General features: G+C 46.2%; 2 protein-coding genes across 6 annotated transcripts in view; both read left to right on the forward strand.

Moving 5' to 3' along the window:
* prune (prune exopolyphosphatase) overlaps positions 1 to 4972 on the forward strand; it is a 20970-nt gene extending 15998 nt beyond the window's left edge. Inside the window, exons 7-8 of the mRNA XM_072548756.1 lie at positions 1 to 72; positions 2544 to 4972. The exon at positions 1 to 72 is cut by the window's left edge and continues 87 nt beyond it. Of these exons, the coding sequence (XP_072404857.1) occupies positions 1 to 72; positions 2544 to 2960 (489 nt within the window). The 3' untranslated portion in view covers positions 2961 to 4972. The remainder of the gene's footprint in view (positions 73 to 2543) is intronic.
* Positions 4973 to 26897: 21925 nt separating this feature from the next.
* Positions 26898 to 94012, forward strand: bnipl (BCL2 interacting protein like). Of its 5 annotated transcripts, XM_072548943.1 has the most exons (10): positions 26898 to 27057; positions 62437 to 62532; positions 65057 to 65127; positions 69334 to 69561; positions 80458 to 80631; positions 82911 to 83013; positions 85473 to 85604; positions 86353 to 86439; positions 87282 to 87380; positions 91138 to 94012. In XM_072548943.1, exons 1-10 carry the CDS (start codon positions 26999 to 27001, stop codon positions 91175 to 91177), a joined length of 1089 nt encoding a protein of 362 aa, XP_072405044.1. In that variant the 5' UTR covers positions 26898 to 26998; the 3' UTR covers positions 91178 to 94012. The 5 variants fall into 5 exon arrangements, with proteins under 5 accessions (XP_072405044.1, XP_072405043.1, XP_072405042.1 ...); XM_072548942.1 differs by lacking the exons at positions 87282 to 87380; positions 91138 to 94012 and adding an exon at positions 87025 to 87207 and having other exon boundaries at positions 69334 to 69540; XM_072548941.1 differs by lacking the exons at positions 87282 to 87380; positions 91138 to 94012 and adding an exon at positions 87025 to 87205.
* The last annotated feature ends 12941 nt before the right edge of the window (positions 94013 to 106953 follow it).

The following is a 106953-nucleotide window of genomic DNA, read 5'->3' on the forward strand; positions in this document are numbered from 1 at the left end:
TCCTTCATCCAAGAGAGCCAACCTTTCCGCCAGTTGGCAGTCTACAGCCCGCACTGTGACTTGAGAGAATCAGTAGGTTCTGAGGGGCTACGGGACGGATTTGGTCTGGGTCGGGTCCTGGGGTGAGAGTCTTGGAGGGAGGTTAAGCGCTGTCCACGCTGTTGTAGGTCTGGAATCGCGTGTAGGCCAGACTGGGGAAGGATGGCAGATTTCCTTCCCTGGAGGACTTTAGCGAACCAGACCGGTATTTTACAACGAACGGCAGTCTCAGTTACTGGGAGGAGTCGCATTCAATTTGACTGTGGGATGCGTCACGAGAATTGAGTCTTGGTCATTCTCCAAGTGGATGTAACTCCAGTAAGTTACGGAGCTGTGTGTTTGAAAATGAAAGGGTTTTGCAAGGTTCTTAGGCAGAGACTGATTGGGGCCTCACACCTTTCAATGGGTGATGCCAGAGGAATTGACAGAAAGGCAGTCAAAAGCACAGGGAGTGTTGGTTCCCAAGTTGTTCAATTTAACAAACTGGGTGACAGCTATTCACCAGTTCCTTCCTCAGAGCAACGACCTGACCAATCATCGAGTCCTACAGCACGGAAATAGACTCTTCGGCCCAACCAGTCCGTGCTGACCATAATCCCCAAACTAAACTAAATATCCCTCCAAACCTTTCCCGTTCACATATTATCCAAATGTCTTTTAAATGTTGTAACTGTCCCAACATCCACCACTTCCGCTGGACGTTCATTCCACACATGGACCACTCTGTGTTTTTAAAAAATTGCCCCTCATGTCTGTCTTAAATCTCTCTCCCCTCTCACCTTAAAAGCGATCCCCCTAATCTTGGAATTCCCCACCCTAGGGAAAGGACATCTGCCATTTACCTCATCCATGCCCCTCATGATTTTATAAATCTCTATAAGGTCACCCCTCCACCTCCTACACACCAGTGAGAAAAGTCCCAGCCTCATCCAGAGCTGATGTTGAATCCAACCCATCTGCGCCAACCATAGATCCTCAATTCATCCACGCCCATTTGTCAGCACTTGGCCCATATCCCTCCAAACCCTTCCTATTCATGTCCCCATCCGGATGCCTTTTAAGTGCTGTCATTGTACCAGCCTCCTCCACCACCTCTGGCAGCTCGTTCTATACATGTACCACCCTCTGTGTGGAAAAAGTTGTCCCTTGTAAATCTTTCCCCTCTCACCTTAAACTTAAGCCCTATAGCTTTGGAGTCCCCTACCCTGGGAGGAAAAAGACCGTAGCTATTCACCTGATCTATGCCCCTTGGGATTTTATAAACCTCTCTAAGGTCACCCCCTCAATCCTTTTTTAGGGGAGAGAGGGGCAGGCCTGTGTTACCATTACCTGTTCCTCTTTCACTCATCAGGACCAATGCAAGAACGCCAAGTTTCAACATGGATATGACAATTGACTCCAGCAGGGGCTAAGATGTCAGGGATTGGTCGTCCACTCTCTGGGGAGCGACCGAGTCAGCGCACCTCTCACCTTGTTGTGAGCGGGTGAAATCTGGCATTCTTGTTGTGAGCGGGCGAGATTTGGAATTCTTGCTATTGTCCTGACGAGCGGAAGACAGACTCCTGGCCTTTATCCGTACCCCATACGAGAGCTGTTTCAGCAGGGAAGGGAGCCCTGTTCGGGACTTGCATAACCCTGCTCTATAGGCACTGCCAGGGTGAGGAGGGGGGTGGGGGGTTCAGAGAGAGTACCATCAAACCCCAGGAAGGACTGTGGGAGAACTCTCCACTGATGCTGCCCGACCTGCTGTAATTTCCAGCATTTTTTGTTTTCAGTGTAGATTCCAGCATCTGCAGTAATTTGCTCCTACGTTAAATGAGTTTGGGAACATGGTTGGTGTGAACTTATAAAATAAAAAATAAAGTAAAACTATGCCAGTCCTTCCCCTTCTTTCACGGCGTTGTGTGTTTTTGTAAAATTTGTTCACGGGATGAGGGTGTTGCTAGCTGGGCCAGTATTTATTGTCACTCCCTCATTGCCCAGAGGGCACTTGAGAGTTAACTATAGTCTGGAGTCGCATGTAGGCCAGACCAAGTAAGAATGGCAGCTTTCTTCCCTAAAGGACGTTAGGGAATTGACAATGGACTCTCTGCCATCATTTAGACCCTTTCTTCCAGATGTGAGTTCAAATTGCACTAATTGCTGTGGCAGGATTTGAACCCAGGGCGTTACCTGGGTCTCTGGATTAACAGTCCAGGGATAATACCACTCGGCCATTGCCTCCCTGATTTTTGGATAAAGCCTATTTGATTAAAGGTGTGTGTGTGTTGCTGGAAAAGTACAGCAGGTCAGGCAGCATCCGAGGAGCAGGAAAGATTGACGTTTCAGGCCAGAGCCTATAAACCCTATTCGAATCGCAGCAACTTAACGGTTGCACTTTTATATTTATTTAAACTTAGGCTGTCTCCTTATGCTACTTTGGTAGGGGGAAGGGGTCTCCGGTTTGGTCTGTAACTACGGGATGGATTATTCCCCTCTGAGTCTCCCTCATTCTGTGATTGTAGGTGAGCCGGGCATTGGAGGAGTCAGAGACCCCTTCGCTACAGTTGACGCCAATGGACAGCCCAGATTCGGAAATCGCGGCCTACCACCAGGGAAATGGGCAGGCCTCTCGCAAGAAGGTGCTGCCGGTCGTCAGGGACTTTCTGAAGGCTCGGGAGGCCGGTCGGTCAGACACCGCGGTCATCTGCCAAGGGTGGCTAACCGGCTTGCGGGCCCCGAGAGGGGGCCAGGAGGAGGAGGAGGATGGGGAGGAGGCTGTCCATGATGAAGAGGTCTGCCTACCCCCCACTCCTATGAACAGCCTGGTGGAGGGCTGCCCTCTGGACGGGGGGCTGCCCAAACTCTCGCAGGAAGCCATCTTGGAGCGGTTCGACAAAATGGCCGCCGAGGCCCCTGCGGTGGATTCCAGCGATAGCTAGGCCCGGAACTGCAGAGGTGGGCTGGAGATTCTGGTTTTCACAGTCGAGGTTGTCAATGGGAGAGGAGTTGACTTGACAGTGGGGAAACAGGCAGGTTTGAAACTAGCTGGAGTCTTGCCCAGGCTCCTGCCCTCTATGAACTTTTGCCTCCCTTCCAGGCAAGGAGACACTTTCCTTGACTTAACACCAGGTATTTCCCCCACCCGCACCACCACCCCCACTCCCTTCTTTCCCACCAATCCTCGCTTTTCCCACCTCCTGCTACTGCGTGTCAATCATCTGGGGAAAATATGACCATGGCGTGATTTTATGGCAGGGTATAATAATTGGGGGGGGGGGGGGGGGTTGCGGATGTTGTAGGTTCAAAGGCGCAGTGGGGCTAATGGCATCTTCCTCTGCTGTCCTGTTCCTTGGTATCCTGACACCAACATCCACAGGAAGAGGCCATTCAGCCCCTTCAGTCTCTTCCACCTTTCAGTGGGGCATCCGGTTTCCTCCCCACAGTCCAAAGACGTGCAGGTTAGGTGGATTGGCCGTGCTAAATTGCCCCCAGGGCGAGTTGGGTTAACTCTCGGTAAATGTGGAGTTGGTAGAGTGGGATGCTTTCTGGGGTGGGGTGGGGTTGGTGCAGCCTCAAGGGGCTGAATGGCACTGCAGGGATTCTGGTGTTCTAACTCTGCCTAGGCCTGGAGGGGCCAAATGGCCTCCTATTCCTAATTTTTTTTTCCCCAAGTTTCTAAAAATGAGCTGATTTCGGTGAGACGATGGCTCAGTGGTTGGCGCTACTGCCTCACAGTGCCAGGGACGCATGATCTTCGGAGGCTTGTGGTGTGGGTCCCTGGCGCCGTGAGGCAGCAGTGCTGGCCACCGTGCCACGCTCCCTTAGCGAGGCCAGAAACCACCCGCCCGAATTCCTAGAGCTCGAGGTCATGTCACAGTGACTGTGGCGACAGAAAGCGCACCCTAACCCCGACCCTCACCCTCTCCTGCCTCCAGAATCTGACGCCTCCTAATCTAAGCGATAAAACGAGCACTACAGTAAAGGAGGAGTTTGATCCCTCGTTGGTGCTAACAGGACTCCAGGGCCCCTGGTTTAGGAGAGACTAGGGCGGGGGGAGCGTGGGTCTGGGGCAAATGGAATGGCCAGCATTCATCGGCTCTGCATCTGGCTTGGGGGGTAGGGGGGGTGGGTCCCTCGACCTGAGCACAGTGGGCCGTTAGTGATTCGTTGGTTTTGCTATAACGCCCGTTTCTTCAACGTGAGTTGGCGACTGAAAAGTTTCGACCGTCTAGAAGCGAAACGTTCCTTCCCTTATGTCGGCTGGATCGCGGTTGGCGTAAATGGTGGCGCGATGATGCGATTTTCTTATAAACGCGGGGTCGCACTGGGACGGTTATGTCAGAACCAACTGTACGTTCCGTCCGGGAAGGGCCCAGTGGGAACGGCTTTCCCTAAATCTCGCCCCTGGTGATGAGACGCAGTGAGATCAGATGGGTCCAAATGAGTGGGAGGTGGGGGTCCGCAAATGAACGCTCTGCGGCCGGGTTGAGATGCCTCAGAAAGCAGCCTTCCACCTCCCGGAGACGGCGACAGGTTCTCCTGCGATCCCTCGTGTTTCCGAAGCCAAAATGGAAAAAGATTGACCGGGCGTATGTGCATCGGTGGAAACGTGATTGATTGAAATTTCTGCCGAGGTTTTTGAGCTCAAAATGCGTCTGGGCGGGGAGGGGGGGGTGTGGTGGGGACATGATTGTAAAATAGAACCATTTGGTATTTTCAGGGGTTGGGAGTTTGTATCTGCGTTCGGGTACACCATTCTGGGCCAGGGTACGTCTGTTTGATCTCCCCACATCTGACGCACCTCTTCTACGGTGATCTCTGAATTCCTCAGTCGAACATCTTCAGTGTATACTCCACCTCCCCTTCACACACACCGTCAGAAGGGAATGGAATGGAGTGGAGGAGAATGGAGGGCCCAGGCAGTTGTCCTGTTCTCCACTCTTTCCCCCCCCCCCCCCCCCCACCCCCAACACCTCCTTCTCTTCTCTCTCTCCCCTCCACCCCTACCCCCTCCCCCAACTTCCTTCAATCCCATCCCTCAACCCTTAACTCCACCCTGCCCTCCAATCCCTTGCCTTTCTCTTTCTCCATACCATGGTACTTGTGTGTTGCAGAATTATATGGCACTCCCTGGTACTCTATACAGGCCGTTCTGCCTTGTAACGGTTTGTCTGCTGCACAATAAGCCTCCTGCCAAACCTCTCTCCGATTATTGATCCGCACCCGTCAGCACGGAAACAGACCCTTTGGCCCGTACAGTCCATGCTGAACGTAATCCCAAACCGGGCTAGGCCCACCTGCCCCACATCCCTCCAAATGTTTCCTGTTCATGTACTTATCCAAATGTCTGTTATGCGTTGTAATACGTCTACCACTTTCTTAGGAAGTTCATTCCATTACACACATCCTCTGTGTAAAATAAAACATTGCCTTGTGTCTTTTCCAGATCTCTCTCCTCTCATCCTAAACAATATCCATCCCAGAGTCTGGAAATCCCCCATCCCAGGGAAAAGACATCGACCATTAACACTCTATACCCCTTATAAATGTCCATCAGGTCACCTCTCAACCTCCTACACTCTGGTGAAAAATATCCCAGCCAATCCAGCCTCTTGCCCATAACTGAAACCCTTCCATTCCTGACAACGTCCTGGTAAATCTCTTCTAAACCCTGTCCACCTTCCTGGGATAACTGGGTGACCAAAACTGATTTGGACGAGAGGCCTCACTAAACTCCCTTTCATTCCCTTCTCTCTCACGTGCCGACCTGCTCCTTCAAGTTCTCAATCCAATACAGGACAATACCAGGCCCGTTGAGCCTGTGCCGATCCTTGTCCTTATTTAGACTTGCTCCTTATTGGCCATCCATGAAATCTATCCCTCTGCTCGTCTCATGTTCACGTTAAACGTTGCTGACATATGCACTTCCGCCACCTCCACTAGTAGCGCATTTCAGGCTCCCATCACTGTGTGTGAGAGAAAATATTTTCCCCATACTTGTCCCCTGAACTGCCCCCCCCCTCACCTTGAACCTGTGCTGTCTTGTAGCTGACCCTTCCACCTGGAAAAAGAAACTACCAACCCTATCTATGCCCCTCTCATCATTTTGTTGGCCTCTGTCAGGTCACCCCTTAACCTCTGTCTTTCCAGTGAAAACCGTTTATTTAACCCACCCTCGTAATTAAAAGCCCTCCAAATCAGGCAACGTCCCAGTAAACCTTCTCTACACCCTCTCCAAAGAATACCTGTCCACTCCTTGAATCACTCGGTCTCATCTGCTATTTTCTGGTTCCTCCCGAGTCCCTGATTCAATTCGTTACTGACTGACTAACTAGGCTCATAACAATCACCATTGAAATTAGTCAATGTTATTACTGGGTAAGTCAGACCCCAGGCTCTAATCTGGCTTGACTAATCTAGTTTTGGTTTGAATATGGCAGTCTCTCACTGTGACAGAAACACAAAATGTTGCTGATTTTTGTTTTAATGATAAAACAAAAGTTTACTAGTCAAAATAAGTGCAGATAAAATAGAACGCCAATTGATCCATGTATAACACCAAACTTTTAAAAGTGTTTAAATACACGATAAAAGCTTAATCCCAAAACACTCCTTTACCGATTCCAAAACATTCTGTGCAAAGTACTAAAAATTACCCGGTGTATGGTAGAGTCATAGAAATGTACAGCACAGAAACAGTCCCTTCGGTCCAACCCGTCCAGATATCCTAACCAAATCTAGTCCCATTTGGACCATATCCCCCTCTAAACCCTTCCTATTCATATACCCATCCAGATGTCTTTTAAATGTTGTCATTGCATCAGCCTCCACCACTTCCTCTGGCAGCTCATTCCATACACGCACCACCCTCTGTGTGGAAAAGGTTGTCCCTTTAGGTCCCTTTTAAAATTTTTGCCCCCTCACTTCATACCCATGTCCTCTAGTTTAGGGCTCTCTTACCCTGGGGAAAAAAGACCTTGGCTATTCACCCTTTCCATGCCCCTCACAATTTTGTAAACCTCAAAAAGGTCACCCCTCCACATCTGAAACTGCAAAACCCCAGTCTATTCAGCCTCTCCTTATAGCTCAAACTCTTCAATATCCTTGTAAATCTTTTCTGAACCCTTTCAAGTTTAACAACATCTTTGCTAAAAGAGAGACCATATATGAACACAGTATTCCAAATGACTTGCTTCAGAGAAAGAAAAAAGAATTGTTTTAAAATACCTCGACAGACTTAAACTTAACTCTGGAAAATTTGTTAACATCTTCTGAGAGCTTTCATTCACCATGATTTCAAGCATACTCAGCGTCTGTGACATTTTAACGCAAACATTTCTCATCTGGGACTAGACTAACCCCCTACTAAGAAGTTAGGTTAATCTAGTTTCGAAAACTAGCTCTCTCAAAACAAAATCACCATGGCTACAGAAATACTTGCAAGTTAATTTGGTTCCTTCAGGGAGACAGCAAAACCAATATGTCATTACTCAAGAAACCAGAACTTTATGCGTGATATCAAAATGTATACATCACCCACAGACTCTGGAGCTGGTAGCTGGGGTGTGATGGTTGGCTTTCTGAGGGAGAAATCAGCTATTGCAGGATAACCAGCCACTAAATGAAGTGTGCATTGCATGTCTAACAAAGTATAGACCGATGTTTGCGGGATTCACTGTTTCAGGGGCCCTAGACATTGCACTATTGGTCCTGGCTATTTCAACATTTACTTGTTTCAGATTCTGTTATATTGTCAGATATATTAAGGTGATTTCAAATGTTTCCTGATCCCAGGCCAAATAGAAACACAAGCAACTAGCGTGCAAGTCTACGTCTAACCTATGTTCATGTGTGTTTGTGAGAGCCAGCGATTTTAATAACTGACCCTGATTATTAATTTGGCCAGGGCTCGGTCTGTAACACACCCTCTATCTGTCACCCCAAGCCACAAGGTTATGGGTCCAGTATCCACAACCAGAGATGAGCACAGTATTGAAACTGACGTGGAGTGTCTGCAACGTCTTGGGTGAGACCACCTGAGGACGCTGCCCCTTCTCTCGCTGCTCCCACACCCGATATTTTGAAGAGCAGAAAAAAGTTCCTCTGCTGCACAGACCTCAGATTCCAACAGCAGAAGTCAGCAAGTTGTATGCAGATTGGCGTATGCGGATCTTCCACGCAGCAGTGTAATTCTGGGTCCCAAAATGTGTACCTCAACCACTTGGTAGAGAAACCAAATCTGCCCACCATCGTGTTGAGGGATCTTGCTGTGTTTAAATGGGCTGCCACATTACAACAGTGACGATGTCCCAGAAGGTATGTGGGTTGGCTGGGCACGGGTTTGTGATGCCAATGGTGTGGGTTGAGTTCCCCCTGAGATTACCGGGAAGGGTTCTCCATCTCAACCTCTTCACTTTTTGCCTACTGGAGTGCTGACCCTCTGATTAAACCACCAGTCGTCTCTCAAATGAGAAAGAAGTCTCTCTAATGGTCTGGTAGGACTATGGTGACTTTTATCTTTACACTCCAAAAGTACATTAGTTTTAAAGCAGAGTTTGCAAAAAAATAAATGCAGTGCAAACTCAAGTCCCTGTCAAAACTGGTTAGTGCAAGCTAAGCTAAAGAGGAGAAACTAATCAAATATTAATGTTTAACTGAGGACAGTGTCAACAGATTGGATTATTGTTAATTATCAATGACTACAGGTTTGTTGAGAGAGGATCTGGTGTTCATTTACAGGGAATTCTACAAGATGACTGAAGTGGACATGTTGACACAATCTGGGCATGTGGTTGCATTATAGGTTATGTTTATCTCTCCTTGTGGTTTTACGGTGTTTTAATCTTGCCACAATTACAGTAGAGGACCTAAATCTCAGAAGGAGAGTGATTTTTCAGCAGGGTCTGGCGACCTGTCTTTCAGGTCGCATAAACGGTGGAACTGAATTATGGTGCCCTGCTCTGATTTCAATCCTCACCATGTCTGTCTTTGAGGTGTTGGGGATGGGGAAGTGCAGAAGGGAGTTTGGGGGTTGGTACATCAGGAAGAGGGAAGTCTAATGGAGCCTTTGGGATCTGATGTAGGCCTTGGGAACAGATGTGGCAAAAAATGAAGGCATTAGGATAAAATTGTTTTGATTTTTTACAATAATTAAAACCAATTAATTGTACAAAACATCCTGTCAGCTATCATTTCTTTACAGCTTTGTTCTTCGGCTCGGTCAGATCTCGCAGCCTTGTGCTTTGTAAGAACGACATTAGAACTAGGAACTGCAAGATGCCATTCAGCCCTCTGAGCCTATTCTGTCGTTTTGTTACGATCGTGGCTGATCTCCTCTCAACACTTTGCTGCCTGTTCCCTATAACCTTCAACCTGTTACTGATTAAATCGCCTTTGATTGATTTGGTGTCGCCTGCACTCTGGTTTAGTAAATTCCACAACACTTTGAGACAAGTCATAGAGATGTACAGCATGAAAACAGACCCTTCGGTCCAACCTGTCCATGCCGACCAGATATCCCAACCCAATCTAGTCCCAACTGCCAGCACCCAGCCTATATCCCTCCAAACCCTTCCTATTCATATACCCATCCAAATGCTTTTTAAATGTTGCAATTGTACCAGCCTCCACCACTTCCTCTGGCAGCTCATTCCATAGACGTACCACCCTCTGCGTGAAAAAGTTGCCCCTTAGGTCCCTTTCATATCTTTCCCCTCTCACCCTAAACCTATACTGTCTAGTTCTGGACTCCCCGACCCCAGGGAAAAGACTTTGCCTATTTGCCTTATCCATGCCCCTCGTAATTTTGTAAACCTCTATAAGGTCACCCCTCAGCCTCCGACGCTCCAGGGAAAACAGCTCCAATCTGTGTAATTCCTCCTCGTTTTGAATCTGCCAGCCCTGAGCCCAAACCTGTGGCCTCTCGTTCTAGATTACCTCACGAGGAGGAGCCATCACGTTATATCTAGTGTGTCAATCTCCTTTAGCATCTTGTATACCCCATTTGAGATCATGGAACCCTTTCCTGTGTGGAAGGAGGCCATTTGGCCCATTAAGTCTACACCAACACTCCGAATAGCATCCCTATAACCCCATGTTTCCCATGGCTAACCCACCTATTGTGGACACTATAGGAGTAACTAAGCATAGCCAATCTACCCTAACTTGGGCATCTTTGGACCAAGGAAGTCTGCACGGACACAGGGAGAACATACAAACTCCACCTGGGACAGTTGCCCAGGGCTAGAATAAAACCTGGGTCTCTGACACTGTGAGGCAACAGTGCTAACCACTGAGCGACCTTCATTCTTCAAAACCTGAGCCAGTGTGCATCTAAATTGCTTGCCCTGTCCTCAAGACAAACAAGCCTGGAATTAATCCAGTGCACCTTCTCTGAACCGCCTGCGGTGAAATTATATTTCCTGTGCTTCATAGATTCATAGACTTTTACAGCGTGGAAACAGGCCCTTTAGCCCAATAAATCCACACCGACTCTCCGGAGAATAACCCACCCAGTCCCAGACCCATTCCCCTGCTCTATATTTACAACTGACTAATGCACCTAACCTACACATCCCTGAACACTTTGGGCAATTTAGCATAGCCAATTCACCTGACCTGCACATCTTTGGACTGTGGGAGGAAACTGGAGCACCCGGAGGAAACCCACGCAGACATGGGGAGAATGTGCAAACCCCACCCCCGAGGCTGGGATCAAACCCTGTGTTGAGTGGGAGTAATTTTGTTGATGGGGAGACGGTGGTATACTGACAATGTCACTGGAAGAATAATCCAGAGGCCCCTTAGGTCCCTTTTAAATCTTCCCCCTCTCCCCTACTCAGGGGAGAAAAGAGACCTTGAGAGGGTGTTGCTGGAAAAGCACAGCAGATCAGGCAACATCCAAGGAGCAGGAAAATCAACGTTCCGGGCCAGAGCTCTTCTTCAGCAATGAAGGCCGGAAACGTCGATTTTCCTGCTCCTCGGCTGCTGCCTGACCTGTTGTGCTTTCCCAGCAACACACTCTCGACTCTGATCTCCGGGGGGAAAAAAAAGGGCCTTGTCTATTTACGCTGTCCATGTCCCTCATGATTTAATAAACCTTTACAAGGTCACCTATCGGTCTCAGATACTCCAGGGAAAAACAGCACCAGCCTCTCCCTAAAGCTCAACTCTGGCAACATCCTTGTAAACCTTTTCTGAACCCCTTCAAGTTATACAATATCCTTCCTAACAGCAGGGAGACCAGAACCGTAGGCACCATTTCATAAGTGGCCAAGCTAATATCCTGTACAGCCGCAGCATAACATCCCAACCCCTATACTCAATACTCTGACCAACGAAGGCACGCGTACTACATGCTTTCTTCACTATCCTGTCTACCTGTGACTCCACTTTCAAAGAACTATGAATTAGGGAATCAAACGTGTCTAGGTGTGACACTAGTCCTTTATCAACGTGGCTGGCCTTTAACTAGGTTCCCAAGTTCAATTCCAGCCTCTGCGTGGAGTTTGCACATTCTCCCCGTGTCTGCGTGGGTTTCCTCCGGGTGCTCTGGTTTCCTCCCACAGTCCAAAGATGTGCAGGTTAGGGTGGATTGGCCGTGCTAAGTTGCCCCATAGCGTTAGGTGCATTAGTCAGAGGGAAATGGGTCTGGGTGGGTAACTCTTCGGAGGGAAAAGACCTTTGCTCTTCACCTTATCTATGCCCCTGGTGATTTTATAAACCTCTTTAAGTGGACTGGTTGGGCCGAAGGGCCTGTTTCCACACTGTAGGGAATCTGATGTAATTTGACCAGTGTTGGTGGACTGGTTAAAATCAGCTGTGAGAAACTGGAATTTGAGGAGGGTGAGTTAGAGTTTTTGCACACCTTAAGCTGCCTAGGACCTGGATTCATTAAAATCCTTCCCTGTTTCTCTCCCTCTCTAAGATGCTCCTTACAAACCAAGCTTCGAGTCACTCAGATCTTTTTCAGGTGGTTCTGTGTCAATATGTTTTTATTGACGGACTCCTGTGAAGCTTATCGGGCCATCTGCCAGGCTAAAGGTGCTATTCGAGATCAAAGTCTTTCCTCTTGTTGTAACGACTTGGCTCGCTTGCCTGTGTCATCCCTGGTGCAGAAGAATGACGAGAGAGAGAGACTGGAACAAGGATGTAAACTGGGCAATAAATGTAGGTGTGGGACAAAGGCAAGGTACACCAACTATGTTGTGTGCTCACTGAACTTCCTGTCTAACAGTTTTATCAATAATGGACTTGCAGTTAGCTTCGTGAGGGTGAGTCGGGAGGGATTTCAGAGCAGCGACCATTGTTTGAGGCCTAGCTACAGGGATCTGACCTTGCCAGTGCCTGATGTGAGGGAGTACTGCACTGTCAGATGGAGTATTAAATCCAAGCCTTGCTTGCCCTTTTTCATGCAGAATGCCCACAGTGAGGGAACAGGCCATTCAAGCCCTTGCCAAGTCTCCAAGGAGCATCGCACTCCAAAGACCCTGCATTTCTCCTGGTCAAACCATCTGGCCTGCACACCACGAGCAGTTTTATCACAGCCAATCCAACCCAATCTGCACATCTTTAGATTGCAGGAGGAAACCCACGCAGACACGGGGAGAATGTGCAAACTCCCCACAGACGGTCACCCCAAGGCTGGAATCGAACCCAGGTCCCTGACGCTGTGAGGCAGCAGTGCTAACCACTGAGCCACTGCGCCAGCTGGGAGTTAGAGATGTAAAGATCCCCTGGCCCCTACACTAAAGAGAAAAGAGGATTTCCCCCTCCTGTCCCGGTGATAATATTTCACATCACTGAAAACAGATGTGTGTAAATCCACTGCACTGTCCATGATTGGCTCACCTCCAAAACTTGGGGTTGACTAACAGCATAGAGTAATTCGGCAAGGAACCAGACCCCTCAGTCTGTGTTGACCAATCTAAACTCGTCCCACCTGCCTGCGATTGGCCCATAACCCTCCAGACAGTTGTTATTCATGTACTTATGTCTTTTAAACATTGTAACTGTACCCCCCCCCCCCAACCACCAACCGAACCATTTCCTGTGGACATTCATTCTACACACGAACCATAAGACATAAGAGTGGAAGTAAGGCCATTCGGCCCATCGAGCCCACTCTGCCATTCTATCATGGCTGACGGGCATTTCCCATCACCGAACCACTCTCTGTGTAAAAACAAAGATTGTCCCTCGTGTCCTTTTTTAAACCTTTCTCCTCTCGCCTTAAAAATATGCCCCCTGGTCTTGAAATCCCCTACCCTAGGGAAAAGACCTTTGCTCTCCACCTTATCTATACCCCTGGTGATTTTATAAACCTCTTTAAGTCACCTCTCAACTTCCAATGCTCCAATGAAAAAAATCCCAGCCTCTCCCCAAAACCCAAAGCCTCCACTCCTACCAACGTCCTCTGCAGAACGCTCTCCGGTTTAATCATCTCCTTCCTGTAACTGGGCGACCAGAGCTGGACATGATATTCTAGAAGAGGCCTCACCAAGGGCCTGTACAGCCTCAACACGACTAGACAATGGGTACATGAATAGGAAGGGTTTAGAAGGATATGGGCCAAGTGCTGGCAAATGGGACTAGATTAGTTTGGGATATCTGGACGGCATGGACGAGTTGGACCGAAGGGTCTGTTTCCGTGCTGTACATCGAGCCCCTGGGCATCTGTCTCCAACAAGAATTGTTTAGACCCAACCAGCCCAGCAGAGGGCAGCCTGCTCCATGATCCTAGCCAGCCAGAACCAAGGGGTACCTCCCTTCAGAGTTTGAGCTTGGCTTATAGACTGGTGGGAGAATGCCAAACGGGAAGAGTGCACGCCAGCCCTGAGGAATCGAACTCAGGAAGCCATTGCTTGTGTGCAGCGGAAAAACAGGGCCAGGAATCTTCTGGCACTTAGCGCGGAGCTTAATGTTTCCTCCTTCCTCACGCTGTCACGAGATGGGCAGTGAGTGATGCCAGGGACAGAGATTCCCCCATCCCCACCTTACCCCTCTCCCCTTTCCAGCCCAAATCAGTATTCGTTGTTAGAAACATAAACAACAGGGGCAGAATAGAATCCAATAAGCCGTTCAGTGGCTGATTTTTACCTCAACGTTGTCCCTCCAGGCTCTCCCCATATCGCTTGGTGCTTTCGACATCTACCCAGTTGTTTCTCAAACACATTCAGTGAATTATAGAATCCCTACTGTATGGAATTCAGGCCATTCAGCCCATTGAGTCCACATCGACCATGCGAACAGCATCCCACCCAGACTCTATCCCTGTAACCCTGCAGTTCCCATGGCCAACCCACCCAAACCTGCACATCCCTGGACACTACGGGACAATTTAGCATGGCCAATCCACCCTAACGTGCACATCCGTGGCCACTATGGGGCAATTTAGCATGGCCAATCCACCCTAATCTACACATACCAGGGCACTATGGGTAACTTAACATGGCCAACCCACCCTAACCAGTATGGCTCAGTGATTAGCACTGCTGCCCTCATAGCACCAGGGACTCAGATTCGATTCCTGCTTCGGAATCTGTGTGGAGTTTGCACATTCTCCCCGTGTCTGCCTGGGTTTCCTCCGGATGCTCCGGTTTCCTCCCACAATCCAAAGATGTGCCAGTTAGGTGAATTGGCCGTGGTGAATTGCCCATAGAGTTCAGGGATGTATAGGTTAGGTGAACGAGTCAGGGGTAAATATAGGGGTGTGGGTCTGGGTGGGATACTCTTCGGAGGGTCAGTATGGACTTGTTGGGCCGAAGAACCTGTTTCCACACTTTAGGGATTTCAATTTTTAAAAAATTAGGGATTTTAATTCAATCCCTGGACGCTATGGGCCATTCAACATGGCCAATCCATTCTAACCTGCTCATCTTCGGACTGTGGGAAGAAACTGGAGCACCTGGAGGAAACCCACGCAGATAGGGGGGAGAATGTGCAAACTCCACACAGACCGTCGCCCGAGGGTGGAATCGAACACTACCCTCCATTTGTTCCATTCCACTATGACTGCTAGCCCTTCAAGACTTTGCTCAAGAACAAGAAGATGAATTGAAAGAATTAAATTCACAGTGGTGTCTACACAACCCTGAAGGTGGTGACTGAAACACTTGGCAGCAAGCAATGCATTTCACTTCTGTTTTGAGGAGACATCACTGCTGCCATTTTGCTGTGAGACTGTCACAGACTCATCGAGTCATAGAGTCAGAGTCATAGAGTCACAGGTTCACAGAGTCACAGCATGGAAACAGACCTTTTGGTCCAACTCATCCATGCCGACCAGATATCCGAACCTAATCTAGTCACACTTGGCCCATATCCCTCTAAACCCTTCCTATTCATAGAGTCACAGAGATGTACAGCATGGAAACAGACCCTTCAGTCCAACCCGTCTATGCCAAGCAGATATCCTAAATTAATCGAGTCCCATTTGCCAGCACTTAGCCCATACCCCTCCAAACCCTTCCTATTCATGTCTCCATCCAGATGCCTTTTAAATGTTCTCATTGTACCAGCCTCCATCACTTCCTCTGGCAGCTCATTCCATACATGCACCACCCTCTGTGTGAAAAAGTTGTCCCCTTGGTCTCTTTTATATATTTCCCTCTCAACCTAAACCTATGCCCCTCTAGTTCTGGACTCCCCCACCTCAGGGAAGACCTTGTCTATTTATCCTATCCATGCCCCTCATGATTTTATAAACCTCTGTAAGGTCACCCCTCAGCCTCCGCCGCTCCAGGGAAAATGGCCCTCACCTATTCAGCTACATGGCTTTAGGAATAGTTACAGCACTGGAGCAGGCCATTCAGTCCATCTTGTCTGTGCTGGCTCTCTGTCAGAGCAATTCACCTCATGTCACTCCCCTGTTCTCTGCGACCCCCCCGTACCCCTGCAATTCTTGTCCTCCTTCAGATAATGAATCCTCAGCCCCCACACACTCTGCACTCCGGATCTTAGCCAGTTGCTGCATTTTCTTTGTGAAGTTTCAGAGTTTTAATTGAATTGAATTAGCTTTATTGTCACACGTACTCACAGGAGTACAGTGAAAGGTTTACAAGTTGCCAATTACTGCATCATCTCAGGTAAAAACAAAGGTACCTAGGCACAGATTTTCGAGTAGAAATTCTGAGGAAAAAAATTATAAAAATAAAAGTGAATATCCTTTTAAGAAATGCAGTGATTCATGCCCATTAAGAATTATATTTGGTGTGAGCATTTCTCTTGGAGGGTACCGAATCTGTGGAATTCTTTATAGCTGTGTAATTGAGTACATTCATGGCCAAGACATATTTTTAATCAGTTATGGAATCATCAATCAAATCTCTTCAAGAACAGCTACAGCTTCTTCAATCTTCTCTCAAGTCTTCACCCTGTTCATGACATTTTGTGTACACAGTGGCTCAGTGATTAGCACTGCTGCCCCAGAGCACCAGGTACCTGGGTTCAATTCCAGCCTTCGGCAACTGGCCGTGCAGGGTTTGCATGTGTTCTCCCCTGTTGTCTGCATGGGTTCTGTCCTAGCGTTCTGGTTTCCACCCACAGTCCAAAATGTGTAGGGTGGATTGGCCAAGCTAAATTGTCGGGAGCATGCAGGAGAAGTGGGTTAGAAGTAGGGGTGATTGGAATAGAGTGGCTGAGAGTTAGTAGCCATCATGTTCTTTGGAGGGTTGGTGTGGACTTGATGGGCTGAATGGCCTGCCATAGGGATTCTATAAACTGGACCCAGTTGAACCTTAAGGTTTTATACCTATTTATTGTAACTGTCTTGCTTTTGGACTCTTCTTTCAATAAAATTCATACACTTTATTGACAGTGCCCTCAATCTGTCCTATCACTCTCCTTTGCCTTTTCTGGCTGGTCCCCAGGGAGTCAGGTGGGAGATCCCTGAGACATTTCTGATCTCCCCCCTGGGAGGTTCTTTCTGCGGCTCTGCACCTCGTAACCACAGTTGCAGTGCAGGAAGTGAGGCAGCCAATTTGCACAAAGCCCTCTTTCCATAAATGATAACGTCACAATAATTGGGTCGTCTGTCTTCTGATGATGTTTTGGTTGGAGTTAATTGCCCGCAACCAGGACGCCGGGGAATTTAAGAAGACTGTATCAAACCGTTGTTGAATGCCTCTACAGCTGTGGGCACCGCGTGCTCCTGTTCCAGGGAGCTGACTACGGGTGAGTGGCAAAGTGCCAATACCCTTTCTCTTAACCATGTCCTAACCTGGGTCTGTTGATCAATGGTTGGGAATATGAGGAATACTCACTGGAAAGAACATTTAGAGTCATACAGCTGTACAGCATGGAAACAGACCCTTTGGTCCCAGATATCCTAAATTAATCTAGTCCCATTTGCCAGCACTTGGCCCATATCCCTCCAAACCCTTCCTATTCATGTCCCCATCCAGATGCCTTTCAGATATTGTCATTGTACCAGCCTCCACCACTTCCTCTGGCAGCTCATTCCATACATGCACCACCCTTTGTGTGAAAAAGTTGTCCTTTAAGCCCCTTCCAAATCATTCCCCTCTCATCTTAAACCTATGCCCTTTAGTTCTGGAGCCCCCAACCCCAGGGAAAAGGCCTACTGTGTTTTTCCAGCACCACATTTTTCAACTCTGGTCTCCAGCATCTGCAGTCCTCACTTTCTCCCAGGGAAAAGACCTTGTCCATTCACCTTATCCATGCTCCTTATGATTTTATTAACCTCGATAAAGTCACACCTCAGCCTCAAATGCTCCAAGGAAAATAATCTCGGCCTATTCAGCCTCTCTGTGTAGCTCAAACCCTCCAACACCCTTGTAAATCTTTTCTCCACCCTTTCTAGTTTCACAACATCCTTCCTATAGCAGGGAGACCAGAATTGAGCACAATATTCCAAAAGTGGCTCAACCAATGTCCAGTACAGCTGCAACATGACCTCCCAACTCCTATACTTGATGCGCTCACCTATAAAGTCTTTAGAATTTATAACAGTCTTTCAAATTCCCTTCCGCAAAAGGAAGGGGTTAAAGAACCTTTAATTTTTTAAGGCAGAGGTAGCTTTTTGTATTATCCAAGGGGATGAGAGATTATTGAGAGGATGCAGGAGTGTAGAGTTGAGACTAAAATCCTGATCCTACAGAATGGCAGAGCGGGTTTCAGAGAATCATAGAATTCCTACAGTGTGGAAACAGGCCCTTCGGCCCCACAGGTCCATGCCGACTCTCCGGAGAGTAACCCACCCAGACCCAGACCCATTCCCCTACCCTATATTTACAGCTGACTAATGCACCAAACTTACACATCCCTGAACACTTTGGACAATTTAGATTAGATTAGATTAGATTAGATTAGATTACTTACAGTGTGGAAACAGGCCCTTCGGCCCAACAAGTCCACACCGCCCCGCCGAAGCGCAACCCACCCATACCCCTACATCTACCCCTTACCTAACACTACGGGCAATTTAGCATGGCCAATTCACCTGACCTGCACATCTTTGGACTGTGGGAGGAAACCGGAGCACCCGGCGGAAACCCACGCAGACACGGGGAGAATGTGCAAACTCCACACAGAGAATCACCCGAGGTTGGGACTGAACCTGGATCCCTGGAGCCGTGATGCAACGATGCTAACCACTGAGCCACCGGGCCGCCCCATGGGTTTGTAAGGCTGAATCTGATATTTATATGTTAAGGAGGATCACGATGAGGCCTTTCAGTCCCTCGAGCCTACTCGGCCATTCTAGAGTAGAACTGATTTGCTATCTCCATGCTATTCCAGAGGGTAGTGCATGTATGGAATGAGCTGCCATAGGAAATGGTGGAGACTGGTGCAATTGCAACATTTTAAAGGCATCTGGATGGGTATATGAATAGGAAGGGTTTGGAGGGATATGGGCTGGGTGTTGGCAGGTGGGACTAGATTGGGTTGGGATATCTGGTCGGCATGGAGAAATTGGACTGAAGGGTCTGTTTCCGTGATGTACATCTGTACGACTGTATGATCTGCATTCTCCCCATATCCCTCAATGTTTTTTTTAACACAGGAGGTCCCCAAGTTAGAAACGTCTGACTTATGAATGCTTGTACTTATGAATGTAATCTCATGCAAAGGCATTACTTTAAATATCCCGGGCACCACATGACAGGAATAATGTGCAGACTTTGGAGAGGGTATGGAAGAGGTTTACCAGGATGCTGCCTGAATTAGAGGGTATGAGCTGTAAGAGGAGGCTAGAAAAACTCGGTTTGTTTTCTCTGGAGTGGCGGAGGCTGAGGGGGGACCTGACAGAAGTCTATAAAATGATGAGAGGCGTAGTTAGGGTTGACGGTCAGAATCTTTTCTCAGAGTTGAGAAGTCTAATACCAGGGGGCACCCATTTCAGGTGAGAGGGGGAGGTTCAAAGGAGATGTGAATGGGCATGTCTTTTTACACAGAGAGTGATAAGCATGCACTGCCAGGGATGGAGGTGGTAGCAGATATGATAGGGGTCTATAGATAAGCACATAGGTATGCAAGGAATGGAGGGATATGGACCAAGGGCAGCAGAGGGGATGCATTTAATTTATAAGACCATAAGACATAGGGGTGGAAGTAAGGTCATTCGGCCCATCAAGTCCACTCCGCCACTCAATCATGGCTGACGGACATTTCAACTCCACGTACCCGTATCCCTTAATTTCTTGTGAGACCGAGAATTTAACAATCTCTGCCTTGAAGACATTTAACGTCTCGGCCTCCACTGTGCTCCGTGGCAATGAATTCCACAGGCCCACCACTCTCTGGCTGAAGAAATATCTCATTTCCGTTCTAAACTGACCCTCTAATTCTAAGGCTGAGCCCACGGGTCCTAGTCTCCCCGTCTGATGGAAATAATTTCCCAGCGTCTACCCTTTCTAAGGCATGCATTACCTTGTAAGTTTCTATTCGATCTCCCCTCAACCTTCTAAACTCTAATGAATACTATCCCAGGATCCTCAGCCGTTCATCATATGTTAGGCCTACCATTCCAGGGATCATCCATGTGAATCTCCGCTGGACACGCTCCAGTACCAGTATGTCCTTCCTGAGTTGTGGGGCCCAAACTTGGACACAGTATTCTAAATGGGGCCTAACCAGAACTTTATAAGCTCAGTAGCACATTTGGCATCATGGTCGATGCAGCATCATGGGCTGAAGGGTCCGTTCCTGTGCTGTACTGTTCAATGTTCTATCCAACATTTGAACATTTCCTGTAATTACATCTTGTCTTGCATTGTGTTCTGACTTGCGAGCAGAACGGAACCTGTGTGCAGACTCAGTTGCAATCGTACTCGATGACAGAGCTTCCACAGCTCATTGGAGTGTTCCAACCGTTCTCTGAGTGAAGAAATTCCTCCTCAAACAGTACTAAATTGGCCTAGCCTCTTATTCTGAGACTGTGGAGACAGTAAGGACAACAGATGCTGGAAGCCAGAGACTTATTCTGAGACTGTGTCTGATCTAAGCTGATCTGCTCTCACTTGCCGGTGTGGATACAATGATAGGCTTATGACCTTCAGCAAGGTATCTGTACTCGATTGATGATACTTATGTGAACTCCTACATGAACTCAATGTGGGTAACGTAGCACTGAAAGACTCTGCCTTCCATCCATTGACTCCATCTATACTTCCATCTGCATGAGAAAAGCAACATATGTGATTAACGACCCATTCCATCCCATTATACTCTCCTCCAGTTGGGAAGAAGATACAGAACTTTGAAAATACCAACAGTGGGTTTTGAGAAGATTTGTAGCTCAGGTTGCGGTTCTTGAAAAAGAACCTTCCAGCTCAGCGAGCAAACCTACATCGAGAACCTACCAACAAATTCAAGAACAGCTTCTTCCCCGCTACTACCAGGCTCATGAAAAGACCTCTCATATACTGGAGTTCTCTGCACCTTCTCTGTCGCTGTAACACTGCATTCTGTTCTATCACTCTAACGTACTTCTGTAAGATTTGTCTGGTTACCAGGCAAAACAATACTTTTCACCGTATCTCGGTGCGGTGTGACAATAATAAATCAAATCACATTGGTGTTTTACAATGCCCAGTACTCACATACCTTACAAAAAGCTGCACCTGGGCTAGTAAAAAGCAATTCAGTTACAAACTGTAGTGTGTTTTCTCCAGCATGTCATGCTGCAAGTGGCCTCAGTAAGATGGGGCGTGAGAGAAGTCACATACCATTCAGTGATAACTTGAACATGTCGCTTTAAGGGGCACTCTAACTATCAGACATAAGACTGCCCTCTGGTTCGAGACCCCACCTGCTTGCCTCACCTCCCACTGGGCAAGGGAAAGGTCCTACCTGTATCTATCCCGTAAGAATTGTGCATGTTTGAGTGAGATCAGGTCTCAAGCTTCTAAACCCCACAGAATGTGGGGGTTAGGGAGAACCGGTGGCTCAGCTGGTTAGTGCCGCTGCCTCACAGCCGCCAGGGACCTGGATTCGATTCCAACCTCAGGGCGACTGTCTGTGTGGAGTTTGCATGTTCTCCCCGTGTCTGCATGGGTTTCCTCTGGTTTCCTCCCAGAGATGTGCAGATTAGGGTGGATTGGCCATGCTAAGTTGTCCCATAGTGTCCAGGGATGTGCAGGTTAGGGTGGATTGGCCACGCTATATTGCCCCGTAATATCTAAGGATGTGCAGGTTAGGGTGTATTGGCCATGCTAAATTGCCCATAGTGTCCAGGGATGTATAGGTTAGGGTGTATTGGCCATGCTAAATTGTCCCATAGTGCTCAGGGATGTGCAGGTTAGGGTGGATTGGCCATGCTAAATTGTCCCATAGTGCCCAGGGATGTGCAGGTTAGGGTGGATTGGCCATGCTAAATTGTCCCATAGGGCCCAGGGATGTGCAGGTTAGGGTGGATTGGCCATGCTAAATTGTCCCATAGGCCCCAGGGATGTGCAGGTTAGGGTGGATTGTCAGTGTTAAATTATCCCGTAGTATCCAGGGATCTGTAGGTTAGGTTAGGTGCATTAGTCAGGGGTAAATGTAAAGTAATGGGTGGGTCTGAGTGGGTTACTGTTTGGAGGGTCAGTGTGGATTTGTTGGGCCAAATGGCCTGGTTCCATACTGTAGGGATTCTACGAACACAAATGTAGCCCTGAACCATTGAATCCACCCTCGGGTCTGGCTAATCCCAGGAATTAGTTTGGTGAACCTTCATCACACTGCCTTTATGGCACACATTTCTTGTTTGTTTTTCTTCTTTTTTTATTCCCCCAATTGCACACACCTTCTGCTTCCCCAGGCCAGTCCCTGGGGATGGGGTGACAGGGTGCGAGCGATGACGACGAGGCGGTGGGTAAGGAGTGATGATGAGAGTTCCATTCACAGAACTGCTGCCGCTGAGCAGGAGACAGGAGGCGGGCCAAGGGATCACTGTAGGCCCGAAAGGAAACCAAAAACAGACTGCGTGGAATTTTTCCTGAGTTACATCACCCCACACACCCTGAACCACAGATAGAAACAAGGGATGTAAATATAGGACTGTGCCAATCACACTCTGATTACAAACTTACACAGTGGGGAAGAAGGGATTTCAAGAGTCATACAGTAAGAAACAGACCATTCAGTCCAACTAGTCTGTGCTGAGTAAATCTCCCAAACGCAACTTCTGCATTTGGCGCACAGCCCTCCAAACCTTCCCTATTCACGCACCTGTTCAAATGTCTGGTAAATATCGGAACTGTACCTGCATCTACCACTTCCTCTGGCAGTTCATTCCACGCACGAACCAGCATCTGTGTGAAAAAGCTTTCATGTACCTGTCCAGATCTCTCTGAAATGTTGTAACTGAACCCACACCCACCACTTAGTCTGGCAGTTCAATCCACACCCTCTCCGTGATGAAGCCACCCCTCGTGCCTCTTTTAAATCTTTCTCCTCTCACCTTGAGTTTTTGAGCTACCCCATACCTAGGGAAAGGACCTTGGCTATTCACCCTATCCGTGCCCCTCATGATTTTGTAAGCCTCTATCGGGTCACCCCTCCATCTCCGACGCTCCAGTTATTAGGAGAGTGGTCGCAGTTGGTGTTGATGTAGTGAGGGCCAAGAGAGAGATTTCGAGGAAGGAGATTTTATTTTCTGGCACAGAGGGTTATCAGGAATGTGCTGCCTGAAGGGTCGGTGGAAGCAGATTCAATTGGAATTTTGGAAAGAGGGAATTGAATGAACACCTGAGAAGAAAATGGCAATTGGGAACAGGAGACAAGTTGATCTTGTGAGCCAGTATGGGTGGGGTTGGCCAAATGGCCTCCACCTGCGCCATAATGTTATATGACTGCTTTATTGCTGACACAAAGGCCCCTTTTAAGATTATTTTTCCTTTTCCCATCAAGCCACACTATGGAGCATCCGTCTATGAATTTCAGGAGTGGTGTGGTGTTGGTCTGTACAGCCCAACAATTGGTAGAATGAATCAGACACGTTGCTTGTGCATGCCGAACTTGGCCAGCCCCACTTGCAAAACCCAGAACAACTTTTAAGTTCGCTTCTGCGATTGGACAACAATCGTTGCACAATCCTGACTGCGCTAAAGCAACGCTAATTGAACATAATTCGTCCAGCTCATATCCTGACTCATTTACACCCGCTGGAACTGAACTACATTCATACCATTCTCTGTCAACAAAACAATGGTATGTTCAAATTTTGCACCTTCTCTGAGGTTTGGGGACCCTATTGCTTGACCTTTGACCTCCTTCTGTATCGGTGACTCAGTCCATTAGCAGTGCTGCCTCACGGCACCAGGGACCTGGGTTTGATTCCAGCCTCGGGCGACTGTCTGTATGGAGTTTGCACATTCTCCCTGTGTCTGCGTGGGTTTCCTTCAGTTGTTCCAGTTTCCTCCCACACTCCAAAGATGTACAGGTTAAGGTGGATTGGCCTTGCTAAATTATCCATATAGTGTTCAGGGGTGTGTAAATTAGGTGGATTAGCCATGGGAAATACAGGGTTACAGGGAGAGGGTAGAGGATGTGATGTTCTTCAGGAGGTCAGTGTGGACATGTTGGGCCAAATGGCCTGTTTCCACGTTATAGGAATTCTATTCTACATAGTAATTCTGTGATTCGGTTAATCAGAGTCAATTTGTCAACCAATCAAAGATCCTTTCCTCCAGTAGTACAAATCAGTCTGACCTATCTTGAGAGTTGGATCAGTGTGTGACTGTGACTGTGTGTGTGTACGTACAAGGACTCTCCTCCTATATATATATATATAAAAAATAAATCAGTCTGAGCCGTTGAAATGTGGTATTCTTGCATCTGTCCTGAAGATGCTAGATGAGACGGGTCGGCAACACATATCTCTTTTTGGCCATATTTGCTAATTGTCCTTGAGATTTGTGTTCTTGATTGGGCCATTGCAACCATATCGCTGTGGGGCTAGACTCACATGTAGGCCAGATCAGCTTCTTTCCCTAAACGGCATGAGTGAACTGGACGGGTGTTTAGGACAATCAATGATGGTTGGTTAGTCACCGTCACTACAGCTAGCTTCAGGTTGCAGATTTTATTAGTTGAATTTAAATCCCACCAACTGGTGCTCTGACAGGATTTGAACCTGTGTCTCTAGAGCATGAGCCTGGACACCTCACTTGGTAATCCAGTGACACTACCACAACACCAACATCTTCCAGAAAAGATATTGGAAAACTTGAAAGAAAAGATTTACAAGGAGACATTGCCAGGGCAGGAGGGTTTGAGCTTTTGGGAGAGGCTGAATAGACTGGGCATATTTTCCCTGGAGGGGTCAGAGACTTTATGGAGGGGCATGGATAGGGTGAATTGCCAATGTCTTTTTCCTGGGGTGGGGGAGTCCAAAGCTAGAGGGCATAAGGTTAAGGTGAGAGGTTCAAGATTTGAAAGGGACCTGAGGAGCAACTTTTTCACTCAGAGGGTGGTGCGTGTATGGAATGAGCTGCCAGAGGAAGTGGTGGAGGCTGGTACAATGACAACATTCAAAAGGCATCTGGATGGGTATATGAATAGGAAGAGTTCAGAGGGATATGATGAAGGGCTTTTGCCCAAAACGTTGATTTTCCTACTCTTCGGATGCTGCCTGACCTGCTGTGCTTTTCCAGCATCACTCTAATCTTGACTCTGATCTCCAGCATCTGCAGTCCTCACTTTCGCCCCGTTTAGAGGGATATGGCCCAAGTGCTGGCAAATGGGACTAGATTAGGTTAGGATATCCGGTCGGCATGGACGAGTTGGACCGAAGTTGTGACTCAGACTTGGAGGTAACAGTGTTACTTGTGGATTAGTCAGAGATGTGGTTAAATTACAGAAGGTTCTTGAGGAAGGAAGCGTTACCATTACAGAGAAAGCCACTTCTGTAAGTTCTCATTTAAAATATGTATTTACCTTTATTCTTTCATGGAATGTATATATCATTGGCAAGGTCAACACTGAACTGAATCCCTTGCTCCATCCATTTCAGAGCAAAGTTACGTCTGGAGTCACATGGAGGACCAGACTGGGTAAAGATGGCAGATTTCCTTCCCTAAAGGACAATAGTGAACCAGATGGGTTCTGTCATAACAAAATTTGCAAATAATGGGACCAATTTAAGGTAAAGATCTGCAAATAAGGAGACGCTCTGCTTGGTTCTTCTTAATTCTAAATGGCTCATCGAATCAGCCAATGTGTTACCACAGTGTTGTGCTGTAACTCCTCCCTCACTTTCCTTCTCATCTGTCTGCAATTTTGAAACACCCAGCCTTGAGATCACTCAGTCACCATTTCCTGGGGAAGCAGGGAAGAGTCAACGCCACATTGTTGTGGGGGCTGGATTCACCTATAGGAACAGGCAGCAGATTTTCTTCCTGACATGGGCATTGGCAAAGCAGCAGGAGGTTTTCCTGATGACTTATCGAGGGTGGCTCAGCAGTTAGCATGGCTGCCTCACAGCGCCAGGGACAGAGGTTCGATTCCAGCCTCGGGCGACTGTCTGTGTGGAGTTTGCACGTTCTCCCCCTGTGTCTGCGTGGGTTTCCTCTGGGAGCTCTGGTTTCCTCCCACGGTCTAAAGATGTGCAGGTCAGGGTGGATTGTCCATATAGTGTCCAGGGATGTGTCCAGGCTAGGGAAATACAGGGATTGGGTGGGATGGAATGCTTTCTGAATGTTCAGGTGTGGACTCAATGGGCCAAATGGCCTGATTTCACACTGTAAGGACTCTATCTGGTATTCAGCATGACAAATACCAGTATGACACCCCTACCCTCCAGGGGCGTTCGTGAAACAAAAGTGTTCTTACCACAATCTTTGAGGCCAATAATTTCAATTTCAGAATGAAGTTGTCTTTTCCCTAGGGTGGGAGGATTTCAAGACTAGGGGTCACATTTTTAAGATGTGAGGATAAAGATTTTACAAGGGCATGAGGGAGGCTAGTTTTTTTTTACACAGGTGTGGAATGAACTTCCTGAGGGAGTGGTGGACGAGAGCACAGTTAACAACTCATGAGGGGCATTGGAATAAGTACATGGATAGGAAAGGTTTAGAGGGACGTGGGGTGGGGCAGGGCAGGTAGGACAAGTTTACTTTGGGATTATGGTCGGCATAGACTGACGGCCTTGCTGTATGACACTAATTAAGTGATTTGAAAGTTTGAGAGCTGTGGGAATCTGTTGCGAAACCCTATGCGGCACTAGGACCCAACCACAGCTGCTGTCTGTCTGTCTGTCTGTCTGTCAGGCAGGCTCCCTCCCTCTCTATCGCCAGACGCGTTGGTCAATTGAAAAGAAAAAAAAGGATGTTGCTAACAGCTTGATTTCACATACTGCTCTCTCGTCACCGGGGGTGGGAGGGGAAGGGGAAGAGGAAGAGGTGGAGAGAGATTTAAAAAAAATAGGCAGAGAGAGAGAAGGCAATCTAAGGACGAGTGGGGGTAAAGAGAAAAAGTTTGCAACTTTTCCTGAACATCCTTCCCCAAGGAAGCTGGAAAAGTTTTGGGGGAACACATGAGTTCACAGGACAACAACACTGGCGAGAAAGCTGACCAAGAGGAACAGGATGGGAGGTGAGTGATAAGGAGAAAGAGGGGCTCCTCTTTTCATTTATTGTAACTTTGAGACTCAAGGTTGGGCTGCAGGAGGGGTCTTGTTTACCCCCCAGTCCCAGATCACGACCCCCAGCTCTCCCCGTGTTAATCATTAAGCTGCACCGCTATCAACTTTTAACTTTCAATGTGTAGATTCAAACTTACACAAAATTAAAGAAGAAGCAAATTTTCTTGTAAAAACATTGTCATGTGCCATTGCAAAACAAATTATTGATTCTTTAATGTCGAAGATATCTGGCGCTATGATTTATTTCCCCATAATGTCCTTTGCTGACTGGATGTCCTGCACTGTTGTGTATGTTTGATCTCAACCTCTCAGCTGATCCTCTGAGGAGAAATTCCTCCTCGTTTTTGACCCCGTTTCTGTCAGTTTGACAGAACAGACCATGATTGGATTTCTGTGCACACCTTCCCCTACCTCAGGTTGGCAATAATTTAGGTAGCTACTTATTCTGGAACTGAAAACAACTAAGGGGAAAAAAAATGCTGGAGATCACAGCAGGTCAGACAGCATCCATGAAGAGAAAACTTTTATTTTGAGAAGTTGCCTGGGAGATAGGATGGTCATCTCATGGATTTTTACAAGCACATGGTTAAGGAACAGATGCTTTTCTTTAAAAATGGTAATAGTATGCAATATAAATATTGACCCAGGATTCTGGCAGAGGGGACAATGGATTCCAGCAAAATAGTGGCTGTGAGATGATTTGCCCCCCCTCCCCACCCCACCTGACAGTGTCTCGGACCACCCAAGAGATGGGGTGGTACCTCTTTAGTGCTAGCACTGGCGGAGGGTGGGAGTGAGGAGGAATTTCTTCTCTCTGAGGAGCAGTTGAGAGTCTGTGGAATTCTCTTCCCCTCAAACCAGGTGCAGGGGAGGCTGAAAAAGACAGGTCTCAGATTGACGGGGAGGAAAATTGAGAGTTGAGGGGGGGGGGAGGGGAAAGAGGTGGGAAAAGGCGTCAGAGCTGGAATGGTGGAGTAGACTTGAGATGCTGAATGGCTCCTATTTCTATGCCATTTAGTGATTAGATTCCCTACAGTGTGGAAACAGGCCCTTCGGCCCAACAAGTGCACACTGACCCCTCCGAAGAGTAACCCACGCAGACCCATTTCCCTCTGACTAACGCACCTAACACTATGGGACAATTTAGCATGGCCAATTCACCCTAACCTGCACATCTAGCACAACCCGGAGGAAACCTAAGCAGACACAGGGAGAACATGCAAACTCCACACAGACAGTCACCCAAGGCTGGAATCGAACCTGGGACCCTGGTGCTGTGAGGCAACAGTGCTAACCACTGAGGTCTTGTGCCGCCCACGGGTGTTTGAAGGCTGGATGAGAGTAGGCAGGTTTCTGAAAAATAGTCCTATCTAGAGGCTGCTTATAGAACATAGAACATAGAAAAATACAGCGCAGTACAGGCCCTTTGGCCCTCGATGTTGCGCCGATCCAAGCCCACCTATGTTCAGGAGTAGGTCACTCAGCCTGAACTGGCTGTGCTAGCTCTCTCTGAGAGCAGCGCACCCAGAACCTCCCCCTGCTTTTTCCCTAGGGGCCTACCATTCTTCTTCCCTTGGTTCATTATCCAATTTTCTTCTGAAAGTTTTGGCTGAACCGGCATCGACCACACTCTCAGTCGGTAAGTCTCCAGGTTCTAACCACTCACTGCGTAACAAAACTTCCTGGGTCTCGGCTTTGCTTCTTCTGTTGATGACCTGAAAGTGGTCACTTCTCGTTCTTGGTTCTTCCACCCACCGGGGAATTGCTTCTCACTCTCCAATCTGTCCACATTCCTTACGATTAGTATCAAAGGGGGGGGGGGGGGGGGGGGGGGGTTGAGGGGTGACCTTATAGTGATTTATAAAATCATGAGAGGTAAACATAAGGTGAATGGTAGGTATCTTTTTCCTCGGGTGGGGGGGGCACCAGACTCGGGGGCATTTTTTTATGATGAGAGGAAAAAGATTTTTATAAAAAGCACTTTTTATTTTACACCAAGTGGTTGTGGAATGAATGTCCAGAGAAAGTAATGAATGTGGGTACAGTTACACAGTATAAAAAAATTTAGATAAGGGACATGAGATAGCTTGGCAAATAGAATTAAGGAGAATCCAAACGGTTTTTACAAATACATTAAGAACAAAAGGATAACTAGGGAGAGGATAGGACCCCTCAAAGATCAGCAAGGTGGCCTTTGTGTGGAGCCGCAGAAAATGGGGAGGGGGATACTAAATGAGTATATTGCATCAGTATTTACTGTGGAAAAGGATATGGAAGATATAGACTGTAGGGAAATAGATGGTGATATCTTGCAAAATGTCCAGATTGCAGAGGAGGAAGTGCTGGATGTCTTGAAACGCATAAAGGTTGATAAATCCCCAGGACCTGATCAGGTGTACCCTAGAACTCTGAGAAGCTAGAAAAGTGATTGTTGCTTCTCTTGCTGAGATATTTGTATCATCGATAGTCACAGGTGAGGTGCCAGAAGACTGAGGTTGGCAAATGTAGTGCCACTGTTAAAGAAGGGTGGTAAAGACAAGCCAGGGAACTATAGACCAGTGAACCTGTTGTCGGTGGTGGGCAAGTTGTTGGAGGGAATCCTGAGGGACAGGATGTACATGTATTTGGAAAGGCAAGGACTGATTAGGGATAGTCCACCTGGCTTTGTGCATGGGAAATCATGTGTCACAAATTCGATTGAGTTTTTTGAAGAAATAATAAAGAGGATTGATGAGGGCAGAGCAGTAGATGTGATCTATATGGACTTCAGTAAGACGTTCGACAAAGTTCCCCATGGGAGACTGATTAGCAAGGTTAGTGGACAGCAAAGAGGGTTACCTCAGATTACAACGAGTCTTGACTAGATGGGCCAATGGGCTGAGAAGTGGCAGATGGAGTTTAATTCAGATAAATGTGAGGTGCTGCATTTTGGGGAAGCAAATCTTAGCAGGACTTATACACTTAATGGTTAGGTCCTAGGGAGTGTTGCTGAACAAAGAGACTTTGGAGTGCAGGCTCATAGCTCCTTGAAAGTGGAGTCACAGGTAGGTAAGAAGGCGTTTGGTATGCTTTCTTTTATTGGTCAGAGTATTGAGTACAGGAGTTGGGAGGTCATGTTGTGGCTGTACAGGACATTGGTTAGGCCATTGTTGGAATATTGCAATTCTGGTCTCCTTCCTATCGGAAGGATGTTGTGAAACTTGAAAGGGTTCAGAAAAGATTTACAAGGATGTTGCCAGGGTTGGAGGATTTGAGCTGTAGGGAGAGGATAAAGGGCTTATGCCTGAAATGCGATTCTCCTGCTCCTCGAATGCTGCCTGACCAGCTGTGCTTTTCCAGCACCACACTCCTGACTCTGATCTCCAGCATCTGCAGTCCTTACTTTCTCCTAGAGGCTGAACAGGCTGGGGCTGTTTTCCCTGGAGCGTTGGAGGCTGAGGGGTGACCTTATAGAGGTTTATACAATCATGAGGGGCATGGATAGGATAAATAGACAAGATCTTTTCCATGGGATGGGGGGTGCAGAACTAGAGGATGGGGTTTAGGGTGAGAGGGGAAAAGATACAAAAGAGATCTGTGGCGGAACTTTTTTCACACAGAGGGTGGTGTGTGTATGGAATGAGCTGCCAGAGGAAGTGGTGGAGGCTGGTACAATTACAACATTTAAAAGGCATCTGGATGAGTATATGAATAGGAAGGGTTTGGAGGGACGCGGGCCGGGTGCTGGCAGGTGGAACCAGATTGGGTTGGGATATGTGGTCAGCATGGACAGGTTGGACGAAGGGTCTGTTTCCATGCTGTACATCTCTGTGACTCTATATGGGCCAAGATTAGGCAGGTGGGACTAGTTTGGTTTGTAATTATGGTCTGGCTCATCGAAGGGTCTGTTTCCGTGCTGTATGATGTGCTTCACCCTTCACCCTCGTCTAACGCCTTCACAAGTCTGAAAGTGCAGTGCCCAGAGCTGATGTAATATTCTAGTTGATTTTATTTATGAAGCCCTGGGTTCCAAATGTTTTATTAGCTGCTTTCTCATCTTGCCCTGATATCTTTAACCACTTAGTGCATATAATCCCCTTTAGAATTGGCTTGGTTATAAATGCTGACCTAGCTAGGACTGCCATGTTCGCGGAGCAAATTTTTTAAAATCTCTTACTTTATATCACTCCACCATTTCCTCTTGAAGTCTTATTGCTTATCCTCATAGTATTGCATACTTAAAATTTCATTACCGACCACAAACGCTGTGATTACGCCTATCACATTCAGGTCTAGGACATGAACATACGTCAAGATGGGAAACGTTGGTGTTGAAGGAATGTCAATAGACTTTGGGCTCAAGGATTCAAATGGCAGCTGGTTGAACTTAAATTTGTGGGTGGCACGGTGGCTCTGTGGTTAGCACCGCTGCCTCACGGTGCCAGGGAGCTGGGTTCGATTCCAGCCTCTGGCGACTATCGGGCGGAGTTTGCACATTCTCCCTGTGTCTGTGTGGGTTTCCTCTGGTTTCCTCCCACAGTTCAAAGATGTTCTGGTTAGGGTGGATTGGCCATGCTAACTTGTCCTGTAGTGCCCAGGGATGTGCAGGTTAGGGTGGATTGGCCATGCTAAATTGTCCCATAGTGTCCAGGAATGTGTAGGTTAAGTGCATTAGTTAGGGGAATGGGCCGGGGTGGGTTACTCTTCGGAGGGTTGGTGTGGACCTTTGGGCCAAATGGCCTGCTTCCACACTGTAAGGATTCTGTGATTCTTTTAATAGACCTGGAATTGAAAGCTAATCTCAGTGAAAGTGACTGTGAAAATGATCATTGATTATTATAAAACCGTATCTTGTTTACTAATATCCCTCAGGGAAGGAATCTACTGTCCTTACTCAGTCTGGCCTATATGTGATCTCAGACCCACATTAGTGTGGTTGAGTCTGAACCTCCCTCTACAATAAGAATGTAAGGAACAGCAGCAAGAGTAGGCCATTTGGCCCATCGAGCCTGCACCACCATTCAATAAGATCATGGCTGACCTTTTTATGGACCCAGCTCCACCTGCACTCACCAAGATTAGTTTATTGTCAAAAATCTATGTTTGCCTTCAAACCATTCAATGAGGTAGCCTCAACTGGGCGGGGATTCCTACAGATTCCCAACCCTCTGGGTGAAGAGGTTCCTCCTCAGCTCAGCCCTAAATCTGCTCCCCCCCCCCTTATTTTGAGGGTACGCGCCCCCCTCCACCGTTCTAGTTTCACCCTCCAGCAGGAACAACCTCCCTGCTTCGATACTTATCCTGGCCCTTCATCATTTTATAAGATGCCCCCTCATTCATCTAAATTCCAGCGAGTCCCAGCCTACTCAATCTCTCCTCATAAGCCAAACCCCTCAACTCTGGAATCAACCTGAGTGAATCTCCTCTGTGCCCCCCCCCTCCAATGCCAGTGGGTCCTTTCTGAAGAAAGCAGACCAAAACTGTACACAATACTCCCAGGTGTGGCCTTACCAGCACCCTGTACAGCTGCAGCATAACCTCCCTGTTTTTAAACTCCTCCTCTCTAGCAACGAAGGATAATATTCCACTTCCCTTCAGTAATTACCTGCTGCATCTGCAAACCAATTGTCTGAGCAGGATAATGTGGTCAATTCTGGCCTTGTCATCCAATGAGGATAAAAGGGATTGGTCAGGGTACAACCCTCTGTTGGTTCCCATCCCCTTCTGGTGTAAAAAGCAACCATTCATCAGCACTCTTGTTTTCTGACAATCAGGTGTCATTTGGTAGATCAGCCTAATGTGTGTCGCTTTACCAGCAGCAATTTGGAAGTCCATATATACACCAACGCGCTCTGTTGCCTCATCAAAGAAGAAACACAATCCAGTTCGGTGAAACAAATTTTGCCTTTGAGATCCAACTGGCTTTGCTCGATTTTCTGTCTAATTATTGAAGGATTGTGGATGTCACTGACTGTCCTGGAGGAGGTGATGCTGAGCTGCACTGATGGTCCACACTGCTCCCTGTCCCTCACTACCCTGGGGGAGGTGATGCTGAGCTGCAGTGATGGTCCACACTGCTCCCTGTCCCTCACTACCCTGGGGGAGGTGATGCTGAGCTGCAGTGATGGTCCACACTGCTCCCTGTCCCTCACTACCCTGGGGGAGGTGATGCTGAGCTGCAGTGATGGTCCACACTGCTCCCTGTCCCTCACTACCCTGGGGGAGGTGATGCTGAGCTGCAGTGATGGTCCACACTGCTCCCTGTCCCTCACTACCCTGGGGGAGGTGATGCTGAGCTGCAGTGATGGTCCACACTGCTCCCTGTCCCTCACTACCCTGGGAGAGGTGATGCTGAGCTGCAGTGATGGTCCACACTGCTCCCTGTCCCTCACTACCCTGGGGGAGGTGATGCTGAGCTGCAGTGATGGTCCACACTGCTCCCTGTCCCTCACTACCCTGGGGGAGGTGATGCTGAGCTGCAGTGATGGTCCACACTGCTCCCTGTCCCTCACTACCCTGGGGGAGGTGATGCTGAGCTGCAGTGATGGTCCACACTGCTCCCTGTCCCTCACTACCCTGGGGGAGGTGATGCTGAGCTGCAGTGATGGTCCACACTGCTCCCTGTCCCTCAGTACCCTGGGAGAGGTGATGCTGAGCTGCAGTGATGGTCCACACTGCTCCCTGTCCCTCAGTACCCTGGGAGAGGTGATGCTGAGCTGCAGTGATGGTCCACACTGCTCCCTGTCCCTCAGTACCCTGGGAGAGGTGATGCTGAGCTGCAGTGATGGTCCACACTGCTCCCTGTCCCTCAGTACCCTGGGAGAGGTGATGCTGAGCTGCAGTGATGGTCCACACTGCTTCCTGTCCCTCACTACCCTGGGGGAGGTGATGCTGAGCTGCAGTGATGGTCCACACTGCTCCCTGTCCCTCAGTACCCTGGGAGAGGTGATGCTGAGCTGCAGTGATGGTCCACACTGCTTCCTGTCCCTCACTACCCTGGGGGAGGTGATGCTGAGCTGCAGTGATGGTCCACACTGCTTCCTGTCTCTCACTACCCTGGGAGAGGTGATGCTGAGCTGCAGTAATGGTCCACACTGCTGTTATGGAGGAAGTTCCAGATTCCACATTTTGTCTGAGTGAATTATGTCCTGGAATATCCTTTCTCCCAGTTTTCCCATCATGAAGTTAAGCCGACTGGCCCCGTTGCTGCATTTTTCCTTACATGATTTGTTGTTTTGATTGCGGGTGTACATGTGCAATTCTCCAGTCCTGAGGCACGACTGATGCTCCAAGGAGGATTTGAACATTGCAGATGCTTTCTCTGCAATTTGAATCCTTCGGACACCTCAGATGCATCTCACTGGTTCTTGGTGACCTTCAGGAGTGGCACGGTGCGTCAGTGGTTAGCACCGCTGCCTCTCAATGCCTGGTTCGATTCCATTCTCAGGCAACCATCTGTGTGGAGTTTGTGCATTCTCCCACTGTGTCTGCGCGTGGGTTTCCTCAGCGCAATCCATCCACAGTTCAAAGATGTGCAGGTTAGGGTTTATTCGGCCACGTTAAATTGCTCAGGGATGTGCAGGCTAGATGGCTTAGCCATGGGAAATGCAGGGTTACTGGGAGGTATAGGGTAGGGGGAATGGTTCTGAGTGGGATGACTTTGGAGGGTCGATGTGCACTTGATGGGCCGAATGGCCTGCTTCTACACTTGTAGGGATTTTAACCTTTCTACAAGTTTTCATTTTAATCTTTGCGCCCATTCAATCTCTCAACCATGACTTGAGTAGTGAAAACAATTGAAAATTGATCGTTTAACAATTCAGCCACAGTCTTTGACTCTGCAATAGTTTTCAATTTTGTTCTTTAATGGCTCCTACTGCTCCTTTTAACCATCTTCTAATTATTTATTTCTCTCTAGCAGACTTTTGGATTGTTTATGATGCTAGTGACCAGGGCATATAGAAACGTAGAAAATTGGAGCAAGTGTAGGTCACGCACGCCTTTAAATCTGCTTCAGCATTCACTATGATCATGGCTGATCATCCAACTCAGTAGCCTGTTCCTGCTTGTCTCCCATATCCTTCAATCCCTTAATCCCACCTGCTGAATCCAAGTCCTTCCTGAAATAATGCAATGATTTGGTCTCAGCTGCGTTCGGATGTAGCAAATGCTGTCCAGGTGAAGACATTTCTCCCCATCTCAGTCCTACCTTGTATCCTTCAACTTTGACCCTCTGGTTATAGACTCCGTCCCCCCCACCCCAGCATTGGGAACATCTCTCCCTGCACCTATCCTGTCTTCAGAGGGTTGGAGGGTCCAATGCTGAGAGAGTACCTGATGGGGTCTCATCAAAGCTGTGTACGCGAGATTCATAATCACAAGAGATTTACCGGGATGTTGCTGGGAGGGAATGGAGAGTTTGACTTATAAGGGGAGGCAGGGACATTTTTCACTGGAGTGTAGGAGGTTTATAAAATAATGAGTGATTTAGAGAAGCTGAATAGCGGGTGTCTTTTCTCCTAGGGCGGGGGATTCCAAGACTAGGAGGCGTGTTTTTTAAGGTGAGAGGAAAATGATTTAAAAAAAGACATGAGGGGCAATTTTTTTTTAACACAGGGAGTGGTTCATGTGTGGAATGAGCTTGCAGAGGAAGTGTTGGATGCGAGTGCATGTTTAAAAGACATTTGGATAAATACATGAATAGGAAAGTTTGGAGGGATATGGGCCAAGAGCAGGCTGGTGGGACTAGTTTAGTTTGGGGGTTATGGTCGACATGGACTGGTTGGGCCGAAGGGTCTGTTTCCGTGCTGGATAACTCTGTGATTCTAATTGTAGCAAGAGTCTGAAATGAGAAAGTGTTCCTTTCTCTAGCATGCTCATTCAGCAAGTACGTAGCCATTGGAGTGAGGCATTCAAGAAGATTGTGCATGTGTCTGTAATGTTGCCTGTCAGCGTCTTACCCCCGTTCCAAAATACTGTTGAAATTCTAATCTGTGCTTCTGTTATCTCCCATCTCAGCTATTCCATATTCATCTGGTCTGGCCTCCTACCCTTCAACATCAACGCCACCTTGAAGGTGGAGTCACAGGTAGACAGGAAGGCATTTGGTCTGCTTTCCTTTATTGGTTGAGTATAGGAATTGGGAGGGTCTGTTGCGGATGTACAGGACATTAGTTAGGCCACTTTTGTGAATACTGCGTTCAATTCTGGTCTCCCCGCTGGGGGAAAGATGTTGTTAAACTTGAAAAGGTGCAGAAAAAGGTGCCAGGGTTGGAGGGTTTGATCTATAGGGGGAACCTGAATAGGCTGAGGCTATTTTCCTCGGAGAGTCGGAGGGGTGACCTTATAGAGGTTTATCTAATCATGAGGGGCATGGATAGGATGAGTAGCCAAGGTCTTTTTCCCAGGGTAGGGGAGTTCAAAACTAGAGGGCATAGGTTTAAGGTAAGAGGGGAAAGATACAAAAGCGACCAAGGGGGCAACTTTTTCACACAGAAGGTGGTGCATGTATGGAATGAGCTGCCAGAGGAAGTGGTGAAGGCTGGCAAAATTATAACATTAAAAGATTTCTGGATGGGGACATGAATAGGAAGGGTTTAATGGGATATGGGCCAAATGCTGGCAAATGAGATGAGATTTAGGATATTTGGTTGGCATAGAGTTAGACTGAAGGGTCTGTTTCCATGTTGTACAACTGTGTTTTCGATGAGTTTACACAATCTTCCCCACATCCCAAATCCTATTCATCCACTGTCTTCCCATACTCACTGATCTACACTGACTCTTGGTCTGGCTTTGTCTCAATTTTAACTTTCTCATCTCTTTTCACATTGATATTAGGGTGTCTAACTGGGGCAGCATGGTGGACAACACGCCCTATTGTCCCCAGAGTCGTAACAAAACTTTAAAGGTTATACAAGTACTGCACCCGCTTTTAAACATTCCCCTACAGGCACAGGCAGGGATTTAAAAAGACATTGGTATGGTGGACATAGGGAAACACAGGGAGAGCAATTTACTGATTCCTTTTAGCAGGATTATGTATCTATACGTGAATATGTGATATATATATTGAACTCAAATTTCACCATGTGTCATCTTGGATTTCGAATCTGTGTCCCCAGAACATTAGATTATGAAGTTCACGATATTACCACTACATCATCTTCTTCCCTTGAAGATGTATCTCTTGCAGGAAGCTTGTCCTAACGTCTTTATTTTGTGTAACTTTGTGTCAAAAGGTTAAGTCATAGAGTCACAGAGATGTACAGCACGGAAACAGACCCTTTGGTCCAACTCATCCATGTCGACCAGATAGCCCAACCCAATCTAGTCCCACCTGCCAGCACCTGGCCCATATCCCTCCAAACCCAGATGTCTTTTAAATGCTGTCATTGTACCAGCCTCCACCACTTCCTCTGGCAGCTCATTCCATACATGTACCACCCTGTGTGTGAAAAAGCTGCCCCCTAGGTCTCTTTTATAGCTTTCCCCTCTAACCCTAAACCTAAGCCATCTAGTTCTGGACTCCCCCACCCGAGGGAAGAGACTTTGTCTATTTACCCTATCCATGCATCTCATGATTTTATAAACCTCTATAAGGTCACCCCTCAGCCTCCCACACTCCAGGGAAAACGGCCCCAGCCTATTCAACCTCTCCCTTTAGCTCAAATCCTGTAACCCCGGCAACATCCTTGTAAAACCTTTCTGAACTCTTACAGGTTTCACTCCTGTGAAGCACCTTGTAGTGTTTTCCAACGTTGGGGTGCTATAGAAATGGATTAAAACAACAAATTACAGATGTTGGAAATCTGAAACGAGAACAGAGAGTGCTGGAGAAACTCAGCAGGCCTGGCAGCATCAGTGGAGAGAGAAACAGTTATCATTTCGAGTCTAGTGACCCATTTGTCAGAGTGCAAACTTGCTATCAAGGGGTGTTGAGGGGGTAGGGTGCAACCAATAATGAGGTCTGAAGAAGGGTCACTCTACCTGAAATGTTAACTTGATTTCTCTCCACAGATGCTGCCAGACCTGCTGAGCTTTCCCAGCAATTTCAGCTGTTGAACTTATACTCTGTTCCTGGATCAGCAGTGGCTGATGGGAACTCTGTTCCTGAATCAGCAGTGGCTGATGGGAACTCTGTTCCTGGATCAGCAGTGGCTGATGGGAACTCTGTTCCTGAATCAGCAGTGGCTGATGGGATCTCTGTTCCTGAATCAGCTGTGGCTGATGGGATCTCTGTTCCTGAATCAGCAGTGGCTGATGGGATCTCTGTTCCTGAATCAGCTGTGGCTGATGGGATCTCTGTTCCTGCATCAGCAGTGGCTGATGGGATCTCTGTTCCTGGATCGGCAGTGGCTGAGGGGATCTCTGTCCCTGGATCGGCAGTGGCTGAGGGGATCTCTGTCCCTGGATCGGCAGCGGCTGATGGGATCTCTGTTCCTGGATCAGCTGTGGCTGATGGGATCTCTGTTCCTGCATCAGCAGTGGCTGATGGGATCTCTGGTTCTAGATCAACTTCCTCAGTAGAGGTGTAAATCTCCAGATGTGGTCCAGATGGAGTTTCTGGAGATTTGCCCCTGCATCTCTGAACATGTCTCCTGGCAAATTGACTTCAGGAGTGCTCGTTGAATCATGCAAATGCATTCTCACGATTAATTGTGTTTCCTCTCCGATTGTCTGTGCACGCACCCGGTAAATGGGATCCGCCCCCTTTTTTTAAAACAGAATCCTGAATTCCAGTTGGGATTCCTGCGTGTACAGGGTGTAGTCAGTCAGTGGTGGTGGGTGGCGTGAGAGTGGAGGTTGTTGGGAGTATAGATGCATTTGAAACTGATGTTGTATGCTACTGTGTGCAGTTCTGGTCACCCTGTCAAAGGAAGGATATTATTAAACTGGAGCGGGTTCAGAAAAGATTTACCTGGATATTGCTGGGAATGGAGGGTTTGAAACATAAAAATAGATTGGATAGGCTGGGATATTTTTCACTGGCGTGTAGAAGGTTGAGGAGTGACTTTTTAGAGGTTTATAAAATCATGAGGGGTGTAGCTAAGATGAATGACAAGGATCTTTTCCCTAGAGCGGAAGGAGTTCAAAACTAGAGGGCATATTTAAGCAGAGAAGAACATTTTAAAAGGACAATGAGGGGCAACATGTTTTACACAGAGTGGTTCATGTGTGTAGTGAAATGCCAGAGGAAGTGGTGGATGCAGGTACAGGTAACCTTAAGAGATGTTTGGATTGAAAAGTTTATGAATAGGAAAAGTTTGGAGTGATATGGGCCAAGCGCAGGCAGGTGGGGCTAGTTTAGTTTGGAATTATGGTCAGCATTGCACAGAAGGGTCTGTTTCCACGCTGTATGACTCTATGACTGGTGTTGGACTGGGGTGTACAAGGTTAAAAATCACACAACACCAGGTTATAGTCCAACAGGTTTAATTGGAAGCACACTAGCTTTCGGAGCGACGCTCCTTCATCAGGTGGTTTGGAGTATAGGATTGTAAGACACAGAATTTATAGCAAAAGATTATAGTGTGATGCAACTGAAATTATATATTGAAAAAGACCTGGATTGTTTGTTAAGTCTCTCATCTGTTAGAACTGAAGCCAACATGGTCATTCTAAAGATGAGAGACTTAACAAACAATCCAGTTTTTTTCAATATATAATTTCAGTTGCATCACACTATAATCTTTTGCTATAATTTCTGTGTCTTACTATACTCCACAACCACCTGATGAAGGAGCAGCGCTACAAAAGTTAGCGCTTCCAAATAAACCTATTGGACTGTAACCTGGTATTGTGTGATTTTTAACTCTATGACTGTGTTTTTCATAACAGCCCTGAGAACAATGAACCAGGAGCACAGAGAAGGGGCAGTGAATCTGGAGCAGTATCAGTGAATCTTTGGCCTTATGAACAGAACCACGAGTACAATGGTTGTGTGCTACCTCTGTGTGGATGTTAGAATTGAGACAATTTGTCCCATTGCACTGGCAGTAGATAAGAAATTTACGTTTCTCCAACAAATTTCACAATCAAACAAGCTGCCATATCACTCCTCAGCCAATTAGGTACTTTTTAAAAGGATGCTCCGCTGCTCTATGGCAGGAAATGTAGCAGCCCGTTTTCTGCACTGTAAGATCCCACAAAATTGGCCCAGATCATTTGTTTTTTTAGGCAGTGGCTGATGGGATCTCTGTTCCTGGATCAGCAGTGGCTGATGGGATCTCTGTTCCTGGATCAGCAGTGGCTGATGGGATCTCTGTTCCTGGATCGGCAGTGGCTGATGGGATCTCTGTTCCTGGATCGGCAGTGGCTGATGGGATCTCTGTTCCTGGATCGGCAGTGGCTGATGGGATCTCTGTTCCTGGATCGGCAGTGGCTGATGGGATCTCTGTTCCTGGATCGGCAGTGGCTGATGGGATCTCTGTTCCTGGATCGGCAGTGGCTGATGGGATCTCTGTTCCTGGATCGGCAGTGGCTGATGGGATCTCTGTTCCTGGATCGGCAGTGGCTGATGGGATCTCTGGTTCTAGATCAACCTCCTCCGTAGAGGTGTAAACCTCCAGATGTGGTCCAGAGGGGGTTTGTGGAGATTTGCTCCTGCACCTCTGAACATGTGTCCTGGCAAGTTGACTTCAGGAGTGTCAAAGATGGCAGTTGGGGGATAATTATTGGCAGGGCACCAGGAAGAACACTCTCAGTTACACTTCATTGGAGAACCACAGAACCTTTTATGACCCAGAGACCAGATGCATTGTTGATTATCTCATCTGAAAGCAGCGCCTCTCACGGTTTCGCACTCCCTCAAGCCTGACCCATCTGATGGTGCCGCACTTCTTTCGATCCGACTGCCGACGATGCAGTGCTCCCTCAGAGCTGACACCCTCAACCCCTCAACAGCGGCAGAGCACTTCCTCAGATTCGACCTACTGCCTCGTGCCTACTCCATGTAGATACACAAATCCAATGGAAGAAGGATATTTGGAGAGTGGGGTGTGTTAGCCAGACAGGAACAGGGGGAGACTGTCCACAGACCTGAAAACAAGGTTGATCATTTTAAAGACTGAGGGTTTGCTGGACAGGAGGCACAAGACTGGTTTCGGAAGAACAGGAGTTAGTGTGTCTAGAAAAGGACAGCAAGGGACTTCAGTTTGTAGCAATTTACAAGGCGGGGGATGTTTATTATTTCACGGAACATGGGCGTCACTGGCAGGTGCAGCATTTCAGTGGTTTGCTACGGACATCAGAGGTGAGTTAAGAGACAACCACATTGCTGTGCGTCTGGAGTCACGAATAGGCCAGACTGGGTAAGGCCAATCAACTACCTTCTCTAAAACAGTGTTAGTGGACCAGATGGTTTTTATGACCATCAGAGAAGTTACCATGACAGCACCCGCCTCCCTTGGGAGGTTCTCCAGGCCAGTCTCGTGAGTCAGCTGATCTGGAGGAAGTCACTGAATCATACAGCACAGGGTGGCACAGTGACTCAGTGGTTAGCACTGCTGACTCAGTGGTTAGCACTGCTGCCTCACAGCACCAGAGTCCCAGGTTCGATTCCAGCTTTGGGCGACTGTCTGTGTGGAATTGGCACATTCTCCCAGTGTCTGGGTGGGTTTCTTCCAGGTGCTCCCACTGTCCAAAGATGTGCAATTTAGCACGGCCAATTCACCTGCCCTGCACATCTTTGGATTGTGGGAGGAAACTGGAGCACCCGGAGGGAACCCACACAGACACAGGGAGAATGTGCAAACTCCACACAGTTGCCCGAGGCTGGAATCGAACCCGGGTCCCTGGTGCTGTGAGGCTGCAGTGCTAACTACTGAGCCACCAAGCCAGGTTATCGTTCCAACAGGTTTATTTGAAATCACAAGCTTTGGAGTGCTGCTCCTTTGTCAGAAGTGAGACAGAAACACATGGGCACTGAACATTTAGATTGAAAGATAATGGCAGCATGGGTACTGAACATTTAGATTGAGAGATAATGGCAGCCTATCTGCAAGTTGTAGAGTCAGAGTCCTACAGCACAGAAACAGAGCCCAAGTCAATGCCAACCAGTTATCCTAAATTAATCTAGTCCCATTTGCCAGCACTTGACCCATATCTTTCCAAACCCTTCCTATTCATGTACCCATTCAGATGCCTTTTAAATGTTGTAATTGTACCAGCCTCCACCACTTCCTCTGGCAACTCATTCCATACACTCACCTCTGTGTGAAAAAATTGCCCCTTTCAGTCCCTTTTAAATCTTTCCCCTCTCACCTTAAACCCTTGCCCTCTGGTTTTGGATTCCACTACCCTGGGGGAAAGACTTTGTTTATTTACCCTATCCATGCCCCTCATGATTTTCTAAACCTCTATAAGGTCACCCCTCAGCCTCAGACACTTCAGGGAAAACAGCCCCAGCCTATTCAGCCTCTCCCTGTAGCTCAAACCCTCCGACCCTGGCAACATCCTTTTCTGCACCCTTTCAAGTTTCATAACATCTTTCCCAAAGCAGGGAGACCAGAATTGAATGCTGCATTCCAAAAGTGGCCTCATCAATGTCCTGTACAGCCACGTAACATTTATTCTGTTCAAAGACTTTTCCACTTGTGACCCCAGATCGTCCAGTCTCGGTACGTCTTTTGATTACAGACCCTCCAGCCACTGCACTGAGTTTATTTTAATTTGTGATTACAAACTCCCCCAGCAAAATTCCCTTTTCACCTTCTCTGCTCTGATATGGGCAAATTGTACCAGTGGATTCTGCACCACGTCATCCAGTTGCTTACAAGAAAAAAACATCAAGCTTGGCTAGTGTAAGATATTAGTCATTGGATTTTTTTTTAGTTTCCTGTAGCTGGGAGGTATCAGGAAATTCCACAGTTAGTTCTTTTTTTTCCCTTAGACTTATTGACCACTGTTAAGGAAATCACCGTTGAGTTTTTTTTTGGTTAAAAACAGATCTCTGCAAAATGTAAATAAGCAAAAATATTCGTATCGATTTCATCTGCTTTCCTTTCGGCTATCTTTGTTCAATCACTCCTCCTTTGCCAACCTGTTAGCCTCTATCTTTAACAGTTCTATATTACTCATTTTTGATTAGATTAGATTCCCTACACTATGGAAATAGGCCCAACAAGTCCATAATGACCCTCCGAAGTAACCCACCCAGACCCATTCCCCTACCTTATATTTACCCCTGAGTAATGCACCTAGCCTACACATTCCTGGGCACTACGGGACAATTTAGCATGGTCAACCCACCCTAACCTGTACATCCCTGGACAGTACGGTATAATTTCCTATGGCCAACCCACCCTAACCTGTACATCCCTGGACATTACGGTATAATTTGCTATGGCCAATCCACCCTAACCTACACATTTAGCACGGCCAATTCATCTGGCCTGCACATCTTTGGACTGTAGGAGGAAACCAAAGCACCTGGAGGAAACTCATGCAGACATAGTGGGGGGTGGGGGGTGTGTGGAGGGGATGGAGAATATGCAAACTCCACACAGACAGTCGCCCGAGGTAGAAATTGAACTCGGGTCCCTGGCACCATGAGGCAGCAGTGGTAACCACTGAGCCACCGTGCCACCCCACTTCCAGCAGCCTACAACTGAAAAGCAGCAATATTTTGCACAAACCTTGCTTAGCCCGCAATAGTGCACAATTCTGGCTTCTATGGTCACGTCTCCAAGTGTACCAAGGGCAAAAAAAAGATGAGAATGATACCAGAACCGAAGGGTTTTTGTCAGGAAAGGTTAACTCGGCTACAGCTCTCTCCTCTTCTTAAGTGGAGAGTAAGAAGTGAACCTGATCAAGGTGTTTTGAAATTGAAAGGTGTTTTGGATTGAAAGTTGGTTGGCTGACAGGAAACAAAGAGTAGTGATAAACGGCTCCATTTTGGAATGGCAGGCAGTGACCAGTGGGGTACCGCAGGGATCAGTGCTGGGACTGCAGCTTTTTACAATATATATTAATGATAAAGAAGATGGTATTAGTAATAACATTAGCAAATTTGCTGATGATACTAAGCTGGGTAGCAGGGTGAAATGTGAGGAGGATGTTAGGAGATTACAGGGTGACCTGGACAGGTTAGGTGAGTGGTCAGATGCATGGCAGATGCAGTTTAATGTGGATAAATATATGGTTATCCACTTTGGTGGCAAGAACAGGAAGGCAGATTACTACCTCAATGGAATCAATTTAGGTAAAGGGGCAGTACAAAGAGATCTGGGTGTTCTTGTACACCAGTCAATGAAGGTAAGCATGCAGGTACAGCAGGTAGTGAAGAATGCTAATAGCATGCTGGCCTTCATAACAAGAGGAATTGAGTATAGAAGCAAAGAGGTTCTTCTGCAGCTATACAGGACCCTGGTGAGACCACACCTGGAGTATTGTGTGCAGTTCTGGTCTCCAAATTTGAGGAAAGACATTCTGGCTATTGAGGGAGTGCAGCATAGATTCACGAGGTCAATTCCTGGAATGGCGGGACTATCTTACGCTGAAAGACTGGAGTGACTGGGCTTGTATACCCTTGAGTTTAGAAGACGGAGACGGGATCGGATTGAGACATATAAGATTGTTAAAGGATTGGACACTCTGGAGGCAGGAAACATGTTTCCGCTGATGGGTGAATGCCGAACCAGAGGACACAGCTTAAAAATACGGGGTAGACCATTTAGGATAGAGATGAGGAGAAACGTCTTCACCCAGAGAGTGGTGGGTGTGTGGAATGCGCTGCCCCAGAGGGCAATGGAGGCCCAGTCTCTGGATTCATTTAAGAAAGAATTGGATAGAGCTCTCAAGGATAGTGGAATCAAGGGTTATGGAGACAAGGCAGGAACAGGATACTGATTAAGGATGATCAGCCATGATCATATTGAATGGTGGTGCAGGCTCGAAGGGCAGAATGGCCTACTCCTGCACCTATTGTCTATTGTTTTAAAATGATGAAAGGGTTTGATGTAGGGAAAATGCTTCCACTTGCGGTGGGTGTTGAGGACCCAACGGCAACCTTGCCACGATGTCATAATGCTGCTCCTCACTGGGCATAAATAGCACAGTGTGGATGGAGTTAGTTAGAACAGAATAAGACAGATTAGAGCAGGTAAGAGCAATAATACTTTGGTAAATCTATCTGGATTAGACGGTATGAGTTATAAGGAGAGGCTAGACAAACTTGGGTTGTTTTCTCTGAAGGCGGAGCGGAGACTTGATCGAAGTCTGTAAAACTATGAGAGGCATAGATAGGGTTGACGGTCAGAATCTTTTCCCCAGAGTTGAAATGTCTAATACTGGAAGGCATGCATTTAAGGTGAGAGGGGGAAAGTTCAAAGGAGATGAAGGACACCTTTTTTTATTTACACAGAGGTGTCTGGAACACTTTGCCAAGGGTGTGGGGAGGCAGATACGATGGGGCCATTTAAGGGGCTTTTAGATAAGCATATAAATATGCCCTAGGAATGGAGGGATATGGGTCATGTTCTGGATTAGTGGTGCTGGAAGAGCACAGCAGTTCAGGCAGCATCCAAGGAGCAGCGAAATCGACGTTTCGGGCAAAAGCCCTTCATCAGGAATAAAGGCAGTGAGCCTGAAGCATGGAGAGATAAGCTAGAGGAGGGTGGGGGTGGGGAGAGAGTAGCATAGAGTACAATGGGTGAGTGGGGGAGGGGATGAAGGTGATAGGTCAGGGAGGAGAGGGTGGAGTGGGTAGGTGGAAAAGGAGATAGGCAGGTAGGACAAGTTCGGACAAGTCATGGGGACAGTGCTGAGCTGGAAATTTGGAACTAGGGTGAGGTGGGGGAAGGGTAAATGAGGAAACTGTTGAAGTCCACATTGGTGCCCTGGGGTTGAAGTGTTCCGAGGCGGAAGATGAGGCGTTCTTCCTCCAGGCGTCTGGTGGTGAGGGAGTGGCGGTGAAGGAGGCCCAGGACCTCCATGTCCTCGGCAGAGTGGGAGGGGGAGTTGAAAGTTTGGGCCATGGGGCAGTGTGGTTGATTGGTGCGGGTGTCCCGGAGATGTTCCCGAAAGCGCTCTGCTAGGAGGTGCCCAGTCTCCCCAATGTAGAGGAGATCGCATTGGGAGCAACGGATATTAATGATATTAGTGGATGTACAGGTAAAACTTTGATGGATGTGGAAGGCTCCTTTAGGGCCTTGGGTAGAGGTGAGGGAGGAGGTGTGGGCGCAGGTTTTACAGTTCCTGTGGTGGCAGGGGAAAGTGCCAAGATGGGAGGGTGGGTTGTAGGGGGGAACGTGGACCTGACGGGGAGGGAACGGTCTCCGCGGAAGGCGGAAAGGGGTAGGGAGGGAAATATATCCCTGATGGTGGGGTCTTTTTGGAGGTGGTGGAAATGTCGGTGGATGATTTGGTTTATGCGAAGGTTTGTAGGGTGGAAGGTGAGCACCAGGGGCGTTCTGTCCTTGTTACGGTTGGAGGGGTGGGGTCTGAGGGCGGAGGTGCGGGATGTGGACGAGATGCGTTGGAGGGCATCTTTAACCATGTGGGAAGGGAAATTGTGGTCTCTAAAGAAGTAGGCCATCTGGTGTGTTCTGTGGTGGAACTGGTCCTCCTGGGAGCAGATACGGTGGAGGCGGAGGAATTGGGAATACGGGATGGCATTTTTGCAAGAGGTAGGGTGGGAAGAGGTGTAATCCAGGTAGCTGTGGGAGTCGGTGGGTTTGTAAAAAATGTCAGTGTCAAGTCGGTCGTCATTAATGGAGATGGAGAGGTCCAGGAAGGGGAGAGAGGTGTCAGAGATGGTCCAGGTAAATTTAAGGTCAGGGTGGAATGTGTTGGTGAAGTTGATGAATTGCTCAACCTCCTCGCGGGAGCACGAGGTTGCGCCAATGCAGTCATCAATGTAGCGGAGGATTAGGTGGGGAGTGGTGTCGGTGTAATTACTGAAGATCAACTGTTCTACGTAGCCAACAAAGAGACAGGCATAGCTGGGGCAAGCAGGAGGGATTTAGTTTAACTTGGTGTCACGTTCGGTACAACATTGCGGGCGGTTCTATGTTGCGTGATACAAATGAGCACGTAGGTCTGAACACAGATAGATTAGACCTTATAAAAACCGAAAGAACTGCAGATGCTGTAAATCAGAAACTAAAAACCGAGGTTGTTGGAAAAGTTGGCAGTATCTGTGGAGAGCAATCAGAGTTAACATTTTCGGTCCTGTGACCTTTCTCTGAGTCAACATTTCAGGTGCAGTGACTATGAAAGATAGAAGGTGACAGTTCTGGAAGGGAGGAGTGAACGAGCGAAGAAAACCGATCGCTTAAAGGAAGGCAGATGAAAAGGGTCACTGGACCCAGAACGTTGACGTTGATTTCTCTTCACAGGTGCTGACAGACCTGCTGAGCTTTTCCAGCAACTTCTGTTACAGTGTAGACCTTAGATAATCTAACTATCATGGTCTATGTATAAGTAACATGTAAAGCAGTATTTACACTAGTGCTACTTTGATGTCCAAACCTGAATATCGTTCTTGACTTTATTATCTTCTCTCTGTTTATAAAGAACCAAGACTCCTGTTTTGGCATAAGGGAGACCAGAATAATGGGCCAACAATATAAGTCAGCCTGTGAATAACTCCAATTGGGGATTCGGGAGAAACGTCTGGAGAATGTCAGACTTGCTCCCACAGGGAATGGTCAAAATGAATCAGAGTGATGCATTGAAGGGGGATGTTGGATAAAGAGAGAGAGAGAGAGGGGGAACATGGGGATGGAGAAAGTCATCATTTGCGTGGACTCTTGCAGACAAGGCTGACTCTCTTCCACTCTCTCTGGGCGAGTCCGTTTCGGGATAGCCCAAAGCGGCTTCCGCAGGTTCGGTTACGCTTGGGGGCGGAAGGCGGTCTTGGGTAAGGGATGGGTGAGTGTAGGAAAGTCTCATGCGACACGAGGGTGGTTTCTCGGCTGTCAACACTCCAGGCTGTTCGCTCGAGTTGTTTTTTGAGGTTAGAGAGCCGACCCAATCAGCAGGGTGTTCCTTCACATGTTACCCAATTGCCCTTCCTCCAAGACTTCGCCTTAGCACGGTATTTGCACAACGTGCAACGATTACTCGCCTTCGAGCCTGGTCTGATCCCAGGGGCGGACCCCTGCCTTGGAGGTGAACTGAGCTTGTTGGAATCTGACCAGAGCACACCCATATTCAGGCTTACCTGACTGAAAGGAATGTAAACGTGTTGAACCTTGTCAAACCAGATGCTCACCAGATTACAGAACATATTTATGATGTGATCACCTCTGGTTTGGCTTCGCCTGGTTGGGTGTGTTTCTCTGCCTTCCATTTTGTTTTTTCAGAACATTTGCCCCAAAATGTATATTTCTAAAGCACCATAGCCTTTAAGAGTCATACACCAATGAAGACGTTATGACATTGACGGATGTTTTGCCGAGCACTGAATATGTAAACAACATTTTCATTTTTTTAAACAATTGCAAATTGAGATTTGCAATGTAAAGCGCCACTTCCCCAACTTGCAGATAAAAAGAGGACAAAAAAGAAACTGTATTTTTTGTCATCGAGTTCTGAGAAGATTTGTAGCTCAGGTTGAGGTTCCAAATGTCGGCTTGCTCGCTGAGCTGGAAGGTTCGTTTTCAGACGTTTTGTCACCAGACTAGGTAACATCTTCAGTAGGCCTCCAGATGAAGCTCAGAGGGTCACTGAAGATGTTAATCTAGTATGGTGACGAAACGTCTGGAAACTAACCTTTCAGCTCAGCAAGCAAACCTACATCCTTTTTTATTGTAACATCAGGGTGGCCCCAGAGTGGTTTACGGTCAATAAAATGATTCTCTCGTCGTTGTGGTAATCATCCCATCATTGGCAGATGAGGATGATTCTCAGGATGAGACCATAGGTGATTGTACAGACCGATGCAATGATTACAGGCTCTGTTATACTTGGGGCAGAAGGTGGCCATGGGAAGGGGTCGGTGGGGGCGTTGGTGTGACAGCGCCCTCCTTCCGCCTAGCTTTGACTTCTCTCCTGACAGCCAGTCTCAAGTGCTCGACTCCTTCCCAGATGCTGCTCCTCCACTTCAGATGGTCTTGGGGCCACTGATTCCCAGGTGTCTGTGGGGATGACACACTTTGCCAGTGAGGCCTTGAGGTGTCCCTGAAGTGCTTCCTCTGACCACCTGGGGCTTGCCTGCCGTTTCAGATCTGTGAGTAGCGCATCAGCTCGGGCAGTCTTGTGTCAGTCATGGGGACAATGTGCCCAGCCCATCGCAGGTGATCGGCGGTGGTGGGGGGGGGGGTGTCAGTGCCTCTGCTGGGGATGTTGGCCTGGTCAAGGGTGCTAGTGTTGGTACGTGTGACTTCCCACTGGATTGTTATAACATGGGAATTGTGACCAGCAATTTTGAGACAGCAAGAAGAATCAGAATTAGGTGTTGATTCCCTTGGCTCAGGAGCAAATGTTGATGAAGACAAGGAAGAAACCACTGGTCCCAACTCCCAACCAACCGTCCCCTACTATTGTTCTTTGAGGATCGAGGGGGACCAATGGCACCTTGCTGTAATGTCTTACCTGATTATGGCACCATCTGTCAATGCAGCATTCCCTCCAGCACCAGGATCATGGCCTTGGCTTTGAGTTCAGGCCGTTGGACTGCGACTTGATCATATCCCCTTCTCAATCAGAGGTGATCCGGCCAAGATTGAGATCAAGACGGGGAATATGCAGCAATAGGAACAACTCTGCTCCTTAAATAGGAAGTCACGAAGGAGGTAATTTTACACTGGGGGAAGGTGGGCAGATGCACAAACATAGTACAAAGAATGATGAGGGTTGCACATCAACCCCCACATTTTCTTGGCTTTTAATGGCCAGGGTAGCGCATGACAGGTCACCCCCATGAATAAACTCTTCGCAAATTAAAGTGGGTAGGAGAGAAGGGTCTGTGAAAGAGACAGTGAGCTCCTTTCGCTTTGTAAATTTGCAGCACCTCAACTGGTTGGGTTTACTGTTGGTAAAAGGTTGCGCTTTGTGAATTAACATGTGATCTCCTCCAGTTTTCAAACATCAAAAGCAGCACCCTATTGTTGGAAGGATGTGAAGGAACCCTGTTTACTGTCTTCAGTTCTCCAGTTGAGAAGTGATTCTATTTTAAGGCCCCAGGGCGTGTTCCTTTTAATCCAAATAAAACCTTCCTATTTAACCTCTGCAGCGTTTTGCTCCTGCACCTTCCTACCTGCTCCCAGATCCTTTAAAACACTGGGGTTTCGCTTCACTATTAAACAATCCTCGTCCTTCCTCTTCCCATTCTCAACGTTTGTTTGTGGAATGCTGAACACCCTCCCCGTGGCAGATGGTGGAAATTAAATTTAATAAAGAATCTGGAATCAAAAGTCTAATGACAACTGTGAATCCATTGTCAATTGTCAGAAAAACTTATGTGGTTTGCTAATGTCCTTTAGGGAAGGAAACGGCCGTCCTTACCTATAAGAAATAGGAGTGGAAGTTAGGCCGTTCGGCCCATCGGGTCCACTCTGCCATTCAATCATGGCTGATGGGCATTTCAAGTCCACTTACCCGCACTCTCCCCGTAGCCCTTAATTCCCTGCGAGATCAAGAATTTGTCAATCTCTGCATGGAAGACATTTAATGTCCTGGCCTCCACTGCACTCTGTGGCAATGTATTCCACACGCCTACCATTCTCCGGCTGAAGAAACTTAACACAGAATAAAGAACAAAGAAAATTTACAGCCCTGGAACAGGCCCTTCAGCCCTCCAAGCCTCAGCTGATCCATATATACTATCTAAACCTGTCGCCGAATTCCTAAGCATCTGTATCCCTCTGCTCCCCACCTACCCATGTACCTGTCCAAACGAATCTACCGAGCCTGCCTTTACTACTTTTGTTGGCAATGCGTTCCAGGCACCTACCACCCTCTGTGTAACTTCTCCTCATTTCTGTCCTAAATTGACCCTCTAATTCTCAGGCTGTGCCCACTGGTCCTAGTCACCCCGCCTAATGGAAACAACTTCCCAGCGTCCTATTTTCTATTAGATCTCCCCTCAACCTTCTAAACTCTAATGAGTACAATCGCAGGATCCTCAGCCGTTCATTGTATGTTAGGCCGACCGTTCCAGGGATCATCCATGTGAGTGTCCGTGGACACACTCCAGTGCCGGTGTGTCCTTCCTGAGTCTAGCTTTCCTGTGACTCCAGAATCTTAACTGCCCTCTGGGTAATTAGGGACAGCCAACAAAAGCTGGCCTTGCCATGAATTTAAGAAAAACCTCCCCGTCAGCTCACTTTGGTTCCATAACCCAACAAAAAAAAACTATCAATCTCCGCTCTTAATCGGACCCATTTCATTCCAGCTTTTTGGAGTCAAAACAGGCACGGCTGGAGAAATTCTGCAAGTCAGGCAGCATCGGTGGAGAGAGAAACAAAAGTTGACACTTTTGAGCCCTCGTCTTCTAAACCTTTTGCATTATGGAAGGGAATGTTCCCGATTTCCACCCCCCCCCATTGTGTGAGGAAATGTTTCCTGATATCATCCCTGAACACTGCCCCCCGCCTCCCCGCACTGCTCAAAGGTTTTATGTTAACCTGTCCCCTACACTAGAGGAAGTTGTTTCTCATTACTCAGTGAGGGGGGGGAGAGAGATGGAGACGGGGAGAGAGAGAGAGAGAGAGAGAGGGGGAGGGAGGGAGGGAGGAAGAGGGAGGGGGAGGGAGAGGGAGGGAGAGAGAGAGAGAGAGAGAGAGAGATGGGCAGCACAGTGAAAAAGTAGTTAGCACTGCTGCCTCACAGTGCCAGGGACCCAGGTTCAATTCCAGCCTTGGGTGACTGTCTGTGTGGGGTTTGCACATTCTCCCCGTGTCTGCATGGATTTCCTCCGGGTGCTCAGGTTTCCTCCCACAATCCAAAGATGTGCAGCTTAGGGTGGATTGGCTATGCTAAATTGCCCATAGTGTTAGGTGCACTAGTCATAGGGTCTGGGTGGGTGACTCTTTGGAGGGTCGGTGTGGACTTGTTCGGCGAAAGGGCCTATTTCCATACTGTAGGGGAATCTAATCCAAATCTAAAATTTGCAGTATCGAGCCTTCTAATTTGTATAGTCAGTAGCAGATAAAGCTGAATTGTGTGTCAGGTTGCCTGGGGAACTGGACTGATAGGTGTGGCTGTTCAGTACATGCCCAGGTCCCCAGGTGAGCTGCAGTGATGTAAACAGCCTACAGTCTGTTCTGTAGCATAGCGCGAGGCTGCCTTTTCTGTTCGAGAGGAGCAAGTTGGGACGCCTGGACGGTTTTGTCCTCTGTTGGGTCAGACAATAACTTAATTCCCAAGCTTGGTAAGCGCTGCTTGAAAACTACACCTGGTGGAGCGACTGAGTGCACGGTAACTTTACTCATAGGTTTTTGATGGACCAGTTTTAATTGTGAGGCATTGTATTGAAGGCATCAGGTTACTTGGTGGGTTTTTTTTAAATATAAAGGAACATATTGTAAATTTTAAATAGTGCTGCATTTATTAGTCCAGTTTGTTGGTTCCTGTCTAGTGTTCTACAGAGTCAAACAGTGGAGAGAGAGAGAGAGACCCTTCAGCCCATCCAGTCCAAAAAAGACTCTTAAGTCTACCCTTGTCCCACTTTCCAGCGCTTGATCTATAGCCCTGAATGTTTTGAAATTTCAGGCACTTTTCAAAAGGTTTAAACTACCCTCCCTGACCCCCTTCCTCTTCAAGTACCATTCTTGCTTTTCAAATACTTTCCTCCTTCTCTCTCTCTCTCTTAATCCCGACATTACTGAAAACATCAATCAGACAAGCGTCTTTCTTCACAGGCATTCCTGAGTCACCACCACAGGAACGTATGGATATCTAGTAACGAGCAAAAACATGTTCTGTCGAGGACATGAAACCTCATGCCCTTCAGCAGAGAATCCTATCTCAGGGAAACAGCACAAAGACTAACTCGGTCTGAGCTTCCCCCTACTTCTCCCCGGCCTTGCCCCGCCCTTCAGCTCTCTACACTTTGGGAAATTTGTTTCTCGTTGTTTGACTTTCTCTCTCTCAGCTGTGCCTCGGTAAATGGCACTGATGTCACTCTGGGGTTCAAGGATCTGCTCTGTAGAACCAAGCCCACCACCCTACTCCACACTCCCCATCCATGCCAACGAACCCAGTGTTAACACCAGAGGGAGTGCCACATTGTTGCAGGTGTGTTTTTTTTTTGACTGCGCTGTTAAATCAAGGCCCTCACCCCACTCTCTCAGGTTTGTAGATCCCATGACAGTTGTAAAGAGGAGCAGCTGACTTCTCCCTGGTGCAGTGGGGCCAATTCCTGAAGCAGGGCTCTTGCCCGAAACGTCGATTCTCCTCCTCGGATGCTGTCCCTGACCCGCTGTACTTTTCCAGCACCACACTCTCTACTCTGATCTCCAGCATCTGCAGTCCTCACTTTCTCCCGATATTTGTCTGTCGAGCAATGCGTTTTAAAAAAAAAGGTGATTTGGGTGACTATGCATGACTGTGGGATCTTTCTGTACCTGCCTGGTTTCCTACACTGTACTTTCAAAACACCTTATTGTATGTGTTTTCGGACATACTGGGGATCAAGAAAGGTGCTATTTAAACATTCAATCTTTGCTGCTCACCAGGAGACCAGGACAGTCCTAAACCAGGTACTTTAGATAAACTACATTTTATCCAACTTTAAATTTGCAGTGCTGCTGTTGGTCTTTCAGTACAGATATTGCAGGACCATTGAGATAGAACATAGAAAAATACAGCGCAGTACAGGCCCTTCAGCCCTCGATGTTGGCCGACCGAAGCCTACCTAACCTACACTAGCCCAATAACCTCCATATGCTTGTACAATGCCCGCTTAAATGACCATAAAGAGGAAGAGTCCACCACTGCTACTGGCAGGGCATTCCATGAACTCACAACCTGCTGAGTAAAAAATCTACCCCTAACATCTGTCCTATACCTACCACCCCTTTAATTTAAAGCTGTGTCCCCTAGTAACAGCTGACTCCATACGCAGGTTAGGGTGGATTGGCCATGTTAAATTGTCCCATAGGGCCCAGGGATGTGCAGGTTAGGGTGGATTGGCCATGAGAAATTGTCCCATAGGGCCCAGGGATGTGCAGGTTAGGGTGGATTGGCCATGAGAAATTGTCCCATAGGGCCCAGGGATATGCAGGTTAGGGTGGATTGGCCATGCTGAATTGTCCCATAGGGCCCAGGGATATGCAGGTTAGGATGGATTGGCCATGGGAAATTGCCCACAGTTCCATGGATATGCAGGCTAGGTGGATTAGCCGTGGGGAATGCAGGTTTGCAGGGCTGTGGGTCTTCAGAGGGTGGGAGTAGACTCGATGGGCTGAATGGCCTGCTTCCACATTATAGGGATTCTATGAAATGTGGCATTGATTGACTGATTTGTCAACCGCCATTAAAGCCAATGTTCTCTTTATATCCACAACTTGGGGGATGATGAAGTTTGGTTCTCAGATCTGTGCAGCAGAAAAAATAAATCGAGGAAATGTCGATGTCAGTATACCCTAAAGAGATGTGCTCCTGATATCATCGCATCATAGCACGGGATCCATTATGTAAAGCTCCCTAACTCCATCATGTCTCCATTCACTTGAAGCATGGCACCCTATTTGAAACCTGCTCCTCTGCTAACCTCGGAACTTAATATTAACCCAGGCACACGTGCTTGAGGAACATGACATTTGTACATTATGGTAAGTTGCTGAACAAAGAGACCATGGTTCATAGTTCCTTGAAAGTGAAGTCGCAGGTAGACAGGGTAGTGAAGAAGGTGTTTGGTATGCTTGCTTTCATTAGTCAATGCCCCTCGATCCTGCTCCACCATTTGATATGAATGTGCCCAATCTCATCTCGGCTTCAACTCTACTTTCCTGCCTGCTCCCCGTAACCCTTCAACTCATTACTTATTGCAAATCTGTATCATTCCTTTTTAAATTTATTCACCGTCCCAGCATCCACCACACTCTGGGGGAGTGAATTCCACATATTCATGACCCTTTGAGAGCAATAATTTCTCTTCATCACGCTCAGTTCTGAGGAAGGGTCACTCAACCCGAAATGTTAACTCTGCTTTCTCTCCACAGATGCTGCCAGACCTGCTGAGCTTCTCCAAGTTTGTTTTGGTTTCTGATTTACAGAATCTTTCAGTTTTTACTTAACATCATTTCTACGTCTACTTTGCATCTTCTTGACTTTAGCATCTTATATACCTCAATTAGATCTCCTTTCATTCTTCCAAACTTTAGATAGTATAAGCCTAATTTGCTTAATCTCTCTTCATAAAACAAACCCCTTATCAATATAGTAAACGATTGAACTGTGCTCAGTACAATTCCCTCAAGTAATGGGATCAAAAATGTAAGCAGCACTCCAGGTGTGATTTCATTAATGTCTTGCACAGTTGCAGCAACATCTCTACTCTTTATGCTCTATTTCTTGAGCAATAAGCAGTTGACGTGACTCTATGGACTTCAGTAAGGCGTTCGACAAGGTTCCCCATGGGAGACTGGTTAGATCTCATGGAACACAGGGAGAACTAGCCATTTGGATACAGAACTGGCTCAAAGGTAGAAGACAGAGGGTGGTGGTGGAGGGTTGATTTTCAGACTGGAGGTGTGTGACCAGTGGAGTGCCACAAGGATTGGTGCTGGGTCGTCTACTTTTCATCATTTATATAAATGATTTGGATGTGAGCATAAGAAGTATACTTAGTGAGTTTGCAGATGACACCAAAATTGGAGGTGTAGTGGACAGTGAAGAAGGTTACTTCAGATTACAATGGGATCTTGATCAGATGGGCCAATGGGCTGTGATGGAGTTTAATTTAGATAAATGCAAAGTGCTGCATTTTAGGAAAGCAAACCTTAGCAGGACTTACACACTTTAATGGTAAGGTCCTAGGGAGAGTTGCTGAACAAAGAGATGTTGGAGTGCAGGTTCATAGTTCCTTGAAAGTGGAATCGCAGGTAGATAGGATAGTGAAGAAGGCATTTGGTATGCTTTCTTTTATTGGTCAGAGTATTGAGTACAGGAGTTGGGAGGTCATGCTGCGGCTGTACAGGACATTGGTCAGGTCACTGTTGGAATATTGCATGCAATTCTGGTCTCCTTCCTATCTGAGAGATGTTGTGAAACTTGAAATGGTTCAGAAAAGATTTACAAGGATGGAGGATTTGAGCTATAGGGAGAGGTTGAATAGGCTGGGGCTGTTTTCCCTGGAGTGTCAGAGGCTGGGGGTGACCTTTATAGAGGTTTATAAAATTATGAGGGGCATAGATAGGATAAATAGACAAAGTCATTTCCCTGGGGCGGGGGAGTCGGTTTAGGGTGAGAGGGGAAAGATATAAAAGAGATCTAAGGGGCAACTTTGGGTGGTGCGTGTGTGGAATGGGCTGCCAGAGGAAGTGGTGGAGGCTGGTACAATTACAGCATTTAAAAGACATTTGGATGGGTATATGAATAGGAAGGGTTTGGAGGAATATGGGCTGGGTGCTGCAGGTGGGACTAGATTGGGTTGAGATATCTGGTTGGCATGGACAGGTTGGACCGGAGAGTCTGTTTCCGTGCCGTACATATCTCTATGACTCTAATTGCTAAGATTCCATTTGCCTTTGTTACTTACTGTTCTAGTTCTCTTGTGATTTATGCTTGCACAAATGTTTTCTGTGATTCAACAAACAGAAAAACTATTTATTGCTACTCCCTGCTTTCTGTTAGCTGGCCAATATCCTATATTGCCAATTTGCTACCCCTTATATTACAGGCTTTTATTTTCCCTGATACCTTACTAAATGCCTTCTTGAAATCTAAGTACAGTATGTCGACCAGTTTCTCTTTATCCACAGCACTTTACCACCGCAAAGAACTCCAATAGCTTGGTCAAACATGGTTTATCTTTCATGAAACTGTATTGAAGGATGTTGTGAAACTTCAAAGGGTTCACAAAATATTTACAAGGATATTGCCAGGGTTGGAGGGGTTGAGCTATTGGGAGAGGCTGAACAGGCTGTGGATATTTTCCCTGGAGCATCGGAGGCTAAGGGAGTGACCTTTATAGAGGTTTATAAAATCAGGAGGGGCATGGATAGAGTGAATAGATGAGGACTTTTCCTCAAGGCAACAGAGTCCAAAACTAGAGGGCATAGGTTTAGGTTGAGAGGGGGAAGATTTGAAAGAGACCAAAGGGGCAAACTTTTCACGCAGAGGGTGGTGCGTGTGTGGAATGAGCTGTCAGAGGAAGTGGTGGAGGCTGGTACAACTGCAACATTCAAAAGGCATCGAGATGGGTATATGAATACATAAGTCCGGCCCTTCGAGCCTGCTCTGCCATACAATAAGATCAAGGCTGATCTTGTCATGGACTCAGTCTCACTTACCTGCGCTCTTACCGTAGGAAGGGTTTAGACGGATATGGCCCAAATGGTAGCAAATGGGACTAGATTAATTTAGGATATCTGGTCGGCATGGACAAGTTGGTCTGTATCTGTGCTGCACAACTCTGACTCTGTCTGATGCCCTTGAACTTATCCTCTGCTCTACCTTCGTTTTTAAAAATAGCTTTCAGATGACCTGAACACCATACTGAGTGAGCACCGTCAGATATAGAGTCATAGAGATGTACAGCATGGAAACAGACCCTTTGGTCCAAACCGTCCATGCCGACCAAATATCCCAACCCAATCTCGTCCCACTTGCCAGCACTTGGCCCATATCCCTCCAAACCCTTCCTATTCATATACCCATCCAAATGCCTCTGAAATGTTGCAATTGTACCAGCCTCCACCACTTCCTCTGGCAGCTCATTCCATACGCGTACTACCCTCTGTGTGAAAACGTTGCCCCTGAGGTCTCTTTTATATCTTTCCCCTCTCACCCTAAACCTATGCCCTCTAGTTTTGGATTCCCCCACCGCAGGGAAAAGACTTGTCTATTTATCCTATCCATGCCCCTCACGATTTTGTAATCCTCTATAAGGTCACCCCTCAGCCTCCGGTGTTCCAGGGAAAACAGCCCCAGTCTGTTCAGCCCTATAACTCAAATCCTCCAACCCTGGCAACATCCTTGAAAATCTTTTCTGAACCCTTTCAAGTTTCACAACATCTTTCTGATAGGAAGGAGACCAGAATTGCACGCAATATTCCAACAGCGGCCTAATCAATGTCCTGTACAGCCGCAACATGACCTCCCAACTCCTGTATTCAATACTCTGACCAATAAAAGAAAGCATACCAAACACTTTCTTCACTATCTTATATACCGGCGACTCCACTTTCAAGGAGCTATGAACCTGCACTCCAAGATGTCTTTGTTCAGCAACACTCCCCAGGACCTTACTATTAAGTGTGTAAGTCCTGCTTAAGATTTGCTTTCCCAAAATACAGCACCTCACATTTATCTGAATTTATTTCCATCTGCCTCTTCTTAGCCCATTGGCCAGTCTGATCAAGATCCTGTTGTAATCTGAGGTAACCCTCTTCGCTGTCCACTACACCTCCAATTTTGGTGACATCTGCAAACTTACTAACTATACCTCTTATGCTCACATCCAATTCATTTATATAAGTGATGAAAAGTAGAGGATCCAGCACCAAGAGGAGCGGAACTCTGGCGGTGGGGGGAGTCATCATCAATAGAATGTAAATGCAATCGGAAATTCAAGAGAAACGTTTTCACTCACAATGGGGAGAATGTGGAAGAAACCCAGCCATTTTAAGCCCCCGATGTACAAGGAGGGTCTGAATCCCATCTTTTTAAAACGTTTGTTCAGGGGATGTGGACATTGCCCCTTGAGAAGGGGGTGCCTTGTTGTGTGGTTCAGGTACCATCCACAGTACTACTGGGGGAGACAGTACCACAGTTTGGGGTGGCATGGTGGCTCAGTGGTTAGCGCTGCTGCCTCACCACACCAGGGACCCAGGTTCGACTCCAGACTTGGGCAACATTCTGTGTGGAGTTTGCACATTCTCCCATTGTCTGTGTGGGTTTCCTCCGGGTGCTCCGGTTTCCTCCCACAGTCACAAAGATGTGCAGGTCAGGTGCCAGGGGTAAATATAGGGTTGAGAAATGGGTCTGGATGAGCTACGCTTTGGAGGGTTGGTATGGACTTGTTGGCCCAAAGGGCCTGTTTCCATACTGTAGGGAAGCTAATCTAATCAATATTGACCCAGGGGTACCAAAGAAGCAGCCCATTTAATTCTAAGTCAGAATGACACATGTCTTGGAGGAGAATTTGCATGTGGTGATGTTCCCATGTATTTGCTGCCCTTATCCTTCCAAATGGTAGAAGTTTTATGTTTAAAAATCTGTTTCTCTTCAAAGGTAGACGGATTGAGTGTGGCAGGCATAACGACAACCACAATGACTGGTTTTTAATTTTCTCAAATTAATACAGAAGACTTTAAAACCCAGCTCAATCCTAAGCTCCAGTACTCACTGTTTCTGGAAACTTCCTGCCTTATTGCACATGCTAAATGCTAAATAATTGAAGTACTCCATCAATGTTGATGCAGTTAACTGGAAAATCTCTTTCTCTCTCGCTCACAGCTCGCTTTCAGTTTAATTGTTCCACATTGTAAATAAGCTTGGGCCTGTGTGTTTGTTTAAGAGCGCAAGATAATTTTTTAAAAACTAGCCAGCATTTACTAAGAAAACAAATGCTCTCCCCACACACACACACACTCTCTCACACACACACACTCTCACACAGACACACACACACTCTCACACGCGTGCTCTCACTCACACACACACACACACACACACACACACACACACACTCTCATTCTCTCTCTGTCTCTCTCACACACACACACACACACACACAGGTGTGGCTGTGTTGTCGGGAATCTCTTGTCTATTGGTGCTTATGCTGTATAGAAGAAATGTATGGGATTATGTCAAACTGGTAGGTCATTCAGCTCCATGTTAATGTTTACTATACCTCGTCATCCTATCCCTCTATTCCTTTTCTCCCTCATGTTTGTCCAGCTTCTCATTCAATGCAGTTCTGGTGTTTGCCTCAACCACTCCCTGTTGGAGCAGATTCGGCATAATTGTCCTCTGGGTGAGGACGATTCTACTGAATTCCTGATTGGATTTATTCATGATAGTCTTAAATTGATGGCCACATAGTTCGACTGGCCCTTACTCTCCCTCCTTTTAATTAAAAAAAAGTGAAAACATCTCTAGATCGATTGAGACCTTGCAGAATTTTAATGACCTTGGTCAGAAAGATGTTGTGAAACTTGAAAGGGTTCAGAAAAGATTACAAGGACGTTGCCCAGGTTGGAGGATTTAAGCTACAGGGAGTGGCTGGGACTGTTTTCCCTAGAGCGTCAGAGGCTGAGTGGTGACCTTATAGAGGTTTATAAGATCCTGAGGGGCATGGATAGGGTAAAAAGACAAGGTCTTTTCCCTGGGGTGGAGGAGTCCAGAACTAGAGGGGCATAGGTTTAGGGTGAGAGGGGAAAGATATAAAAGGCACCTAAGGGGCAACATTTTCACGCAGAGGGTGGTGCTTGTATGGAATGAGATGCCAGAGGAAGTGGTAGAGGCTGGTACTATTACAGCATTTAAAAGGCATCTGGATGGGGACATGAATAGGAAGGGTTTGGAGGGATATGGGCCGGTGCTAGCAAATGGGTCTAGATTGAATTGGGATATCTGGTCGGCATGGACGAGTTGGACCGAAGGGTCAGTTTCTGTGCTGTACGTCTCTCTGACTCTAAGAGTTCACTTCCCTCCTACCCCCTCAGTTTTTTTTCCTTCCTGCTGACAGTGCAGTGCTGACCTTCGGTCACTTGCCGTTCCACCAGCATTGTGCCTGGAGCATTAACCTGGGATTTCTGCTCCAGTCTCTAGTGTGGGGTGTCGAGCCCACACCACCTGACTTGGGGGGCAGTGAAGCCTTTAGGAGCTCACACAAGGTCAGCACCTCCTCCTTGACAATGCTGTTGGTAATGGGAGACACTGACACACCACTTCCCAAACCTTTCCCCTTTCCTTACCTTGTCCCCGTTTTCAAGGTGTGATCATTGTTGTCTGTGGGGTCAATGAGGAGAGATCGGTAAAAGGCTGAAGGTGTGGGAGGAGATGCAGAGCTGTTAGATGTGAGAATTAGAATCCCTACAGTGTGGAAACAGGCCCTTCAGCCCAACAAGTCCACACAAACCCTCCCAAAAGTATCCCACCCAAACCCATATTTATCCCTGACTAATGCACCTAATCTACACATCCCTGAACACTGTGGGCAATTTAGTGTGGCCAATTTCACCTAACCTGCAGGTCTTTGGATTGTGAGAGGAAACCCATGCAGACACGGAGGGAGAATATGCAAACTCCACACAGACTGTTGCCAGAGGCTGGAATTGAACCCAGGTCCCTGGTGCTGTGAGGCAGCAGTGCTAACCACTGAGCCACCTCCATGTGGGTTGGAGATTTAAAAGGGATGGCAACGTGGCTGTTCTAACTCAGTCTGAAAGCTGTGGCAGTTTCGTGACCAAAATACTGATGCCCTCTGACCACCACACACCACGAGCACATGGACACATTCTGACCCTTCCAGGGTCGTACAGCACGGAAACAAACCCTTCGGTCCAACCAGTCCATGCCGTATGTAATCCCAAACTAAAGTGGTCCCACCTGCCTGTGGTTGACTCAAATCTTTCCAAATATGTTTTATTCATGTACTTATCCAAATGTTTTTTTAATTAATGTCAGCGTACCCACACCAACCACTCCCTCAGGAAGTTCATTCCACACGTGAACCACCCTCTGTTTTCAAAGAGGTTGCCCGCCCACCATATCTTTTTTGGAAATCGTTCTCCTCTTCCCACTCTGGACATTGGGTGGCATGGTGGCTCAGTGGTTAGCATAGCTGCCTCACAGCAGCAGGGTCCCAGGTTTGATTCCGGCCTTGGGCACTGTCTGTATGGAGTTTGCATATTCTCCCTGTGTCTGTGTGGGTTTCCTCCGGGTGCTCTGGTTTCCTCCCACAGTCCAAAGATGTGCAGGTCAGACGAATTGGCTGTGGTAAATTGTCCATAGTGTTAGGTGCATTAGTCAGAGGGAAACGGGTCTGGGTGGGTTACTCTTCGGAGGGTCGGTGTGGACTTGGTGGGCCAAAGGGCCTGTTTCCACACTGAAGGGAATCTAATCTAATCTAATCTCCCCTTAAAAATACGCCCTGTGGTATTGAAATCCCCCACTCTAGGGAAAAGACACCTGCCGTTTACCTTATCTATACCCCTCACTATTTTATTAACCCCCCCTAGAGTTTGCAAAGTTGGCAGACCCAGGGCTCATGACCATCTTTACTGTTTCAGCATACCGAAGGAACATTTGGAGAATCCAAGCTCTCCAGGCGTTAGGATCGAGGATATGGAACTCCGGGAAGAGTGGCAGGATGAGGAATTTCCAAAGTAAGAGCATGTCTTCTGTGTGTTTCTACAATGATTGGGGTGGTGGGGGGGGCTTGCAGTTTATTTTCAAAGGGAATGACTCCTTTCTCTGCATTTAATTTTAACTTGTTGCGGATCCCTTTAATACAATCAAAATAAAAACCAAGAGAACTGTGGATACTGTAAATCAGGAACAAAATTAGAGATTGCTGGAAAAGCTCAGCATCCAGTTGTTAGTTTGGGATTATGGTCAGCATGGATTGGTTGGACCGAAGGGTCTGTTTCCATGCTCTGCGACTCTATAAAGTCGGCGTGCGTCTGCAGTTCTGAGGAAAGGTCACTCGATCCAAAACATTAACTCTGCTTTTCTGTCCACAGATGCTACCAGACCTGCTGAGCTTTTCCTGCAATTTTGATTTTTGTTTTTAATGCAGTCGTTCCATAGAATCCCTCACAGCGACCCTCCAAAGAGTAACCCACCGAGACCCATTCCCCTACCCCATTATCCTATATTTACCCCTGACTAATGCACCTAACAGCACATCCCCGACTCTACGGGACAATTTAGCATGGCCAATCCACCCTAAACTGCACATCCCTGGGCACTACAGGACAATTTAGCATGGCCAATCCACCCTAACCTGCACATCCCTGGGCACTACGGGACAATTTAGCATGGCCAATCCACCCTTACCTGGGTATTTTTGGACTGTGGGAGGAAACGGGAGCACCCGGAGGAAACTCACACAGACATGGGGGGAGAATGTGCAAACTCCACTCAGACAGTCCCCTGAAGGGGGGAATCAAACCCGGATCCCTGGCACTGTGAGGTAGCAGTGCTAATCACTGAGCCACCATTCCACCCCCTTCACTTTGTTCACCTGCTTCCTAAGTAGAGGTGAAATGTGAAACTGGAGAATGAGAGTAGCAGATTCCTGATTTTAAGCAGCAATTATAAAATTGCTGTCTTCCTTTCTTGGTTTTAAATAGTCACCCTCCAAACTGATAAAGCCATGCTGTCCAGTGAACTATATTCATGTAACAAGATATCCTCTTGCACGGTCAAATGCCAAGAAAGTGAGTTTCAATGATCTGGGTCAAAGGGCAAGCGAAGAAGCAGATGCCTGGTATTTCGTCCATTCCACGCAGTCAGAGAATGCATTTGTACAGTGCCTTTTTTGGTAAGGTCCAGAATTCTGGTCTCCTTCCTATTGGAAAGATATTGTGAAACTTGAAAGGGTTCAGAAAAGGTTTACAAGGATGTAGCCGGGGTTGGAGCATTTGAGCTACAGGGAGAGGCTGAACAGGCTGGGGCTGTTTTCCATGGAGCATCGGAGGCTGAGGGGTGACCTTGTGCCTTCCTAAAGAAGGGCTCATGCCCGAAACGTTGATTCTCCTGCTCCTTGGATGCTGCCTGACCTGCTGCGCTTTTCCAGCAACACATTTTCAGCTCTGATCTCCAGCATCTGCAGTCCTCACTTTCTCCTGAGGGGTGACCTTACAGAGGTTTACAAAAGCATGAGGGGCATGGATAGGATAAATAGGCAAAGTCTTTTCCCTGGAATGTGGGAGTCCAGAACTAGAGGGCATAGGTTTAGGGTGAGAGGAGAAAGGTATAAAAGAGACCTAAGGGGCAACTTTTTCACACAGGGTGATACGTGTATGGAATGAGCTGCCAGAGGAAGTGGTGGAGGCTGGTACAATTGCGACATTTAAAAGACATTTGGATGGGTATATGAATAGGAAGGGTTTGGAGGGATATGGGCCGGGTGCTGGCAGGTGGGACTAGATTGGGTTGGGATATCTGGTCGGCATGGATGGATTGAACCGAAGGGTCTGTTTCCATGCTGTACAGCTCTATGACTCTAATGTACAGCCAGAGATTGTGGTGGAGGCAGGTTCAATTGAGCTTTAAAGGAGGGAAGTAGATTGTTATCCGAGAAGCTGCATTGACAGGAGATGCAATCAATAGTTGGGGTACTACATTCTGAGGACAAAGAGGCAAGAGTTAAACTTGATGAATGTGGTACCGGTAACTGTGCCTGGCCTGCCCAAACAACTAATCAAACTTTTAACTATTATCAACGTTAAACTTTAAACTGGTTGTAAAATACATAGCAAGCATTATGATCAGTCTTGTGATCAGACTATGATCAGTCAAATTACAAATCGACGCTTCCAGTAAAATTCTGGGTTGCTGTGCAGTTAGTCTAAAGTCAAACAGACTTCTTTCCATTGAAACATGCACTGTCCTGCTACAAACTTTTGTGCACTGATTGTAATTGTTGCTGTGTTCCCCTGGGTTAAATATTTAATGTAATGTTGGCAGGATGTCACAGGTATGAATATACCTTCATAGGTGGATCATAGCATTGGGAATAGACTGTCTGAATCTATAAGGAATGAATGTGCAGGGTTACTGGGTTAAGGTGGGAAAACAGCACCGAGTGAAATGCTGAGTCAAAGAACTGGCGCAAACACAATGGGCCAAATGGACTCCTTCCATGCTGTAACCACCGTGCATATTCTTTTTTCCAACCTACAGACCTCTTCCAGAAGACAATGAGGCTGTGACAGAGGATGAACTGAATGCCAATACAGATAGCAACAGACCGGGTAATGATACTGGGTGTATATGGAAAAGTGTGAATATCAGTATAAGTGTCTGTCTGTGTCTGTCTCTGTATATGCGTGTGTGTGTCTGTCTCTGTCTGTGTGTGTGTGTGGAGAGAGAGAGAGAGAGAGAGAGAGAGAGCGCCTTATTATTCAGCAAGGACCTACCATTGATGGTTAGCTCCTCCTGCTTCTTCAATGACCATTGCTACCAGACTAATTTCTTCTCTTCACACCCACCTAAAGAAACTGTTCTTTCATTCGTTTATGGGATGTGATTGTCACGATCTAGGAAGGCATTTACTGTCCATCCCTCATTGGGCACAGAGCAGTTGAGACTCAACTGCACCTTGTGAGAAGGTAAAATAGGTTCAGGATATAGGCCAGACCATGTAAAGATGGCAGATTCCCTCATTTTAAAGAACATTAGTGAACCATTTTTACAATAATTGATCAGTTTTTTAAAAAAATCCCATATTTGTACTGAATTCAAATTTTACCACCTGCCATGGCAGGATTCTAACCCATTTACCCAGATCATCAACTTGGGATTCTCTATTGGGCAGCACAGTGGTAAGCACTACTGTCTCGCAGCAACAAAGGGACCTGGGTTCGATTCCAGCCGTGGGCGACTGTCTGTGTGGAGTTTGCACGTTATCCCCCTGTGTCTGTGTGGGTTTTCTCTGGATGCTTTGTTTTCCTCCCACGGCCAGAAGATGTGCAGATTAGGGTGGGTTGGCCATGCTAAATTGCCCATCGTGTCCAATGATGTGCGGGTTAGGGAGGGTTAGCAATGGAAAATGCAGGATACAGGGACAGGGTGGGGTGACGGTGGTGGGATCATGGTGGAATGCTCTTCAGAGGGTCTTGTAGACTCGATGGACCGAATGGCCTGTAGGAATGTTATATTACTAGTCCAGTGACATGACCACTGTACCACTGGGTTTCTGTAGTTCCTTTGTAAGGCCTAGAAACTCAAATGAGATGGAGCTGTAATACAAGCAAGGAATGCGCTGAGGAATGATGGAGAAGCCTCTCGAAGTAACAGTGTGCCTCTGTGCACTTCCCTTTTCAGCTGCTCAGAATTAAGTGAGTCTGACCGAAATTACAGCTAAGTACTGTGATTTGAAAACAGAGTATTTAGCAAAATGTCACGAGGTGAGGACAGAAACAGAACGTGAGATCAATCAGCAGTGCAATCTCCAGGCATGGATGAATGAGGGCTCATGGCCTTACGCTACACAGCCCGTTCAGTCTAACTAACACCTGCTGATGTTCCGGGAAAACTCCTGAATACCTTGAAATTCTGAGCTCCTTTATCACTCTTGACTGGCCTCCTGTAGTCTGCGTCAAGCTTTCCCTCCGAAGCGAAGAATTCTTGACATTTTTTAAACCCACGCAAAAATGTCCCACTTCCCAGTGCAGACACAGGCAGAATCGTACAACATAGGAGGCTATTCAGCCATGTAGTTGTTACTTTTAGAAGAGTAAGTTGAACATAATAAACAGGAGCAGGAGTAGGCCATTGGCCTGTCATGCCTGCTTCACCATTCAATAAAACTATGGCTGATCTTTTTGTGGACTCAGCTCCACCATAACCCAAAAATCCATCTATCGATGCCTTAAAAATACTCAATGAGGTAGCCTCAACTTCCTCACTGGGCAGGGAATCCCACAGCTTCCCAACCCTCTGGATGAAGAAGCTCAGCTCAGTCCTAAATCTGTTCTCTCCTTATTTAGAGGCCACGTCCCCTCATTCTAGTTTCACCCCCCAGTGAAAACAGCCTCCCTGTTTAGATCTTATCTATTCCCTTCATTGTTGTATAGATTTCTATAGGATCTTTTTTCCACATTCTTCTAAATTCCAATGAATATAGAAGCAGGTAAGAATTAGTTTTTCCCTCTGAGTTTTTGGAACTCTTCCTGAAGAGGGAGCACAATGTTTTTGAAGACAGAAGTGGATAAGTGGTTGATAAGCAAGGGGATGAAATGCTATCAGGAATGGTGGGAACCTGGAGTAATCAGATCAGCCACGATCTTAGTGATTGGTGGAACAGGCTTGAGGATCCAAGTGATCTACTCCTGTTTCCTAATTCCTGCTTTTAAGGTGGGCGGGAGACCAGAGAGCACTGCCCAGAGATCAGTGAAGGCTCTGTCATTTAATATATTCAAGGTTGAGTTATTCTTGATTCAAACATCAGCCAGGAAGTTATGGGACAGGGACAGAGAGGAAAGTGGAGATGAAGCCACAACCAGATTTTATTGAATGGCAGACAGGAATAGACTGTTTAATCTCTTCAGCCTAGGTCCTATGTTCCCATAATAACTGTTTCTACAGTCAACGAGTCATCAAGCACGGAACAGACCCTTCGGTCCAACCAGTCCACATGGGGTAGCACAGTGACTCAGTGGTTAGCACTGCTGCCTCACAGCACCAGGGTCCCAGGTTCAATTCCCACCTTGGGTGACTGTCTGTGTGGAGTTTGCACATTCTCCCCGTGCCTGTGTGGATTTCCTTCAGGTGCTCTGGTTTCCTCCCACAGTCCAAAGACGTGCAGGTCAGGTGAATTGGCCATGCTAAATTGCCTGTAGTATTAGGTGCATTAGTCAGAGGGGAAATGGGTCTGGGTGGGTTACTCTTCGGAGGGTCGGTGTGGACTGGTTCCACACTCTAATCTAATCTAATCTAATCTAATCAAACATAATCCCAAATGAAATTAGTCCTACCTGCCTGCTCCTCGTCCATATCTCTCCAAATACTGTCTTATTCATTGCTTATCAAAATGTCTTTTAAACATTGTAACTATAACTACATCCACCATTTCCTCAGTTCATTCCACAGGCAAACTGCTCTGCGTTTTTAAAAAAAAATTCCCCTCCTGTCTTTGTAAACTCTTATCTTAAAAATATGTCCCCAATCTTGAAATCTTCCACTCGAGAGAAAAGACACCTACCATTCATCTTATCTAACCTTCTGATGATTTTTAAAACCTCTACAAGGTCACCCCTCAACCTTCTGCGCTCCAGTGAAAAAGGTCCCAACCTAACCACCTTCTCCTTATAACTCAAACACTCCATATGTAGCAACATCCTGGTAAATCTCTTCTGAACGCTCTCCAGCTTAATAGCATCCTGCCTATTGACAGGGAGACCAGAACTGGACACAGTACTCCAGAAGAGGCCTCACTAATGTCCTGTACAACCTCAACATAATGTCCCAGCTCTTATACTCAAAGGTCTGATCAATGAAGGCAAGTGTGCTAAATGCCTTCTTAACCACCCCACCTATATGTGATGCAAACTTCAAAACAATTATGTACCTTGAATCCCCAGGTCTCTTGAGTTTCCTCCTGGAAAATGGGACGAGATTAATTTAGGATATCTGGTCAGCGAGGATGAGTTGAACCGAAGGACCTGTCTCTGTGCTGGACAACTCTATGACACTATAATTGTCTATTCCTGCTCCTAGTTCTTGAGTTCTTATGTTATTGAAGGGTACAAGGAAGAATCAGAAGAGGAAGAACAGCAGAGTTCTGCATCTCTGATCTTGCAACCCCCGAATTTTCAGTTTGCCATGCTTCTTGGACCCGCAGTGTGGGAAGCCCAGATCTAAAAGTGTCATGATTTTTTAAAGTCCTCAGTCACATCTCCCCTTGGCTGTGTCTGCTCCCAGTGAAAACAAGCCTGGCCTGACTGGAGACCATCCTTCCTCTCAACTTAGCAGACAGTAATTTTTACTAAAAAAAAAATATTGAAGGATTTGAGCTACAGGGAGAGGTTGAATAGGCTGGGGCTGCTTTCCCTGGAGCGTCGGAGGCTGAGGGGTGACCTCGTAGAGGTTTATAAAATCATGAGGGACATGGATAAGATGAATAGACAAATCATCCAGTACTAGAGGGCATAGGTTTGAGTGAGAGGGGAAAAGATATAAAAGAGACCGAAGAGGCAACCTTTTCACGTAGAGGGTGGTACGTGTATGGAATGAGCTGCCAAAGGAAGTGGTGGAGTCTGATACAATGACAACATTTAAAAGGCATCTGGATGGTGACGTGAATATAAAGGGTTGAGAGGGCTATGGGCCAAGTGCCTGCAAATGGGACTAGATTAGGTTGGGATATCTGGTCAGCATGGACGAGTTGGACCGAAGGGTCTGTTTCCATGCTGTACATCTCCATGATTCTAAGTCATTTCTCTTTATTTCTCCTTCAGTGCCGCCCAACACTTTACAACTGTGTGGGAACAAGCATAAAAAGCGACTCCTTGCGCCAGCAATCAGTTTGACCCTGGAAGGCGATGGGGAGACCACACGCTCCGAGGAAAGGACTCCAGATGAACCAGAAGGGGATTCCTCTGATCTAAATTTAGATGAATTAGATACTCCTTCAGATAGTGAATCATTTGAGTTGCCGGAGAATGGTAATGAATTTGAGTGGGAAGGTAAACAAACCAATCAACTTCTAATCAATACTCTTAATCATCTCCTCTGAACAACTGTCTCCGTTCATTTCCTGTCTCTTCCTCCATTGAGTTCGCTCCATGTTAGCTCGATAGTGACTCTGGTAGCTGCGGCAGCCCCATTCTCTCATGGTCGAAGGCTGGTTTTCCCCTCCACTCTCAGCGATGCCCCTCTTTCCTGCGCATAGGCTGCCAAAGGGGAGCACAGCATTACTCCTCGGAGTGTTCATCTCTCCCCTACTTCCTCTGGCGCACTTTGGCGGCACGGTGGCTAAGGGGTTAGCGCTGCTGCCTCATGGCGCCAGGGACCTGGGTTCGATTCCTGCCTCGGGTGACTGTCTGTATGGAGTTTGCACATTCTCCCTGTGTCTGCGTGGGTTTCCTCCCACAATCCAAAGATGTGCAGGTCAGGTGAACTGGTCATGCTAAAGTGTCCATAGTGTTAGGTGCATTAGATTCGATTCCCTACAGTGTAGAAACAGGCCCTTCGGCCCAACAAGTCCAAACCGACCCTCCGAAGAGTAACCCACCCAGACCCATTTACCCTTGACTAATGCACCTAACACTATGGGCAATTTAGCATAGCCAGTTCACCTGACCTGCACATCTTTCTGATTGTGGGAGGAAAGAGGAAGCACCCAGAGGAAACCCATACAGACACAGGGGGAGAATGTGCAAACTCCACACAGACAGTCGCCCGAGGCTGGAATTGAACCCAGGGCTGTGAGGCATCCATGCTAACCACTGAGCCACCATGCTGCCCTGAAAAGAAAGCATGTCAGGAGTATATATAGGGTAGTGGGTGGGTTACTCTTCGGAGGGTCAGTGTGGACTTGCTGAGCCAAATGGCCTGTTTCCATACAGTAGGGAATCAAATCTAATGTCGTTCACCCATTATTGAATTAGGTTGGTGGTGGACGTAGGTTAATCTACTTTACTTCCTGCACTGGCCTTTAGCACTAGAGGATTTGAGTACAGGTGTAAAGAACTCAGTGCGATCACACATATACAGGTTTTGTCTCTTTACCGAAGGAAGGATATGCCTCCCACAGAGCAAGTGCACTGAAGGTTTACCAGACTGATTCCAGTGATGGCGGTATTGTCTTATGAGCAAAGATAAAATTGACTGGACCCGTATCCTTTCGGGTTTAGAAGAATGAAAAATGCTCTTGTTGGGACAGAAAAACAGGACGATGCTTCCCCGTAGCTGAGTGGGTGTGAAAGGTCTGGAACCAGGGAACGGTCTCAGAATAAGGAGTTGGCCACTTACAATTCAGGCAAGGAGGAATTTATTTGCTCAGCAAGTGCTGCATCTTCAGAATTCTTTATCTCCAGAGGCTTGTGGAGGCTCAGTTGCAGAGTATATTCAAGACTGATTCACAGTAAGATTTCTAGATATAAAGAAATGCAGGAAAATGATGTTGAGGTGTAAGAACAGCCATGATCTAGTTGAGTGGTACAGTATGCTTGAGGGATCAAACGGCCTACTCCTGGTCCTATACCCTCTGTTCCAACTCGGGAAGCAGGGCTCTGTGATTGGACAGTAGTGGGGGATTGCTGCAACAAGATGAAAGTAGAAGGAAAAGGCTGGATGCAGCCATTTTGCACAATCTCTCTGGGCTGTATTGTCTTGTGTTCTCCCCAGTCAATCCAGTGTTTCGTGTGTTTCACACAAGACACAGTTGTGAAGAGACAACCTAGGAATGGGAGGAGGCCATTTAATCCCTTGAAGTCTGCTGAGCCATTTAATTAGACAGTGGTAGACCTATATTTTAAGAGGCACAGGTCCCATATATAAGGGACATTAAGTAGATGCTGTGTCTCCTTCTTCACCTGCTAGAGTGGGGACAAGGTCATGTACGTGACATCAGAACTCCCGAGTGAAATTCAGTGATTGAGCCATCAGTTGCCCTCCCTTCATATGTTCTCCCCTATCTTTTAGCTGTGCGCTGGTACTCAAGTACATAGATCCCTCAAAGTTGCCACCCAAGTGGATATGGTTATTAAGAAAGCATATGGTGTTTTGGCTTTAACAGGGGGATTGAGTTTAAGAGCTGCGAGGTTTTGCTATAGCTGTACAAGTCCCTGATGAGACCACACTTGGAATATTGTGTCCAGTTCTGGTTGCCCTACTATAGAAAAGATACAGAGGCTTTGGAGAGGGTGCAAAGAGGATGCTGCCTGGACTGGAGGGCTTGCCTTATGAAGAGAGGTTGACTAAGCTCAGACTCTTCTCTCTGGACAGAAGGAGAAAGAGAGGTGACCTGATCAAAGTATACATGATAATGAGAGACATGGATAAAGTCAATAGCCAGAGACTTTTCCCCAAGACAGGATTGACTGGCACGAGGGGTCATAGTTTTAAGATATTAGGAGACAGGTATAGAAGAGAACGTCAGAGGAAGGTTCTTTACGCAGAGAGTTGTGAATGCATGGAATGCGTTGCCAGCTGTGGTGGTGGAAGCAGAGTCATTGGGGACATTTAAGCGACTGCTGGACATGCACATGGATAGCAGTGAATTGAGGGGTGCGTAGGTTAGGTTATTTTATTTCACATTAGGATTAATCCTCGGCACAACATCGTGGGCCAAAGGGCCTGTTCTGTGCTGTACTTTTCTATGTTCTATCCTTTCCAAAGTGGGGCTCCCGAAGTTGTGACCTGCTATAATGAGCACTGCATACTCACAAGTAGTCAATGTATAACACTGATTGATCGTGGTGAGCTAGCCCCTGCTTCCATCCTTGAATTACAACATGACTTTACAGCCAGATGGAAATGAAACCCCCAGCAAGCTCAATAGTTTTGCTAAGCAAACTAGGCTGTGAGAGATATTGGTAGATTTGTGAGGAAGGTGGATTTAAAGCTGTTGACTGAAAGGAACTAGTAAGTTGAGGATCTGTTCCACACTGGCCCTGAAAGAATACACAATCTGCTACTGATGTGAAACTTGAAAGGGTTCAGGAAAGATTTACAAGGATGTTGCCAGACTTGGAGAATTTGAGCTATTGGGAGATGCTGAATAGGCTGGGGCTATTCTCCTGCAGCATCGGAGGCTGAGGGGTGGCCTCACTGAAGTTTATAAAATCATGAGGGGCACGAGTAGGGTGAATAGCCAAGATCGGTAGGGGAGTCCAAAACTAGAGGGGCATAGGTTTAGGGTGAGAGGGGAAAAATTTAAAAGGGACCTAAGGGACAACTTCTTCACTCAGAGGTGCAAGTATGGAATGATCTGCCAGCAGGAGTGGTGGAGGCTGGTACAATTACAACATTTGAAAGGCCTGATGAAGGGCTTTTGCCCAAAACGTCGATTTTGCTGCTCCTCGGATGCTGCCTGAACTGCTGTGCTCTTCCAGCACCACTAATCCAAAATGTGGTTTCCAGCATCTGCAGTGATTGTTTTTACCTGGATATATTAATAGGCAGGGTGTAAAGGGATATGGGCCGATGCTGGCAAATCGGACAAAATGAACTTAGGATATCTGGACGACATAGACTGAAGGGTCTGTGTCTGTACTGTACAACTCTATGACTAATTCCACATTATTATCCCTGATATACAAACAATCCAAGGGCTGTTTACTCTCTCGTTCCCACCCTCCTTACAGTATGTGGCCATTTCCATATGGCCATATCTGTGAAACCTCATGTCTATCGCCTTTCCTGTATCCATGATGGTATTGCATTGTATTAGTTGTAGGTTAGCAAGCAGTGCTCTGTCACCTCAGAGTCAAAAAGGTTCCAGTCTAACTGAAGAAACTGAGGCCCATAAGCCAATATTCCCCTCACAGCATCATCTGATGATGCCATCTTTTAGGATGAGAAGCTAAGGCTTGGTTTTGCCCCTTTTGGGCAGATTTAAAACATCCCACAACTGCTATTCGAAGATTATCAGATGCGGGGGTGGAGGTTCTCCCCGTTTGGTCAATATTTATCTTGAACAACACCAAATTACAGATAATCTGGGCCATTGCCGCCTTGCTGTTTATGGGAGCTTGCTGTGCACAAATTGGCTGCTGCATTTCCCCCACTACGACAGCTCCTGCTCTTTAGAACACACAACATTACAGCGCAGTACAGGCCCTTGATGTTGCCCTTACGTGTGAAACCAATCTGAAGCCCACCTAACCTACACTATTCCACTCTCATCCATATGCCTATCCAATCACCATTTAAATGCCCTTAAAGTTGGCAAGTCTACTACTGTTGCTGGCAGGGTATTCCATGCCCCTACAACTCTCTGAGTAAAGAAATTATCTCTGACATCTGTCCTATATTCTGGTCGCCTCACTTTAGGAAAGATATGGAAGCCTTGGAGAGGGTGCAGAGAAGATTTACCAGGATGTTGCCTGGAATGGAGAATAGGTCGTACCAGGATAGGTTGAGAGTGCTAGGCCTTTTCTCATTGGAACGGCGAAGGATGAGGGGTGACTTGATAGACTTGAGGTGACTTGAGGTTTATAAGATGATTAGAAGAATAGATAGAGTTGACAGTCAGAAACTTTTTCCCTGGGTACAACAGAGTGTTACAAGGGGACATAAATTTAAGGTGAAGGGTGGGAGGTATAGTGGGGATGTCTGGGGTAGGTTCTTTACCCAGAGAGTGGTGGGGGCATGGAATGCACTGCCTGTGGGAGTGGCAGAGTCAGAATCATTGGTGACCTTTAAGCGGCAATTGGATAGGTACATGGATGGGTGCTTAAGCTAGGAAAAATGTTCGGCACAACATTGTGGGCCGAAGGGCCTGTTCTGTGCTGTATTGATCTATGTTCTATATCTATCACCCCTCAACTTAAAGCTATGTCCTCTTGTGCTAGCCATCGCCATCCAAGGAAAAAGGCTCTCACTGTCCAACCTATCTAACCCTCTGATTATCTTATATGTCTCAATTAAGTCATCTCTCAACCTTCTCTCTGAAAACAGCCTCAGTTCCCTCAGCCTTCCCTTGAGAGACCTTCCCTCCATATCTGGCAATATCCTGGTAAATCTCCTCTGAACCCTTTCCAAAGCTTCCACGTCCTTCCTATAATACAGTGACCAGAACTCTACACAAAAAGCCAAGTGTGGCCACACCAGAGTTTTGTACAGCTGCAGCATGACCTCATGGTTCCAAAACTCAATCCCTCTACTAATAAAAGCTAACACACCGTATGCCCCCTTAACAACTTTATCAACCTGGGTGGCAACTTTCAAGGATCCATGTACATGGACACCGAGATCTCTCTGCTCATCTACACTACCAAAAGAATCTTACCATAAGCCCTATACTCTGCATTCCTTTCAAAGTGAATCATCTCACACTTTTCCGCATTAAACTCCATTTGCCACCTCTCAGCCCAGCTCTGCAGCTTATCTATGTCCCTCTGTAACTTACAACATCCTTCATCCCCATCCACTACTCTACCGACCTTCGTGTCATCCGCAAATTTACTAACCCATCCTTCTATGCCTTCATCCAGGTCATTTATAAAAATGACAATCAGCAGTGGACACAAAACAGATCCTTGCGGTACACCACTAGTAACTGAACTCCAAGATATTTCCCATCAACGTCAGCCTGTCTTCTATCAGCAAGCCAATTTCTGATCCAAACTGCTAAATCACCCTCAATCCCATGCCTCCGTATTTTGTGCAATAGCCAATAGGGAACCTTATTAAATGCCTTACTGAAAAACATACACACCAAATCAACCGCTTTACCCTTATCGACCTGTTTGGTCACCTTCTTAAAAAGCTCAATAAGGTTTGTGAGGCATGGGCAAAAGTGAGGACTGCAGATGCTATTCCTGATGAAGGGCTTTTGCCCGAAACATCGATTCTCCTGCTCCTCCGATGCTGCCTGACCTGCTGTGCTTTTCCAGCACCACTCTGATCTAAACCCTTTGTGAGCCATGACCTACCCTTCACAAAACCAGGTTGACTATCCCTTATCAGCTTATTCCTCTCGAGATGATTATAAATCCTATCTCTTATAACCCTTTCCAACACTTTTCCCATAACCGAAATAAGGCTCACTGGTCTATAATTCCCAGAGTTGTCTCTACTCCCCTTCTTGAACAAGGGAACAACATTTGCTATCCTCCAGTCTTCTGTCACTATTCCTGTAGACAATGATGACAAAAAGACCAAAGCCAAAGGCTCGCCAATCTCCTCCCTGGCATCCCAGAGAATCCTTGAATAAATCCCATTCTGCCCAGTGGACTTATCTATTTTTACACTTTCCAGAATTGCTAACATCTCCTCCTTATGAACCTCAATCCCACCTAGTCTCGTAGCCTGTATCTCCGTATTCTCCTCGACATTATTGTCTTTTTCTAGTGTGAATACTGACAAAGAGTATTCATTTAGTGCTTTCCCTATCTCCTCTGACTCCACACATAAATCCCACTGCTTTCCTTGTTTGGCCCTAATCTTACTCTAGGCATTCTTTTATTCCTGATATACCTATAGAAAGCTATAGGGTTTTCCTTGATCAAATCTGCCAACGACTTCTCATGTCCCCTCCTGACTCTTCTGAGCTCTCTCTTTAGGTCTTTCCTGGCTAACTTGTAAATCTTAAGCGCCCTAACTGAGCCATCACATCTCATCCTAACATAAGCCACCTTCTTCCTCTTGACAAGAGTTTCAACTTCCTTAGTAAACCAAGGCCCCCGCGCTCAACTTCCTCCCAGCCTGACCAGTACATACTTATCAAGGATCCGCAGTGGCTGTTCTTTGAATAGGCTCCACATTTCAATTGTGCCCATCCCCTGTAGTTTTCTTCCCCATCCTATGCATTCTAAATCTTGTCAAATGGCATCATAATTGCCTTTCCCCACGCTATAACTCTTGTCCTGCAGTATATACCTGTCCTTTTCCATCGTTCAAGTAAACATAACCAAATTGTGGACACTATCACCAAAGTGCTCACCTACCTCCAAATCTAACACCTGGCCAGGTTCATTACCCAGTAACAAATCTAATGTGGCCTCGCCCCTTGTTGGCCTGTCTACGTACTGTTTCAGGAAACCCTCCTGCACACATTGGACAAAAACTGACCATCTAAAGTACTTGAACTACAGTATTCCCAGTCAATATTTGGAAAGTTAAAGACCCCTATAACAATTACATGGTTACTCTCGCTCCTACTCAGAATTATCTTTGCTATCTTATCCTCCAAATCTCTGGAACTATTCAGAGGCTTATAGAAAACTCCCAACAGGGTGACCTCTCCTCTCCGGTTTCTAATCTCAGCCCAGACTACCTCAGTAGATGAGTCCTCAAATGTACTTTCTGCAACCATAATACTGTCCTTGACTGAGTGTTCCCCCCCCCCCCCCCCCCCCCCACCCCCTTTACCATTTTCTCTATTCTTACTGAATCATCTAAATCCCGGAACCTGCAATAACCATTCCTGTCCCTGCTCTATCCATGTCTCCGTAATGGCCACAGTTACCAACCCATGCTGCAAGTTCACCCACCTTATTCCAGATGCTCCTGGTGTTGAATTAGACTCACTTCAAACCAATTTCTGGCTTGCCTATGCCTTCTTGTGACCTTGAAACCTTAGTTCTGACCTCACTACTCTCAACCTCCTGTACACTCAAACTATAGTTTAGGTTCCCATCCCCCTGCTGTATTAGTTTAAACCCACCCGAAGAGCAGTAGCAAATTTCCACTCCAGGATATTGGAACCTCTCTGGTTCAGGTGAAGACCGTCCTGTTTGTACAGATCCCACCTAACCCAGAAAGAGCCCCAATTATCCAGGAATCCAAAACCCTCCCTTCTGCACCATCCCTGCAACCACGTGTTCAACTCCTCTCTCTCCCTACTCCTCGCCTCGCTAGCATGTGGCACGGGCAACAAACCAGAGATTACAACTCTGTTTGTTCTAGCTCTAAGCTTCCACCCTAGCTCCCTGACTTTCTGCCTTCAATCCCCATCTCTCTTCCTACCTATGTTGTTGTGGAGCACAACTTGGGGCTGCTTCCCCTCTCCCTAAAGGATCCCAAAAACACAATCTGAGACATCGCGAACCCTGGCCCTGGGAGGCGTCACACCAACTGTGAGTCTCTTTTGTTCCCACAGAACCTCCTATCTGTCCCCCTAACAATGAAGCCCCAATGACTCTGCTCCTCTTTCCCCTTCCCTTCTGAGGAACAGGGACTGACTCTGTGCCAGAGACCTGGGCTCATTTGCTTTCTCCTGGTAAGTCATTTCCCTCCCCCAGTAGTATCCAAAACGGTATACTTGTTATTGAGGGGAACGGCCACAGGGGTTCCCTGCACTGCTTGCTGGCTCCCTTTCCATCCCCTGATGGTAACCTTCTTTTTCCTGAGGTGTGACTACCTCCCTGTAACTCCTCTCAGTAAACTCCTCCGCCTCCTGAATGATCCGAAGTTCCTCCAGCTCCAGTTCTCTAATGCGGTTTTCGAGGAGCTGGAGTTAGGTGCACTTCCCACAGATGCAGTCAGCAGGGACACTACTGGTGACCCTCACCTTCCACATTCTGCAGGAGGAACATTCAACTGCCCTAACGTCCATCCCATTATTCTAAATTCCCGACGAGACTACTGAAAAACTAACAAAAAAGAAACTAGTCACCTTACCAATCCGGTGCACATAACCTTTTTATTTGGTTAGAGAAGGACAGGTGGGAGACACTACCCGAGTAGTGTTTTGGATAAAGCAACCGCCCAAATATCAAGCCTCACTTACCCAGCAGTCCCATGTCCGCTCCTGCTCAGTATGCGTTCTACCTGTACACGAGGTGGGCTTTTATTTATTTCAAAAAACTTCAGCTGCAAAACATGTGACTTACTAAGACAGCTAAATAAGAGGAGAGCGGAGACTGGTAACTGCAAGTTCCCCTCCGAGACACTAACCATCCTGTCTTGGAACTATATTGGTCATTCCTTCACTGTCACTGGGTCAAAGTCCTCAGATCTCCTCCCTCCCTTCCTAATGGAACTTGGAGAGTCTCTATACCATTTAGACTGCAGGAATTCAAGAAAGCAGCTCACAACCTTCCCAAAGGGCAGCTGATGCTGTTTTAGCCAGTGAAGCCCACATCCTGTAAACTGAGAAAAATGATTCCAAATTCTGTTCTCCTGACTCAACCCAACAATTGGTTGTATCCAAACAATGTCCATCGTTCTAACTGGAGTCTAAGCAAAATTGATCCCTTCCACCCATTATCAGTAAAATTAATGAGTTGCCTTGTGGGAGTTTGCTGTGCAAAGATCAATTGCTATGTTTCCTGTATTACGATATGTGGATCTCTAAACTGGAGCACTCCATTGGCTATAAAGTGCTCTGATATCTGCAGCTCCCCCTCACAGCCACCCCTAGTCTCGAAATGTTGACTTCTCCACCTCCTGATGCGGCCTGGCTTGCTGTGTATTTCCAGCCTCCTGCTTGGATCCCAGCATCTGCAGTTTTTTCTTCTCTAACTAAGTTTGTACCACTGTGAAGTCTCTTCAAAGGATGCCTACTTTGAAGACGTTCTTTGCCTCCCTCAGATGTGCACTCAGTGAGTCCTTTCTCACTGCCACAGTGCCTTGACCTCTTTAGCCCTCCAGTTCTTTGGCCACATAGTGAAACAAACTCAACCTGTCTTCACTTAACCCCATCTCACCATCATGAACCCCCTACCCCTTTTATCTGCAGCTCCCCTAACACCTATGCCCAGTCCTAAAGAAGGGTTACAGCCGAAATGCTGACTTCTCCACCATCTGATGCTGCCTAGCCTGCTGTATACTTCCAGCCTCCTGCTTGGATTCCAGCATCTGCAGTTTTTTTGTCTCCACCTGAGATGTGCTGAGGGCATGTAGGGCTGTGTTTCAAATTCCAATCCATATTAAACTGGTAAATAGAGTGCATGTGCAGAGATTTGGTTTCATTGCTGACCTTTTAGCAGCATTGAAGCTAGACTCTTTTTTTAAAAAAATGCCCTTGAGTGTTGGAAACAAAGCAGATATGGTGCAGGAAGGGATGACGTTTGGGTGGGGAAACGGATTTGGTGAGCTGGATGCATGATCATTCGCGCACACCAGATTGAGTGAGTGTTCTGGGGCCACATCATTTTGAGCCATGGGTAAGCCTCTGACTGCGTATCCTTCATGCAGATTTGTTGATTGTGACTTGATTTGCGTTGTCAATTTCTGTTGCGCCTGCTGTGATTCCCTGCATGCACAGCCAATCATGAACATATTTTGGTGTTCTATATGCCGCACAAACCAATCAAAAGCATTCTTGCACCCATTACTGACTAAGAAGCAACATCTAACCCCCTGATGATTTCCTATTCCATCTTAACTGAAATTTGTCACACTTGGAAATTAGCTTTGATTCTCTCTACTTTGAGATTTAATTGACCAGTTTGTGATTTTTAAAAACGATTCTGTATTCGACTAGGGGATAAAACAATTCATTCCAAACTCTGGTTTGCTAACTCCTCACTTCCACTCCTCCACTAACATTAATTATAAAGAAAATGCCCTTTAGCTTATTCATCTGGGATTTGTGGGGTGGGGTTTGTTTTTTAGCTTTTGGAGAGCAGCAAACCAAGAGAAGATTAGATATTGACTACAAACTTAGATTAGGAGCTCGAACTTGAAGAACCAGTTCCAGTTCCACCCAGTGAGATAGAGGCAGAATTTCCTGGCCACGCCAACATTTTTTAAATGGTCCTAGTTAATGGAGGAGTCGCATGAAAAGTGGGGGGGAATAAATGATTTTTCTTGTCAGTTGTCAAAAATACATTTGGAATGGTTCAAGCCAAGAAAAGCCCAAATTGCTCATTCATACCATTTTCAGAATGGAGTTGACAACCACTCCAGTTCTGTTATGCTCTCTGCCTAAATACTACTTTCTCTCCACCCTTCCGCAACCTGGCCAGATGATCTGCCCCGGGTGTATCGCTCGTTGTCAGACACTGAGAGTTTTCAGGGACACGTGACGGACGAGGAGACAGAAGACGGAAAGCTATGGCGGGTTTTCCACATCGGAGAGCAAGAATATCGGGTGGACATGGCTGTTGTAGATCCGTACAAGGCAGTCATTTCTCACGGAGGTGAGGCTCCTGGTTTGAGTGTGGGTTAGTTTATTTTCTTGACCGGTCTAAACCGATGTGTCGATGTGTTGGCTGACTGTTAATTTGGTAATGTTCCCAAGACATGAGTTCAAGTCCTACCACCGCAGCTGCGTGATTGAGGAGAAGTGGTGACATAGTGATAATTTCAGTAGATTAGTAGAACATAGAACAATACAACGCAGAACAGGCCCTTTGGCCCTCAATGTTGCGACCTGTGAACTATTCTAAGCTTGTCCCCCTACACTATCCCAAAATCATCCATGTGCTTATGTAAGGATTGTTTAAATCTCCCTAATGTGGCTAAGTTGACTACATTGGCAGGTAGGGCATTCCACGCCCTCACCATTCTCTGAGTAAAGAAACTGCCTCCGACATCTGTCTTAAATCTATCACCCCTCAATTTGTAGTTATGCCCCCTCGTACAAGCTGATGTCATCATCCTAGGAAAAAGACTTTCACTGTCTATCCTATCTAATCCTCTGATCATCTTGTATGTCTCTATCAAATCCCCCCTTAGCCATCTTCTTGCCAATGAGAACAGACCCAAGTCTCTCCGCCTTTCCTCGTAAGACCTTCCCTCCAGACCAGGCAACATCCTGGTAAATCTCCTCTGCACCTTTTCCAATGCTTCCACATCCTTCCCGAAATATGTTGTGGCCATTTCGGAGACATGGATAGAGCAGGGTGAGGAATGGAGTCATAGAGATGTACAGCATGAAAACAGACCCTTCGGTCCAACCCGTCGTGCTGACCAGATATCCCAACCCAATCTAGTCCCACCTGACAGCACCCAGCCCATATCCCTCCAAACCCTTTCTATTCATATACCCATCCAAATGCCTCTTAAATGTTGCAATTGTACCAAATCAGTATTTGCTGTGGAAAAGGATATGGAAGATATAGACTGTAGGGAAATAGATGATATCTTGCAAAGTGTCCAGATTACAGAGGAGGAAGTGCTGGCTATCTTGAAACGGGTAAAGATAGATAAATCCCCAGGACCTGATCAGGTGTACCCTAGAACTCTATGGGAAGCAATAGAAATGATTGCTGGGCCTCTTGCTAAGATATTTGTATCATCGATAGTCACAGGTGAGGTGCCCGAAGACTGGAGGTTGGCTAACTGTTTAAGAAGGGTGGTAAGCACAAGCCAGGGAAGTACGGACAAGTGAGCCTGACATCGATGGTGGGCAAGTTGTTGGAGGGAATCCTGAGGGACAGGATGTACATGTATTTGAAAAGGCAAGGACTGATTAGGGATAGTCATCATGGCTTTGTGCGTGGGAAATCATGTCTCACAAACTTGATTGAGGTTTTTGAGGAAGTAACAAAGAGGATTGATGAGGGCATAGCGGTAGGTGTGACCTATATGGACTTCAGTAAGGCGTTCGACAAGGTTCCCCCGGGAGACTGATTAGCAAGATTAGATCTCAGGGAGATCTAGACATTTGGATACAAAACTGGCTCAAAGGTAGAAGACAGAGGGTGGTGGTGGAGGGTTGTTTTTCAGATTGGAGGCCTGTGACCAGTATAATTGTGAAGTCTAGTCTAATGGAGTGAGGACAAGAGTTCAAATCCCACCATGGAAACCGGTGGAATTTAAAGTGTTAATAAATCTTGGATGTGAAGCAAGTTTCAGTGAAGATAGCCATGAATCTATCATTGTTGTGAAAAAAAAATCCATCTGATTCATTAACGTCCTTTGAAAATCAGCCATCTTGAACTGATCTGGACAGGAATGGGACTGCAGATTCACAGAGAGGTTAATTCTTAACTGCCCTTCGAACTGGGCCTAGGAAGCCCTTCAGTTGTCAAGGACAATCCGGGATGTGTAGCAATGTTTGCCTGCATGGCAATGGCATATTTTATTTTTAAAAGCCTCTAACTTGAAGTCTTATAGGATGAAGTGCAGGAGAGACAATAGGTAATAAAGTGAACGGGTCCTAGTCTCCTTCTAGTGAAAACATCTTCTCCATGTCTACTCTATACAGGCCACTTAGTGATCTCTAATATTCAATCAGAACGCACCCCACTGCTTTTAAACTCCGATCAAGTGCAGACCCAGAATCCCTAACTGCTCCTCATGTAACAAGCCCTTCATCCACAAGATGGTTCTTGTAAATCTTCCCTGGTATCCAGAGGAGTGTGCAACCTTCAATTCAACCAACCTGATAATTTATAAAGATCTCTCAGATGTGGAGAGGTGGGAAAGATGAAAACTCTGACCTGATCAATAATGCTTGCTCTCTTTCTACCAGGTTGCTTTGGGGAGAGTTTAACTGCAATCATTGTGTTTTCCTCATGTTATTTGCCGGAAAGCAGTCTACCTGATTATGAAAACGTGATGGAAAATCTCTTTAGGTAATGAACTACTTTGTATATCCTGATCTTTAAAAGCCTTCTATTTCATGCCTTTGATGTGATGTTTGGCTAACTGCACTATTTTGGGAAACTGAGGAACATTATTCCTTGGGAAAAAGATTTTAGATTCCAAGTTGTGCTGGTCAGACTTTCATGGCTGCCACTTGGTTGCCGTCTGTTATGAAGCAATTTATTCAACAACAGATTTTTACAAAGGACGTTTCAGGACGTCCCAAAACGTTTCTCAGCTGTTGAAGCATTTGTTTTTGGAAAGCTCTCACTACTATAGTGTATTATAGAATCGTAGAATCCCTATAGTGTGGAAACAGGACCTTTGGCCCAGTTAGTTCACACCGACCCCTCCAAAGAGTATCTCATCCAAACCCATTTCCCTACCCTATTACTCTACATTTACTCCTGACTAATGTACCCAACCTACACATCCCTGAACACAATGGGCAATTTAGCTTGGCCAATTCACCTAAACTGCACATCATTGAATAGTGGGAAGAACCCAGAGCACCTGGAGGAAACCCATGCAGAACAGGGGAGACTGTGCAAACTCCACATGGACAGTCACCCAAGGCTGGAATCAAACTGGGTCCCTGGTGCTGTGAGGCAGCGATGCTAACCACTGAACCCATGCCACCCCCACAACTGAGCCACCGTGCTGCCATGTAGGGAACATGGCAATCAATTTGCACACGGCAAGTTCCCAGACAGCAACCGTATCTCCTTTTGTATTCACGTGTGATGTCAATTTGAGAATAAACATTAGCCAGGACGCCAGGGTCCTTTGTTTAACACCACTGAGAGACAGCACCTCAGACGTGCAGCACTCCTTTAGTTCCACACTAGGAGCGCTGGCCTAGAGTTTAGACTCCAATCCCCAAAGACTAGAACCCACTCTACTTCCTCAGGAGGCTAAGGAAATTTGGCACGTCCGTAAAGACACTTACCAATTTTTCTGGATGCACTATAGAAAGCATTGTATCAGGATGCATCACGGCTTTGTATGCAATTGCTCTGCCCAGGACTGTAAGAAACTACAGACAGTTGTGAACATAGCCCATTCCATCACGCAGTCCAACCTTCCATCCATTGAATCTATCTGTATTTCTCACTGCCTCAGGAAAGCAGCCAACATCATCAAAGACCCATCCCATCCTGGCTATAATCTCTTCCAACCTCTTCTGTCGGGCTGTAGATACAAAGGCTTAAACACACGTACCAACAGGTTCAAGAACAGCTTCTTTGCCACTGTTATTAGACTTCTGAATAGACCCCTCAAATTTCAAATTTAATGTTGACCTTGCTTTTTACAGCTTCTCTGCAGCTTTAACGTTGTATTCCTCGCCCTGTTCTATTACCCTTATGCACTTTGTATGTTATGATCCGCCTGTACTGCATGTAAAACAAAACTTTGCACTGTACCTAGATACAGATGACAATAATAAATCAAATCAAAAATTGCTGAATAATGTTTATGCCCACATCTTGGAGTTTAGCCTCAAGACAGACTGGTTGAAGAGAAGGCAACATTAACAACTGTCTTCAAATTTGGGCTTCTTTATAAATACTTTATTATATATTAAGACTAAATAATACAATACATGGCATTCACAGATATACCAGGCTTTAGTTTTTCTATGGTATTGTGGAAAGATTATTCTACAAGCTTTACCACCTAATACTGGACAATTTACTCCACATGCTTCACTGCAGATGTCTTTTTGTTATTCCCTAATGGGACATAGTGTTGCTAGCTGACCCTTGCGAAGATGGTTGTTAGCTGGTTTTTGGATTGACTGTAGTCTATGGTGCCACTAGGGAAGGAATTCTAGCAATGTCAATGGGGAGGTGATTCTAGCAATTTTGACCCAGCAACAGTGAAGGAGCGGTGATGTATTTTCAAATCAGTACAGTGAGTGGCACACATATCTGCTACCCTGGCCCTTCTAGATGGAAGTGGTTGTGAGTTTGCAAGACCTTCTGATGTGATGCTACCCACTGAGGCATAACTGGCACCCGATGTAAGAAATATTCTTCAAGCTCGAACATGTGCTCGCTTAAAATCCCGTGTCCCACTATGATAGTTGAGCCAGCATTTATTGCCCATACCTAACTGTGGTGACCTGCCTTCACCTGATGTAAGGACATCTGCAGAGCTTATAGGAATATAGTTACAGGATGTTGACCCAGTGACTGTGAAGGAACAGCTAAATAGTTTTGAGTCAAAATCGACTCAGATTTTTCCCTCGCATCGCACTTGCTTCATTGGCAAAATATCTGCACCCTTTCATTCTTGATCCTTTTACAGGCGGCATCAGTTTCGGTCATTGATTTAAAACTGTTAGCCTGGTGTAGTGACTTTTAAGGAAGTGACTTAAAAGCTGAGTGCCAAAAAATGAATCGACCCCATTCCACAGAAATGTGACTGTTGTGCTCTGTCCCCACAGGTATGTTATTGGAACTCTGGAATTGCTGGTGGCTGAAAACTATGTTATTCTGTATTTAAACGGTGCCACAACTCGCAATAGAGTGCCATCAATCAGCTGGTTGAAACAGTGTTACCAGACCATTGACCGGAGGTAAGATGCTGCTGCTGTCTGTTATTAGGACGAATTAACAATTGAAAGTCAACATTAAGTTTTTTTTAAAAATTGCTAGGAAAGGGAAATTCATGGTAAGGAAGGTTAACTGCCTGAATCATTGCTATGCTGGAAGGTATGGATTTGGGCCATGTAGTCATAGAATCATACAGCATGTAAACACTCTTCAGTCCAACTTGTCCACGCCAACCAGGTATCCTAAACTGAACTAGTCCCATTTAAGGACATAAGAAATAAGAGCAGCAATAACTGGCCCCTCAAGCCTGCTCCAACATTGCGTGGATTGGGGCGGCACGGTGGCTCAGTGGTTAGCGCCGCTGCCTCACAGTGCCAGGGACCCGGGTTCGATACCCCCCTCGGGCGACTGTCTGTGTGGAATTTGCAAATTCTCCCCTGTGATTGTGTGGATTTCCATCGGGTGCTCCATTTTCCTCCCACAGTCCAAAGATGTGCAAGTTAGGGTGGATTGGCGATGCTAAATTTACCATACTGTTCAGAGATGTGTAGGTTAGGTGAAATTTCTCATTGGAAATGCAGGGTTACAGGGATAGAGGGAGTGTGGGTGGAATGCTGCTGAGACGGTCAGTGTGGACTTGTTGGACCAAATGGCCTGTTTCCACATTGCAGGGATTCTAAATGAAAAAAACACAGGGAGCAAGCGTTATTTCTCAACATAAACACTTGTCGAGTTCAGTGTTCTGATTACTATTTTGTTTTGTGGCTACAGGTTACGGAAAAACTTGAAATCTCTGATTGTCGTGCATCCATCGTGGTTCATTAAAGTGATATTAGCTATTACCCGGCCTTTTATAAGGTACAATCTTCCTTTTACCCCACCCATCTTTTCTTGCTCATCTCCTAATTATTCCATAGAAACACAGGGGAGGTTTAATGAGCTTCTCGAGCCTGTCTGTCATTTGATGGAAGTGTGTCTAATCTGTAACTTAATTCTACATTTGCCAACTGTCCCTTTAATATCTTTGATGAACCTGCCAACTAGAGATTGATAACCGCTTGTAATTTGAGGAACACATTCCAAAATCTCAGTCAATGATCCCAAAAGGAATGCTGCATTGCTGGAAGCACCATCTTTTGAGTGAGATGTTGGGACAAATTCCCACAGTCTCTAACCCTTTGCTGTTCCAGGGAGTTTGATGGGAGTATACACTGTTGGCTGCTGTCCCATATTTTACGACAGTGACTTTATTGGTGATGAAGCACAATCTCCTGAGATTGTGAACGGTGCTATAAAAGTTCAAATTGTTTCATTTCTCTTTTATCTTCCTCCCTCTATCTTTTTTCAGTACTTTTTTCTTTCCACAATTATGCCAGTTCCATACTTTAGTTCTTGAACTGACTGATGCTGGTGCTAATGTAATGCTCTTTTTCTCTTCTGCAGTTCAAAATTCAGTAGGAAAGTTTGGTTTGTAAATAGTCTTCAGGAGCTCTCCACCTTTCTCTCCATTCCTCCCCGTCTCCTCTTTCCCCCTTCTCTTTCACATTCCCTCCATCTTCCCTTTCTGTTTTCTATTTGTTGGGAAGTGATTTCCAGACTAATATTTTAAACTGAGGGACCACAATTATGCCAGTTCCATACTTTAGTTCTTGAACTGACTGATGCTGGTGCTAATGTAATGCTCTTTTTCTCTTCTGCAGTTCAAAATTCAGTAGGAAAGTTCGGTTTGTAAATAGTCTTCAGGAGCTCTCACAGTTAATTCCCATGCAACATGTACATATTCCAGAATGCATTAAAGAGTAAGTACTGTATAGCTGAAATTGCATTCCATTTATTTACAATTATGTTCCTTATGCATTTTAATATTTACACTGAAAGCATTGTTGCTTTGATCATGTTGGTTTATCTCTGACTGCATAGGACAAAACCGAAACACTTCAATTGGTGAATGTGTTGTTTCAACATTAGTTTGTCAGAAGAAAGTTTGTAATGCGAGATTTGTACAAGTTCACAAACACAAATCTCAAAGGCTCATCGTTTTCAATTTTTAAAAGTTTTTGTAATCACCTGAATCATGTGTGTATATGTTAGTGAAGTTTAACAGGCATTTAGACAGACACATAAACAGGCAGGGAGAAGTAAGACATGGACCATGTTAGGCAGATCGGATTAGTTTAGAATGGCATGGGCATAGGGTCTGAAGGGCCTGTCCTTGTGCTGTACTGTTCTGTGTACCTACATTTTTAACAGTAGCTTTGTACAGAATATCTTAGGATTCAGGCAGAGATATCCTCCAGGAGGTCCTGGTTGTACTCATCATGCAGACTGTGGGGGGGGGGTCCCAGGTATGATCCCCATCCATGCTGAGAAACTAAGCTAATCCAGGCATTTTTCCTTGATACTAGTTCTCTGGAAGAAAGTCTAGACTGCAGATGCTGGAGACCAGAGTTGAAAAGTGTGGCGCTGGAAAAGCGCAGCAGGTCAGGCATCCGAGGAGCAGAAGACTTAATGTTTTGAGCATCAGCCCTTCATTAGGAATGTGGGGAATGGGGAAACAGGGCTGAGAGATAGGTAGGAGGATGGGGATGGGGGATGGTAGCTGGGAAGGTGATAGGTAGATGCAAGTGGAGGGTAATGGTGATAGGTTGGAGGGGAGGGTGGAGCAGATAGGTGGGTAGGACAGTTCAAGAGGATGGTGCCGAGTTGAAGAGTTCAATCTGGGATGAGATGGGGGGAGAGGAGACAAGGAAAATGGGAAGTCGACGTTGATGCTGTATAGTTGAAGGGTCCCAACGCAGAAGATGAGGTGTTCTTCCTCCAGTCATCGGGTTGCTTGGATTTGGCCAGTTCTCTGCACGTTTAACATCCCTCCGGGATTGCAATAAGTGTTACTTTCCGCTAATCCTTGCACACAGATTCAATTAGCCTCCATTCCCAAAAGTGGAACAGCCTGGCATCCACTTGACTCTCCTCACACCTCCTCAGTGGGTGAACCACTGGATTGTGACTGGCAGAACTCGACTTTGCAAGAGCTTTTGTATTTGTTCTTGGTATGTGTGAATGACTGGGAGAGGACCCAGCTCTCCCAGTGCAATGAAAGTGTACAATGTGGAACTGCAGTCACACATCAGTCATGCAGCGTTAGGGGTGTGAGGGACCCTGAGGGTTTTCTATCAATTTTGCTAGGCTTTCTGGTGCTAGCGTAGATTTATTTTTACAGTTCAGTTGCACAATGTGTCATGGCAGGATTTGTGTTCATGACCTCTAGGTTGCCAGTCTAATTCCATATTCACCAGACTTCCATACTAGCATCTTATGGCAAGGGAAGACAACTGGGTTGGCACCTCTATGCTGAGGCAGTGAGAAGGTTGAAGGCACAATCATGGCCCTCCTGGTCAAAGCAGCAATACAGCCCATACGTTTGTCTTCTGTGTAAGTGGGTTACTGAGGAGAAGAGTTTCCTCTTCCCAACTACTGCATCTATGCTTACAAGGTGTGAGGATAGCACGTAGCATGGCTGTGAGGCACACTACTGCCAAATGGCCTGACATTGCTTGCTGTTACGGTTCAACAAGTGACTCCAGCAGCAGGCCAGAGAGAGCAAACAGGGTCTGGCACGACCTTGCAGGCCTTCAGAGAGGACAGGCAGCAAACTGGACACCAGCATTGATTTGGAGCACAAAGATAGGACAGGCCAAAGTGAGAATCTGTCAAGGAAAACGATCACCAGTGGAGGAAAATCTGCCTTCAATACAAAATGCAAATATAGCTTCCACTAAAAAAAAATAAGTTAGATGTTCTTCACAGGATAGACTCATGAGTACAATATTGTGTACAGTTCCAGTTACCAGACTTTTGCCAAGCACGAGATATCAGTAGAAAGGGTGGAGATTTATAAGGGGTGGAGATCTATAAGGATTACTGAATTTTGGTGATGAGGAAGGATTGGATAGGCTGGAGTTCCTTCCTTCGGAACTGAGGAGAGATTTAAATAATGGAAATAAACCTCTCTGGTTCCTTTAAAGTGGATAGAAAAGGTCAAAACTAGAAAGAGGCACAGACTTCAGGTAACTAATGGAAGTATTCAGTGAGTTGAGAATTTTTCTTACCCAATGGTGGGGAGGTGAGGTTGAAACTTGTTCCCTGAAGAGGTGGTTGAATCAGAGCCCCTCTTCAAACTTAAAACATGCTGTACTCAGATATGCGTTTGCAGTGACGTAACCTTTTTTTGCATTTATTCAATGGATGTGGGTGTCACTGGCTGGACAAATGTTTATTGCCCAATTGCAATTAAGAGTCAACCACATTGCTGTGGGTCTGGAGTTGCATGTAGGCCAGACCAGGTAAGGATGGCAGATTTCATTCCCTGAAGGATATTAGTGAACCAGAATGGATTTTTCCTGATAATTGTTTCATGGTCAGCATTTGACTCTTATTTCCAGATTATCATTGAATTCAAATTCCACCATCTGCCATGGTGGGATTCAAACCCAAGTCCCCAGAACATTACCTGGATCTCTGAATTAATAGTCTAGCGATAATACCAATAGGCCATCACCTACCCAGCCTGCAGGGCGACAGACCAAAGGTAGGATTAAGCTGATAGCTCTTTCTTGGGCAGCACAGCATGGACCAAATAGCGTACTTCTGCATAATAATTTTCTATGACTGTCAGTACACTAGAGAGGGTGAAGGTTGAACTGATGAGACCAATCCCAAGTATAAAGGGCAATGACTAAATATAACAGCTAATTGACTTCTACAATCTACAGGGAGAAAGCAAGTATAAATAAAGTATTATCAGAATAGTAAATACATGAAGATAATGTGATACAACAGCTCTTCATCTATGCCTTTCTTACCTTGGGACTTGACTCTTTCAAAGCTCCTTTGGCTACTGTCCAATTTTCACTCCTATAAAAATTCAAGCTCACCTAAAACTTCACACTAAGTCCCAATTATCATCGTCTCATGTCCTTGTTGCTTGAAATGGACCCTGACCCCAGCAAGGATTCAATTTCTTAAATTCATATCTTTGTTTTCAAATTCCTCCTCATCCCCTCTCCCTGTCTCTACTTTCCTCCAGGTCCTATGACACTCCTTATCTCTGTAACCTTTTTCAGTCCCCTCCCAATCTCAACCTCCAGTCCCTACACCTCTCCCCTATCTGTGTAATTTCCCGTAGCTCTTTGAACCCTCAGAGACACTACCCTTACTCCTCCCCACGACAACTGCCTGGAACCCTCAGCTCAGGGTTTTTCTCTCTCCCCTGCTTTAAGACACTCCTTAAAGATTGACCTCCTTGACTGAGCTTTTGTCATCTGTCCCTAATATCTACTTATGTATACTTGGAGACAGATGTCAATTAGATATTGGCTTTTCAAACTCTATCCAACAGGTGGCAAGTATTCTGAATAATCTTTAGTCAAAAGCAATGAATATTCTGCTGAGTGAATTGAGGAATTTTATAAGTGATTTAAGGAGTTCTGTAATCAGGGAAACAAGTTACAATGGCCTCAAATTTTCTTACAACCCTTTTCCTTTCTCCCAAAACAGGCTGGATGCAGAGTTAAATGGAAATTCAGAAAGCTCCTAGAAATCTTCTTATTTTTGTGAGCGTGGGGACTTCTGCTGGATTGCTTTCTATCTAACGTGGAAGAGACATTCTTTGAGTGGCCAACGCAAGTTGACCATGGTGCACAAAATATAAGAACAGCAGAGAGATGTTCAAGACCAGTGTTGCAGACGACATTCAACTTTGAAGTAAATTTCCCTCCGACACATTCATAACGGCGGACCTTTAAAAGAAAAACTTCTGAATGGAAATATGAGCTTTAATGACTCAACCATACAGGACTGGGGGGTGATGGGTTCAATTCCCAGCAGGTGCTGAGTTCGTTTGATCCATTGGGTTTTGGGGGACAGGAAAGGGGGGGTTTCGGAGAATGAAAAACTGGCCTAGGTTTCTGTTTGCAATCACCAGCTCGAGATTCCAGCTAAGAGCTCGTTTGCAGAAGGTGGATGAGGAGGGAATTAAAACTCCTGCAGTGGTACTCATGCTGCAAATCTGTGCAAAGTGGGTCACTATAGGGATGGTTGGAGGAAGATGTTGGCAGCGACAATTAGAATGTGTAGAGCAGGGAATTAGGGTCCAGGAGAGAGAGAGAGTTTTATCAGCAACCTTTGGTGTCCCCTCTCTGCCGTTTCCCAATAGTTGACTGAACAGCAATGGCAATAGGTGGTGTCAACCAGCCCTGACATTGCCAGGGAGTGTTTTCAAGGGTCCATTTACAAGTGATGTTAGGATCAATGTCTGGGATCTGCTTTGGGGATGATGGGGGTCAGAGTATGATAGAGTGAGTGTGGAGGGCTTTTTATTTTTGCTGTACTACCTTGTGAAGGGTGAATGCCCTTCCTCTGTGTTTGTCTCACGGTCTTTCAAGCGGTTTTGAGGAGTGCTGGGCCAAGGGAAAGCAATCTAATTTGAACTAAAACCAGATGGTTGCGAGTTCAAGATTTGTTAACTCTATTAACGTTTCGCTGAATTGGAAACTTGTATGTTGGAGGCGGGAGAGGGTTTACATTAAGTCTGTTCCCGAGTCAAGAGACTAGTTTCATGCGATATGGGTTTTTCTTTCTATTAAAAAAGTTAAATTGATATCGAAAATAATATGTTTTATATTTTGTTGTGAGAATTTATATTTCCCTTTCTTTTGGGGGTTGAACCACTAATCATTACAATTTTAATGAGAACTCCAGTTTTGAGACTCAATCACCTAATGCTTAACACAGCACTATTACCCGATCAACCTGGGCCAGGCGTCTGAGTGCAAGCTACCTATCATATAGCACAGGGTGCATCAGGCCAGTAGAAGGGAGTGTTTTCTTAATATCAAGCAAAGTGCTGCGGATGCTGATGATATGAAATGAAAAGGAAAAGTAAGCGCTAGAGAAATGCAACAGTGATGGCCTCAGTGGAGAAAGAAACAGAGTTAATGTTTCAAATGTTTGGAGAAGGGCCTGGGAAGTGAAGGTACTTATGCTACTTACAAAGGATGATGAGCAATTGGAACAGATGACAGGGGTGTGCAGAGGAAAAGGCAAAGGGACTGCTCACGATGGTAGAGGAGCGATATAGATGCAGAATAGGTGTTAATAGCAGAGAATGGGTCAGCTCTGCCTAGAGCAAACTCATCTAAACAAGACATTTGGGCTGGGTGGAGGATAAAATCAAAATGGAAAACCGTCTTCAAGTTCTGAAGTTGTGACCTTGAGGTAATGATTTAGCATAATAAGTAGCTGATTAGCCTAAAAGCCATCACTTTCCAGCACCTTCAGCTCTAATAAAGAGACCTATTGGACGCAAAATGTTAACTCTGTTTTTCTCTCTCTCAACTGCTGCCAAATCTTCAGTTTGTCTTTATTTAGGAAATATTCTGTCCCTGGGTAGAAGCAGGGAGAGAAGACATGGTGTTGTTAGCTCATCCCAGAGGGCTCCATCACCATTTGCTAATTATGGCAGTAGCATTAACAGAATCTGCAGAGAGTCTAAGCCCTGTCTTGGCCCCATCCCCAAATCTTTATTAAAAGAGCTCATGGCAAGATGATAGGCTTGGGGGGAGGAAAAAAGCCATTAATATTTTATATGAATATATAATATATATTTTTAGAAAATGTGGAGAATGTTTTATGTTGAGTAACCCCCCACTGTCATTTTTATTTTACTACTTGTTTATCTTTTTGATTTTGAAAATGGCACCTGAGTCTCTTACAAAAATGAAAATGAGAGACCTCCTGATCCAATTAGCCTGTTCCACATAAATTCTGAGTTCTTAGATATCCACTTCCTCATCCTGAGTCTCATACCCTTGAGGGGGCAAGGGGTACAGCAGATTGGGCGACCTGGAAGATACCTTTTTGACCGGTTTAGATGGAGAAATTTATTTTCAGGAGACCATTCCAGTGCCTCGTACCCTCCTAGGCCAACCTGATGATCGCTGTTACCACTGGCTCCATTCAAGTCCAGTGTCTCAAGCTGCCAAAGACCCAGGAAAAGCCAATAGATGGACCTGAAAACCAAGTCTCTTCTTTTAAACAAGCAGTGGGAGATTATTTTGAGTGAGAAATTCTCTCTCAGCTTTTAGTACTCAATTTGTGAGTTACATGTATGTATTTCCTGGGTGTAGTTCTTCCTTCATTACCAGCAAGTATATTTAAGAACATTAAAGTATGTTGTGCTTTTCTTTACATAAACATTATTTTGTTATTGAGAGTATTTCTCACATTTTAAGAATGCACTGGGTCAGAAAGAGCTGCATGTCAATATTATATTGCTCTAAAACTGTCTTAGTGATTTAGAAATTCTCTGTCAACAGAATTAAAGATTTTCGATATACTTGGAGTAATAAACATCACAATTATTAATCTTTCATCGAGAGTGTTGTCACGTAGATATTCAGACAATATCCTATGATATTGGAAAGATGTCTTCCCTGCCTGTATGTGACTATTCACCCTATCCATTCTAATTTCAGCAAAAATGGTCCGACCAGGTATTGCAAATGGGATTTCTGGTCGCAACTTACATTTGGAATGGGATAATCTCATACATCTGGGTTTTTACAGTTCAAAGTGGGCACACTTAGAAGTCCAAAGGTTCAGTGCTTTAACTTTCACTCAAGCATTGTACAGTCAAAGTGCATGCTCCGCAAACAGCCAAGTCTAGGTTAATAGTTCTTTGAAAGTGAAGACCCAGGTGGACAGGGCGGTAAAGAAGGCGTTTGGTATGCTTGCTTTTACTGGTCAGTGCACTTTTGACATACTGAGTGCAATTCTGGTCTCCCTACTATAAGAAGGATGTTATGAAACTTGAAATGATTCAGAAAAGATTTACAAGGATATTGCCAGGGTTGGAGGGTTTGAGCTATAGGAAGAAGCTGAAACAGGCTGGGGCTATTCTCCCTGGAGCATCAGAGGCTGAGAAGTGACCTTATAGAGGTGTATAAAATCATGAGGGGCATGGTTAGAGTAAATAGTCAAGGTCTTTTCCTTGGGGGGGGGGGGGTACAAAACTAGTGGCTATATGTTTAAAGTGAGACTGGAAAGATTTAAAAGGGACCTAGGACACAGGTGCGTGTATGGAAGCATTTAAATCACACCTGGATGGGTATGTGAATCGGAAGGATTTAGAGGGATCTGGGCCAAATGCTGGCAAATGGGACTAGACTATTTTAGGATATCTGGTTAGCATGGATGAATTGGACGGAAGGGCCTGTTTCCATGCTGTACAGCTCTATGACTCTTAAGTGCATGCAAGCTGGTACACAAATGTTTCCAGCAATGACTTTTTTTTCATTGTTCTGGCAACATTGAAGATTGCCACGATGTTTGAAGAAGTAACCATCCTGGTGCACAGCCAGAAACAGGTTAGCCATTGTCAATACTCTGGTTACATGACCTGATTTGAGGCTAGGAATTTTGCAGTGAGTAACTCACATACATCTGTCTGTCAGTTATCATGCACAAGTCAGGAGTGAAACGGAATACTCTGCACTTGATTACAAGGCTGTAGCTCAGGAATCCCTTGAGAAGCTAAACACCATCGAGACAAGGCATCCTGCTTCATTGTTACCCCCGTCCACAATGCTTACATTGTGCACCGTCATCTACAGGATGGCTACACGTAATGGCTCACCAAGCCTCCTCTGACAGCACATTCCAAATTATCTTGACTTCTACCACCTAGAAGGTCAACAGCAGCAGACGCATTGAAAAATCCAGTTCCTCACAAGGCCACACATCATCCTAATTTGCTATTTCTTTCACGATCACTGGTGAAGATGCTAGAACTGCGTCCCTGCTGGTAGTGAGGGTATCCCTACACCTCAGAGACTTCCATAGTTCAAGAAGGTAGTTCATCACCACCTGATCAAGCATTTAGGGATGGGTAATGAATGTTGGCACATTCAATATTTCCCATATCCCAGGAATACATTTTAAAAACGGCAGGTTTAGTCTATTATATGATTTGGGGATGGCTTAACTGTGTCTTGTACCTCTGAGCATTTGTTTGTAAAGAGTTCTGTTACAGCTGTATTGAAGTCAAAAGGATTGCTGTGAGGGAATACATTACTTAAAATCAGTACCACTCCAACCACATCACCCTAGTGTAAAGCTAAAGCAGCACAAAATGGGATCTCTGGATGCAACATACATTTGGCATGGGAGAATCTTATACATCTGAGTTTTTACAGTTCAAGGTGGGCACACTTAGATTTCTAACAGTTCAGTGCTATAACTTTGCAGGCACTCTTGAGTCCATAATCCAGGCTGATATGCCCAGTGCCACAGCAGCATGAGACATTAAATTGCAGCTTTGTCTGCCCATTTAGTGGATGCCAAAGATCCTGTTCCGAAGAAGGGTAGGAAAATTCTTTTCCGGGGTCCAATATTTATCTGTCAGCCAACTTTTAAAAACGAAAATCAGCTGGTTATGATGCAATGGCTGTTTGTGGGAACTTGTTGCTTTCCCTACACGGCTCTGGTGTTTGCAAGTAACTCAGGAAGTTGCAAAGTGTTTCGCAGTTGGTGGAGTTATGAAATGCAGTGCGTAAATAGATGTCCTTATTTTTGTCAAGTTGCCATCAAGTAACTGCTTTAATTAGCAGAGACGTTGAGATGCTGAAGGAAGGCAATGCCCTAGTGTTTTTTTTTGGAAGAATGCTCCTCCTTGTGTCCTGTTATGTCCATTACGTGCACTATTTACTCAATCAAGACCCTTCTTGACTTCTCCACTGAATGCCCATCAACCTTTTTACTGCTCTCAGGATCATTCTGTTTTTGTTTTGCCTGCAATGGTGGCATCGGTTGGAAAGAGATGGGCTCATTTCTGCAGTGATCCAATATCCATTTTGAATCAAAAGCTTAAACTAAAACGAGCAAAAAAAAAACTGTAACCCATGTGATAATGAACATTCAAACATGAATCTTTTTACCTTGGTCAGCCGGCGCCATATTTGTTATTCACTTGGTGCCCTTTGGTGAGTGGAAACATCTGCGAGCCATTATGTTGCATACAAGAAGGATTTTCTTTTGCATTTAAAATACTTCACTTGGTCGCCAGTGCTTTGTTGTTGGATTTATTAAGGATAACTCGGTCATAAATCACAAATTTAACACGAAGAACCACGGTAAGTACCACAAATCGGCGAAGGAGGTGATCGGGTGGGCAAGTGGAAACGAAAACCTCCACTTTCACCGGCCCCATCCACGCGTGTGCCCCGTTTGCGATCTGAAATAGCTCGAAGGCGCTAAAGGTTTTGGATTTAATCTGAAGTCGACGCTTTGATTAAGTTTTAAATTGTTCACATCCCCCTCCCGGATGAAAATGGAACGAGCCATGCCGAGGAGCGGCTGCCCAGCCACGCGTCAAGTTCCACCCATCCGCGTTTTGGCGGGACGGCTTGTGATTGGTCAAGTGGCTCCCGTTTAACGTCATAATAGTGCCGTCGCCATGGAGATGCGCATGTGCTCGCTCCCGGGCATTTTGAATGCCACCTTCCTCGCGTGCTCTTTAACGGATTCTACCGCGCCACCATCTAATGGCGGCCATGATGGTTGCTGGAAGTCAAGAGTCCTCCTGGATCTCACTTTCCAGGGAGCACAGCGGTGGCCATGGACTTTGTTGTGCTCACCTTCCTACTTGCCCACTTGGCCGCACCGGGGAAGGCACCGGCTGTCGCCGGAGGTGTTATTTTGATAGTAGTGCCCAGTGAGGGGAGTGCGCTGAACCGCCTCGCCTCGCCATCCACCCAGATTGCAAACGCCCAGATTGACAACCAGCCCAGCAAGCAGCCTACCACCCACTCTGGTACCAGGTCTATTGTTATACTGGCCAGTCAGCCTGGCACCCAACCTGCCGCCCAGCATGCCACCCAGTCTGGAAGCCAACCTGCCGCCCAGCACGCCACCCAGTCTGGAGCCCAACCTGCCGCCCAGCACGCCACCCAGTCTGGAACCCAACCTGCCGCCCAGCACGCCACCCAGTCTGGAACCCAACCTGCCGCCCAGCACGCCACCCAGTCTGGAACCCAACCTGCCGCCCAGCACGCCACCCAGTCTGGAAGCCAACCTGCCGCCCAGCACGCCACCCAGTCTGGAGCCCAACCTGCCGCCCAGCACGCCACCCAGTCTGGAACCCGACCTGCCGCCCAGCACGCCACCCAGTCTGGAACACAGCCTGCTGCCCAGCACGCAACCCAGTCTGGCAGCCGGCACGTCACCCAGTCTGGAACCCAACATGCAACCCAACCTACTGCCCAGCCCATCACCAAGTCTGGCACTCGAGCTACTACACAGCATGCCACTCAATCTGGCACTCAGCATGCTGCCCAGTCTGGAACCCAACCTGCTGCCCAGCATGCCACCCAGTCTGGCACCCAATCTACTGCCCAGCATGCCACCTTGTCTGGCACAGAGTCTGTTGCCCAGCATGCCTCCAGGTCTAGCACCCAGCCTGCAGCCCAGCACGCTACCAAGTCAGGCACCCAGTCCAGAGCCCACCATTACAACCAATCTGGTACCCAGCCAGCTGCCCAGCATGCCACCCAGCATACAACCAAAGCTAGTACCCAGTATGGCACACAGTCTGTAGCCCAGTACATTGCCAAGTCTACTAACAAGCCTGCTACTCTGTCTATCACCCAGTCTATGCAGAATGACTCGAAGTCTACTGCCCAGCCCCCCACACAGTCCCCCATCCAGCTGAATACCCAAATTTCCAGCCGATCAACAGCCCAAACTGCCGTCCCATTTGCTGCCCCATCTGACAGCCATTCCAGCCTCCGGCCCTTCACTGGCCCCAGCTCATCCCCGTTGGCCAGCAGGACCCAGGCAAAACAGGTGCACACCTCCACCTCCTCCTCCCCCATCATCCTGATGGGCTCCTCGCAGATCTCCATCAGTGATTCCAGCCACTCTGGGCAGACCACAGCCGCCCCGGTCACCATCGGCAAGGGGGCAGAGATCATTGTTGCCAACTCAGACAGCACAGCAAAAGAGAGCGCTGTTCCCATCATCTTGGAAGCTGGGGATGAGATCATAGTCACTAGTTTGGACAGCACTGGGAACAACAGTAGCTCTCCTACAGACAGCAGCAGCCAGACGGAAATCATCATCTCTGATGCTGAGGGTTCAGAAAATGCAACGTCTGCTTCCATTGTCCTCAGCAGTGGGGACGAGATCGTGGTCGCCAGTGCTAACGGTGCTTGGACTGAAACTGCTACTTCAATTTTACTCGGCAACAAAACCAAAATCAAAATTGCCAGCATAAAAGACAGCAAACCCCCGATTGTTTTAGACAATGGTTTAGAAGTAATAACCAAACATTATTCAGAAATGGAAAAGACTGAGCCCAAGCAGGTACGCATGTCTGTCATTCCGGAGACTTCCGTTCCCATTATTCTTACCAGAAGCAAAGCCATCATGAAAGTCCCGGGCAAAAGTCCTACAGTGCAAGAGACCACAACTACGCCTCACATGGACATGCCTGTTGTCATCTCGCTAGACACCTCTTCTTATACATGGGCTCAGTGGAGTGACTGGTACTGCAACTGCCTTAATAGTAGCATGTCGCGAATCCGGGGCATTATGGACAAGGAGACGGGTGCCATCCTCCATACCAAGAACTACCAGCCTAGCTATTTCCAAAGAGAACCTTGTGACTATAAGGTCTGCCAGTGCAGCCAGGAGGACAGACAGTGTGCTTCCACCAATGTCACCTGCTTAGAGTCCAACCTGTACGACTGCGTGCTCGATGACATCGCCTATCAGAGCGTTTTGGACTCCAAGCATTACTGGAGTAAGTTGCAGAAGGGAGTCCAGGCCCTTTATCAGAAAATTAAAATGTTCTTGAGGAAAAATGCAAAGGAGAAGACATAGTCAACAAGGTAAGAAACTTGCCAGGTTCCCATTGGAGGGAGACAGGCCATTGAAGCCAGCACATCCTGCTTTGAGGTGGAGTTCAGATTTATACAAGAGTCAGTTTGGTCTCACACTTTAGCAGATTGTCGCCCTTGGTCATTGGCATTTGGTTTTTAATTCATTCACAGGGATGTGGGCTTTGCTGTTAACTCAATAGCCCCTTCTCTACCCTGTCCATCCCAACATTTGCCCCTTGAGAAGTTGGCATTGAGCCACTTTCTTGAAACCAACAAATGGTTATAGCACAGCCTGTTTGGGCTGGAATGTTTATGCTAGCTTTCTCTCTGGTAAAGCAACAACTCAGTCCCACTCTCTTGTCCTTTTGCAAATTTTTCTTTTCACATAATGCTCCAATTCATTTTTTGAAAGCTGTGATTGCCTCTGCCTCCACTATACTTGTACATAGTGAATTCCAGATCTTCAGCATGGGTTGCCTGAAAATATTCTCCCACAATGCTGCAGCTTCTTAACCACTAGCTGCCTGAAAATATTTTCCCACAATGCTACAGCTTAACCACTGGCTGCCGGAAAATATTTTCCCACAACACTGCAACTTCTCAACAACTTGCTGCCTGAAAGTATTTTCCAATAATGCTGTTGCTTTTTAACCACTGGCTGCCTGAAAATATTTTCTCACAATGCTGCTTCTTTGTTCATCACCTTAAACTTATATCCCTCTGGTTTTCAAGCCTTCCAACAATGGAAAGAGTTTCTCTCTCTCTGTTTGATCATTCATGATTTTGAACCTCCTCTCCGCTTTCTATTCTTGAAGTAGAAATGCAGCTTTTCTGATCTGTCTTCATCACTGGAGTCCATTTTCCCAGGAACCATTCTTGTAAATCTCTTCTGCACCTTATTTCGAGCCTTCACATCCTTCCTAAAGAGCAGTGCCAGACCAAATACTGCAGTGGAAGTTGAACCAGTGGTTTATACAGCATTTATTACTTATTGCTTTTGTACTCTATTCCCCTATTGCTAAAACTTGTGTGCTTTTATTGACTGCATCTTTCATCTGTCCTGCCATTTTTAATGATTTCTACACAATACCCTGGGTCCTTCAGCTCCTACAGCCCTCTAAGAATAGTATCCTTTACCTTATATTGCCTCTGCTTGCTCTTGGAATCATAGACATGTACAGCATGGAAACAGACCCTTCGGTCCAACTTGTCCAAGCCGACCAGATATCCCAATCCAATCTAGCCACCTGGCCCATATCCCTCCAAACCCTTTCTATTCATATACCCAACCAGATGTCTTTTAAATTTTGCAATTGTACTAGCCTCCACCACTTCCTCTGGCAGCCCATTCCACACACGGACTATCTTCTGTATGAAAAAGTTGCCCCTTAGGTCTTTTATATCTTTCCCCTCTCACCCTAAACCTATGCCCTCTAGTTCTGGACTCCCCCACCCCAGGGAAAAGACATTCTATCTCTGCCCCTCATGATTTTATAAATTTCTATAAGGTCATCCCTCAGCCTCTGAAGCTCCAGGGAAAACAGCCCCAGCCTATTCAACCTCTCTCTATATCTCAAATCCACCAACCCTGGCAACATCCTTGTAAATCTTTCCTGAACCCTTTCAAGTTTCACAACATCCTTCCGATAGGAAGGAGACCAGAATTGCACGCAATATTCCAAAAGTGTCCTAACCAATGTCCTGTACAGCCGCAACATGATCTCCCAACTCCTGCACTCAATACTCTGACCAATTAAGGAAATGCATTCTTCATTGTCCTATCTACCTGCGACTCTACTTTCAAGGAGCTATGAACTTGCATTCCAAGGTCTCTTTGTTCAGCAACACTCCGTAAGGCCTTACCATTAAGTATATAAGTCCTGCTAAGATTTGCTTTCCCAAAATGGAGCACCTCACATTTATCTAAATTAAACTCCATTTCCCTCAGCCCATTGATCATCTGATCAAGATCCCTTTGTAATCCAAGGTAACCTTCTTCATTGTGCACTACACCTCCAATTTTGGCATTATCTGCAAACTTACTAACTATACCTCTTAAGCTCCCATTCAAATCATTTATGTAAATGACGAATCGTAGTGGACCCAGCACCGATCCTTGTGGCACTCCACTGGTCACAGGTGTCCAGTCTGAAAAATAACTCTCCACCAGTACCCTCTGTCTGCTACCTTTGAGAAAGTTCTGTATCCAAATGGCTAGTTCTCCCTGTAGATCTAACCTTGCTAACCAGTCTCCCAATGGGGAACTTTATCGAACGCCTTACTGAAGTCCATATAGATTGCGTTTACTGCTCTACCCTCATCAGTCCTCTTTGTTACTTCTTCAAAAAACTCAATCAAGTTTGAGAGACATGATTTCCCACACACAAAGCCATGTTGACTATCCCTAATCAGTCTTTGCCTTTCCAAATACATGTACATCCTGTCCTTCAGGATTCCCTCCAACAACTTGCCCACACCAACACCAGGCTCACTGGTGTATAGTTCCCTGGCTTGTCCTTACCCCCTTTCTTAAATAGTGGCACCACGTTAACCAACCTCCAGTCTTCTGGCACCTCACCTGTGACTATCAATGTTACAAATATCTCAGCAAGAGGCCCAGCAATCACTTCCCTAGCATCCCACAGAGTTCTGATCACGTACTGGGGATTTATACACCTTTATGCTTTTCAAGACATCCATGACTTCAGCACTTCCTCCTCTGTAATATGGACATTTTTCAAGATGTCTCCATCTATTTCCTTACATTCTATATCTTCCATGTCCTTTTCCACAGTAAACACTGATGCAAAATACTCATTTAGTATCTCCCCCTATATCCTCGGCTGCCTTGCTAATCTTTGAGGGGGCCTATTCTCTCCCTAGTTACCCTTCTGTTCTTAATGTATTTGTAAAATCCCTTTGGATTCTCCTTAGCTGTATTTGCCAAAGCTATCTCAAGTCCCCTTTTTGCCCTCCTGATTTCCCTCTTAAGTATACTCCTACTGTCTTTATACACTTCTAAGGATTCACTTGATCTATCCTGACTGTACCTGATATATGCTTCCTTCTTTTTCTTAACCAAACCCTCAATTTCTTTAGTCATCTATCTTTCTTTATACCTACCAGCCTTTCCTTTTATCCTAATAGGAATATACTTTCTCTGGATTCTCATTATCTCATTTCTGAAGGCTTCCAATTTCCAGCCGTCCCTTTACCTGTGAACATCTGCCCCCAATCAGCTTTTGAAAGTTCTTGCCTAATACCATCCAAATTGGCCTTTTTCCAATTTAGAAAGTCAACTTTTAGATCTGGTCTATCTTTTTCCATCACTATTTTAAAACTAATAGAATTATGGTCACTGGCCTCTAAGTGCTCCCCCAGTGATATCTCAGTCACATGCCCTGTCTTATTTCCCAAGAGTAGGTCAAGTTTTACGCCTTGTCTAGGAGATACATTTACACACTGAATCAGAAAATTTTCTTGTACATGTTTAACAAATTCCTCTCCACCTTAACCCTTAACACTACGGCAGTTCTAGTCTTTGTTTGGAAAGTTAAAGTCCCCTACCATAACCACCCTATTATTCTTACAGATAGCTGAGATTGCCTTACAAATTTGTTTCTCAATTTCCCTCTGACTATTAGGGGATTTATAATACAATCCCAATAAGGTGATCATCCATTTCTTATTTCTCAGTTCCCTGGATATATTTCCGGGAATATCCTCCCTCAGCACAGCTGTAATGTTATCCCTTAACAAATGCCACTCCCCCTCCTCTCTCGCCTCCCTTTCTATCCTTCCTGTAGCATTTGTATCCTGGAACATTAAGCTGGCAGTCCTGCCCATCCCTGAGCCATGTTTCTGTAATTGCTATGATATCCCAGTCCCATGTTCCTAACCATGCTCTGAGTTCATCTGCCTTCCTTGTTAAGCTCCTTGCATTGAAATAAATGCAGTTTAATTTATCAGTCCTACCTTGTACTCTGCTTTGTCCCTGCCTGCACTGTTTGGCTCGTTTCTTTTTCTCAGCTTACCAGTCTCAGATTGATCTCTTTCCTCACTGTCGCCTCCTCCCCTCCCCCACCCACGCCCCACCCACCTCCCCACCTTACTAGCTTAAATCCTCCTGAGCAGCTCTAGCAGATCTTCCTGCCAGTATATTAGTCCCTTTCAATTTAGATGCAATCTGTCCTTCTGGTACAGGTCATTTTTACCCCAGAAGAGATTCCAATGATCCAAAAATGTGAATCCTTCTCCCATATACCAGCTCCTCAGTCATGCATTCATCTGATCTGTCCTCCTATTCCCACCCTCACTAGCTCGTAGCACCGGGAGTAATCCAGATATTACTACTTTTGAGGACCTCCTCTTTAAATTCCTGCCTAACTCTGTATTCTCTGTTCAGCATCTCAACCTTTTCCCTTCCTATGTCATTGGTTCCAATGTGTACAGTGACCTCCTGCTGGGCCCTCTCCCTCTTGAGAACATTCTGCATCCTTGCTGAGACATCCATGATCCTGGCACCAGGGAAGCAACACACCATTCTGATTTTTCGCTGCTGGCTACAGTCTGTCTGTGCCTTGGACTGAAGAGTCCCCGAACACAATCGATCTCTTGGAGCCCGACATACCCCTCGCTGCATTAGAGCCAGTCTCAATACCAGAAACTTGGCTGATTGTGCTACATTCCTCTGAGAATCCATCACCCCCTACATTTTCCAAAACAGCACACTTGTTTGAAATGGGGATAGCCACAGAAGAGACCTCCACTACCTGCCTACCTCTCTTAGCTTTCCTAAAGTTAACTCATCTATGTGACTGTATCTGCAACTTTTCTCCCTTCCTATAACTGCCATCCATCACACCCCCTTACTCTTGTAAATTCCTCATTGCCTCTGTCACTCCAACCGTTCCATTCTATTCACAACTAATGGCATTTATTGCAGATATAGTCCTCAGTAACTCGTAAACTGTCCCTAAACTCCCATATTCGAGAAGAAGAGCAAATCACCCTACTGAGGGCCATTTTTTGCTTCTTCTAATCTGCATACCCAGCAAATAGCCCCGTCTTATTCCTCTACAAAATACTGCTCCACGCTAACTTAATTCTTATGGCTAATATTTTAAAGATCAATCAAGAGACATATCTCAATAAAACATATAATCAAGAAAGAACCCACTCTATTCACTACTGCAGACTTTCAGCAAGGATCCACTTAAATCTATTCACTTATCTGTCTCTGCTGTGACCTCCGTCAGTTGTGAGTTTCACTGTTTGTTACTTTTCCCAGATGCATTTCGATGTCCAGCAATACATAAATTCAAACAAAGGCAGTAACTGCGCAGGTTTACTCCTGTGTCAGTTAGCAGTGTGGGTTTCTTTCTCTCTCTCTCTCCTGCACTGATCTCATGTTAGCAAAATGAATTATCTCTCACTTCTCTGTATTAGATTCCATCTGCCACCTGTTCATCCCTCCCACTAGCTTGTCTCTATCTTTATGTGTAGTATTTGAATTCATATCTCTGGAATCTCTCTGTACTGTTAGTAATCATAACCACTGCGTGACCATCATAAAATGAAATGGTTTTCAATATTCTTGGCCTTTTTTTCAGTGGCTTGCCCTGTAGCAAATCATTTGGTATAAGGGTTTGGAGGGTTGGTGTTGACTTGATGGGCCAAATGGCTTGCTTCCACACTTTAGGGATTCTATGACCCGTGGTTTTGGTGCAACTCTCTTCAATTATGTCTGAAAGAGAGAGGTGCCTGTAAGTATTCCCTACTCACAATGCAGTCTACTGTAATCTAGACAAATCCAATGCAGAATGGTTTTATACATGTTCCAGTCAGAAACTGTTCATATTGTTTTCCTGACAAGTAGATTATTGCAAATCAGGAACAGGAAGAACTTGTTGAATCACTGAACCCAACCCACTGATCATGGTCAAGGTCACCAAAACCAGGGATCAAATGAAATCATCACAATAAGCGGGATGGTCACAGGAAGGACTTCTGGCAGATCTTCTCGCCAATGACTTATTCAAGTAACCACTTAGTGATATGGTTTACCAGATTTCCCTCCTTGTTGCTAATTTCAGCATTTTAAATTTATTTCCTGGTCTGTACTTTTAACTACAATGACTCAGTAACTGAATCAACTTCTGTGATAACTTAAAATTTCTGTTGGATGATCTTCAAGTCTGCTGCTTTCTCAAAGAATAAGCTGCAGAACTGTTTATGGAATTTTTAAAAATAAGATTTGCTCTGTACTACACAGCTCTCTAGCTATGCTGTGGGATCAGTTCCCAACCCAGACCTTTAGGTTATATTTAAGACTCACTCCCAGTGCTAGTACAGAGGGATACTGCATTGTTGGATGTGCCATTTTTCAGATAAATCAAATACCATCTGCTCTCTCAGGTGGATGTAAAAGATCCCACATATGACCAGGAAGACTGACATACTCACTCGTGACCTGGAGCTAATATTTTTCCCTCAAACGACCATAGATTATCATGTAATTTATTACAGCTTGCAGGTACTTGCTGTGTGAAAATTGGCTGTTTCCTACATTCAACATTTCAAAAGTGTTTCGTTAACTGTCAAATGCTTTGGGCAAGCCTGTCATTCTTTCCTTGTGTAATTCTCATGAAGCTTTATTAGACATCTGTCTGCACGGGCAGTTTGGGACAGGAATGGAAAATTAGAGGAAGCAGCTCATTAAAAGCTTTGACACCAGCACAGGCAGATAGGGCTGAATGGTTGGTTTTTTTTTTGCGCTGTATATTTTTAACATACTTTATAATAAGTCACTTTTGCAACAGACGTCAAGATGATTCCCATTTCCCTGATGCTGGTAACATTTTTATAAAGTTCTTTAATGTAGTGTGTAGGTTTAAGTCATTGCAGGGACTTCATTGTTACAGTTGCTTGGTTACCAAGGGGCTAATGAGCTATGACTTTGCACAAAGAAAGTGGAAGATTTTTAAAATACATGCAAATTAGGACAATTTCTTGTGACAAACTTACTGGGGAGAAATACACCAGAGGAAAATGGTGAGGCTGACCAGGTGTACAGACAAGGAAGAAGGTGTACAGTAAATCAAACAGTAATCCCTTTATTTCCCCCAATGGTACAAAGTGAGTCACAAATTCTAATGCAGGGGAGTGTTCTCAAGACACGTAAGAATCATGCACTCTTGTTCAAATGGTTCTGGTTTATGTGATGCTGTGCAAACTGTGCGTCTGTTCTCTCTGACTGGAACACTAAATGATTCACAGCTTGATTTTCCTTTATCTCAATTTTCCTAACAGGATCAGTAGGCCACTAACCTCAGCATCATCAACTGGAGAATTTGTTGGGCTACCACAATTATCCTGCAGACTTTTAACTCCTGTGTATCACAGAGAGATTCTCTGCACTATACTGTATGAATTA

The sequence above is a fragment of the Chiloscyllium punctatum genome, chromosome 28 (assembly GCF_047496795.1).
Source record: "Chiloscyllium punctatum isolate Juve2018m chromosome 28, sChiPun1.3, whole genome shotgun sequence".
Lineage (NCBI taxonomy): Eukaryota > Metazoa > Chordata > Chondrichthyes > Orectolobiformes > Hemiscylliidae > Chiloscyllium > Chiloscyllium punctatum.

Bases quoted from the DNA above. Each gene is read 5' to 3' on its own strand.
- bnipl (XM_072548941.1), top strand. From the start codon at position 26,999: ATGAGTTCACAGGACAACAACACTGGCGAGAAAGCTGACCAAGAGGAA. The intron at 27,058-62,436 runs GTGAGTGATAAG...TTACTGTTTCAG, and splicing joins CAAGAGGAACAGGATGGGAG to CATACCGAAGGAACATTTGG. The intron at 62,533-65,056 runs GTAAGAGCATGT...TCCAACCTACAG, and splicing joins CAGGATGAGGAATTTCCAAA to ACCTCTTCCAGAAGACAATG.